General features: G+C 38.1%; 1 protein-coding gene, 4 long non-coding RNA genes and 1 pseudogene across 5 annotated transcripts; 3 read left to right on the top strand and 3 right to left on the bottom strand.

The window, feature by feature from the left end:
* The first annotated feature begins 38,613 nt into the window (after window positions 1–38,613).
* Window positions 38,614–93,936, top strand: LOC147504257 (strychnine-10-hydroxylase-like; annotated as a pseudogene).
* A 7,113-nt stretch (window positions 93,937–101,049) lies between these two features.
* Window positions 101,050–103,068, top strand: LOC147504256 (uncharacterized). Its single transcript, XM_086557262.1, has 2 exons — window positions 101,050–101,939; window positions 102,544–103,068. Exons 1-2 carry the CDS (start codon window positions 101,318–101,320, stop codon window positions 102,927–102,929), a joined length of 1,008 nt encoding a protein of 335 aa, XP_086413388.1. The 5' UTR covers window positions 101,050–101,317; the 3' UTR covers window positions 102,930–103,068.
* Window positions 103,069–104,060: 992 nt separating this feature from the next.
* Window positions 104,061–105,399, top strand: LOC147504255 (uncharacterized). The gene is made up of 3 exons (XR_015220370.1): window positions 104,061–104,127; window positions 104,425–104,598; window positions 105,238–105,399. It is a non-coding gene; the product is annotated as an uncharacterized LOC147504255 (long non-coding RNA).
* Window positions 105,400–134,498: 29,099 nt separating this feature from the next.
* Window positions 134,499–135,526, bottom strand: LOC147504254 (uncharacterized). Its single transcript, XR_015220369.1, has 2 exons — window positions 134,857–135,526; window positions 134,499–134,709 (listed from the first exon to the last, which is right to left on the bottom strand). It is a non-coding gene; the product is annotated as an uncharacterized LOC147504254 (long non-coding RNA).
* A 3,612-nt stretch (window positions 135,527–139,138) lies between these two features.
* On the bottom strand, window positions 139,139–139,908 carry LOC147504253 (uncharacterized). The gene is made up of 3 exons (XR_015221176.1): window positions 139,841–139,908; window positions 139,312–139,391; window positions 139,139–139,215 (listed from the first exon to the last, which is right to left on the bottom strand). It is a non-coding gene; the product is annotated as an uncharacterized LOC147504253 (long non-coding RNA).
* Window positions 139,909–141,307: 1,399 nt separating this feature from the next.
* On the bottom strand, window positions 141,308–142,428 carry LOC147504252 (uncharacterized). Its single transcript, XR_015220368.1, has 3 exons — window positions 142,179–142,428; window positions 142,031–142,100; window positions 141,308–141,398 (listed from the first exon to the last, which is right to left on the bottom strand). It is a non-coding gene; the product is annotated as an uncharacterized LOC147504252 (long non-coding RNA).
* Between the last annotated feature and the right edge of the window lie 1,751 nt (window positions 142,429–144,179).

The following is a 144,179-nucleotide window of genomic DNA, read 5'->3' as shown; positions in this document are numbered from 1 at the left end:
TAAAGTCGAATCTCGCATCCTTAAGTAGGAGATTGGTTAAAGGTCGAGCAACTTTAGAAAAATCCTGAATGAATCTCTGTAAAAACCAGCGATGGCCTAAAAGGCACGGATATCCGAACTGACGCGTGGAAAAGGTAGCGAAGAAATTTTAACAATTTTAGCCTTATCAACCTCTATCCCGTCTTTTGAAACAATATGACCCGAACAAGTCCTTTGGTAACCATGAAATGACACTTCTCCCAATTGAGTACCGATTTTTCTCTTCGCGAACGTTAATACTTTAGAAAGGTTGGATAAAGCGATCGTCAAAGGAATTTCCGTAAATCGAAAAAGTCGTCCATGAAGATTTCCATATAGCGTTCCACCATATCACTAAAAATGTGAAGCATCACGGCGTTGGAAAGTGCTGGGGCATTACAAAGGCCAAAAGGCATTTACGATCGTATGCAAAGGTTCCAAAGGGACACGTGAAGGTTGTCTTTTTCTTGATCGGCGGGATCGATGACAATTTGGAAGTATCCGGAATAGCCATCAAGAAAGCGGTAGTAAGCATGACCGGCTAAACGTTCTAGCATCTGGTCAATGAATGGGAGAGGAAATGATCTTTTACGGTTTCGGCATTAAGTTTCTGCGATAGTCAATGCAAATTCTCCATTTCAAAGGAATGCGAGTGGAGATGCACTCACCATTTTCATTTTGTACAACTTGAATGCCGGACTTTTTGGGAACAACGTGGGCGGGACTAACCGATCACTATCGAGATAGGGTATATGATACCTCGCATCAAGTAAACGTAAAACTTCCTCTCTCACTACTTTCTTGGCGGGATTAAAGGCGGCGTTGTGGTTCTCGCGATGTCTTTGTGCGTCATCAAGATGTATACGATCGTGCATATGCTGGGGTCTATTCCCTTGATATCATCTAAGGACCATCCGAGAAGCGGGCGGTGTTCATTTAATGACATGAATCAAAGCGTGTCTCTTCTGGCGTAGTCAAGTGAGCAGAAATTATTATGGGGTGACTACCGCCGGGATCGAGATGTGCGTACTTCAAATGGGGGTAGAGTTTTAAGTCCGGAGTTGGAGGATTGGGGATCAAGGATTAAGTGAGGGATCATCTCTTCAATGGAAAAAAGCGAATCCGGTTCTTCCGAATTAGTTTTGCACCGGCATTAGGGTCAAATAGTGGTCTTGACTCTAATAGCGCATGGACATCCTTTATGTACGAAGTCATCGTCAAACTCGGATTATCAAAAAAGAAAGAAACGGGTGTATCTCAATGCGGGGAAAAGAGTTCTGAAATAATCATATTCGGACTATCAACGGGCTAATCTAAGCCCTCCATTATAGGATCGAAAGCTGTTTCATTATTTTGAATCGTTGAGTTCGACGAAAGGTTCGAAAAGACAATGTCATTGAACCATCAACCAATTTATGAGGCGTTAGCGATTGCAAGGAAAGGGCGTCCCAAGATGATAGGGATGGAGTCACAAGATCTCCCGATTATCGAATGACAAAATCAATTTGGATAGTAAAAATCTTGGACCTTTACTATAACGTTCTCTACTATGCCTTTTGGGTACTTGATAGAAGCGATCCGCGAGTTCGCGAGAGTCATATTGGTAGGTTTCAATTCATGAAGACCTAACTGCTTAAATAAGTAGTAGGGAAGTAGGTTGACACGGCACCTAGGTCTAAAAGTCGCGATGGCGGTATACTTGTTGTCAACGTGCAAAGAATAAGTTGGTCGACACGGGTCCTGTACTTTACCACACCATTGGTAGTGGTAATCGAGGGAAACCGCTTTCGATGAGGAACGCTTGTTGAGGTATATTTATCGTCGTTTGGTGGTGCACATGTCCTTCAAAAAACTTGGCATGCTTGGGTAAATGCTTTAAGCATCTAGGAAAGGTAAGTTTATGGTCAAATTTTTGAAGGTTTCACGGATCTCATCAAAATGTTAAATCCACGTTTGTTCTTTACCAAGCGGGAGTGGAGCGGAGCTTTTGGGCCGAATTGCGATATAAGGATCGGTGGTATCTTTTCCTAGGGGCGTAGGTGTAGATTTTGAAGGTACAACTTCGTCCGTTATAGGTTCGCGGTAGGAGTTGGAAGGGCGTCGGTCGTGACTTCCGTCGATTCCTCGTCGGCATCGTATATTATTGTCGATGGTTCGGCCGGAAGCGAAGAGTGGTAATGGCATTTACCTCACCTGGCTTGGATTACTAGGTCTGGTGCATTGTTGAGTTCAAAGGCGGTGTTTGGAGGCTTAGGGTTTGGAAGCTGCTTGGCGGGGAACCGCCCTTTTGACTTTTATCTGAGCTAACGGCTGGGAGAGAGTGTTGGATAGAAGCTAGGATTTGGTCTCATTGATTCATGTATGTCGGAAAGTTTCACCGTTTTATCGGTGTGGATTATACCAAAGGGCGGCGGGAACTAGTTCCACGGTTATTATTTACGGGTTGATTTTGGTAGCCATATCCTTGGTTGGCGGGAACAAGGTTGCGGCGGTTGTTTGGTATCCCATATTTCGCGTTATTGGGAAAATTATTTTGCCCTTGCTGAAATTGGGGAGGATTTCCTTGGCGATAGGAATTGTAGTTAGCGGGGTGGTGGAAATGCGGGGAGCGTTGTTGCCACTGGAGGAGCTTGTTGTTGGGCGAGGGGTTGCCCAAAGCTAAATTGGATGTTGTCGCCAAAGGTGCGTTAGGGATGTTGAAAGCTGAAGCCTCTTCGAGAAGGTTGGGAGGACACTCATATACCAAAGGACAATAAGAATCGGGCGTGCTTTCGGGACTTAAGCAAAGAGGGCATGGGGAAGCGTTGGCAGCCATGACTGTTTGGGTTTTGTTCATTTTACTTGTCTTGAAAGAGCATCGACCTTTTTGTTCGAGACTTCGATTAGAGTTTTTAATTCGGTCCGGGTTTGACCTCGAACATAGGCGTAACTTTGGTAGGAGTGTCTTTAGAAGATCTAGAAGAATCAGTGTTTCCCCGATGGGTGCTTATTGAGGGCGTTTCTCGAAAAGTGTATGCTTCAGTAAGCATACTTGTCCGTGAAACAACCGCCGTTCATGATATCTAATGTTTCCTTTTGATGGTCGTAGAGGCCATTAAAAATGAGCGGACTAATCTGCCGATTGTCGAGTTGATGATGGGGACATTGAAGTAGATCGAAAAATCTGCTCCACGCCCTTCGAAAAGGATTCACGGGGTCTTTAAAAAAATTGAATCTTTTGAAGCATTTCTGTAGTTTTCTTTTGAGTATAGAACTTTATCATGAATGCTTGAACAAGTTTGGCCCATGTGTCAATGGATTGCGGCGCTTGTCCGGCGAGCCAAGCCGAAGCTTTATCGGCTAAGGTGAGGGAACAACCTAAGCAAGACTTGTTCGTTGGTAGCGGTCGGATGGGCGGAAAGTGGTGACTACTTGTTGCATCCGGCGAAGATGATTACGGTTTTTCATGGTGCAAACCATGGTAAACCGTGAACAAACCGAAAATGTTTGGCCGGAATCTTAAAAATCACCTACAATCGCATCGAGTTTAATGCGGGAAGCGAGTCCTTTCTGTAGGCGATATAGAAATCGAAAGGGTTTCTCATTGTGTGTTTTCTTCAGCCATAATTAAAAGGAGAGATAATGGAAAGCGGAGGATGTTTGGACGAGGTTGATTTCTGAGGAGGAACTATGCCTAGGAGATAACATAAGCAGTTGTTTCTTGTATTTTCGACGATGATATGTAAGTTCTAATTCCTTATGTTTACCGGACCGTAGTCTACCATACAAATATGAATTTTAATTTAGTGCTCATAAGGAATGAATAATGACCTGGAGGTTTTAGAAGTTAGGAAGGAGGGAATTTAAACGCGTTTTCGCTAACCCGAAAGCAGGGAAGCTAGGATAACGTGTGAATATTCCGGCAGCGGTTGTTACGAGAGAATTGAGGGAGGTTGTTCCGTGCTAGCACGTTCTTTAACACCAGGCAACCTCAATTTTTTTTCTCAAGTTTCTAGGGCAATGAATGGAATAGGATGATGATTTATGATGGTGTATTATCTGCGGGGTGTTATTAAGATGATTTAGATGAAATTTTTAATTACGATGATTTTTTTTTTTTTATTTTTTTTTTTTTTTATTTTTATTTTTTTTTTTTTTATTTTTTTATTTTTGGTTTACGGAGTGGTGTATTATGGGCGTGAAAACATGCAATTAAAAGCGATAAATGCTAGAAATAGAAACTAACTAACATATACTAGTTTCACGGTAGAAAGTCTACTCATGCAAATCTATAGTGCCTATACGTTTTAACTATATGTAAGTTATCGTGAGCTGGGGGAATGTCGGGAACTAACTCATGCAATTGAATACCGCGGTGCATTGAATTGATGTAACATACAAAAATATTCTAAGCGGTGGTTTGAAACTACGCAGATATATCAAAAATATATTTGAATCATATTGTGTTAATGTGAATATGTAATGTCGAACCACCTTTACATGCCGAAGTTCTCATGTTAACATACAAATATAATGAGGTAAAAACGGGTTATAGCGAATAATATCCTCGACAAAGTTTGAGGAGTTTAAGAGTTTGAAACCAAGCGCCCCGCTGATTCCTCGATAGCGACGACGACTCCCTCGAGCTTATGCTACTAGAAAAACCGGGACCAAAAGAGCCCAAAAGAGTCTTGAAAAGGAAAGTGGCTGCTCAAAAAAAAAAACCGGAGTGTTGATACTCGTGTTAGTTTCGCTTTGCTTATTAATTCGGCCTCGTCCGGAGACTCTTTTAATCCGTTTTAGTACTTCAAATTCTATGGAGTACTTAGACTTGAAATGAAGATAAACAAAACTTGGCTCGCGTTATTTGTTAGTAGAAAAAATTACGAAAATAGTTAGTATTGTAGTAAAATGACAATTAAAAAAGATGAGGTAAGGAGGGGCTTTTATGGATGTATTCCAGCTTATTACGTTAAGTCGGTCTTCCGGTGCGTAGCGGCGCCATTTGGTAAAACGCTCTTTGGGCGCGTTTTATTGGTTTAAAGCATTTATTTCTTAAGTCCCAGGTCCGGTCAAAGTCCGGAGGTCCCACGGTCAAGTCCAAAGTCCAAAGTCCAACGTCCGTATAGTAAATGCGTTTTAGTCGTTTATCTTTACTTAATGGGATTGGTAGGATAGGGTCGAGTAAGGGATCGTCCAAACCTTAGGGGCACCGGATAGGTTCACAACGGAGTTACAACTTTAGGTGGTAGATTTTTAGGTTTCTTTTAGTTGGTTTTAATTAAAATAAGCGGTAATGCAAATAATATAAATTATGCCACATTATATGTAGGTAAATAAAAGTGAAGCTTGAGGGAGAAGGTGTGTTTTCATGCGAGAATCATTTTGGCTTTGAGCAAAATAAAGTTTTATCGTCTACAGAAATTTATTGTAACACACTATATATTATACATCATAAAAGTAGAAGCACACCGCAAGTAGAGTAGCACACTGTTAGGTCACTTATTTATTTCACATCAAAACATAAAACAAATATGTACATGCATCAACTCACATTGCCCCCCAAAATTGAACCGGGGATAGTCCTTCCTTGCCTCGCCCCTCGTAGAAATGCCATTCCTTCAAGATCCCGCCAATCTATCATAGCTTTCCAGACTTCACTCCACTTCCTTTTCTTTGCATTGTCTAGATGAGCTATCATTTTATCATCATTAGGAAAGAACGAACTTTCGAGATACCTTGCAGCGGTCCATGTCCGAAATCGCAAGGAACTAATTATCTTGTTTGTTGGACACATAGAAATTCCACCTTTACCCGCCTTGAAAGGTGGCGCAAACTCAGGGAAGTATGTCCTCACTATCCGCATGTCGAATCGCGGTGGCGATATAGTCTTGCCGAAAAAGACCGAGCCTTCTTAAGATTCTCAATTATTAGTTTCAGAATGTCAAGGTGGTACGCTATCGGGCCAATGCATGGAATGTCTTACACGCTTTCTTTGATGCCGCGGAAAATGCCAATCTCCCATGATATTCGGAAGAATAAATAACATGGCGCTCCCACATTCATGGTCATAATCGCTAGTGGAATAGTGAATTCGCCATCGCCGCCTTTCAAGACGCTCTTTGACGTGGGCAAGGCCATCGCCATAATGCAGCAAAATCCTCCCTGTGAGTAGTCATTAAGGTCATTCTCTATCATGTATTGGATGGGGAGGTCCGGGCAAGAGGAGGAAGGTCTAGAGCCATAGCCACCGGCCGGCTCATAAAAAGCGGTCGGGTGTTTCCAATACGTAGTGTAAACCCATTCAAAGGGAAACCCCGGATGCGTGGTAGATCTGCCATGTTGTTATAAAAATAAACCGCCAAACCTGGGAGTATGTCCGCCCGGTGTAGAATGAGAGAGTTCCACCCAACTTGAAGTGATGTAGTCTCCAAAAGATGTCCATATGCCGGAGAATTCAACAATGAATGGAAGGATTGTTCGAATCATCTTTGAGCTTCCATTGTGTGAAAAAAATTTGACCCGCTTTTAGACAAGGATAAACAAATATTAGGCATGATGAGAATAATTACGTAAAATAATTTACCATATGAAAATTAAAACTAAAAAGAAAATGATAAATAATATAAAATTGCAAAATTTAAATGGTTTCATTGGCCCAAGTAACGGCGAGGATCCTGCTGCGGGAAGGGATCCGCTTATAAGATTTTCTATGTCATTAATCCGCGGCAAATGCCTGTTGCAACATTTTGCTTTCGCTTGGTAAATCTTGGCGTGGTTCTCCATTATGAGAGTGTGATTTGCCAAGAACCGGTTGTGGGTGCGCAAAAATTGTGCTTGTTCCTCTTCGCTTATTGTCCGCAGGTCCCGGAATTCAAGAAGGTCCGGTGATAATAATGTTCGACGCTTGAACAATGTCATCACCCCTTGTTGAATTAAGTTTAAGCCCTTCCATTGATTAAATACGCTGCATAATGCATTTTCAAGAAAAATGTTATCGGTGGAACAATCGCCGCTTGGTCCCGGTACCGGCACGGTTCTTTGCAACGCCGGGTTCCCGAATCCGCTCCTACATACCGAAAGTGAATGGTAAGAATGTTAGTCGCTCAAGAGGTGTATGAGGAGAACTGCTAGAAAACCCCAATTTATCATGATAAGTGTTACAATGGTTGGTAAAGGAGCTGCCTTTTTCCTAGCACGCGGCGATCGATTCCGCAGAAATTTAATAATGCAAAATTCATTGCAGCTAGTCCGCAAGACCCGTGAGTAAATGGAGGAGTGGTTTGGTTATTTCGAAGTCTTAGATGTGCCTATGACATTATGAGCTACCCATTGATCACAGATAATTGGTTCTTTTGTAAAGATCGCCGATAAACAATACGGTTTTTCCCGGGTTGTATTCGCCGTGGAAGGATAGTTCCAAACATCGATGCCGGATATTATCGAAAAGGTGAATCCCGGGCGTGTACTCCTTGGTTTGTAATAGGAATTTGAAGTACCTCTCAGATGATTTCCATAGTCAATTCACGCCAAGATTCATAGCACGACAAAGAATTGTCCGCTTTGGAAATAACCGCTTTTATAAAATAACAAGACTAATTCTCCGAATAAAATGTTTGCTTATGGTGTAAAAGAGGGTACCAACCTCGACGTAATATTTCCGTGTCAAAGAAAGGATGAAAAGACCATTTTGAAATTTTCCATAAAATTTTGCTCGTGCACTAAAATTCGAAAGTGAGGGCCATTGAAGATGGAGGGTGAAAAATTATTTTGGAAACAGGGAAGTTAAATTTTGAGGTGTCTATCCTTGGTATAAATAGGCACCCATCCGAAAATGTAAAAGATAATGATCGAGGTGTCACAGGGTAGTTAGACCACGTATCTTCTAAGATATGCGTAAAAGTGGATGAAGTGTGGATGAGAAGAATGGGGCATATGACAAGGAGTGCCCCCATTTTTTTTTTTTTTTTAAACAAGGAAAGACGTAAGTAGAAGGACAATGAAACGTAAATATATTATCACAATAGGATGTAAGAACGCATAATGGTATGGAAATACAATATAATGGTAATGCGATGACTTACTACAAACCTAAATATTAGATAGAACTATATGCCACATTAACAACATAACTATAATAAAACAACCGAAAGCATGAAAACTTGAGTAGCATATTCAAGCCGCTGTCGCTCAAACTTTTCTAGTGCATCCATTAACCTTGAGCTTGGAGTGATCCAAAACGGGTTTTAGAATGAGAAGTGTAGAGGGAAGAATATAAATGAGTGAATATGGAGGAAGAGTTGAACTTATTTATAGAAAGAAAATTGCCGTTTTCGACGATCGCTTTCGACCGCTTTTTAGATGTGGTCATGACCGCTTTTCGACCGCTTTTTAGATGTGGTTCATGACCGCTTTTCGACCGCTTTTATAGATGCTGCCTTCATTATCAATTTCAACGCGTGTTAGTTACGCTAAAATTTGTTGTTTAAGTATGACATATGACATATGAAATATATTTATATATATGTATATAATTTATTACTACTAATATATGTTCCTACCTATATACTATAATATTAGATATAGCTAATATATAAAAATATTTTAGGAACTATCTCTATTAAGCTAGAAAGTACAAACACGAAATAAAATGTCTAATATAAATATTATACAAGACCGAAAAAGATAAAACTAGCTACCGATGATCCTCCGGGTGTCAGAAATGAGTCCCTGGGGTCGCAGAAGAAGAACCGTGAGTCCCGCGACGCCGCGGCCGCACGAGCCCCCGCGGAGGCTAACCGCCCCCCGGATATCACCAAGAGTATCCATCACCGAAAGCTCGAATCGATGTCGGCTCGCCATGAACATTCGCTAAACCGGTTCTCGCGAAAAAGCATACCGCCCCCGAAATGTAGTCATGGAGGCTCTCATCTCCTCCACTGAATTCACCCATGTCGTCATTATCGACTCGCGAAAGTGGTCATATCCGTCCTTAACTCGCCCCAAGGTACGCCTCATCGATACCGGGCGAAAGTGTACATGTCTCGACCAATCGCTCACCGCATCGCAGGGCCTCTATGGGTTGGGTGATCTTACTCATGGCAGTCTCATCAAAGTATGGTGGGTGAGAGGATCCTACGCTAGCGTGCTCGGCTGCCCTAGGTGCTGTGGGTTCCCAAGGGTCTTGTATGCATTTCTTAAACACCAGCATATTCTCATATTGTGGTATAGGGAGTAGTGGGGTGGCAGACAAAAATCCCAGATTAATCATGACTTGGCGCTACTAGAACGGCAAGGGGGCGTAACCTAAGAGTGGCATGTGTGATAATATCAAAAAGAAAGGTAACGATGCAGAAGTTACCCTTTCGCCCCGAGGATCCAAAGAAGGTGGAGGAAGGTCTTGTTGATGTCGGCGGCTTTCGAGGTGCCAATGACGCTCATCCCACCCATCGAAGTTATCAAGCTAGCTGGTTCCGTCGCGACCGAAGCCCGATACGCCGCGATTTCCGCCTATGTTGTACTCTCCCTCGATAAGCGCGTCGAAAGCATTAGGTCGTGAAGTCCGCGGGTACACGGACTGCCGCCGAAGTCAAGACGCGGGTCGCACCGGTGGAATGCCCGCGGATCCCGAGAGCAACGCCGGTGTGACTTCGTGTCGCACACCCTCGACGGTGATCCAAAAATGGTCGCCATTAAAGCTCCCATTGTCGTAGAATTTCATCACCAAATCCTTGGAATAAAGCCCTCCATTTGTATATAACAAACTCTCCCATCCTCTAGAGTGTATTTCGTGATCAAAGAATGGAGCAAACATCCCGTTTTCAAACAAATTTCCAAAATTTTTTTCCACACAAATCCGTCTGTTTCCAGCCATTGTTGATCTAAGAGGGAGGATGACTATGGATTAATGATGAGGGGGAGATTTGGGATGATCTGACGGAAGGGAATTTCGACCGAAATGCTGGAGGGTCTCGCGAGACCCGGTTTTAGTAAAATTATCTCGCGGCGAGACCGATTCGAGAGGGGCAAGATCCGGTTTGTTAGGAGAGACGATTCGTGGATTTGTGACGCTGCGATCGGGTATTTCGGTTTAAATGGACCGAGAAATCGATTTTTGGGTTGGGCCAAAATTTTTCGAAGCCCAAATCAAGCCTAAAGCCCGATTTAAACCTAAAAATCTAAATTGCACCCATGACTCGCTTGGACTCGAATTGGACGAATGAGATATCGAAACGATCGGCACGAAAAATTCTATCCAATTGTATGAGTCGTTTTTGAAAATCACAATTTTTTTTTTTTTTTTTTTTTTTTTTTTTAGGAAAGTGTAAGGTTTTATTTACATACAAGGGAGATATAATGAAAACACCGAATGTCCGGGGAGTCACCATCTTAAATCATAGACAACCGCCATGTCGGCCTCGAGCTTAACCCAATCCAAACGCCGCATCGCGGGCTTCACCTCTATGTATTATGGGGTTAGGGCAGGATCGGTACCATCCCGACCGCGGCGCTGCTTACGGCCTATTAAAAATTGCCCTTTTACATACGGCTATCCTCAAACCGCCCCAATGGACTCAAAGTAACCAATTCTAGGGTTGGTCCGGTGGAATCCATTGCCGCTTGTGTTCCAATTATGCAACATCCGAGGTTTAACACCTAATCCCTTGTGCAAAACTTAATGCAAAGGGAAAAGGTAACAAAATAAACATATGTACAAAGTGAGTCTTTTAACGCCGATCCTCAAGACGAATCCCTTTTAACGCCGATTCTCAAGGAGAATCCCAACCGGTGGGAGAAAACGGCGATGGCGAAGATTATCCCGCTACCGGGTGTTAGACAAAAGTATACCTTAAACCGGCTAGTATCGGATAGGAAGTCCGACCTAGACAGAGGGGGTGTTTGGCAATGCATACACCAGCCCATCCTTCAAGCAAGACGCCGCTTACGAAAGCAAAAGAACTACCACCATTCCCTATTTGTGATGGGTGAGACTTACACCAAAATGATTAGCTGAAGTTCGCGAGGTAGAGAGTAGAAAAGGGAAGAGAAGGAAGGAGGTGAAATTTTAGGTACCCATCGCTTACCGAAAGGTACGCTTTGCCCGTGGTTGCGTAAGACATTTATACTCGGCCTCAAAAAGAGTTTTCGCGGACTAGGGTTCCGGCTTTGCAACCACACACTTCAAAGAACTTTGGAGATCATAAGATAGAAGATGGCCCGGCTACCAAAATGGCGCACTCTATAGAAACAAGATTGAGTACGCCAAACGAAACATCTAGTCGCTGTATACCGGGTTCCTCAAGAAGAGTCCGCTCAACATCCGTGAGCCGCAATTGTGGTAATGTTTTAGGCGCTGTCCATCGACTTGAAATTCACCGTTATCTTTGATTAAGCAAAGAGATTGCCCCATAATGTTTCACAAACCGACACAATGAAAGGACCGCACCATCGCGGTTTTCAATTTACCGTGAAAGATGTGTAACTGAGTCAGACAAAAAAACTTTTTGGCCAATTTTGAAATCCTTACGCAAAATGTGCTTGTCGTGGCACTCTTTTCATATTAGCTTTGTAGGATTTCGGTAGATCATAAGCATCAATCCAATCTCCTCCACATTTAATTGCAGTTTTCGCTTCACCGCCTCGATGATATTGTAATCGGTGCTTTGATGGCCCAAAAGGCACGGTGCTCAAGTTCAACCGGCGATGACAAGGTTTTCCAAAAACAATGCGGTAGGGAGACATCCCTATAGGTGTCTTAAATGTCGCTCGGTATGCCCACAAGGCATCCGATAAGCGGAGAGACCACCCTTTCTTGATGGGTTGACAGCTTTCCCGTAATAGACTTTATCTCTCATTGAGACTTCCACTTGGCCACTGCTTTGGGTGGTATGGAGTAGCAACCTTGTGAGTAACTCCATATTTCTTCATTAAAACCCAAAAATTTTGTTACAAAAATGCGTACCCCATCATCGATGATAGCTTTGGGAACACCAAAACGAGAAAATGTTTTCTTTACAAATCTCAATGACAGCCTTATGGTCATTTGAGCGACATGAAAGTGCCTCAATCCATTTGGACACATAGTCTACAAATACTAAAATGTATAGAAAACCTTGAGAAATAGGGAAGGGTCCCATAAAATCAATGCCCCAAACATCAAAAATTTCCACAATTAAGATAGGATTTAGGGGCATCATATTTCTTTTGGTAATTCGACCTAGGTGTTGACAACGAATGCAAGCTACGCAATGTTCGTGGTGCATCGCTAAAAAGGGTAGGCCAAGAAAACCACATTGTAACACCTTTGGCCGCAGTTTTCTTTCACTAAAATGACCTCCGCAAGATTGTTCATGGCAAAGGATAAAACGCCGGTGTGTTCCCATCGGGAATGCAAATGAATTAATGAGTTGGTCGGAACAATACTTAAAGAGGTAGGGTTCATCCCGTAAATAATATTTTACAAAGGATAAGAATTTTTATGATCGACGCGACCAAAAAGAGGGACTTCCTCAAGAATCAGGTAGTTAACGATATCCGCCGCATTCATGGAGATGAGAAAAATAGAGTACAAGTATTCGCCCGAAGGAATCACCGATAGTTTCGTAATCACTATCGATGTCACCCACCACCCTTGATAAATGATCGGCCACGACATTTTTCGCCTCCTTTCTTGTCCTTGATTTCCGTGGTGAATTCCTCGTAAGAGAAGGATCCAGCGGAACAATCGCTGTTTTAGGCCCCTTTTCGCGAAAGTAAGTACCGAATCAAGGCATGGTCGGGGTACACGATGGTCGATGTTCCAACCAGGTAGGGCTTAAACTTATCCAAAGCATAAACAACAGCTAGGAACTCTTTCTCAGTTGTGGTATAATTACGCTGAGCCGCCGTTAAGAGTTTTACTAGCGTAGTAAATGACAACGGTTTGTCGCCACGCCGCTATCCTAACACGCACCAATAGCAAAGTCGCTAGCGCCACACATCACCTCGAATGGTTGAGACCAATCGTGGGTTGAATAATAGGAGCGTAGTCGAGCGGTTTTAGAGTATCAAAAGCTTGTTTGCAATTGAAATTAAAGTCGAATAATCGCGATCCTTAAGTAGGAGATTGGTTAAAGGTCGAAAGCAACTTTAGAAAAATCCTCGAATGAATCTCCTCAGAAACCCCAGGGGCCTAAAAAGGCACGGATATCACTTAACCGTGACGCGGAAAAGGTAGCTAAGAAATTTTAACAATTTTAGCCTTATCAACCTCTATCCCGCCTTTTGAAACAATACGACCCGTAACAAGTCCTTTGGTAACCATGAAATGACACTTCTCCCAATTGAGTACCAGATTTTTCTTTCGCAACGCTAATACTTTAGAAAGGTTGGATAAACAAATGCCAAAGGAATTTCCGTGAATTGAAAAAGTCGCCCATGAAGATTTCCATATAACGCTCCACCATATCACTAAAAATGTGAAGCATGCAGCATTGAAAGTGCCCCGGCATTACAAAGGCCAAAAGGCATTCGGCCCTCAGATGCAAAGGTTCCAAAGGGACACGGAAGGTTGTCTTTTCTTGATCGGGCGGATCGATGACAATTTGGAAGTATCCGAATAGCCATCAAGAAAACAAGAGTAAGCATGACCGCTAAACGCTCTAGCATCCGGGTCAATGAATGGGAGAGGGAAATGATCTTTACGGTTCCGCATTAAGTTTGCGATAGTCAATGCAAATTCTCCATTTCAAAGGAATGCGAAAGGAGATGCACTCACCATTTTCATTTTGTACAACTTGAATGCCGGACTTTTTGGGAACAACGCGGGAGACTAACCCAACCACTATCCGAGATAGGTATATGATACCCGCATCAAGTAAACGAAAACTTCCTCTCTCACTACTTCCTTCATGGCGGATTAAGGCGGCGCCAGGTCTCGCGATGTCTTTGTGCCGGCCATCAAGATGTATACGATGCGCGCATATGCTAGGGTCTATTCCCTTGATATCATCTAAGGACCATCCGATAATGGAGCGGTGTTCACGAATGACATGAATCAAACGCGTCTCTTCGCCTCAGAGTCAAGGAGCGAAATTATTATAGGGTGACTACCATCGGATCGAGATGTACGCATTTCAAATCAGGGGTAGAGGTTTTAAGTCCGAGAGTTGGAGGATTGGGGATCAAGGATTCGTGAGGGATCATCTCTTCAATGGAAAAGAGCTTAATCCGTTCTTCCTAATTAGTTTGCACCGACGATTAGGGTCAATAGTGGTAATCGACTCTAATAACGCATGGACATCCTTTATGTAATGAAGTCATCGCCAAACTCCGGATTATCAAAAGAAAGAAACCGTGTATCTCGCCCTGGGGAAAAGAGTTTCAAATAATCATGTTCCGCACTATCAACCAGCTAATCTCGCCTCCATTATAGGATCGAAACCGTTTCATTATTTTGAATACGCTGAGTTCGATTTAAAGGTTCCCGAAAGACAATGTCATTGAACCATCCCGACAATTTATGAGAGCGCTAGCAGCCAAGGAAAGGACGCCCCAAGATGATAGGGATGGAGTCACAAGATACTTCAAGATCCGTAATGACAAAATCAACCGGATAGTAAAAATCTTGACCTTTACTATAACGCTCTCTACTATGCCTTTTGGGTACTTGATAGAGCCGATCCGCGAAGTTGCAGAGTCATATTGGTAGGTTTCAATTCATGAAGACCTAACCGCTAAATAAGTAGTAGGAAGTAGGTTGACACCGCACCCAGGTCTAAAAGTGCAAGATGGGGATACTTGTCGCCTAACGCAAGGTACTTGGTCGACTTGGTCCTCAGTACTTTACCACACCATTGGTAGTGGTAATCGAGGGAAACCGCCGCTGAGGAAAGGAACGCTTGTCGAGGTATATTTGTACGCCGCTTGGTGGTGCACATGTCCTTCAAAAACTTGGCATGCTTGGGTAAATGCTTTAGCGATCTAGGAAAGGTAAGTTTATGGTCAAATTTTTTGAGGTTTCACGGATCTCATCAAAATGTTCGCCACGCTTTGTTCTTTACCAAACGGGCAGGGAACGGAGCTTTTGGACGGAATCGCGCGATAAGGATCGCTGGTATCTTTTCCTAGGGACGAGGTGTAGATTTTGAAGGTACAACCCTCGTCCATTATAGGTTGAGGTAGGTAGAGTGGAAGGACGCCACCGTGACTTCCGGCCGATTCCTCGTCCGCATAATGATATTATTGTCGATGGTTCGCCGTAACGAAGAGTGGTAATGGCATTTACCTCACCCGGCTTGGATTACTAGGTCCCCGTGCATTGTTGAAGTTCAAAGGCGTGTTTGGAGGCTTAGGGTTTGAACCGCCGCCGTGGAACACGCTTTGACTTTTATCCCGAAGCCAACAACCGAGAGACCGGCTGGATAGAAGCTAGGATTTGATTCCCGCTGATTCATGTATGTCGTGAAAGTTTCACCGCTTTATCTACCTGTGGATTGTACCAAAGGAGCGCGCAGAACTAGTTCACGGCTATTATTTACGGGTTGATTTTGGTAGCCATATCCTTGGTTACCGGGAACAAGGTTGCGGTTGTTTTGGTATCCCATATTTGGCGCTATTGGGAAAATTATTTTGCCCTTTGCTGAAATTGTGGAGGATTTCCTTGACGATAGGAATTGTAGTTCGCAGTGGTCGTGACGAACGCTTGTTGCCACCGAGGAGCTTGTTGTTGACAGGGGTTGCCCAAGCTAAATTCGGATGTTGTCGCCAAGGTGCGTTAGGGATGTTGAAAGCACAAGCCTCTTCTTCGTAAGGTTGGGAGGACACTCATATACCAAAGGACAATAAGAATCGGCGCGTTTCGGGACTTAAGCAAAGAGGGCATGGGGAAGCGCCGGCAGCCATGACCGCTTGGGTTTTTGTTCATTTACTTGTACCGAAAAGAGCATCGACCTTTTGTTCGTGAGACTCGATTAGAGTTTTTAATTCGGATCGGGTTTGACCTCGAACATAGACGTAACTTTGGTAGGAGTGTCTTTAGAAGATCTAGAAGAATCGTGTTTCCCCAATGGGTGCTTCGCGAGGCCTCGCTTTCTCAAGAAAAGTGTATGCTTCAAGAATACCCTTGTCCATGAAAACAACCGCCGCTCATGATATCTAATGTTTCCTTTTGATGGTCGAGAGGCCATTAAAAAATGAACGGACTAATACAGCGTGTCGAAGTTGATGATGGGGACATTCGAGAAGTAGATCAAGAAAATCGCCCACGCCCGAAAAGGATTCCCCGGGGTGCCGGGCGAAAAGAATTGAATCTTTTGAAGCATTTCTGTAGTTTTCTTTTGAGTATAGAACTTTATCATGAATGCTTGAACAAGTTTGGCCCATGTGTCAATGGATTGCGGCGCTTTGTCCGGGCGAGCCAAACCGAAGCTTTATCGCCTAAGGTGAAGGGGAACAACCTAAGCAAGACTTGTTCGTTGGTAACGGTCGGATGGCGGAAAGTGGTGACTACTTGTTGCATCCGACGAAGATGATTGTACGGTTTTTCATGGTCTAAACCATGGTAAACCGGTAACAAACCGAAAATGTTTGGCGGAATACTGAAAATCACCTACAATCGCGATCGAAGTTTAATGCAGAAAGCGTGTCCTTCCCAGTAGGGCGAAAGATAGAACCGAAAGGGTTTTCGACCGCGGAGGTTTTCTTCACCATAATTAAAGGAGATAATGGAAACGGAGATGTTTGACGAGGTTGATTTACGAGGAGGAACTATGCCTAGAGATAACATAAACAAATTGTTTCTTGTATTTTCGACGATGATATGTAAGTTCTAATTCCTTATGTTTACCAGACCGTAGTCTCATACAAATATGAATTTTAATTTAGTGCTCATAAGGAATGAATAATGACTGGAGGTTTTAGAAGTTAGGAAGGAGGGAATTTAAGCACGTTTTCCGAAAATCATTGCTAACCCGAAAGCAGGAAGCTAGATAACGCGGTGAATATTCCAAAGAGCCACAGTTACCCGAGAAATCGAGGGAGGTTGTTTGTGCTAGCACGCTCCTTAATTAGGCAACCTCAATTTTTTTCTCAAGTTTCCTAGGCACTGATGGAATAGGATGATGATTTATGATGGTGTATTATGCGGGGTGTTATTAAGATGATTTAGATGAAATTTTTAATTACGATGATTTTTTTATATTTTTTTTTTTTTTTTTTTTATTTTTTAATTTACGTAATTAGTGTATTATGGAGACGTGATTACGAAACATGCAATTAAAAACGATAAATGCTAGAAATAGAAACTAACTAACATATACTAGTTTACGTAGAAAGTCTACTCATGCAAATCTATAGTGCCTATAATGCAACTATATGTAAGTTATAATGAGCTAGGGAATGTCGAGAACTAACTCATGCAATTGAATACCGCGGTAATGGAATTGATGTAACATACACATACAAAAATATTCTAAGCAGGTGGTTTGAAACTACGCATATATCAAAATATATTTGAATCATATTGTGTTAATGTGAATATGTAATGTCGAACCACCTTTACATGCACAGAGTTCTCATGTTAACATACAAATATACGAGGTAAAACAGGTTATAGCGAATAATATCCTCGACAAAGTTTGAGGAGTTTAAGAGTTTGAAACCCCAAGGCCCCGCGATTCCTCAGATAGCGATCGACTACTCCCGAAGCTTATGCTACTAGAAAAACAGACCAAAGAGCCCAAAAGAGTAATCGAAAAGGAAAGTGGCTCAGACTGAAAACCGAGTGTTGATACTCCGTGTTAGTTTCGCTTTGCTTACTAATTCAGTCTCGTCCGGTGACTCTTTTGTCCGCTTAGTACTTCAAATTCCTATGGAGTACTTAGACTGTGCTAATGAAGATAAACAAAACTTGGCTCACGTTATTTGTTAGTAGAAAAAAATTACGGTAAATAGTTAGTATTGTAAATGTAAATGACAATTAAAAAGATGATGAGGTAAGGGAGGGGGCTTTTATGGATGTATTCCAGTTATTACGTTAAGTCCAGAGTCCTTCCCCGGCAGCGGCGCCATTTGATAAAACGCTTTTTAGCACGTTTATTGGTTTCAGCCACTTATTTCTTAAGTCCGAGGTCCACAAATCCAAAGTCCGAGGTCCACAAATTCAAGTCCAAAGTCCAAAGTCCAACGTCCGTATAGTCGTGACGCTTTAGTCAAGTTACCTTTACTCACGTGGGATTGGTAGGATAGGTCGAGTAAGGGATCGCCCAAACCTTAGGCACGCGGATAGGTTCACAACCGAGTTACAACTTTAGGTGAGTAGGATTTTTAGGTTTCTTTTAGTTGGTTTTAATTAAAATAACGGTAATGCAAATAATATAAATTACTACGGCGATTATATGTAGGTAAATAAAAGTAGAGAAACAGGGGAGAGAGTTAATCATACTCATGCAAGAATCATTTTTCAACAGCTTTTATTACTAAATCACTACATCTCTAATTCGCCTCGCTTTCGAGAGACGACGCCGAAAGTATTGATCCCTAGTGCATGCCCACATCTCTAGGTCGATTTCACTAGCATAAGGAGTTTCGATAATACCTCATCTCTCGTATATTATTTCTCGCCTCCCGCACAGTTCACATCACCGGACGAATTGGAGAGTCAGTTCGACACCAGAGTCGCGCGACAGACATTTTGTCGCTACGAGACCGGCCCCGAGCATCGCATCTCCAACTTTGTACGCCTCGGTCATTTTGGGACCGGATGTTAATTCTATGTCTAATTCCTAAGTAGTGATTTTAGAATATTAACGAAGTCAATCCGATTTTACACGAAGCAAAGATAACCCTCCCCGGTGGGGATTAGCTCATCATCATAGGAGGAATAATAAAACTTGCTGTATACATTAAGTAAATAAATGCAGGACAGAAATTAAACAAGGAAGGAAATAACTGTTATTAAGGGTAAAACACTTACTGTATTAAGTTGCTGAAACAAATAACGGAAGGTAAGTACTGAAGAAATTTAAACGTAGCTAAAGCAATAAATTTGCTGAAGGCCTTCTAATGAAGGCGAAGCCTTCATATTTATAGGCATCATAGGATGACCATCCGTGACCGATTTAATTTGCTTTTGGCCTTATGCTAATTGAATGGTTCGAAACTTTGAGAATCAAAGTTTTGTTTTAATTGTTTTAACTTTTCGTCATTTTGCTGTTTTCAGTTTCGTCTTGTAGCTCATTTCAATTCAAACCACCTGGTTTGAATTGATACGTGTCTTCTCTCTTGCCAGGTGGTATCAATTTGAAACCATCATTTGCCACCTGCCTATGCTGACTCATCATGTCTTCTGGGCCCGCATAATGTGTCCACTTAGTGTGTCCAGTGGCGGCGCCAAAATTGGCATTTTTACGACTTTTTGTCCTTATGCAGAAGTTCGCCGCCTCGTCGCTATGGAAGCTTCACTAGCCAACGCCGGCACCTAGATTTATCCGATTTGAGCTTCGGAAGTTTCCTCGCCTTTTATATGTGGGCCCGCTCGCGACCGGTTCGTTTCTTTGGAAACTTCGCTCTAGTCGCTTTGTTTGGGCTTTACGGGGATTGAGCTGGAATTCCAATATTCCCAGATTCTTGTACTTGGCAGCTTTCACTAGCCAACGCCGGCACCTAGATTTATCCGATTTGAGCATCGGAAGTTTCCTCGCTTCTTCATATGTGGGCCCGCTCGCACCGGTTCTCGTTCTTTTGGAAACTTCGGGTTTACGGGTCGAGCGGAAACTCCAATATTCCCGTATTCCTCGCACTTTGATGCATGTTTTATCGCTATCTTCATTTTAATTGCGGAAACCTGCAAAAGTACGAAAATATAATTATTATATGATTATTAAACACATAATTGACCAAAATGCTATGTCTCTCGAGGTTTAATATTACAGTTTTGGGTGCTTATCAGCATACGCCTATAAGCAAATGTTCCAAAGTGACATGTAAATGTAGTCTTCTCTTGATCGTTAGGATGAATAGGGATTTGGTTATATTCAGAGTATCCATCTAAGAAACAGTAAAATGCTTGGCCGGCTAATCTTTCTAGCATTTGGTCTATGAATGGTAAAGGAAAGTGATCCTTTCTAGTAACACTATTTAGCTTTCTATAGTCAATACATACTCTCCATCCGCTTTGCACTCTAGTAGGCACTAACTCATTGTGATCGTTGGCTACCACCGTTATACCTTATTTCTTTGGTACTACTTGTGACTAACCCACTTACTATCTGATATTGGGTATATAATATCGGCATCTAGAAGTTTGATTATTTCTGCAAGTACCACTTCTTTCATGTTAGGATTTAGACGTTGTTGTGGTTGGCGAGAAGTTTTGGCATTTTCTTCTAGGTGAATTCTATGTTGGACAACTGAAGGACTTATCCCTTTAATGTCACCTATAGACCATCTTATAGCTTCTTTGTTTTCTCTTAGAATTTCAAATAGTTTAGTTTCTTGTTCACTAGTTAAGTTTGAAGCTATCACAACGGGTAATTCCTTTACCTTATCTAAAAACACATATTTTAAGTTTGCAGGTAAAGGTTTTAACTCACGCCTAGGTGGTTTCGTTAATATAGCTGGTTCCATTATATCCTGTGTCTTTTCTTTAAATTTATTAGATGCACCTGGCATGTTCTCATCTAGCAACGCATTAACCTGACATCTAACACTATCCTTTTCATAATCAGTAACTAATCGTGATAGGCACATTAAGAGTGGATCTTCTGGATAGGTTTGTTCAAATGTGTCAGACACTAATTCCTCAATCATACACATATCATCTACCCTTTCAGTATCATCAGGATGTTTCATAAGCTTAAAAACATTTACTTCCACTTTTAGATTCCCAAATGTTAATGTCATTCACCCATTCCTACAATTTATTAGAGCTTCTGCTGTTGCTAAGAATGGTCTACCCAAAATGATAGGAATTTGGTTTCCATTTGTAGGTAAAGTGTCAAGAACTATAAAATCAACGGGGCAATAAAAATCAGAGACCTTGATAATCACATCCTCTATTACCCCTTGTGGAATCTTAATAGATCTATCAACTAATTGTAGTCTAACATTTGTTGGTTTCAAGTCTTTTAACCCTAGCTGTTTATAAACTGAGTAAGGTAACAAATTCACACTAGCACCTAAATCCACTAATGCTTGATCAGTGTAGTCCTCTCCTATTCTACACATAACTGTAGGACTACCGGGGTCCTTATGTTTTACTACGGCTTGGTTCTCAGAGAAAGGATGAACAACCTTGTGCAAGGAAAACTTCTTTTTGGGATATTTGTTTTCTTTTTTACTAGGTCTTTTTATGAATTTGGCATAGGAAGGCATTTGTTTAATTGCACTTAGAAAAGGAATATTGATATGTAGATTTTTAAAAATATTCATGATCTCATTATATTGTGCTTCCTTTTTGTTATCTTTTAACCTAGAGGGGAATGGTGCAGGTGGAATTTTTTTGATTACTTGCTCTTTGGTTTTTTTAGTTTCAACTAGCTTTTCCTTATCTTTTGTTATAACAACTTCATCAGAATCAAGTATGTCAACTTTGTTATCTACTTTCTTTCCTGACCTAAGGGTAGATATCGAGTTAACTCCCTCTGTGGATGCGGATGAAGGGGTGGTTTCAACTTGATAAACATTTCTACCTTTTGGATTTTGTTCAGGTTGGCTTGGTAAGGTTCCTTTGGGTCTCTCGGCTAGACTAGCTAGTATCTTATTAAATTATTGGCTCATCTGTTGAGTCATAACATCGAATTTTTGGGCAATTCTTTTGAATTCATTCTCGGTTTTGGTGGTTAAAGCTTTCATGGTTTCATCTATGGTGTTGGGTTGGGTTTGGTGATTAGCCATAGGATCAATAGCTAATTCTCTATTCATGTTTGTTTGTTGTTGTTGATTTTGATATTGAGGAGAAGGTACTACTGCGCCTCTATTTACGTATTGTTGCCTATTATTCCCTTGATTACCTTGAAAACCATATTGGTTTTGCTGTGGAGACATATTTTGTCTCCATGAATTGTTTGAGCTATTTCTAAGATCTGGGTTATAATTGTTGTTATTATTAAAATTATTTTGATAACCCTGTCTTTTGAATGTATTAAAAGCACAAACATCATCAATACCTTTAGCAACATACATAAAGCAAACTGAGGTGTCATGATCTGTAGTAAGGCAATTTTCACAAAATTGATTGACACTCGTTGCTTGTTGAGGTTGATTATTCCTTGGAGGGTTTAAAGTGAATGAATCAAATTTCTTGTTTAAGTTTTCGATTCCTGTGGTTAAACTAACTAGTGTAGCTTTCAATTCTTGATCACTATCGTTTCTAACCTCATACATACCTGGTTTATTAAAACTCATCCCCCTATCTACCCGTGCCATGTCATCATGGTCACTACTATTGGCCCAATCCTTAGAACTCTCAGAAAAGTTTTGCAAAAAAGTGTAGGCTTCATCAAGAGTAAGACTAGTAAATCTTCCTCCATTCATTGATTCAATTAACTGACGGTTGATAGGTGAAAGACCTTTTATAAAGTAATGTATGATATTAAGTATGTCAAAACCATGATGTGGACAACGGACAAGTAAATCATTAAATCTATCCCATGTTGTATGAAACTCTTCATTGGGTTTTCCTTTGAAGGTTGAAATAGCCAATTGCATGGCTTTATTTTTACGTAAAGGGTAATATTGTTTCATAAACTTTTGTGATAGTTTCTCCCAAGTAGTTATAGAATTAGAGGGTAGGGATCTATACCAACGTAGTGCGGCATCTTCAAAATTCAATGGGAACAACCTTAATCTAGTCTCTTCAGGGGAAAGATGAGGTGCTTTAAAAGTACTTAATATGCTCAAGAACTTACCTAGATGATTATACGGTTCTTCATTTGTTTTGCCATAATATCTTGGCAACATATTAAGAATGGTGGGCTTAATCTCATAGTTATTGTTATTGTAGGGCATCACTATGCAGTTCGGTGGTTGAACCACGATAGGTTGAAACAAGGTGTTAAGAGTTCTTTGATCAGCCATGGCGGCTAATGGTACTCTCTCTGGTGTATCTTTTAAGTCTACTAGTGGTGTGTGTGTTTCAGATTCAGAATAAGATCCTGAGTTCGATGGTGTGGTCTCCTCCAAAACCAGAATTGGAAGATTGTTACAAGAATTAGCTCTTCTGATTAAACGTTTACGAGGTGAATCACGAAACCAAGTTTTCATGCACTAGATAATAAATCTATATAAAATAATCTAATATGCACTTAATTAACTAAATTATATTATCAAACTATATGATGCTAACTATTAATGCTAATTATGAAACCGCTAACAGGGGATTCATGGTGGAAGAGAAGCACTTACTGTTACAACAAGCAAAACAAGCTCAAAAATTTTGAAATATTTATAGCAGCTATCTGATACGTCCAGAAAGTAGCCTGTAAAATTTCAGAGCAATCGGAGCTTGGTAAGTCCCTCTTCTGTACTGTTCAATCATGCAAAGTCCAGTGAGAAGTTTTCTGCACACACTGTAAACAATCGATTGAATAAATAAGTAAAAGAGCACAAAAAATTACGAAATGTTTACTGGAGTCTCCTGACGTGTCAGGGATGATCTTGTAAAAAATTTAGATTATTTGAAGTTTTACAGATCCTTCTTCTTGGCTGTTCTTCCAGAGACCTTGGTCCTGAAAAGCTGCAGAAACACACTGAAAACAAGCAACTAGTTAAGTGGTCAAAACAGGCCAAACAATACTCAACTTTTTTATGGAATCTCCTGGCGAATCGAGGTTCCGCCTGTAAAAAATTTAGAATTTTTGATAATATGCAAATAACTCTGCTCGACTGTTTTTACAGATACTTGCGTCCTGAAAACTGAAAACGGGGTACTGCAAAGACGATGTTAGTTACCCAGGTAAGACAGGTACTAAAATTTCGAAAAAATTCAAAAAAATTACCGATACTGTACAAATCAACTCTGTAAAATTTCAGAATTTTTTGAAATTTAAAAATAGGTTTTCTGTACTGTTCTTTTATGTTAAACAAATACAAAACTTTATGAAAATACTTTCTACTATGCAAATCTAATTGAATTATGCTAAATTAATCTACTTATGTTAAATATGCAATTTATACTATATGAATTCCTAAATTAAAGTAATCTAAATTAAATATTCTATCACCTAATCAATTAAGAGTGTGCAGCGGCGCCATTGAAAAAGCACGCAACACGTAATTATTTGTGTCGTTGTTTGTGTTACGTATCTTTTGCAAATCTTACTTAGCCTAATATATATTGATTAGTATCGTGGCTAGCAAGGTATCAATCCTACTCTAAATAACTAAGTGATGATAATAGAAATTTTAATCTAAGTTACTCTAATAGATGTAAGTAAAAGATGTGGCTAAGTAATAATTAATATATGGCTGATTTGATTTGAGATTTAAACTATGCATAAACTAAACTAAATTAAATATATGAATATGAATCAAGAAAAAGAATATCTTGGGAGAGATGAATCCACCAAAATCATAGAATTAGTCTAATAGATCTATCTATCATGTTTAATATGAATCACCAATAGAAACTCACCATACCTACAAATCTTATGCTCATAACCATGATGATAATTTATGGCTTTCAATGTGCTTTCTATCATTCCATCAAATACTTCTTCAATCTCCAATGATATCTTCTATCTAACCAAATTGTACTTTAAGTGACATTCAATATACAACTCTAGGTGTCATGAAAAATCCACATGTGGCATTAACCATATAACTAATTGAGATGCCATAAAGAATCCAATCATCACACTAGAACACTAAAAACTAGAAGAAAAGAATCTAGGGTTTGTGGTATTTGGCTCTATACAATCTTGAATTACCCTAAGACCTCCTAACCTCCACAGGAGCGTTAGATCAATGGACGAATAAGAAGAAACTCAATGAGGGATTTAAACTAAAACATGATAGAAGAAGAACTAAACTAAAACATATGAAAAAGGCTTCATCTCCCCTCCCAAGAGAAGGGAGATTAGCCCCTCATACTATGCTATGAACACAATATGAAAATGAATAATCTTTATAGCTATTAATGGTAAAAAAGTTTGAACTTTCTTCTTAATTCTAGATCTAAGATGCAAACACTAAATTTCCTAGATGATGTAAACTGAGGTTTTTGTTCCTTATATATTGGCTTACGTGCTCGTCTGGATAGAGATCCGAATCCTATGTTTATTTGGTGTCAAACTCTCTGTAATCTTTCTAGAAGCAATCCTAGAAAAGTTAAATTTGGTTGGACCAAAGTTAGACGTGGCACACTTTGCCCTGCAGGCTATTTCCCAAGCTGCAGCTTCTGACAGCTTTCAATTTCCTAATTCTTGTGAAACTCTTACTTCTTTTCCATGTTGATCTCATCTTCCTATGAAGTCAAAATTAAGGCTTTGAGATCAGATTGAAGACTCTTCTAACTCAATTATTATCCTCTTTTAGAGTCCCATTAGGCTTGGCACTTATGGAGACAAATATGACGTTTTTGCCCTAGGCCTTTAGCTGTAATTCCCAGTGACTCCTTTCTGACTTCTTTGACTTCTTTTCCCTCCATATTTCATATTTAGGTTCTTTGACCTACAAAAACTCAAATTGTATCATATTAGAATATTTAAATAGAAAATGGAGACTAACATACACATAATTGGGGTTATAAATCATTACTTTTGAGCACTTATCAGGAACACATTTTTGCAACAGAGTTGTTGCATCTCTTGTGAAGAAATATGGAGTTACACATAAGGTAGTAACTCCGTATCATCCACAAACTAGCGGACAAGTAGAAGTTTCTAATAGGGAAATAAAAAAGATCTTAGAAACAACTCAGAAATCCCGATAGGAAAGATCGGGTCAAAGCTGCCCGTCGATGCCTTATGGGCATATAGGACTGCTTTCAAAACTCCTATAAGTATGTCTCCCTTTAGACATGTATTTGGGAAATCTTGTCATTTGCCCGTTAAATTGGAGCACCGTGCTATGTGGGCTATAAAAAGCCTTAACTTCAATTTTGATGAGGCGAGTGTCAAGCGCAAGTTGTAATTGAATGAGCTTGAAGAAATCTGTAGCGATTCTTATGACCTCGCAAAGGATTATAAAGCTAACATGAAACGTGTTCATGATAAGCAAATTTTGTGCAAAGAGTTTGTGGTAGGTCAAAAGGTCTTACTTTACAATTCCCGTCTACATATTTTTCCAGGAAAATTAAAAACCCATTGGATTGGTCCTTTTCTGGTTACTGAAATCACCCCTTATGGGGCAATCACCTTGGTAAATCCCAAGGACAACAATACCTTTCAAGTAAATGGCCAATGGTTGAAACATTTTCACGAGCTATTGTCCCCTGATTTAGAGGAAGTCCTTTTACAGGATCCTGTCTATGAGGACTGACCTTTTTCATTGGTGTACTTCCTTTCATTCCATATATTGGTAAGTGCACCATTAAGGTAACCGGGCCCTCCCTATGGAGTGTGTGGCTGTAAGTACCGGATCCTAAGTCTACGTTTAACATAATTCATGTTTTCCACTCTTGCATGTTTTCTCGGTTTTTGAGTCATGTCCCTCTATGGTGTGAATTATGCATTTAATGCTTTCTTGTTTTCTTATATTAAATTTTATTCATAAAAAATAAAAAAAATTGTTAAAGTCACAAACATAGTAAGTTAAGAAGTCTCGGGAATCTGACTTTAAAAGACCCACTTTTTAAAACAAATTTTCTCAACTCTGTGTCTAAAATTTGTTTGGGGGTGGGGTGTTCGTTCCATCCTGGATTATTCAACTCTCCAGTTGTGTTGGTTAGACCGTTTAATTGTATTACGATTCGGGTTGAAATTATCTATGAAATTAGATTTCATTCGTTCGCATAACTTACGTCATGCACGCATTTTGAGGCATTTTCTATATTCTTACATGTCACTAACAGTCAGACTAGAGCGTTTTATGGATCATTGGATTGGAAATTCTCTCCTGATCATTTCCATACCTCATTCGCAAAAATCGGCCCGAAAACGAAGCGACAATTTAAGTTTGAAGTTGTGCGAAATATCGAAAAATCAAAATCCGAAAATCAAGTGGGCTTGGGCCCAACTTCGCACGCACGTGCATCTCTTTCCTTCACACCAACAGTCACGATTCCATTCTCCAAACCGCCATTACCAAACCTCAAAGCTTCAAAAACCTAACCTATAAAAAAAATAATAATAAGAAACCTAAATACACCCATGCCCAAAGTTAAAACCCACCCCAAATCTCCTCCTAACTACAACCACCACCACCTCCACCAACTTAAACAACCAAACACCACCAAAAATTCAAAAATTTTGACTGCCACCACCACCACAGCGCCTCCTGCCATTAGTTTTAGTTAGGGTGTTTCAAAACAAGTCCCCTACCTGATTCAAACCTACACATCTTATAAAAACTCCAATGGCTCAAAGACGTCGGATATTGCCGGAGCACGGTTTTACTGCCGACCACTTCGTGCCGTTTTACGGTGATGAGATGGTTAGGAGAGATTAGAGTGGTTTGTGGTACTGGACAGATGATTTTTACCACGAAGATTTGGTTCGAGAGTTTTATAGGACGAGGGAGTTGAATGGGGATCGAATTTTTGTTAAGGTGGTTGGGAGGAGGAGAGAGGTTACTACTGGGTTGTTGGCTAAGATTTTAGGCATTCCACCTAGACACCATCTCGATGCCACATTACAGGATTTCCAGTTTACTGCTGTAGAACCTTTGATGAACGCTGATCGTTGCGAAGGAACTACAATGCGAGCTCGCATTGTGTTCGCCACCGTTTCTCGAACCAACCAACCACCGGTCAGAGCTCGATGGATTGGTAAGAATGTCATAGGAAAGGAAAAAGTCAGTGATATCGGTCTGAACTACCTTCACGTTCTATGGATACTCCAGGAGCAGAAGTATGAGTTATGTATTTTGGAGTTTTTACGTAACATGATTATGGGAGTTGGAAAGAGTATTGCACCTCTCCTTGTTTTGATAACGAAGATCATGATAACCTTGAGAGCGACTCCGAGGTCTGATAGGATTTGCCTGAAGGAGCACCGAAATCATTATATTTATACGGAGTGTATCCAGAGAGTTTGGAGGTTGCCTGAAGAGAGGGTAGTCGAGGAGAGTGACTCGGAGGATGAGGATGACACGACATATTTTGATGCCGATGCCTTGGAGAGGTGCAGGTCGGATGCGGAACGCATGGATGTGATTCATCGTGTCATGTGTTCTCTTAATACTATTTGTGTAGACCTCCGAACTCGGTAGGCTACCATACATCATAACTTCGAGACTCGTGCCCGGCGCGAGGATGAGCGGTGGAACAGGCGACAGCCAAGATAGACGCTCAGTGCCAGTTCTGAGACGACATGCTTGCACACTTCCCACCCCAGGGGGGGTTCTTCTTTGGAGGAGCAGTCTGTGAGGCACGAGTGTCATCGCCGCAAGACGGATGGCTCTGGCGCAACGGAAGCCCAAGGGCCATCTGCTTCTCGAGCGCATTCCACTACTAGCAGCCAGTGGTTTAGGGATCTAATGAGTTGATTTGTTTTATTGTATTTTTTTTTATTTAGTACGGATGTAAAAAGATTAGTTCAGTAATTAAATTTGAATTTAGTTGTCATATGTTATTTGGAATTCAATTTTAATATAAGTTAGTTAATTTCAAATTATACATTGTTCTTATCATTAATCCCACCATCCCGAATTGTTTGGGGGTGGTATTATTTAGCCTAACATAATTCGTTATATGATCATCTATTTTCAGAAGTTGTTTTGGAGTGAGGGTTGAGAATATTGCCGATATGGGCATCACTATAAATAGATATTGTGTTAGGATGAAATCTCGATAAATTAGGCAGTATCTAACCTAAATTCAACCTAAAAGATATTAGGTTTGTTTTGGAATAGAAAATATGGGTTGTTTCCATTTTCGGTTTTGGAAATTTTATTATTTCTGGCAATTGCCTTAAAACTTTTTGGGTAACTTCCGTTTCGTTTTAGCAACTTAAATCCTATAAAAACTGCATTCATTCTACACTCACAACCCCAACTACATCTCACTTTCATCTCTCATATTTCATTCCCACTTTACCTTATTTTTCCTTCGCGACTTCGCCTCATTAGCCTCCCCGAAGCATCTCAAGGCCTCAATGGAGTGCCACCTACGCCTCTCCAAAGACAAACCTCGAAGCACCCCTGCGCCCAAGTGCCTGGAATTCCAGTTTTCATCCTGAGCGCACCCCGCGCCCATCCCAGGCTAAAAGTGAGCGCACCTTGCGCCCAAGTGCCTGGAATTCAAAACTCAACAGAGCGCACCCGCGCCCATCCCAGGCATACCTTGAGCGCACCTGTGCCCTGACCCCTATGGGCACCAAAAATATCAAGTTTTATGAGGGTTGTTCTAGGATAGTTGCAGCTATTCTAGAGAGTAGTTTTGTGATGACTTCTCCTATAGTAATACTGGAGCAGTCTTCCGAACACTTGTTGAGGAGCGAGTCTTATGGACATTGGTTCCGCGATAGGATCACGCAGTTCGGATGGAGGCATCTTCTGGTAAGTGAAAACGACTCGTATTCACCTAAGCTTACTGAATTTTTCTACAATAATATTAAGTTCTATTGTAACCAGGATGGAGAACAAGAATTTTCCGTCACGGTTGATGACACACCCCTAAAATTCAATAAGTATGTGGTAGCATTAGTTTCGGGAATAACAATACTTGATCTTATTCACACGTGGGGATATATGACCGATAATTCATACCTCTATGACTATACATATTTCCATGAGTATTATGGGGGAGGGGTATTTCGTATAATGGACTAAGGGCATTACAACATATCCCTTGGTAGCCTGTCCCTAAATGTAGGCACCACCATGTTATTCATCCTCATGAATATTCTAGGGGAGTTTCAATTTACTTCTGCAAATAGTACCGCTGGTGACGTTTTCCTTTCTTTAGCTGAGGGACGTCACCAATATGATATTCCCCGAGTATTAGTTGCTAGTTTTAAGAGATCCCAAAGCATGAGCCATAAGTATCTTCTTATGCCTGTTTTGGTTTGCCACATCCTACGCAGTTGTCTACCAGAATTATGTACCCAGTTCCCAGATTGGAAAAGGGTTAAAGTCATGAGACCCACCAATTGGGTGGTTCGCTCATTTTGAGTAATGACTTGGCCGGGATGGCAGGTGCAACCTTATTTGGTTGCTCCTTATACCCCATCAGACATAGTAACACTAGACAGGCTAACACAAGTTTACGACACATGGCGGCGGGCTTGGCAAGTTACCATGGCATGGCAACATGCGAAAGAACCTCATCTCTTTGAAGAGGGAAATGAGGAGGACAATGTTTAAACGGGAGTGCAGGTAAGTTTTTATTTCAGTTAGTGTCTGCTTATGTCCCAAGCAATCTATTTCTCATTAACCCCATAACGGGTGGAACTCTTATAGAGTTGCGTCAGTTTTCTTTTCTATATTAGTATGTTATAACCTTGTTTTGCAGATGTTTCGGAATTTCACGCGTTTCAATGGTATTTTCCTACCCTCTTTATTTAAAATACTTTGAGGACAAATCAAGTTTCTTGTTTGGGGGGGGGGGCATAGAAACACGTGTAATTAAGACATCTGTTAGGATATATATATGTATAATATGTACTTGTTTTCTAGCTAAAATATTCAAAAACTTTAAAAAAAATATAAATAAAAAGTATGTTATACACTTAGGAATATTGGTATTGTTTTCTTTCTCTATGCTCTCAATAATCTAGAAGTCTTATGTAGCTTTTGCATTAGAATAGTTTTTAGAAAGTTAGGCTAATATGTAGGTAATAATCCTTGCATCTATCTATAAATATGTTACATGAGTATCTATGATTGTTGGCAGTAAGTTTCTGAAATCTAGGCTAGAGTACTTATTCTACAAATCCTGTGAGAATATAGCCTAAAACCTTATATGAGTGAAACATTTGAGAAATGACACAAGGGAGAAGTAAAATCCGGATAGAGAAATCACACGTCCACTTGCTTGATCACTATACCATATCCTGAGCGAGAATTTAGGCCCTCCTTAGATCGAGATAGCCAGAAATTCCAACCTATGAATTATTTTCCGCTAGTCGCCCCTCTGAGCCTTTCTTTAGCCTTTCATAAACCACAAATCCTTTACCCTGTTACAAAACAAAATAAAATAAAAAATTAACCTACCCAATTCTTTGGATAAGTTTGAGAATAGAGATGAAGAATAGAAAAGAGAATAACCTTTGAAATCAAGAATTCGTTAGTCGCTTCAGAAGAGAAAAGTAAGTTTCCATCCAAATAAAATAAAGAGTTAGAACTCCAAAAATAGAATCAAGGAGTCAAAAGCCAAACAAAAAGAAAAAAAATATATATGGCTAAGGATGGAAACAAAGTGTAGAAGCAAAAGTAAAGAATAAGGTTTTCTCTAGTTACATAATATGAAGACTTTATAATCTCAGACTTGTTCTTTTTGAATATCCATTTCATTCCTTCTTAAAACCATCGCCTAATCCCTGCAACACCTAATAAATACCTCTAGCTCAATTAGGAATAGGTTAGTGTGATAGTAAATGGCAGATGTGTTTGATCAACTCCGGGTTCCTTGTGTGTCATTGAGTTTGTAAGGTAAAGTGTGCCCACTGCACATTAGAGTAGCGAAACTTGACCGGAAAAATCAGAGTGGTTTTTGTCTTGGCATTTATGTGAGGACATACTTAAGGACGCTATTCTGAATTTTCATAAACGGACCTGCTAATTCATCTCATAATATTACTCATTGCAAATATGTTTATTCGTAGATGATAGATTATTATGCATATATTAGCTTAGGTTTTGACTTGATTATTCTGTATTCATTGCTAGTGAGATGTATAGATAATTGAGACATAGATAAGGAAACAATAGTTTTATTTCTGAGTCGTTGTAGTATAGATGAAGTTTGTGAGTACCTTCACTGGAAAACTCTCACGAGGCTATAACTCGACCACTAGGGAATTCCTAGTGGTTTAAGGCCTTGTTACATATGGTCAATGCAATCACACTCGGCGAAACGAGATTAGTTAGAACTCTATTTTTGGTCACTTATGCTAATTTCTCATATTTGCTTGAGGACAAGCAAAATGCTGTCTGGGGGTGGTTTGATAAGAGCACAAAACTGTAGTTTTAACCCCTTAATAATACTACTTTTAGACCAATTATGCGAGTAATAAATAAGAGTTAATGCTAATTACGTGCTTTTATGTATTTCAGGCATGAAACTCAATTATGTGTAGAAATGTGCCACTTTGGCGATATAAAGGAGCAAATGGTTGGTTACTAAGAAGTTATGTGATAAAGGCCGAGATTCAAGGAGACAAAGCTTTTATGAAGCCCGGTCAAAAGCTGAAAAGTCAACACGGGCAAAAATAGTGCACAAGTCAGCAGAACTTCCGAAGACCATATCTTTAGACTCAGGCCTCGGATTTGGGCCTACCTTACGTCAAAACGACCGGCTCAAAAAGAGCTTTCTAATGGTCTAAGACTTGACCCAATAAGAGGAGAAAAAGTGGACGAAAAGTCTGCTGAAGTTAAAGCCAGCTGAAACGAGCTCTGTGGACTGAAGAAATTGGGCTTTGGGCTCGATTTTCCGACCCAAAACATGAGACCTCACCCCATGCACGAAATTGTGGATCTGGTCTCCTCCTTTACATAAACCAAGACTTAGCTCTTAAGAAAGGGATAGTTAGAGAATTTAAAATAGAAAGTAGCCATTAAAATAGCTTGTAGATCTAGTTTTTAAATTCAATTAGTTAAATTAATTAGTTTCATACATTGTTTTAGATTAATTCTTTGAATCATAGTTCTTCATTGATTAGATAAGTAAAACAGTTATTTCTTGTTCATTTCGATTTTGTCATTTAAAATTGTTAGATCTAATTTCAGTTGTTGTTATTCAATTCTTAGTTATTAATTTAGAATTCAATTATTATTTAGTTAAATTTAATAAAGTTATAATCTTTATATTACGTATAGTTTTAATTCACATCGTAATATAATTCCCACCATTGCTCTCATTAGACTTTGAATAGATTAGTCAATCTAGGAAACTTGAATGCTAAAGAACTAAGAGTGGAATGAACTTTTTACTCTACTCTATTTCGATAGAATTGAGAGAATAGAAATCTTTGATAGCAACGCGTAATTAAGTTTAGTTTCACTTGCGTTTTGAGTTTCATCGTTCATTTCGTAGGTAAATTATTCAATTTTAAGTTTATCACATGGCACTACAACAAATATGAGCTTTTGTAACATGCTTTTTGCAACATTTTCAGGTGAACGTTACGCATGACAAATATTTGTAACTCTTTTTTACAAAATATTATTGATTATAAAATATCATATTGTTTTGTATCATTTTATTACTTAATGCTACAAATTGTAGTTGACTTGTAACATGTGTCTATAAAATGTTACAAAATTTTGTTGGGGCTATAATATTTTTTTCATGAAATGTTACATTTTTTTTTAGTTTTGTAACATTTCCACTTAAAAAGTTACAAATAACAAGTAGGCATTGTTTGTCACATATTTTGAGAAATGTTACGTAGCTGAAAATGGAAGAAATAAATTGCCTAAGACAAACTGGTGCCTGGATTTTTCTTTCGGCAAATACAATATTTATGATATATATCGTCGAAACTAATTAAATACGTATTTCACCCAAAAAAGGTGAGAAATAACCACCAAAACCTCTCTCAAAACCTCTCAAATCTCAAAACTCTAAAAAATGAGGAACACTCTCAAATCTCATACCTCTCTCTCGCGAAAATGGAAAACACTAAAATTGGAATCCTAGAAATTGAAGATCTCAATTTAACGAAATTGAACACTCTTAAATCTCAAACCTCTGAAATTTGATTTGTTTTTTCGAAACTAAACGCTCTCAAATCTCAAAACTTAAGTATTTCACTTATATCTTATTTTGTGGCCATTTTGATTAAATTTCTGTCATCTGATTTGATGTTTGATATGATTGAATTGGTTCCTAAAGAATTTGTAAAATCTTTACATGGAATGATCTATGAGAAAATCTCCCTTAAAATGCATGTGCTGATGTTTGAGTGTTTGACGACATCAACAGAAAATGGTGCCTATTCAACTATCTTTTATGTAATTATATAAGTAGATATACTCTTTTTAATTAAACTCACAAGTTATAAACCTCTAATTGGCCTCATCAGCTTCCCTTGAGGGCAATGAATCCCTTGTAATGACCTTAGTGTGTCTGCTATCTTTCTTTTCAAGTCCTTAGTATAGGACTAGACTTATCCGTTTGCGTAGCCTTGAAGGAAAATAATGCCCCTGGGACTTAAATGTCTCCTTCTATTAATTGCTTTCTCACTGTGAGTGTTGTTCTATTTCATGTTTACTTGTTTAATATTTTGATTGTTAACTGAATGTTGAATAGTTTGTGAATGATGAAATGATTCAGTGCAACTAGTCTAAACTGTGATAAGGTTTGAGTGCAATCCTTATGAGTTGTAGTGCTTAATTACTAAGTGCATATTCAGTTACTAGTTTAGGTAGGTGTTGAATTGCTGTCCTAGACACAAACATATTAAGGTTCTAAAAATGTATTCTGTAGTAGTCAGTTAGAGTTCTTGTCATTTTCCGATTTTAGAGTAGACTTCCAAAGTAAAGCAGCTTAATAAATCTTGTTAGAATATATCAGTATTAGAATATGTCCAATATGGAAAGTCCCACGTTTCTATAAGTGTTGACATTCATATCTAGTAGTTTCTATTATCATGTTTTAGTTTAGTATAAGTATGTAATTCTGGGTAGAGAACAGACTCTCTAAACCTAAGAACTTTTTAACCCAAATCAATCTCTAGTCTCCATTGTTCTTATTCTTGGTTTCTAAATATATCAATGTCATAACTCTCCTAGCATAACCACTAATACAAAATTTAACATGGTATCAGAGCGATGTTTAGTGGTATGCCAGGAGAGGAATCCCTCACCAAGAAAATCTAAGTTTGTTTTAATTTTTAGTATAGTATTCAAATTAAGTTTCAAGCTTTCTCACAAGCAGAAGGTCTTATATCTCAATTGAAGTTTCAATCTTTCTCTGTTCGTGGGTTTACTATTCACCTCACTGTTCACTGCGGCACTATTCACCGCATTGTTCACCGTGGCACTATTCACCGTGACACTATTCACTGCACTGTTCATCGTCATGTTTAAGTATTATGAGTTCTAGAATCTCTCGTTTCATTATTCTCTATGGTTCGAAGTAAGTTTTCAGGATTCCGCTGGTGTTTAAAGTTTGTTTGAAGAATGATAGGCGAGAGATCCGACGTTTCTTAGTATTGGTTTCTTAGTATTGTTTCATTTCCACAGTCTACGTCTTCCGCAATCTCTCTGTCTTAGTATTGAGAAGAGGGGCACAACCTCTCTGTATCCCGGAGTCTGAAGTTAGTATTAGATGAAGTGCGCACTCGCTCAGTTCGCACGCCAAAAGTTGTTTTCAGTATTGTTCGTTTTGTATTCTAGAAGAGGGCGCGCACACGCCCATGCCGTGAAAAAAGGTCAGTACAGAGGGCGCGTATGCCCTCCAATATGCCTTGCCAAGAGCGCGCCCGCGCCAATGCCTATATTTGCAGTTTTCATTATTCAGTTTCTGAGATTTTTGAAGTATCAAGCCTTTGGAAGGTAGTTTACACTCTCATCAAGGATTGGAGGGGTAGTATTGTTTGTATGTTGTTATGGATGTTTGGGTTTCTAGCTTCCACGCAGTTGATATTGATGCCGTCTAGAACATGATCAAGTTGTTTGTTTTAAGTATTATAGGGGCACACGGCCTCTATCTCACGAAGAATTATTCTTTCCATTTCCACTGTTCCAAAAGTTCGCAAGCATAAAAAGGCGCGACCCACCCTTCACTCTCTATAGTTAGTATTGTTTGATGCATGTTCTGTTAGAATTTTTTTGTGTATTGGAGTATGAAGTATTGTTTTTTGAAGTGGGCATTAGTTGGTTATATAAGTTGGTATTTGGTTTTCTCTGTTTCAAGTTCAAGTCGGAATAAACAAGTCTTTGTATGTTCCTACTCAGCCTTGTATATTCCAACTTGAGAAGGGGAATAGGGAGATATGAAGACATTCAGTAGTATATGAGGGAAGGAGAATATGAAGATGTATGAGAAAGAGTACTCATGACTCATGTCTCCATATTCAAGCATGCCTTGACGAACTCTTCATGACAAGGCATATCCCCTATTCAGTTTCAGTATTTAGGTAGCAATCAAGCCTAAACTATAATCTTAAGTATTCATGTAGCAGTCAAGCCTGAACTGCAGTCTTAAGTATGTTTCAGGTAGTAGTCAAGCCTCAACTGCACGTATGTTTCAAGTAGCAGTCAAGCCTCAACTGCACGTATGTTTCAGGTAGCAGTCATGCCTAAACTGCACCAGTATTCAGGAGTACCCATAATAGTATTTTGTTAACTTCAACAATGATATTGATAGTAGTAGCCAAGAAGCGCACATCAAATCAGTGTTATTGTTTGCAATTTAGATTATGGCAGCCATAGCAACAAATGAAGTAAGTAGCAGCCAAGTAACGCGAGCCATCAAACCGGTGTTATGGTTTAAGTTTGTGATTGTGGTCCAACCTTAAGTATTCAGGTTAGGCCATTGCCTACACCAACAGTTTCACTTTCCAGAACGTCTCAACAGTTGTTCAAGTTCTTCAACTAAAGACAGTGCTATGCGAAAGGGGGAGCAGTATTCTTATCTTTTGTTTTTTGTAATCTAATCTGTAATTTGCATAGTTTGGGTAATTACAGCTTAAGGGGGAGTGTTAGAATATATCAGTATTAGAATATGTCCAATATGGAAAGTCCCACGTTTCTATAAGTGTTGACATCCATATCTAGTAGTTTCTATTATCATGATTTAGTTTAGTATAAGTATGTAAGTCTGGGTAGAGAACAGACTCTCTGAACCTAATAACTCTTTAACCCAAATCAATCTCTAGTCTCCATTGTTTTTATTCTTGGTTTCTCAATATATCAATGTCACAACTCTCCTAGCATAACCACTAACACAGAATTTAACAAATCTTAGCAATGAGATGTGCAGTCTATGTTGGCTCTGTTATTTAGGCAAACTGAGTAGTGAGTTGTTTTCTTTATCACAAAGTGATATGGTTATATACTAAAAGCATTACTTTCGTATTAACTCTAATTCTTTATATTTTGAATGAGAATCATATGGGCAAATGTTATGCATATTATATATGTTATTAGTTATATGCATGTGTCTAATACTTTATGTTGTAGATGATATGGTATGAACACACAGAAGATCATATCATCGCATCCTTATAAAGTATAAGTAATCGTTCACAACCTAGATGGATTTGGACAAACCATTGGTACGGTTGTAGTATAATCTGGTATTAGTCTATCTTGACTATAGGATTATACTAGTACACTTTGTGTGTATTGAACAAGACCAAGTGAGGTTGTTTCTCTTTATACTGACTATATAAGAGAACAAATGCCTCTGTTATTATGGATGCTTGTCCTCTTAATCTGGATATAATAACAGGCACTTACGTACATTGTACATTGTTTTAAATCATCAATGAGTGAGATTCATTTGTGAGTCAACAAACTCGATGGATTGGGTAATGACATTGTATGTAAGGTGTGCTGTTGATTATAGAAGGAATTCGTGACCCGCAGGAAGTTGGGTTGATGATGTCCCTTTAAGGAGCTCAAAAAGATTGTCATGTAAATCCTGCAGGTGGATTTATTCCGACATGACAATGAGGTTGAGTGGTACTACTCAATGACATAAGAAGTTGATTAATGTAGTTGTCAATAACTTGACTTAATCAACGGACATTCGATATCTTAAACACGGGGAGATCAACAAGCATATAATATGGAGCCCATAAATGCTGACACGTAATTTGGGATTAGGGTGGTAGTGCAACAATGACCTTTAGTGGAATAAGCCATTTGTTGACGGACTTGGGCCGTGTGTTCTGGGCGAACATGGGATGCCCAAGCCCGTCAGGAGACCCAACCCTAATTTCTCCTCATGGTCCATGTTGTAGCCTATAAATAGAATCCTTCTTCTCTCTGGCCGAAATTAACCTATTCACTATTCACTGGATTAGAAAAAAGGCAAGGAAAGATAGATCTAAAATTGGATCTAGCTTTGTGGGAAAGAAGGGGGTTGGTAGATCGTTGTCTACACAATGTCCAATCAATTCTAAAGGAATACAACAGAAGATCAAGGGGTTGATTTTGGTTTTCATAAAGCTTGGATTCTCAGAGATATCAAAGAAGCCGATTCTCAAAGGTATGTTTTATATCCAAAACCGTGAACCCCATTAATTCCGTTGTGCGTGGGTTTTCTCGGTTTGTAGAAATATTCATTCTGAAAATAACAGTTCCTTCACAAAGGTCCTTTTCAGTTTATAAATATCTCATTTTCAGAATCTGTGTAAGTGGGATATTATGTATAAGCATTGCTGTGATGCTCTTGGTCTCTCTGACAGAGTTTCCTATACACCTGAAAGGTTGTAATATCAGTAAAGAATTTACCTGTAATATCAACACACCATATGAGCATATCCTCCTCATTTTGAACCATGTCTGACAAGTCCAAACCCGTTTGTAAGATAAGATTTTCTAACTATCTTAGGAACCATACATCCCCATTAGTCATTACATGACATTGGCTCTGGATCCCATCAAAATTTCATGAGGCAGATTGAGTTCCACTTGAATTGGCTTCATGCCAATTATATCATATGTTCTTGTGGAAGTAGGTTGAATGCCCTACATTATATCTAAGGGGTAGAGTGCCTGCAAGTTAAAAATAGGAAAATATCATTTTCTTTTAAAATATGCTTGAATTTAATGATACTATTTTTTGAGCTGAGATAGAGGTTCCGTAGTCAATAAGTTGAGCCTGACTATTGCAATTTTTTAGCCAAACATTTTGGTTGTTTATGGTTTGACACTTTGACTGATTTTGCATCGGTGTTTAGAAGACATATGGTTCAATGTAAACAAACGTAGGAATATAATATACTTGGGGTGAACTTATAACCAGTGTGTTTTTAGAGATACTAATACTTGTGATGTTGGGCTTGCTTAAATTCATTATAACTCTTGTTATTTGTTATTGTTAATGGAAATTGATGAGCATTAAATATGATTCATTGCAAACTAAGGATAAAAGGGTAAAATAAGTAATTATGTTAGCTATATATAAGAATACTATATAGTAAGTAATCTTGTATATAAGTGGTTTTGTATGAATTTTGATGATAGGTGTCTCATTTACATGGGAATCATGAATTGCAGGTTTTGGTTGTTAGACAAGATCTTAGGATGGGAGTTTGAAAATTTGAGAATGTTGCTAATCCGGCCTGCTAGATTAAATCAACCCAATGTCGCTACTTTGCTTGTTGCTTTACATTATATTTTGGGAATGTACTATTTTGTAATCGACTTTGTATGAATAATAGACGAAAATGATACTTTGGGAAAACTCCAAAATAGTTAATGAGATCCTTAGTTTCTGGTTTTGATTTATTTTCATGTTTGTATCGTTTTTATTGTTATGGAAATTTAAGTCTTTCTTTACTATAGCATGTGAGTAGCCAAATCTGTGGATGGATGTGATCATGTCTATTAGGTAATCCACAAAATCAGCTTTGTACCATTTCTAAAGTGTTGCAATAGCTCAAATCATAACACTTCCAAAATATTACATATTTTGTTACATTTTCAAAATGTTACATAGTGTACATTTGTAACATTTCATAAATGTTACAACTTTTGAAAGAAGGGCTTTCACAACATTTTCTGAAATGTTACAAAAGCCTTTTGTAACATTTATAAAGTGTCACAACAACTCTTTTATGTGAAGACACGATTCCCACCACCTTGCCAAGTTCTCTTCATGTATGTAATCCCACCAACCTTTTGACGTACCACTTTTCTTTATGACACGCCTTATGTAGGTCTCAACTTGAGATAGTGAACACATAAATAGAGAGTGACTTGTACTTTTCTATATTGTCCTTGTATAATGTTGATTTAATTTGTTTTATCAACATTAGCCATATAATACATGGATTCACTTCACCAATATCTAGTAATTACTTTTTTTGGTGCTTTTGCCTTATTATTTGTTGAACTATGTAAAGTATCCCATGTTTCTATAAGTGTAGATACGTAATTAGTAGTTGCTGTTTTGAGTAGCTTGACACCCAAGTAAGTCAAGTTCATATATTTAGTTCATAAATATATGAACTAAATATAAGTGTAGAGATAAAAAAAACTCGAACCCTATTATTCTAGCCTCCTCTCTTATCAATTCTATTTCTTCTTGGTTTCTCTCAATATATCAATGTCACAACTCTCCTAGCATCACCACTAACATAAAATTTAACATGGTATCAGAGCGTCAGGTTCAAATCAAAGTTTAATGGTATGCTAGGAGAGGAATCCCTTACCAAGAAAAAAAAATCAATCAATTCTTTTTCAGTTTCTCAGTATAGTATTCAGTCAAGTTTCAATCTTTCTCACAAGAAGAAGTTCTTCTATCTCGATTTAAGTTTCAATCTTTCTCTGGATGGATTTACTGTTCACAGTTACTATTCACCGATACTATTCACTATATTGTTCATCGGCACTATTCAAGGTTCCAGTTTTGTATTATCAGTTTTCAGTATTGTCTCCTGGTATTGCTTTTCTAGTGCAGTCTACGTCTTCCGCAAACTCTCTGTCTTAGTATCGATAAGAGATACACAACCTCTCTGTATCTCGTAGTCTTTGAAATTAGTATTGGAAGAGGCGTGCACGCGCTCAGTTTAGCCTTCTGCTAGGCCGCATTAACACGGTTAAGGAGTTTTTGAGATGCCGCGCGCTCGAGTAATCAGATCTTGCGTTTCTTGTGACAAAAGCGCACGCCGCGGAGGTCTCAGATCTCGCAGTCAAGTTTTGAGGAATATAAAGTTTGATCTCAGTCTTGTTCAGGATGTTTGAGTTTCTAGCTTCCGCGCAGTTGTTTGTTTGAGTAGTATATAAGGCACACGACCTCTATCTCGCGAGGAATTATTCTTTCTATCTTCCTCTATTTCAGGTACTATTCTAGGAGTTCGCAGTCATCAAAAGGGGCGCGACCCGCCTTCCAACCTCTACAGTGAGTATTCTCATTTTTTTTTACAAAGTTTGAAGTTGTTCCACGAACTGATGAATTCCAAGTTAGAATATTTTTTTTGTGTATTGAAGTATGAAGTATTGTTCTTTAAAGTGGGCATTGGTTGTTCTTTTGGTCGGATAACTTCGTCTATGCTTTGTTATTTGAAGTGGGTATTAGTTGGTTGTACAATCTCAAGTTTAAGTTTAGTATTGGTGGGATGGTGTGTTTATTTATTAGGGTGGTATTTGGTCTCCTCTGTTTCAAGTTCAAGTCGGAATAGACAAGCCTTTGTATATTCCAACTTGAGGGGGGGAATAGGGAGATATGAAGACATTCAGTAGTATATGAGGAAAGGAGAATATGGAGACGTATGAGGAAAAGTATTCATGTCTCCATATTCCATCATGCCTTGGCAAACTCACTTCATGAGGGCGTGCACCTCCTCTGCATCTCAGCAATATGGCACCCCCACTATTCATTCTTTAGTATTCAGGTAGCAGTGAAGCTTAAACTGTAGTCCTTAGTGTTCCAAGTTGTAGTCAAGCCTAAACTGCAGTCTTCAGTATGTTTTAGGTAGCAGTCAAGCCTAAACTGCACGTATGTTTCAGGTAGCAGTCATGCCTAAATTGCACGTATGTTTCATGTGGCAGTCAAGCCTAAACTGCACGTATGTTTAAGGTAGCAGTCATGCCTAAATTGCACGTATGTTTAAGGTAGCAGTCATGTCTAAACTACACCAGTATTCAGTATTCAGGAGTACCCATAATAGTATTTTGTTGACTTTAACAGTGATATTGATAGTAGCAGCCAAGAAGCGCACATCAAATCAGTGTTATTGTTTGCAATTTATATTGTGACAGCCATAGCAACGAATGAAGTGAGTAGCAGCCAAGTAGCGCGCCATCAAACCGGTGTTATGGTTTCAGTTTGTGACTGTGGTACACCTTCAGTATTTAGGTTAGGCCATTGCTTACATAGACAATTTCACTTTCCAAAACGTCTCAACAGTTGTTTGAGTTTTTTAACTAAAGACAGTTCTATGCAAAAGGGGGAGCAGTATTCTTATAGTTTATTTTTGCAATCTAAGTTGTAATTTGCATAGTTTGCGTAATTATAGCTTGAGGGGGAGTGTTGAAGCATGTAAAGTATCCCATGTTTCTATAAGTGTGGATACGTAATTAGTAGTTGCTGTTTTGAGTAGCTTGACACCCAAGTAAGTCAAATATAAATATATGAACTAAGGTGTAGAGATAAAAAAAACTTGAACCCTATTATTTTAGCCTCCTCTCTTATCAATTCTGTTTTTTATTTGGTTTTTCTCAATATATCAATGTCACAACTCTCCTAGCATCACCATTAACATAGAATTTAACATTATTCCTTATCTGTAGTATACTGTGGAGAAGGCAGAGGAATGCCAAGATAGGAGAAGCTCCTCAAGTGATTGGTGCATGGCCTGTCATAGGTCACTTGCCTATGTTATTCGAACTCCGAATCCCACATTTTATATTGGGCGCGTTAGCTGATAAGTATGGGCCAACATTCACTGTTCGGCTTGGCGTGTAGAATGTTTAGAGCCACAACCCAATTATACTTACACTTTACCAATTACCACAATAGTACAAACCTTTCTCTCTTACGTACCAAGTACAAAAACTTCTATCCGAGCCTAGTGAAGATTCACTATGCCCTTAAGACAAATTTTCCCCCTCACGATGCTTCAAGGTTGAATGGGAAATTGTCTCCCAAGATAGAATGGATTTTTCCTTCTATGGAAAGCAACACTTCAATTCTAAAGAATTAGCGAACGCAACATTGTATTTTGACTAAGAACAAAGAGGAGAAGAGAGGTTTTTTCTGAGATTCCTCTTCATGCAGAAACGTCCAATATTTATATGAGATTGGTGCCTTTTTGAAACAACACAGTGGCTGTTCAAACCAACACAGTATCTTTTTGAACCAACATGGACCTTGTCTTTTCGAAACAACACAGTGCCTTTTCAAACCAACACGTAAAATGTCTTTTCGAACCAACACAGTAATCGTTCGAACCAACACGTACAGTGTCTTTTCGAAACAACATAATGACATTTCGAAAGGACGCACCTTTTCGGCATAAAGCAACATTTCAAACCGTTACCTCTTTCTAAAGGTTTCTTCTCTCTCTTTACCTAATATTTCAAGTGAAACCCATTTCATCTCAAGTGGGGTAACTTGGGAAACAAATTACTCATTCATTTCTAAATGGATTTGTGCAAATTCAAGTTCCATGTGTTCACTACACTTTGAACTTTCAATTGGACATCCATTTTTCTAACAATCCCTCACATGAATGAAGATTTGACTTCTTCTATTATAAACATTGAATATTTGTTCTATTTCAAATGAAAAGTTACCACATCAGGTCAAGTAACATGGGAGGACTTGAACTTACCTTAGTTAAAGATGATCAAATTTAATTGGACGATCACTAGACTTCAATTAATGTCCTTGAACTGTCAACCGTTTGTATAAACCTAGACAATCATCTTCACATAGTACCTTCTTGAACACAGTTGGTTCTCACATTTGTGTTCATTTTGGCCTTGAACACTTCTTGGTTTCAGAGAGTGCTTTTCAGACATTTTCCTTAACATTCTTATAGAAGCGGCCCCGTTTCACACACACATAGGTGATTTCTATCAAGAGTATTGATAAAAGTAAAATAAATAGTTTTACCCACGAATAAATGATGAAACTCCAACGCAAGTAAAACTAAAACTATTTTCGTGTCTATTTATCAAAGATTTCTACTCTCGAATGCTATCGCAATATAGTGGGAATAGAATATTCGTTCCACTCCTAGTTCTTTAGAATTCAATGTTTTCTAAGATTATCGGTCTATCCAAAGTTAATGAGAGTAATGATGGAAATTATACTACGATGGAAATTATAATAACAAGATACGATAATTCAACAACTAATACTAAATTGATAATATGATAAGGACTTAGGGGGGATTGATTCCACCTTAACTCGACTTAATCAACTAACAAAGAAATGTCGCAATCCAAATTTTAATGCTTTCGCATAACAAACTGGTAAATCTAATCCCTAATTATTCATGGCAATCTCTACCAAATATTAATTAGCATGTGAAGCAATCAAACCCATTCTCATGGTGAACTAATTACTTTCTAGAATTGAATAGATTATCACGATGATTTCTAAGCTAACAAAAATCAAGTTTTCATCAAGGCTTTCTCAAACCCCTCTAATGGAGGTTTTAGCCTTGAATCATCATACTATCATTTATAAACCAAGAACAAGAAAAAAAGTCATTATTGAATAACTAATTAAACTTTCTTAATCTAAATTAACAATAATCTAAGATTCAAAAATGGATTACAATTGAAATTTAAACTAATTTAGAACTAAGATTATGAAAACTAATTATCAATTTAAAACAACTAAATCTATGAATGCAAGATTGAATTCGAAATTAAAGATTGAAATATAAACTAAGTATTTTATTCTAAGATTCAAAACTTGTTCTAACGACTAATAAAATTGACAACTAACTAGATTAATCTATATAAACTAATTTAATGAATTAAAACTAATTATATATTACAAAATCTAAGTTTTATGAACTAGAACTAGGTTTAGATCTAGATAAAGAATTAGGGGAATTTGATTCCATCTTGAATCCAACTTAATAAACTAGTATAGATTGTTGTAATCCAATTCTTACGTTCTTACGATATGAGTTGGTCGTTCTAATCTCTAATCAATCATGGCAATCTCTACCAAATAATGACTAGCATGTGAGGAAGTCCAACCCATTCTCATGGCGAATCAACTACCTTCTAGAGTGCAATAGACTCTTACAACTAGTTCTACACTACACAATCAAGTTTTCATCAAGGCTTCATCAAACCCCTCTAATAGAGGTTTAGCCTTGATTCATCAAACTATCATTTCCATTTGAATTTGAACAAGATATAATATAAAGATTCTAACTTTACTAATATAAAGTTTCTAATCAATAATTCAAAACTAAATTAATACTAAGAAATGATTAACAACTAAAATATGAATTTAACAATACTAAAACTAAATAAGAATTTAATCACTAAACTAAATTGGAATTAAAAACTAATACTTTATTATAAAACTAAAAATGATTCTCAATTAATAATTTACTTGTTCTAACTAATCTATTGCAAAGTAAAAACTAGATCTAAAAACAATAATTGAAAACTAATTTATGGAATGTAAAACTAGATCTAGAATTATATGCTAATGGCTACCTAATTTTCCAGTTCCTTAAGAGTTAAGTCTTGTGTGTTGAAATGGAGGAGACCAGATCCACATTTTCATGCATGGGCTGAGGAGCCATGTTTTGGGCCGGAAAATCGAGCCCAAAACCCAATTTCTTCAGTCCATAGAGGCCTTTTCAGCTGGATTTTGCTTTAATAGGATTTTCATCCACTTTTGCTCCTCTGATTGGGTTAACCTTTGAACCATTGGAAATCCCTTTCCGATCTGGTCGTTTTGACATAAGGTAGGCCCAATTTCGAGGTCTAAGTCCAAATATACGGCCTTCTAAGTTCTCATTGACTTTTTTGTGCTACCGTCCTCCAAGGCTGACTTTGACTTTTCAGCTTTGACCGAGCTTTAAAAAGGCTTTTTCTCCTTGAATCTTGGCCTTTAATCACAGAACTTCTTAGCAACCAACCCTTACTCCTTATCTCGCCAAAGTGATACATTTCTGCACATAATTGACTCCAATGCCTGAAATACATAAAAGCACGTAATCAGCATTAACTCTTATTTATTACTCGCATAATTGGTCTAAAAGTATTATTGTTAGGGGGTTTAAACTACAGTTTTGGGCTCTTATCAAACCACCCCCAAACAGCACATCGCTTGTCCTCAAGCAAATATGAGAAATTAGAATAAGTGACTAAAAATGGAGTTCTAACTACTCTCGTTTCGCCGAGTGCAATTGCATTGACCATATGCAACAAAGCCTTAAACCACTAGGAATTCCCTAGTGGACGAGTTATAGCCTCACGAAAGTTTTCTAGTGAAGGTACTCACAAACTTCATCTATACTACAACGACTAAGAAATAAAACTATTGTTTCCTTATTCATGCCTCAACTATCTATATATCTCACTAGCAATGAATACAGAATAATCAAGTCAAAACCTAAGCTAATATATGCATAATAATCAATCATCTATGAATAAGCATATATACAATGAGTAATACTATGAAATGCACTAGCAGGTCCGTTTATGAAAACTCGGAATAGCGTCCTAAAGTAGGTCCTCGCATAAATGTCAAGACAAAAATACTCTGAGCTAGAGATCTTTATTAGGTATTGTGGGGATTAGGAGATGGTTTAAGAAGGAAGAAAATGGATATTCAAAATGGACAAGTCTGAGATAATAGATTCTTCATATTATGTAACTAGAGAAAACCTTGTTCTTTACTTTTGCTTCTACACTTTGTTTCCATCCTTAGCCATATTTTTTTTCCTTTTTCTTTGGCTTTTGACTCCTTTGATTCTATTTTTGGAGTTCTAACTTTTTATTTTCTATTATTTTTTTATTTTTTTATTTAGATGGAAAATTTCTTTTCTTATCTGAAGCAACTAACAAATTCTTGATTTCAAAGGTCTTTCTCTTTTCTATTGTTCATCTCTATTCTCAGACTCATTCAAAGAATGGGTAGGCTAATATTTTTTTATTATTATTATTTTGTTTTGTTTTTGTAACAGGGTAAAGGATTTGCGGTTTATGAAAGGCTAAAGAAAGGCTCAGAGGGGCAACTAGCGGAAAATAATTCATATGTTTGAATTTCTGGCTATATCGATCCAAAGAGGGCCTAAATTCTCACTTAGGATATGGTATAGTGATCAAGCAAGTGGACGTGTGATTTCTCTATCCGGATTTTACTTCTCCCTTGTGTCATTTCTCAAATGTTACACTCATATAAGGCTTTAGGCTATATTCTCACAGGATTTGTAGAATAAGTACTATAGCCTAGATTTTAGAAATTTACTGCCAAACAATTATAGATACTCATCTAATATATTTATAGATAGATGCAAAGATTATTGCCTACATATTAACCTAAGTTTCTAAAAATTATTCTAATGCAAAAGCTACGTGAGACTTCTAGATTATTCAGAGCATAGAGAAAGAAAACAATACCAATATTCCTAAGTGTATAGCATAACTTTTTCTTTATTTATTTTGAAATTTTTGAATTTTTACTAGAAAACAAGTGCATACTGTACATATCTATATCCTAACAGATGCCTTAATTACACGTGTTTCTATCCCCCAAAACAAGAAGCGTGCTTTGTCCTCAAAGTATATAAATAAAAAGGGTAGAAAAATACCATGGAAACGCGTGAAATTCTGGAACATCTGCAAAACAAGGTTAAAACATGCTAATATAGAAAAATAAAAACAGACACAACTCTATGTGAGTTCCACCTGTTATGGGGTTAACAAGAATTAAATTTCTTAGGACATAAACATACACTAACTGAAACTAAAAACTTACCTTAACTCCCCTTTAATTGTCATCTTCATCATCTTCTATTAAGAAATGAGGTTCCTTCGCATCCTGCCATGCCATGGTAATTTGCTAGGCTTCACGCCACTTATTGTCTACTATAGCTAACCTGTCAAGCGCCACTTGGTCGGATGCTGTGTAAGGTGCAACCTGATGAGGTTGTATCCTCAACCCTTGCCAAGTTATTGCATGGAATGATCGAATAATACAATTGGTGGGTCACAATATCGACCCAAACCCAATCCGTGAAGCGGGCACAAAAAATAGGGAAGAAACATAGCATAATATGACAAATTAAAACAGGCATAAGAAGGTACTTATGCCTCTTGCTATGGGCTCGGCCTAAACTAGACATTAGGGTCTGGGGAATATCATAGAGTGTACGTCCCCCAGCTAAAGCAAAGAAAATATCACAAGTTTTGTCATTCACAGAAGAATAACGCCATTCCCCTCTAATATTTAGCATGATCCAAAACATAACAGTGCCCACGTTCATAGACAGACTACCAAGGGCGACGTTATAATCCCCTTGGTCCTTTATCCTAAAGATTCCTACCCCGTAATGCTCATGCAAATCCTTATAGTTATACATGTACATATTATCTACCAAATAGACCCATGAGTCTTGTATTTTAGCGGGCATATCAAGTCCAAGAACAAAGGCTAGTAAGAACCTGGAAATTTCCATCAGTTCATCCATCTGGTCTATCAAAGAACTTATAATTATCATAAAAATAAGATATAAGTGAGAGAGAATAAAGTTCATCAGGTCTTACCATTAGCGGTTCCCAGCCTACGTGTATGATAATTTCGCGAAACCAAGCACCATAAGTGTCACTTTGGAACAATTCTTCAAAAGATTGTTCTGGTATGATACGAGGGGATGTCATCACAACACTACTCTCCAGAACAGCTGCAACCGATCTTGGAACAACCCATAAAATATTGGAATTTTTTGTGCCTACGGATGTCAGAGCGCAGGGAGCTCAAACTATGCCTGGGTAGGGTGCGGGGTGCGCTTTAGTCTAAGTTGAGTGACAGGCACTTAGGCGCAGGGCTCGCTCACTTTTTGCATGGGATGGGCGTGAGTCGCGCTCAGGTGAATTTCGAGTTACAGGTGTGCAAGCGCAGGTGGTGCTCAACTGAGGCGCAGGAGCGCTCCGTGGAGCTGAAGTGTTAAAGTGAAGAAGAAAAAAAGGGAAACTTGGGAGTGAAAGGTGAGAGATGAAAGTGGGATGTAGTGTGGGTTGTGAGTGTAGAATGAAGGAAGTTTATATAGGTTGTGAGCTTCCAAAACGAATCGGCAAGTTGCCAAAAAGTTTTAAGGCAATTGCCAGAAACAAAATATTTCCGAAACCGAAAATGGAAACAACCCATATTCTTGATTCTAAAACAAACCTAATATCATTTAGATTGAATTTAGAATAGTAACTTCTAAACTCTTTTAGATTTCATCCTACCACCATATCTACTCATAGCCTGCCAATATCGGCAATATTCCCAACAATCACTCCAAAACACCTTCTAAAATTGAGGATCATATAAAAATCATGCTAGAATAAATAATACCACCCCCAAACAATTCGGGAAGGTGGGATTAACAATAAAATCAATGCACAATTTGAAAAGAACCAGATTAAAATAAAAATTCAAATTCAAATACAATTAACTACTGAATTCAAATTTAACTATGGAATTCAAAAATTAACATCTGAACTAATAAAAACAAATAAAAAACAACATCAACTCAAAATATCCCTAAACCACACGCTGCAGGTAGAAGATGGAGCATGAGATGAGGATGGGCCCTGAGCTCCCGATGGGCCTGAGACATCCGTCCTTCGGCGATGACGCTCGTGCCTCACAGACGCCTCCTCAGAAGAAGAACCCCGTGGGGTGGGAAGCGTTCAAGCATATCTTCTCAGAACTTGTGTTGTGCTTCCATCATCTCTTCCCAATGCTCATCCTCGCGCTGGGCATGAGTCTCATAGTTAAGATGTATGACAGTCTGGCGAGTCCGGAGGTCTTCACAAATTGTATTAAGAGAATGCATGCTACGATGAAGCACCGTCATGCTTTCTACATCAGACGTACACCTCTCCAAGGCATCGGCATCAAAATATGTCATGTCCTCTTCATCATCATCCGAGTCAGTCTCTTCCCCTACCCTCTCTCCAGGCAACCTCTAAACCTTCTGAACACAATCCGTATGCTATGACATTCGTATGCAACTTAATCATAGTATGCTCAGTTTTCGGAGTTGCTCTCAAACTCATCATGATCTTTGTTATCAAAACGGGGAGAGGTGCAATACTCTTCCCAACTCCCCTAATCATATTAATCAAAAACTCGAGAATACAGAATTCATACTTCTGCTCCTGGAGTATCCATAGAACGTGAAGGCAGTTCAAACTGATGTCACTGACCTTCTCCTTCCCGATGACATTCCTACCAATCCACTGAGCTACAGCCAGTTGGTTGGTTCGCAAAGATGACTGGCAAACACAATGCGAGCTCGCATTGTAGTTCCCCTCCAAAACCGTCGCGTTCATCCGAGGCTTGATCCCACCAAATTGGGATTCCTGCAATGTGGCGTCGAGATGGCGTATAGGCGGAATGCTTAAAATCTCAACCAGCAACCTCGTAGATACTTCTCTCCTCGTCCCAGCCACCTTCATGAAAATTTTCTAACCATCCAACTCTCTCTTCTTTTAGAATTGTTCGACCAAATCGGAGTGGTAGAAATCATCTGTCGAGTACCACAACCTATTCCAATTTCTCCTAATCATCTCGTCCCAAAAAAATGGCATAAAGCGGGCGACAGTAAAAGCTTGTTCCGCCAAAATTCGTCGTCTTTGAGCCATTGACGGTTGTCGACGATTTGTGGGTTTTAAAAAGGTAGGGAAAGAGTTTGAAACCAAACTCACTTAAAACAATGGGAGGAGGCGCGGTGGTGGTTCGATTATTTTTATAGTTTGGTGATTTTTTTGTTTATTTTCGGTGGTTCAAAAGATTGGGAATGGTGGTGGAGATGTTTTGTATTGGGTGAAACTAGTTTGGTGTGGTGTTGTTTAGGTTTTCTTTTTTCTTTTTTCTTTTTTTTTAATGTTTGGTTAGGGTTTAAAATTTGGTAATGGAGGAATTGGAAAGAGGAAGAAGAAGAGCGTGATGCGTTCTTGGTTCGTACTATTGAGTTGGGCCAAGCCCAATCAAATTCAGAAATGCCCATTTTGTCCTCATGCATGCAAAAATTAAAATTGGAATTCTCGACTCGTTACCGGTCCGATTTTTTGCGAATGAGATATGAAAACGATCAAGAGAGAATTTTTCGATCCCCAATGATCCATACCAAATTCTAATCTAACCGCGGATGACATATAGAAAGGTGGAAAATGCCTCGAAATACGTGAATGATGTAAGTTATGCGTATGAATGAAAACTAAATTCATAGGTAATGTCAACCCAAATCAAATTATGATTAAATGGCATAAGTAACAAAAATGGAAAGTTGAACAAATAAGGACGGAAAACCCAACACCCCACCCCCAAACAAATTTTTGGCAACGAAGTTTGAAAATTTGTTATAACGTGTCTTTTAAAGTCAGATTCCCGAGACTTCCTAGATTACTATTTTTATGGTTTTGATATTTTTTTTTTTTATGAATAAGATTTAATATAAGAAAAATGATAAACAATAAAGACATAATTCACACCATAGAAGAACATGACTCAAAAACGTAGAAAACATGCAAGAGTGGAAAACGTGAATTATGTTAAACGTGGACTTAGGATCCGGTACTTATAGCCACACACTCCATAGGGAGGGCCCGGTTACCTAAATGGTGCACTTACCAATATATGAACGTGAAAGGAAGTACACCAAGCAACAAAGGCCAGTCCTCATAGACAGGGTCCTGTCAAAGGACTTCCTCCATATCAGGGGACATTAGCTCGTGAAAATGTTTTAACTGTTGGCCATTGACTTGAAAGGTACTGTTGTCCTTGGGATTTACCAAGGTGATTTCCCTATAAGGGGTGACTTCAGTAACCAAAAAAGGACTAGACCAACGGGTTTTTAATTTCCCTAGAAAAATATGTAGACGGGAGTTGTAAAGTAAGACCTTTTGACCTACCACAAACTCTTTGCGCAAGATTTTCTTATCATGAACCCGTTTTATGTTACCTTTATAATCCTTCGCGAGATCATAAGATTCACTACGGATTTCTTTAAGCTCATTCAATTGCAACTTGCGCTTGACACCTGCCTCATCAAAATTAAAGTTAAGGCTTTTTATAGCCCACATAACGCGGTGCTCCAATTCAACGGGCAAATGACAATGTTTCCTAAATACAAGTCTAAAGGGAGACATACCTATAGGAGTTTTGAAAGCAGTCATATATGCCTATAAAGCATCAAATAGACGCTTCGACCAGTCTTTCCTATCAGGATTTACAGTTGTTTCTAAAATCTTTTTGATTTCCCTATTAGAAACTTCTACTTGTTCGCTAGTTTGTGGATGATACGGAGTTGCTACCTTATGTGTAACTCCATACTTTTTTACTAAAGATGCAACAACTCTGTTGCAAAAATGTGTTCCACCATCACTAATGATGGCTTTAGGAATTCCAAATCGACAGAAAATATACTCATTAACAAAAAAAACAACTGTCTTATAGTCATTGCTATGACAAGCCATAACCTCTATCCATTTCGACACATAGTTCATGACAACTAGAATATATATAAAGCCGTGGGAAATAGGAAAAGGACCCATGAAATTAATGCCCCATACGTCAAAAACTTATACCCCCATGATTGGATTTAATGGCATCATATTACGCTTCGTGATTCGTTCAAGTTGTGTGCAACGAACACATGTCTTACAATGCACTTGGGCATCTTTAAAAAGAGTAGGCCAATAAAACCCACATTAGAGAATTTTAGTAGCTGTTTTCATACCACTAAAATGGCCACCACAGTCTTTGTCATGGCAGAATGAGAGAACCTCATTGTATTCCCACTGGGGAATACAACGTCGAATAATCTGATCCGCACAATACTTAAATAGGTAGGGCTCATCCCAGTAGTATAGCTTAACTCTGTCCAATAACTTCTTACGTTCATTTCTTGACCAATCTTCAAGAATAGTATCAGACGGTAAATATTTCACAATGTCAGCATACGATGGTGCAGAAAAAATAGCATACAGATGCTCATTAGGAAAATAGTCAGGTATGGACTCAGAATCACTATCATCGTCATTTGTAAGTCTAGATAAGTGGTCGGCAACTACGTTTTTGACCATCTTTTGTCCTTTATTTATAATGTGAACTCTTGCAGGAGAAGAATCCATCGGATTAATCTCTGCTTAGCATCTTTTTTTGCGAGAAGGTACCTAAGGGCTGCATGGTTCGTGTAAACTAGAGTCTTAGACCCAACCAAATAAGGACGGAACTTATCTAAAGCATAAAGACAGCTAAGAATTCTTTTTCAGAAGTTGTATAATTTCTTTGAGCATCGTTGAGAGTTTTACTAGCATAATAAATAATAGTGGATTTATTATCTAGTTTCTGTCCCAAGACAGCACCAACTGCATAATCACTAGCATTACACATGAGTTCGAAAGGTTTAGACCAATCGAGAGGCTGTATAATGGGTCCAGAGGTTAAGGCGGCTTTTAAAGTTTCAAAAGCCTATTTACAGATAAAATTAAAATGAAAGATGGCATCCTTTAAAAGTAGATTAGTTAAAGGCCTAGCTATTTTTGAAAAATCTTTGATAAAGCACCTATAAAAACCTGCATGGCCTAGAAAGGCTCTAATATCACGGATAGTCCGTAGTATGTAGAGTCGCTATCTTATCTAGTTTGGCCTTATCTACTTCGATGCCATCACTAGATATAATGTGACCTATCATTATTCCCTTTTTCACCATGAAATGACATTTTTCCTAATTCAAAACCAGACTCTTCTCTTCACACCATGTCAAAACCATAGACAAGTTAGACAGGCAGTCAGTGAACGAGTCTCCATTGATAGAAAAATCATCCATGAATACTTCCATGAAGCGCTCTACCATGTTTCTAAATATATGAAGCATACACCGCTGGAAGGTACCAGGAGCATTGCAAAGGCCAAAAGGCATTCATTTATATGTGTATGTTCCAAAAGGACATGTGAAGGCAGTTTTTTCTTGGTCATCAATATCAATAATAATTTGAAAATAGCCAGAGTAGCCATCCAAAAAATAGTAAAAAGCATGACCAGCTAGACGTTCTATCATCTGATATATAAAGGGTAAAGGAAAATGATCCTTTCATGTTTTAGCATTTAAATGTCTGTAATCAATACAGATCCTCCATTTCATAGGACCATGCGTGGCAACATATTCACCTTTGGCATTACGTACCATGGTAATCCCTGATTTCTTAGGAACCACATGAATGGGACTTACCCATTTGCTATCAGAGATTGGGTATATGATGCCAGGATCGAGTAACCGTAAGACTTCTTCCCTGACCACCTCTTTCATGACAGGGTTCAAGCGACGCTGAGGTTCACGAGAAGTCTTTGCATTATCTTCCAAATGGATGCGATAAGTGCAGACATTAGGGTTAATTCCCTTAATGTCGGCTAAGGACCAACCAATTGCCGAACGATATTCCCTAATCACCCTAATCAAACGTGCCTCTTCATCCTTAGATAATAGAGAAGAGATTATTACCGGGTGACTACCATCCGGATCAAGTTGAATATACTTTAACTCAGACGGAAGAGGTTTAAGCACCGGGGTGGTGGGAATGTCGATAAATGCTTCTAGAGGGTCCTCATCTTGAGTAATGAACACTTGCTTAGGCAGCAGGTCTTCAAACTCAGTAGATAGAGCAACAGAAGGGTCTACAATAGGTGTAGATGATAAACATAAACTTGATAGTTTTAATAATGAAAAAAAGCGATGAAACTCTAAATGCAAGTAAAACTAAAACTGAACTATACTCGGTATTATCAAAGATTTCTACTCTCGATACTATTGAAACAGAGTTGGAATAGAAGATTCGTTCCACTCCTAGTTCTTTAGAATTCACGTTCCCAAGCTTATCAATCCTACTAAAGTCAATGAGTGTTTTACGATGGAATTATACTACGATGGCAATTCAATTACTAAAATACTAACAAGATAATACAACTACGAGAATATTAAGGTTTGAATCTAGATAAAGAATTAGGGGAATTTGATTCCACCTTGAATTCAACTTAATAAACTAGCATAGATTATTGTAATCCAATTCTTACGTTCTTATGATAAGAATTGATGCTTCTAATCCCTAATCATTCATGGCAATCTCTACCAACTAATGACTAGCATGTGAGGAAGTTCAACCCATTCTCACGGTGAATCAACTACCTTCTAGAGTGGAATAGACTCTTATAACTATTTCTACACTACACAATCAAGTTTTTGTCAAGACTTCCTCAAACCCCTCTAATGGAGGTTTAGCCTTGATTCATCAAACTATCATTTCTATATGAATTTAAGCAAGGCATGATAAAAATATTATAACTTTGTTTATTTAAATTCAAATGGAAACTACTCATGCAAGAATTGATTGAAACTAATAATGATAAATAGCTAAATCTATGAATTGAAACTACAATGATTAATGAAAAGGAAACTAGATTATCAAGAACTAACTATTTTATTAATCTAATGAAGAAATAACAATCATTCAATACTGAATTTAAAACAAGAATAAACACTAATTAATTAATTGAATCTTAATCTAGATCTAGAACTATGCTCTAATGGCTACTTGCTACCTAATCTATCTCATGCTTAAGAGCTAAGTCTTGTGTGTGGAAATGGAGGAGACCAGATATACATTTTCGTGCATGGGCTGAGGAGCCATGTTTTGGGCCGGAAAATCGAGCCCAAAGCCTAATTTCTTCAGTCCACAGTTCCTTTCTCAACTGGTTTTGACTTCAACAGACCTTTTGTGCATTTCTGCTCCTTTGATTGGGTCAAGACTTGAACTATTGGAAAACACTTTTCGTGTCGGTCGTTTTGACATAAGATAGGCCAAATTCCAAAACCTGAGTCCAAAGATATGGTCTTTGGAAGTTTTGCTAACTTGTGCACTATTTCTGCCCGCGTTGACTTTTTAGCTTTTGACCGGGCTTTACAAAGGCTTTTTCTCCTTGAATCTTAGCCTTTAATCACAGAACTTCTTAGCAACCAACCCTTGCTCTTTTATCTCGCCAAAGTGGCATATTTCTGCACATAATTGACTTCAATGCCTGAAATACATAAAAGCACGTAATCAGCATTAACTCTTATTTATTACTCACATAATTGGTCTAAAAGTATGATTATTAAGGGGTTAAAACTACAGTTTTGGGCACTTATCAAACCATCCCAAAACAGCATTTTGCTTGTCCTCAAGCAAATATGAGAAATTAGAATAAGTGACCAAAAATGGAGTTCTAACTACTCTCATTTCGCTGAGTGTGATTGCATTGACCATATGCAACAAGGCCTTAAACCATTAGGAATTCCCTAGTGGACGAGTTATAGCCTCGTGAGAGTTTTCTAGTGAAGGTACTCACAAACTTCATCTATACTACAACGACTAAGAAATAAAACTATTGTTTCCTTATTTATGCCTCAATTATCTATACATCCCAATAGCAATGAATACAGAATAATCAAGTCGAAACCTAAGCTTAATATATACATAATAATCAATCACCGACAATAAACATATATACAATGAATAATACTATGAAATGCCTAGCAGGTCCATTTATGAAAACTCGGAATAGCGTCCTTAAGTAGGTCCTCACATAAATGTCAAGACAAAAACCACTCTGATTTTTCTGCTCAAGTTTCGCTACTCTAGTGTGTAGTGGGCACACTTTACCTTACAATCTCAATGACACACAAGGAAGCCGGAGTTGATCAAACACATCTGCCACTTACTATCATACTAACCTATTCCTAATTGAGCTAGAGGTCTTTATTAGGTGTTGCGGGGATTAGGAGATGGTTTAAGAAGGAAGGAAATGGATATTCAAAAAGGACAAGTCTGAGATAATAGAGTCTTCATATTATGTAACTAGAGAAAACCTTGTTCTTTACTTTTGCTTCTACACTTTGTGTCCATCTTTAGCCATATTTTTCTTTTTCTTTGTCTTTTGACTCCCTTGATTCTATTTTTGGAGTTCTAACTCTTTATTTTTTTTTATTTGTTTATATTTTTTTTTATTTGGATTGAAACTTTCTTTTCTTATTTGAAGCGACTAACAAATTCTTTATTTCAAGGGTCTTTCTCTTTTCTATTCTTCATCTCTATTCTCAGACTCATTCAAAGAATGGGTAGGCTGATTTTTATTTTTATTTTTGTTTTATAACAGGTTAAAGGATTTGCGGTTTATGAAAGTCTAAAAAAAGGCTCAGAGGGGCGACTAGTGGAAAATAATTTCATAAAGGTTGAATTTCTGACTATATCGATCCAAAGAGGGCCTAAATTCTCGCTTAGGATATGGTATAGTGATCAAGCAAATGGACGTGTGATTTCTCTATCAAGATTTTACTTCTCCCTTGTGTCCTTTCTCAAATGTTTCACTCATATAAGGCTTTAGGTAATATTCTCACAGGATTTGTAGAATAAATACTCTAGCCTAGATTTCATAAAGTTATTGCTAACAATCATAGATACTCATGTAATATATTTATAGATAGATGCAAAGATTATTACCTACATATTAACCTAAGTTTCTAAAAATTATTCTAATGCAAAAGCTACGTGAGACTTTTAGATTATTAAGAGCATAGAGAAAGAAGCAATATCAATATTCCTAAGTGTATAACATACTTTTTATTTTTATTTTTTAATTTTTTTGAAATTTTTGAAATTTTAACTAGAAAACAAGTGCATATTATACATATCTATATCCTAACAGATACATTAATTACACGTGTTTCTATGCCCACCCCCAAACAAGAAGCATGCTTTGTCCTCAAAGTATTTAAATATAAAGGGTAGAAAAATACCATGGAAACGCATAAAATTCTGGAACATCTGCAAAACAAGGTTAAACATACTAATATAGAAAAGAAAAACTGGACGAACTCTATAGGAGTTCCACCCGTTATGGGGTTAATAAGAATTAAATTGCTTGGGACATAAACAGACACTAACTTAAAGAAAAAACTTACCTCCACTCCAGCGTTTACTCGTCATCCTCATTCTCTATAAAGAAATGAGGTTCCTTCGCATCCTGCCATGCCATTATAATTTGCCCGGCTTCACGCCATTTATCATCTACGATTGCTAACCTATTAACTGCCACTTGGTCGGAAGGGGAGTAAGGTGCAACCTAATGAGGTTGTATCCTCCACCCTTGCCAAGTCACTACACGGAAAGATTGAATAATACAGTTGGTGGGTCTCACAATGTCGACCCCAACACAATCCATGAAACGGGTACAAAAAACAGGGAAGAAACATAGCATAATACGGCAAACTAAAACAGGCATAAGAAGGTAATTATGCCTCATGCTATGGGCTTGCGCTAAACTAGAAAGTAAGGTTCGAGGAAGGTCATAAAACATACGTCCCATGGCTAAAGCAAGGAAAAAGCTGCAAGTGGCTTCCTTCATAGAAGAAAAACGCCATTCCCCTAATATGTTTAGCATGATCCAAAACATAACAGTGCCTACGTTCATGGACAGGCTACTAAGGGCGACGTTGTATTCCCCTTGGTCCTCGATACAGAAAATTCCTGCCCCATAAGCCTCATGCAAAAACTCATAGGTGTAAACATACATATTATCTACCCAATAGCCCCATGGGTCTTGTATTTCAGCGGGCATAGGAAGTCCAAGAACATGTGCTAGCAAGAACTTGGTAATTTCCATTGATTCATCCTCAATGGTGATGGAGAACACTTGTTCTCCATCCGGTCTATCAAAGAACATGCAATTATCATAAAAATAAGATGTAAGTGCTGGAGAATAATGTTCATCAGGTTTTACCATTAGCGGTTCCCAGCCTACGTGTATGATAAATTGTTCAAGGTGGTGCACCTAACAAAACCAAAAATTGTTCACCATAAGCACCATGGGTGCTTTGGAACAAATCTTCGAAAAATTGTTCCAGTATGACTGTAGGAGATGTCATCTCAAAACTACCCTCTGGAACAGCTGCAAACGATCTTGGAACAACCCACAAAAAATCGGAATTTTTCGTGCCCACGGGGGTCAAGGCGCGGGGTGCGCTCAACTGAAGCCTTGTATGGGTGCGGGTCGTGCTCAGGGTAAACTAGACTTATAGTGTTATGGGCGCAGGTGGCGCTCCACTGAGGCCCAGGTGCACTCCGAGGTGCTGAAATGCGGAAGTGAGAAGGAAAAAGAAGGAAAACGTGGGAGTGAAAGGTGAGAGATGTGAGTTTTGTGGGGAGAATGAATGAAGTTTATATAGGTTTGAGTTTCCAAAATGAATCGGGAAATTTCCAAAAAGTTTTAAGGCAATTGCCGGAAACAAAAATTTCTAAAACCGAAAATGGAAACAACCCATATTCTTGATTCTATTACAAACCTAATATCTCTTAGACTGAATCTAGAATAGTAACTTCTAAACTCTTATAGATTTCATCCTACCACCACATCTAATCCTAGGCATGCCAATATCGGCAATATTCTCAACCATCACTCCAAAACAACTTCTAAAATGGAGGATCATATAACAAATCATGCTAGAGTAAATAATACCACCCCCAAACAATTCGGGAAGGTGGGATTAACAATAAAAATAACGCACAGTTTGAAAAGAACCATATTATATTAAACTTGAAATTCGAACAACATTTAACTACCAAATTCAAATTTAACTACGGAATTCAATAATTAACATCCGAACTAAAAAAAACAAATAAAAACAATTTTCCTAAACAACTCGCCACGAGATGAAGATGGTTGAGCAATCAAGGATGGAAATACCAACACCCCACCTCCAAACAAATTTTATAGAATAGAGTTTAGAAAATTTGTTTTAAATGTGGGTCTTTTAAAGTCAAATTCTCGAGACTTCCTAGATTACTATTTTTATGGTTTTAATATTTTTTTACTTTTTATGAATAAGATTTAATATAAGGAAATAATAAAGCAATAAGGACATAATTCACACCATAGATAAACATGACTCAAAAATCGAGAAAACATACAAGAGTGGAAAACGTGAATTATGTTAAATGTGGAGTTAGGATCTGGTACTTACAGCCACACACTCCATAGGGAGGGCCCGATTACTTGAATGGTGCACTTACCAATATATGGAAGTGAAAGAAAGTACACCAAACAACAAAATGAACCGTTTATAGTTAGTTACTCTAGACTTTAACACATAACTAGATATATATAATACCCTACAGTTTGCCATATATCAACAACCTAAAGAGCTGTGGGTCTTTCCATAAATAAATAACATGGAATGCACCCCCAAACAGAATCAAGCACCAAGATTTTCTACGATGCAACTTAGTGAAATGAAAGTGAAGTCTGATAGACCTAGAAAGTAACCAAGCATGCACCTTCTTCTTCATCTTTGAATGAGAGGGTGCCCAAGTGAATGAGCGTGAAAAAATGGATGGTTGTGGAAGATATGGATAAGTTTTAGAAGGAAAGAATGGAAAAAATGAGAATGTGGGTTTAGCACAAAACTCATTCATGGTGTAGGTAGGAACTATCTCAATTCTGAAAATGAAGGTGTCAAGTGCCTTTCCGTTAAGAATTATTTCCGTATTAGGAGGATTTAGAAAATCATTAAGCACAGAAGAAGCAAGAGGGTCAAGTACAAACTCGAGGTTCTTTTGAAAAGGTCGAAGGTATGGAATATTGGTGATGGAAGATGAATTAGTGACAGGATGATGTGATGTGGATGAATGGGGCTCAGCTAGAGCTCTCATGTCTATATCATCAGAAGCCTTGAGATATGCAAGACATTCCTCAATAGGTGGGTCAGAAGAATCGATGGGATAGAGGGTAAAAAATTCATCTTCCATTATAGCGTCAAAGGATGAATGGATGTTGACAGGGAGGGACTCACGAGGTGGCAAGGAAGAGTTGCAAAATAGTTGAAGGAAATCTTCCTCGACTTCCAGGGAGTTCTCGTAGAAGTTGGAACTTCCAAAGGAAAAGAATTTGTGCATATGATTATCAGGAAACATGGTTTTGAAATAATCATGAGATAAGCTCTCCATCATGCAAACCTCTCCATCTGAAATCATATTTGGGAACTATTTTGTCTTTTTAAATACATTTACCTCAACAGAAAGATGGCCAAAAGACATGGGCATCGAACCATCGCAGCAGTTTATGAGCACGTTAGCAGTAGCCAAGAAAGGACGCCCTAAAATGATCGGAACAGAGTCGTTAGCGACTTCTGTATCGAGAATAACAAAATCCGCAGGATAGTAAAAATCCTGAACCTTAACAAGCATGTTTTCAACTGCACCCTTAGGATACTTAATAGACCGATCAGCTAATTGCAACGTCATTTTAGTAGGTTGCATCTCTTGTAGACCTATTTGTTTATAGAGATAATAAGAGAGTAAGTTAACACTCACCCCCAGGTCTAATAGCGCGGTCATCGTGTGGAAATCTCCTAAGGTGCATTGTATAGTATGACGACTAGGGTCCTTGTACTTAACGATTCTATTATGTTCGATTAAAGTTGAAAATTGTTCAGTTAAAAAGGCGTCTTTAGGAATATTAGTCTTACGCCTAGTAGTGCACAATTCTTTAAAAACTTAGCGTGGTAAGGTAATTTTTTAATTGCTTCGAGAAAGGGTAGGTTAATCGTTAGAATTTTGAAAACTTCCCTAATCTCATTATAGTTTGTATCCTTGTTTAACATAGCTAATTTCTGGGGAAACGGTAGTTTCTCTCTATATTTAGCATATGGATCAACTGGATATCTAACCTTGGTTATTTGTTTCTTAGGTTGTGGTTTAACTGGTACCTTTACAGGTGTTAGATCTTCAATTTCTATTTCGGTATCTAGTAAAATATCATTTGTAGGGACTACTGGTGGGGTAACTACCGGCATAGTTACTTTGTTATTAACCACTCTGCCAGAACGGAGAGTGGTGATGGCTTTTAGCTCACCTACGTTTCCATTTTCATTACTAGTATTACTGTTTATTTCAAAGGCTGTGTTTGTTGCTTTAGGGTTAGGTATTGCTTGACCTTGAAATACACCTTTTGGTTGTACTTTCTCTTGGGCTAACTGATGTAAGGAAAGTTGGATGGCTTGTAAAATCTGTTGTTGGGTTTGCATAAAGGTGTCAAATCGATCTGGTTATGGAGGAGTTGTTGTTACAGGTTGTGTGACAGGAACCATGTCATGTTGATTATTAATGGGTAGGTTTTGATAGTTATGATTAACCAGAACGATACCTCTATTAGCATTATAATTATTATTTTTATAATTATTATAATTACTTTGTCCTTGTCCTTATCTTTGTTGAGCTTGGTTGTAATTTGGCACTGGCCTAACATTTTGATTATTATACCTTGGAGGTGTAACTTGTTGATTATTTCGCCAACCGAAGTTGGGGTTTTGTCGCCAAGGTGCGTTAGGTTCGCTATTAATGGAATAAACATTGTCCGGCTGAGCGGATGGTTGTTCATAAAAGAAAGGACAATAGTAGTCGGGATGCTCTGGACTCAAACAGAAATTACATGGATTAGAGTTGACATTCATGACAGGGATAGACTTTTGTTGAACAGAAATAGCCTCTACCCTTTTAGTGAGAGATTCGATTAAAGTTTTTAGCTCAGGATTGGGTTTCATCTCAAACATACCGGCTGCATTAACTGTTGTAGGATAACCAGCGGAATGGGAGATATCGTCACTACCCCCAGTTATTATTACACTTAGTTTGATCTTCTAAAAATTTATAAGCCTCTGAGGCTTCTTTTCTTAGGAAACTATTCCCATTCATTATATCAAGGACTTATTTATGGTGGTGTAGAAGTCCTTTGAAAAAGGCACGAACTAACGTGTCTTTCGCTAGGTTATGGTGTAGACATTATATAAGAAGATCGATGAAACGATTCCAAGCCTCTGAAAATGATTCATGAGGATTCTGTCAAAAGAAATGAATCTTGGAAAGCAATTCATCTATCTTCAGGGGTGGGTAAAAATGTTCCATAAATAGTTGAATAAGTTTGGCCCACGAGTCCACAGAATTAGGCGCTTGGGCAGTTAACCAAGACGCCTTATCGACTAAAGTGAAGAGAAATACCCTTAGTTTAATTTGTTCAGCACCAACCATAGGATGGTAAAATGTTGTAAGGACTTGTTCAATCTTACGCATGTGCTGATAAGGTTTTTCTTGGTCTAACCCATAAAAAACGGGTAACAAATTAAATATATTTGGGGGGATTCGGAAATCCCCCACTGGGACTACTAGAACAATGCAAGATTTTGGGCTATCGTTCAAGGCTTTGTAAAAGTCTGAGAGAGGAGACTTTCTTTCTTTAACCATTATTTTAGGTGGTGTGTGTGGTATATTAGCTAGAGGTGTAGTGGGTGGTATACTAGAAAGGCGTGTTTGTTGACGTTGTCTGTTGATTACGTTAGGTGTTTTTCTTTGACCTGACCTTAATCTCATGCAAGGCAAAGACCAATTGTATGCACAAAAATGTGTACCTAGGGCTATGTAATTGATTTTAGAGTCACCACTAACTTTATTAAGGAAAAGTTGAGTAAAACCTATGTGAAGGACTAGCCCTCGAAACTAGATGATTATTGGGTTCGGGAGTCAAGGTACGATGTAGGAAGCTGTTAGGCACCCACACTCACCTGGTAAAAACCAGCCTTACTTCTATTGAGGTGTAAAGTTTTGAGATAGGAAAACGAAGAAAGCTTGAAAATTAATCGACCAAGTTGGATGATCTTCACTAAATTATTTAAAAGCAAATGACTATATGCTATAGTAAAACTAAAAAACAAATAATCCTAATATGCAATACTAATTAAAATAAAAGATAAAAGAAATATGTCACCTTGTTTGGAATGTTGCCTCATACTTGTTTGTAGATTGATGGATTGATTGATGATCTTGATTGATTGTTGATGAATGATGATGATAAACTTGATTTGGAATTGACAATTGTGAATTTTGGATTGAAACAGGTGATTTGAGAAAAAACAACTTTTGGTGAAAAGAAACTTTTACTCAAGATCGAAAGAGGGGAAAAGAAGACTAAAGACGAATAACACAAAGAACACGAAGAATTTCATTAGAAAAACCCCAAAGCCAAAATTTTACCTTCAACTCCAGATTAAACTAAAGAAATTCTACTCTAGAATGATGAACTAGAAAAGAAAAAAAAAACACTCAAGAAAAGAAAACTACTAGGCTATTAGCTCTGAATAGCTAGGTCCAGATTATTAACTCCGAATTCCTAGCTCTAGATCCTTAGCTCCAGATGATTTTTGTGGGTGAATGAGACCCATATTTATAGCCTTAGGGAGTGGATTCAAAGATGGTAATGAGTTTGATCCAATGGCTGAGTGTTGATGATGAAAAATCCAATGGCTTGATCTCTTTCTAGTTGCACCTCCTAAATCTAGCCTTGATTCAAGAGGTGGGATAAGGAGTGCGATCTTGGCCCTTGATCTTTGGATATTTCAGATGGATTAGGAAAAAAAATCAAGCCCTACACGTCCTCAATGAGCCCATAATCTAGGATTTCCAAACATGGCTCCAAAATGGCATATTCTCTAGAATATTCTTGATTTTAGGGATCAAATCAAATCAAACAATAAAGGAAGGTTCTCTAAGGTTTTGGAGGCTTTAAAATGGGCTAGAAACCCTAATGAAAAGGTCCAACTTGATCTGAATCCACAGCCCATGAGAATATGTTCATAATCTACAAAAGGCCCATTTTGACAATATTTTCAATCCTGCAAATTCCCTTTGACCGGGTCAAAATTAGGCAAGCTCTTCTTCACAAAAAATGTTGATTAATCCATTAGGAAGGTCCATGAACTCTTAAAAATACCCTTGGGTCGAAATCTTACTCCAATAATATATTGTACTGAACAGCGCGCACAACGGACCGGAACGGGATATGGCAAGATTAGGGTTTCTGAAATCCAAAAGGAACCTAGGCAAGCTTGTACTCATTTCAAAGGATTTTTCAAGGGGAATTCAAATATGAAATAATCTCATCCAAGGAAAGAGTGGAAAAAAATGAGATTTGGGCTCCAAAGGGTTACAGGGGCATTTTGGTCATTTTCAGCTCAAAACTTCAGCCATAGCTAGACCATGATGAGGAGAGTCTAAATACACTAAAAGAAGATGAAAAGAAAGAAGTTTGATGTAGAAAAAAAGACTTTAGAAAGCAAATCACCTTATATGATCAAATTTAATTCAAGGCAAAATCGTGAATGAATTATGCTTGGGGTGCAAAAATGGGGTGTCTACACTAATCTTAACTAAACACGACAACACTCCAAACAATCCTGCTATACTAGCATAAACCTCTAACTAGAGATGCGAGTAATGGAAAAAAGGAGTTCTGAATACCTCCTTGCTTCGCTTATAAATTGCGTCTTGTTTACGCGAGCTCAGTGTGTATAACAAGTTAGAACACTGAAAAACTTGAAGAAATGGAAGTTTGAAACAAACCTGTGGAAATCGGGCAGTTTTAGCAGAGGGCGCGGGTCACGCTCAGGTCAATCCGAGGTCCAAGCAATTCAGCGCGTGGCGCGCTCGAATTTCTCCTTGGGTAGGCGCAGGGTGCACTCAGGTTAAACTGGAGTTCCAGGCATTTCAGCGCATGTCGCGCTCATTTTATGTCTTGGGAGGGCGCGGGGAGCGCTCTGCTCTAGTGATTTGGATGAAAGTGGCACTCCAATTAAGCTTGCCTAGAACGTAGGTCATGCTCCGTGTAATCCTGTTCGTAAAATTTCCGTTCTGAAATGGACAACCACAGTTAGAATCAAACTAGGGTGGGTGAGTTTAATGGGACTTTAGGAAGACTAATTATACTATGAAAATAATTCTAAAGGGAACTAAGATGGCAGCGGCGCCATTTGATAAACATAAAAATGATTATTTCTACCTATGAATAAATGATGAAATTCAAACGTAAGTAAAACTAAAACTTTACGAAGACTATGTTTATCAAAGATTTTTATACTCTCGAATCTATCGAAATTGAGTGGAATAGAAGATTCGTTCCACTCCTAGTTCTTTAGAATTCACGTTCCCAAGCTTATCAATCCTATTAAAGTCAATGAGAGTTTTAGGATGGAATTATACTACTATGGCAATTCAATTACTAAAATACTAACAAGATAATGCAACTACAAGAATACTAAGGTTTGAATCTAGATAAAGAATAAGGGGAATTTGATTCCACATTGAATTCAACTTAATAAGCTAATATAGATTGTTGTAATCCAATTCTTACGTTCTTACGATAATAATTGATCGTTCTAATCCCTAATCATTCATGGCAATCTCTACCAACTAATGACTAGCATGTGAGTAAGTTCAACCCATTCTCATGGCAAATCAACTACATTCTAGAGTGGAATAGACTCTTACAACTATTTCTACACTACACAATCAAGTTTTCATCAAGGCTTCCTCAAACCCCTCTAATAGAGGTTTAGCCTCGATTTATCAAACTATCATTTCTATATGAATTTAAGTAAGACATGATAAAAAGATTCTAACTTTGCTTATTTAAATTCAAATGGAAACTACTCATGCAAGAATTGATTGAAACTAATAATGATAAATAGCTAATCTATGAATTGAAACTACAATGATTAATGAAAATGAAAGTAGATTATCAAGAACTAACTATTTTATTGATCTAATGAAGAAATAACAATTATTCAATACTAAATTTAAAACAAGAATAAAAACTAATTAATTAATTGAATCTTAATCTAGATGTATAACTATGCTCTAATGGCTACTTGCTACCTAATCTATCTCATGTTTAAAAGCTAAGTCTTATGTGTGGAAATGGAGGAGACCAGATCCACATTTTCGTGCATGGGCTGAGGAACCATGTTTTGGGCCGGAAAATCGAGCTCAAAGCCTAATTTCTTCAGTCCACATAGCCCTTTTCAGCTAGCTTTGACTTCCGCAGACTTTTTGTCCACTTTTGCTCCTCTAATTGGGTCAAGGCTTAAACCATTGGAAAGCTCTTTTCGAGCCGGTTGTTTTGACATAAGGTAGGCCCGATTCCGAGGCTTGAGTTCAAAGATATGGTTTTTGGAAGTTCTATTGACTTGTGTACTGTTTCTGCCTGCGTTGCCTTTTCAGCTTTTGATCGGGCTTTACAAAGGCTTTTTCTCCTTGAATCTTGGCCTTTAATCACAAAACTTCTTAGCAACCAACCCTTGCTACTTTATCTCGCCAAAGTGGCACATTTCTGCACATAATTGACTTCAATGCCTGAAATACATAAAAGCACGTAATCGGCATTAACTCTTATTTATTACTCGCATAATTGGTCTAAAGGTATGATTGTTAAGGGGTTAAAACTACAGTTTTGGGCTCTTATCAGTAGACTCGAAGATGGTGTTGACTTCCTCTAAGTAGGAGTTGTCGACAAAATCTGAACTTCCAAAAGAAAGGAATTTATGCATATGGTTTTCTGGAAACGTGTTGTTAAAATAATCTTGAGCTAAGCTCTTGATCATGCTAACCTTCCCATCCACAGACAAATATGGTAACTGTTTCATCATTTTAGAAACATTTACCTCAACAGAAAGATGGCCAAAAGACAAGGACATCGAACCATCGCGACAGTTTATGAGCGCATTGGCAGTAGCCAAGAAAGGACGCCCTAAAATGATCGGAACGGTCGTTAGTAACTTCTGTATCGAGGATAACAAAATCAGCAGGATAGTAGAAATCCTGAACCTTAACAAGCACGTTTTCAACCACCCCCTTAGGATACTTAATAGATCGATCCGCTAATTGTAACGTCATTTTAGTAGGTTGCATCTCCTGTAGACCTATTTGTTTGTATAGATAATATGGGAGAAAGTTAACACTCGCCTCCAGGTCTAATAAAGCGGTGGTCGTGTGGGAATCTCCTAAAGTACATTGTACAGTAGGACGGCCAGGGTCTTTGTACTTAACTATTCAATTATTTTCTGATAAAGTTGGAAACTGTTCAGTTAGGAAAACATCTTTAGGAATATTTGTCTTGTGCCTAATAGTGCACAACTCTTTAAGAAACTTAGTGTGGTGAGGTAACTTTTTAATTGCTTCAAGAAAAGGAAGGTTTATTGTTAGATTTTTGAAAACTTCCTTAATCTCATCGTAATTTGTATCCTTGTTCAACATAGCTAATCTCTGGGGAAACGGTGGTTTCTCTCTATATTTAGCGTATGGATCAACTGGATGTCTAACCTTGGCTTTCTGTTTCTTAGATTATGGTTTAACTGGTACCTCTACAGGGGTAGGATCTTCAGTTTCTACATCGTTATCTAGTATAATATCTGGTGTAGTGACCACTGGTGGGGTAACTATAGGCATAGTTACGTTGTTATCAACCAATCTGCCAGAACGGAGAGTGGTGATGGTATTTAGCTCACCTACGTTTTCATTGTCCGTACTAGTATTACCGTTTACCTCAATGGTTGTGTTTGTTGTTTTAGGATTTGGTATTGTTTGACCTGGAAACACACCTTTTGTTTGTACCTTCTCTTGTGCTATCTGATGTAAGAAAAGTTTGATACCTTGTAAAATCTGTTGTTGGGTTTGCATAAAGGCGTCAAAACGATCCGGTTATGGAAGAGTGTTAGTTATAGGTTGTGTGACAAGAACTATGTCACGTTGATTATTAATGGGTGGATTTTGATAGTTATTATTTACCGAAACGATACCTCTATTAGCATTATAATTATTATTGTTATAATTTTTATAATTACCCTAACCTTGTGCTTGACCTTGTCTTTATCGTGGTTGAGCTTGGTTGTTATAATTATTATAATTACCCTGACCTTGTCCTTGACGTGGTGGAGCTTGGTTGTTATAATTAATGGGTGGATTGTAATTGTTTGCTGGCCTAACATTTTGATTATTTCTCCAACTGAAGTTGGGATGTTGTCTCCAAGGGTGTTAGGAATAAGATAACTATGTATTGAGCAAACGTTATCTTGTTGTAATGTTTGTTGTTCATAAGCGAGAGAACAATAGGAGTCAGGATGCTCTGGACTCAAACAGAAATTTCATGGATTGGTGTTGACATTCATGACGGGAATAGGCTTTTGTTGAACAGAAATAGCCTCCACCTTTTTAGTGAGAGATTCAATTAAATTTTTAAGTTCAGGATCAGGTTTCATCTCAAACATACTGGCGGCCTTAACTGTTATAGAAGAACTAGCGGAATGGGAGATATCGTCACTACCCCCCCCCCGCCATTATTACGCTTTGTTTAATCTTCTAAAAATTGATAAGCCTCTGAGGCTCCCTTACAGAGGAAACTACGTACCCCCATTCATTATGTCAAGCACCTCTTTGTGGTGGTGTAACAGTCCTTTGAAAAAGGCATGAACTAAAGTGTCTTTTGCGAGGTTATGGTATGGACACTCTATAAGAAGATCGGTGAAACGATTCCAAGCCTCTGAAAATGATTCATGAGGATTCTGTCGAAAGAAATGAATCTTGGAAAGCATTTCATCGGTCTTCAGTGGTGGGTAAAAATGTTCAATAAATAGTTGAACAAGTTTGGCCTACGAGTCCACAGAATTAGGCGCTTAGGCAGTTAACCAAGACGCCTCCTTATCGACTAAGGTGAAAGAAAACACCCTCAGTTTAATTTGTTCAGCACCAACCGTAGGATGGTGGAATGTAGTAAGGACTTGGTCAATCCTACACATGTGCTGATAAGGCTTTTCATGGTCTAACCCATGAAAAACGGGTAACAAATTAAATATATTTAGGGGGATTCGGAAATCCCCCACTGGGTCTGATAGAACGATGCAAGATTTTGGGCTATCGTTCAAGGCTTTGTAAAAGTCAGAGAGAGGAGACTCTCTTTCTTCAGCCATTATTTTAGGTGTAGTGTGTGATATATTAGCTAGAGGTGTAGTGAGTGGTATACTAGAAAGGCGTGTTTGTTGACTTTGCCGGTTGATTACGTTAGGCGTTTTTCTTCGGCCTGACCTTAATCTCGTGTAAGGCTAAGACCAATCTTAACTAAACACGACAACACTCCAAAAAATCCTGATATGCTAGTATGAACCTCTAACAGGAGATGTGAGGTGTGGAAGGAAGAAGTACCTGAATGCCTCCTTGCTTCGCTTATGAATAACGTCTTGTATACGTGTGCTCAGTGTGTATAACGAGTCAGAAACACTGAATAACTTGAAGTAATGGAAGTTTGAACTAACCTATGGAAATCGGGCGGTTCAGAGTAGAGGGTGCAGGTCGCGCTCAAAATCAGCCTAGGTAGGGCGCGGGTAGCGCTCAGGTCCAACTCGAGCTCCAGGCACTTCAGCACGGGGGGCGCTCGAACTTTGCCTTGGCAAGGTGCGGGTCGCACTTAGGTAAAACTCAAGTTCCAGGTGTTTCAGCGCGGGGGGTGCTCGAGTTTTGCCTTAGCAAGCGCTGCTGTCGCTTCAGTAAAACTCAAGTTCCAGCGCCACCAAATGGGGGGGCACTCGAAGTTTTGCCTTAGTAGTAGGGCGTGGGTCGTCGCTCGTATATTCCTCTTGAAAAAATTTAGTTCTCAAACAAACAACCACAGTTAAAATCAAACAAGGGTGGGTGGGTTATGGGACTTTGGAAGACTAACAATACTAAAGAAAACAATATTAAAGGGAACTAAGACATCAGCGGTGCCATTTGATAAAAGTAAAATGAATAGTTTTACCCACGAATAAATGATGAAACTCAAGCGCAAGTAAAACTAAAACTATTTTCGTGTCTATTTATCAAAGATTTCTACTCTCGAATGCTATCGCAATATAGTGGGAATAGAAGATTCGTTCCACTCCTAGTTCTTTAGAATTCAATGTTTTCTAAGATTATCGGTCTATCCAAAGTTAATGAGAGTAATGATGGAAATTATACTAACAAGATACGATAATTCAACAACTAATACTAAATTGGTAATACGATAAGGACTTAGGGGGGATTGATTCCACCTTAACTCGACTTAATCAACTAACAAAGAAATGTCACAATCCAAATTTCAATGCTTTCGCATAACAAACTAGTAAATATAATCCCTAATTATTCATGGCAATCTCTACCAAATAATAACTAGCATGTGAAGCAATCACCCATTCTCATGGTGAACTAATTACTTTCTACAATTGAATAGATTATCATGACGATTTCTAAGCTAACAAAAATCAAGTTTTCATCAAGGCTTCCTCAAACCCCTCTAATGAAGGTTTTAGCCTTGAATCATCATACTATCATTTCTAAACCAAGAACAGTAAAAAAAAGTCATTATTGAATAACTAATTAAACTTTCTTAATCTAAATTAACAATAATCTAAGATTCAAAAATGGATTACAATTGAAATTTAAACTAATTTAGAACTAAGATTATGAAAACTAATTATCAATTTAAAACAACTAAATCTATGAATGCAAGATTGAATTCGAAATTAAAGATTGAAATATAAACTAAGTATTTTATTCTAAGATTCAAAACTTATTCTAACGACTAATAAAATTGACAACTAACTAGATTAATCTATATAAACTAATTTAATGAATTAAAACTAATTATATATTACAAAATCTAAGTTTTATGAACTAGAACTAGGTTTAGATCTAGATAAAGAATTAGGGGATTTTATTCCACCTTGAATCCAACTTAATAAACTAGTATAGATTGTTGTAATCCAATTCTTACATTCTTACGATATGAGTTGGTCGTTCTAATCTCTAATCAATCATGGCAATCTCTACCAAATAATGACTAGCATGTGAGGAAGTCCAACCCATTCTCATGGCAAATCAACTACCTTCTAGAGTGGAATAGACTCTTATAACTAGTTCTACACTACACAATCAAGTTTTCATCAAGGCTTCATCAAACCCACCCCTCTAATAGAGGTTTAGCCTTGATTAATCAAACTATCATTTCCATTTGAATTTGAACAAGACATAATATAAAGATTCTAACTTTACTAATATAAAGTTTCTAATCAATAATTCAAAACTAAATTAACACTAAGAAATGATTAACAACTAAGATATGAATTTTGTAGCGACCCAATTTATGATGGCCGACGGTCCAGCGGGTGATGGATCCAGAAAGAGGATATGCAGTGGGGTGAAGAGCATTCTATTAGCGCCGCAGATATAGGAGTCAAGTATGAAGGCTGAGAACCGAGGACTGACAGTGTAAAGCTGCGACGTGAAGGGATAGCTAACCTGGAATTGTACCATCAAGACACGTGCCCAGCAGGAGCACGGGCAAAACCCTAGGGTCGTACGGGAACCCTCTACGCGGTAATCAATGGACCGAGAGATGGAGGGATAGGTGGATGGCCTAAGAGAGAGATGAGAGATTATAAATAGAACAGGAGAGGAGGAGAAGGGGATAGGTCACAACAAATTTAACAATACTAAAACTAAATACGAATTTAATCACTAAACTAAATTGGAATTAAAAACTAATACTTTATTATAAAACTAAATATGATTCTCAATTAATAATTTACTTGTTCTAACTAATCTATTGCAAAGTAAAAACTACATCTAAAAACAATAATTGAAAACTAATTTATGGAATGTAAAACTAGATCTAGAATTCTATGCTAATGGCTACCTAATTTTCCACTTCCTTAAGAGTTAAGTCTTGTGTGTTCAAATGGAGGAGACCAGATCCACATTTTCGTGCATGGGCTGAGGAGCCATGTTTTGGGCCAGAAAATCGAGCCCAAAACCCAATTTCTTCAGTCCATAAAGGCCTTTTTAGCTAGATTTTGCTTCAACAGACTTTTTGTCTACTTTTTCTCCTCTTATTAGGTCAAGATTTGGACCATTGGAAATCTCTTTCCGAGTCGGTCGTTTTGACATAAGGTAGGCCCAATTCCGAGGTCTGAGTCCAAAGATACGGCCTCCGGAATTTCTACTGACTTTTGTGCGCTGCTTCTGCTCGCGTTAACTTTGATTTTTCAGCTTTGATCGGGCTTTAAAAAGGTTTTTTTCTCCTTGAATCTTAGACTTTAATCACAGAACTTCTTAGCAACCAACCCATGCTCCTTTATGTCGCCAAAGTGATACATTTCTGCACATAATTGACTCCAATGCCTGAAATACATAAAAGCATGTAATCAACATTAACTCTTATTTATTACTTGCATAATTGGTCTAAAAGTATTATTGTTAGGGGGTTTAAACTACTGTTTTGGGCTCTTATCAAGTATCCTGCAATACTCCACTTGTATAACATAACTTTCTAAGAAATAGTGAATCATTAAAAACATAACTTATCCTGGTTTGCATGGCAGATATGCAATTCTTATCATAGGAATGGGTTAGAGCATAGTATTACTCTCTAGTGCTAGCTGAGTCATAGACATAATTCAGTTGGCCCTTTGAACCTAGATCTTGGGATATCTAGTCAACTAGGTTGGTTTTTCCATTATGAGGACTCTTGGTTGATTATCTCAAAGGTTTCAAGCCCATTCCCTTGGATAATCGTTCCATTTGCTTTTTTGTTAAACCTTTTGTAAGCGGATCCGCAATTAATGTTATCTTTAGACCTTACATAGTCGATTGAGATAACTTCATTTGAGAGCAATTATCTAACGGTGTTATGTCTACAACGTATATGTCGAGACTTCCCGTTATACATGCTACTATGTGATCTACTAATAGCAGATTGGCTATCACAGTGAATACACACTGCTAGCACAGGTTTAACCCAGTTTGGAATATTCTCTAAGAAATTTTGAAGCCACTCTGCTTCTTCTCCAGCCTTGTCTAACGCTATGAATTCTGATTCTATAGTGGACCTTGCTATACACGTTTTCTTTGAGGATTTCCATAAAATAGTTGCACCTCCAAGAGTTAAGACATATCCACCTATGGATTTCGAGTATTTAGTGTCAGATATCTATTTAGCATCGTAGTACCTTTCTGGAACGGCTAGATATCTTGTATAGTGCAGACTACAGTTCTGAGTATACTTTAAGTATCCCAAAACTCTAAGTAAAGTTGTCCAATGATCTTTGCTAGGATTACTCGTATATCTACTTAGCTTGCTCACAAAGTATGTTATGTCAGGTCTTGTACAATTCAATACATACATTAAATTGCCATGTATACGAGAATAATATAGTAACTGAGATTCACTAACTGCCTTTATTTGTGGTTAAATGAAGATTTAGGTCAACAGGTGTCCTTTTCGGAGTGATGTTATATTCCTTAAACTTATTAAAGATTTTCTCAATGTAATGAGATTGCGATAGAACAAGTCCATCTTGCGTCTTAGAAATCTTAATTCCTATAATAAAATCCGCAACACCTAAATCCTTCATGTCAAACTTACTGGACAACATTTGCTTGGTAGATTTTATGACATCCATATTACTACCCAAAATCAACATATCATCCACATAGAGACATGCAATGACGCATCCTTTTTGAGTGCTTTTGACATAAACACATTTTTCATACTCATTTATTTTAAAATCGCTTGGCCACATTGCGTTATCAAATTTCTCATGTCATTGCTTTGGTGCTTGCTTTAATCTATATAAGGATTTAACAAGCTTGTTGTCCAGGAGCAACAACCCCTTCGAGTTGTTCCATATAAATTTCTTCATCTAACTCACCATTCAAGAATACCGCCTTTACATCCATTTGATGTATCTAAATTCCATGTATCAATGCTATTGCAATTAACATTCTTATAGACGTTATTTTTGTAACCGGGGAGTAAGTGTCGAAATAGTCCAATCCCTTTTTTTGTCTAAATCCTTTGACCACAAGTCTAGCTTTAAACTTGTCGATTGATCCATTAGTCTTAAATTTCTTTGTGAATATCTATTTATATCCCAAACTCTTGGAACCAGGTGGTAAATCGACAAATTCCCATGTATGATTTTGCAATATGGATTCAATCTCGCTATTGATAGCTTATTTCCAATAAGGAGCTTCTGGGGAGCACATTGCTTCCTTGAACGTTTGAGGATCATTTTCTAACAAATATGTTAGAAAATCAGGTCTAAAAGACGTTGACATCCTTGACCTTTTGCTACGTCTAGGTTCCTATTCAATTTTACTTTGTGAAGGATGGTTACTAGTTGTAGCATCTAAAATTCTCTTTGGTGAACGCTCCTCTATACACATGTTATATGGAAACGTATTTTCAAAGAATGACGCATTCCTTGACTCAATAATTGTATTAATATGTATATCTTGAATCTCTGATTTATGAACCAGAAAACGATATGCACTACTATTATTTGTATATCCAATAAATACACAATCAATAGTTTTAGGTCCCATCTTAACCCTTTTAGGTTTTGGGACTTCCACTTTAGCAAGACATCCCCACACTTTCAAGAATTCATAGGAAGTCGTATGACCATTCCATAATTCATATGGTGTTTTAAGTGTCTTTTTGTTAGGAATCTTGTTGAGAATGTAATTGGCAGAAAGCAAAGCTTCCCCCCCCCCCTACAAATTCTAGTTGGGATAAACCAGAACTTAACAACCTAGCATTCATCATCTATTTTAGAGTTCGGTTTTTACACTCAGCAATACCGTTTGATTGAGGTGAATAAGGAGCCGAAGTTTGATGAATGATTCCATGTTCTAAACAGAAACCTTCAAAAGGTGATTCATATTCACCTTCTCTATCGCTCCTTATAGCCTTAATTTTTTTTCTTAGTTGATTTTCAACTTCATTTTTGTAGTGTTTGAACTCTTCAATTGCTTCATATTTACTTCTCAACAAGTAAACATAACAATATCTAGTATTATCATCAATAAAAGTAATGAAATACTTTTTACCACCTCTAGTTTACATGAACTTAAGATCACATATATTTGTGTGTATTAAGTCTAGAGGTTTAGTACTTCTTTCAATGTAATGAAAAGATGATCTGGTCAACTTTGATTCTATACACATTTCACATTTATGGTGTGGGTCTATCTTTATCTTTGGTATATAATCCAAGTTAATTAATCTACGCAAAGTGTCATAATTAACGTGTCCTAGTCTACCATGTCATATGTTTCGACCCCCACCTACGTGGCGAATGTCCATTGGTAGGAATCTCCACTTTATTCATTTAATCGACAGGGCTAAAGCCCAATTTGCAGTACCATGGATCAATGTACAGGCCCATTAACTCATGTGTCTAAGGCTGAACCTTAGCCACATGGCTTGCCACTAATGTACGTTGATTTATGTCCAGATTCGTTCCTTATCAAAGAGATAATTATCAGTTAGATTTATATTCTATTACAATTACTCAAGCTACAAGAATACTTGAGCTACAAGGATTTTCTACTCCACCTATATAAATACCAAACTATTTTTCATTCAAAACTACGTTCTTGAGACTTGATCCCACTGATAATATGGGTACGTAGGCAACCGCAAGGTACAGTCTCATCATTTCCCCGATCACCAGCATTTTTCTAGTTACTTTTCTACGTTTTTCGTCTTTTTCATCAACACTTGGTGTTTTGATCATATTTGGTCGAAACATAATTGGCGCCGTCTGCGGTTCTTATTCAAAATCGACGATCACGTTCTACAAAAATTATGACGAATACTCGACGAGCCTAAGTTCTCGATGCACTTACTGACGATCATCACAAATGTGCGGTTCCAGGTTAACCTGGCGGTATCGAACTACTCCCTCCTATTCCTTTTTAACATCCGATTGCATACAACCCGGCTACCGTTCCACCGATGCGCCAAATTATTCAGCACGAAGTTATTGCCTCTGACGATTCTATGTCATCTGTTGCGGATAATGTCCATCATATGTCTCGAGGCATTCTTGTATTGAAAATATTACACTGGCCTTGTTTCATGCTGTCAGACGTCTTAAGCTTATTTCAAAGAAGGAATAGTCGAAGTTTATACTTGTCGAATATCCGCTGTGCAAGTTTTTTCGCAACGTCTATGGATCGAGTCGCAGAATGGAAAAGTTACCTTAGCGTTTACAACATTGTCTCTGACACTCATACAATTAAACAGAGACAAACTTTGGTTTCGCTAATGACTGATTTTCTTATTGATGATATTCCTATGTCGAAAGCATTACTCGATGAGGAAAACGTCGATCTCTATTTGTCATTACCTCCCGGGGGCGATGACTTGAAATATTTATCGGATATATCAGCTACTTGCTAGATTTACACCGATAGTTCGCACAATAAGTCTGCCTCCGGTCTTGTTTGTGTCATCTTGAAGCTGAATGAAGACATAATTGAGAGGTCTCTAAATTGGGGATTTGACGCGTCAAATAATATGGCAGAGTCTGAAACTGTCATTTGTGGTATACACACAACTCTTCACCTGTGGGCGACTAAGTTACGATTAATTATTCTAAGCTAGTCTTTAGCCAATTTGAATGATAATATGCGGCTCACAATGATAGAATGGACGTTTATTTAGACTTCGTTCAACAAATTGCATGAAATTTTACATCTATCATTACTGTACAGTATCCGCGTTATGATGTAAGGCATCCTGATTCTATCGCATACTTATCCGTGGAAAATCAAGTCGTCATTGTTATGACAACACTGGATTAACTACTTATGATGTAAGATGATTCCAACAAGCTTGGCACTGATAATGTCTCAGTAACTACCGACGATGATCATGCAGCTGACAATATTCAGGAATTCCTGATGACTAAAAAACTCTATCACAGCAGCACAAGTCTCAATCCTATCTTTCGTTATTTGGACAAAACGAACAATTTACTAGGCCTCGAAGGAATTCATTCAGGACTATGTGAACACCACTCCCGGGGGTGAAGTCTCGCTCACATAGCAATGACCCAATGGTATTGGTGGCCATACATGCCAAAGGATGTTAAGCGTTTGTCCGAGAAATGTGTACCTTGTCAAACACATGATATATGATATAGGTCAACTTCTCGCGACGAAGCGTCATCCAATCCATAAACCTTGCTCATTTGCGAAATGGGGCCTTGACATTGTTGGTTTATTTCCAACAACCCCTGACAGTGTTCGTTTCTGGCTCGTCGCAACAAATTATTTTACTAAATGAGCGAACAAAATTAACAAGTTGAATGAAAAACCTGAGTTCTAATGTTATAATTCTGTTTCCATCGAAACGTTACTATCGCTATGACAAAATCTGACAAAATTACCACGTTTAATTTCGTCAGTCTAAGTTGAACGCTTTTACGCTTGCTTAGTCGTTACTATCGCTACGACAAAATCTGACGAAATTACTACGTTTAATTTCGTCAATCTAAGTTGAACGCTTTTACGCTCGCTTAGTCGTTACTATCACTACAACAAAATCTGGCAAAATTACCACGTTTAATTTCGTCCTAAGTTGAACGTTACGGCTGATTTAGTCGCTTACTATCGCTATTTACAAAAATCGGCCGAAATTACCACATTTAATTTCATCGGTCTAAGTTGAACGCTTTTACGCTCGCTTAGTCGTTACTATCACTACGACAAAATCTGATGAAATTACCACGTTTAATTTCGCCGGGTCTAAGTTGAACTTTTTTACGCCAGTAGTTACTATCGCTCGCTGAAAAAATCTAACGAAGTTACCGGGTTTAGCTTCTTCAGTCTAAGTTTGAATATTTTTACGCTCGCTTAGTTCGTTACTATCGCTACAACAAAATCTAGCGAAATTACCACGTTTAATTTCGTCAGTCTAAGTTGAACGTTTTTACGCTCGCTTAGTCGTTACTATCGCTACAACAAAATCTAGCGAAATTATCACGTTTAATTTCGTCAGTCTAAGTTTGACGCTTTTACGCTTCGCTTAATCATTACTATCGCTACAACAAAATCTGACAAAATTACCGCATTTAGTTTCGTCAGTCTAAGTTTGAACGCTTTTATGCTCGCTTAGTTCATTATTTTCGCTACGACAAAATCTGACGAAGTTGCCATGTTTAGCTTCGTCAGTCTAAGTTTGAACGCTTTTACGCTCGCTTAGTTCATTATTTTTATTTTATTATCGCTTGCCATGTTTAGCTTTCGTCTGATGAAGTTTGAACGCTTTTAGCTTCATTCGTTATTATTATCGCTTCTGACAAAATCGATGAAGTTATTTAGCTTCATCGCTTAAGTTCGTTTATGCTATCACTATCACTCGACAATATCCGACTAAGTCACCGCGTTTACGCTTTGTCGGTGAAGTTTGAACGTTTTTACACTTCGCTTAGTCTAATTTTGCCGAAGTTAAGTTAGCATTAGGCGTTTTTTTTCTCTACATGGGGCGCCTCGTTCTATTTTATTTCAACTACATAAATCAACAACATTGTCAGTTTTCTGCAGGTATGTTATCTGTCACAACAACAATATTCAATAGTAAACCCATACTTTATTTTTATTTTCATCACAAGAATTTTTAGTTCTATGATATTACATTCACACAATCACATAATCTTTGGTTTGGAAAAAGCCAATGGTTCCTTATCAGTTTTTGCTTATACAACTCGTACAACTCTTTCCGTTTTAAGCGAAACTATATGCCAGCTTAATTATTTTTTCTAAGGCATTGAGCCGATTTTTCCGGGCGAATCTTTCCGAGTTAAACTTTCCGACAGTGCTATAAGACATTGAGTTGATCTTTCTCAACGAAACTTCTTTCAGCTTCTTTCATTCTTCTACAACATTAATTGACACCTTGTTACGCAAAACTTTTCACCGTCGACTCTTTGTGAATATATTTTGCTCGTACTACCGCCGTTTCTCCGTGCGGAAAAAAAAATCGCATTACATTAACTTTTATTCGCGGTCTTTTCGTGAATTTCTTTCTCCCGTCGTACCGCCGTTTCTACCTGCGACGACAAGAATAAACTTTTCGTCAGTCTTTCAGACTTGACTAAAATTTTACGATAACTAATAAAAAATACTAACATATCTGTTACCGACACCGCTTTGTCATATTCTCCGCACTTTTCTCCGTTTTCTTCGTCTTCTTTAACAGGCCAAATTTAATTTTTATCGAAACTCAATAATTTAAGCTTAATATCCTAGCCGATCCAATTTGAAGCTGCTCGATCCTGAGCTAGATTATGCCGCAGCCTCGTGTATTCGCTATATTTGTCACCTTCTTTCCACCTCACCAAGTCTATGATCGTCATCGAGTTTTCTTCTTCTCGATTATCTTTCGCCCGTATAATACGGTCATTTCTACCGCGGAAAAAAAAAAAAAACAAAACAAAACAAAACGGGTCAGATAGCTCAAAAACCGGATTCACTAACTCCACAAGGGTGAACCGGGTCAGATCAAGGCAACACAGGTACGGTGCCCTTCCCTTCCTGGCGCTGCACCGTATCTTGTTTGGTTGAAACAAGTTTTTGACTATTGGCGCCATCAGTATCGCGACACGAAGAATGGAGATTTTTCTCATAAATATAAGAATTTTCATTGCCAACTCTAAAATACTCGTCCTCATGCCGATCAGAGAAGAAATAAAAAACGGATTCATTCAGTTTGTACCTTGGTCCACCATTCACGTACTGAAAAACAGTCATTCTTCGAAACATCTAAAATAAGACAGCAGCAGTGATTTCAAGTTTTTGATGGGTCTCGTTCTCTAGTGGAATAAACCCTTGAGCTATCCATAGCTGGATTATTTCATCCATGCAGAATTAATAAGGGCATCTTTGAGTTTTCGCGGGTAGTTTTCGAGTTTACGGAAGTACCATCTTTGAGTTTCAGCTGCTGTGAAGATGAGATTAATCATCTGCCAGACATTTGTTTCAAAGACAAATAAACAGTCTAGAAGAGTAATTTTGAAACAATTACAATTTTCTAAGTGGTGGAGTTCACGGCAAGGGAGATACCACAAATCCAAAAAGGAGCCAGATCGTGGGGTCTGATCCTCCATTTGCAACCAAAAGACCAGCATAAATAACAATCTCGGCCAGGTAGTGTGGGCATGAAACAATTTCGAACCAGTTGCCATGCGATTCTTGGTTCGCTGCGGGAACACAACGAACAACCCTCAAGGATTCCACAACCCCACTTTCTTTCGACGGGATACTGTTGGAGAAGAAGAAGATAAGGAGAAGACGACCCTATTCCTTTTGTTTTTTTTCCCTTCACGAGTTATGTTTTTGTTACGGGCTTTTTATGCATTCGTCTACTGTTCCAAGTTACGGTGTTTATCACTTCCTACCTTATCCAATCCAAATTTAAATGGGTGCTTATCACTTCTTATCTTTTCCAATCCGGATTTAAATTCGTTGCATGCGCTTATCACTTCCTACTTTGTCTTTATCTCTTTGCCTCGAACACGGACAGTTAGTTTTCAACTCTTTGAAATTCAAAACTAAATTTGACAATATGTAGACTCGAACCTCCAACTAGTGGATATGCCACTACAGCCCAACCACTTTTTTGAATGGTTTCATTTTGTTTTTTTTTGCATACTTCTATTAATGCTAAGGTCGGCTGTCGGCAAATCCTGGCTAAAAATTGGTTTTCTTTATTGATTTTTTGGTGTCACCTATTTTAATTCTCGTTTCACCCTCTATCAATTAATTACATTGCAGTCTCATATAAATTAGTTTAAAATTATTTAATACACAATATTTCATGAATTTTTTTCGACAGTCAATTTTTCAATTATTTCTTTTCGCACGACACTTCGTTATACATTCCACTCATTTTTCTTTCTTCTTTGCCATATGAACTTTGTTCGAGTGCCAAAGAGGAGGCGGTGTTTCGACCCCCACCTACGTGGCGAACGTCCATTGGTAGGAATCTCCACTTTATTCATTTAATCGACAGGGCTAAAGCCCAATTTGCAGTACCATGGATCAATGTACAGGCCCATTAACTCATGTGTCTAAGGCTGAACCTTAGCCACATGGCTTGCCACTAATGTACGTTGATTTATGTCCAGATTCGTTCCTTATCAAAGAGATAATTATCAGTTAGATTTATATTCTATCACAATTACTCAAGCTATAAGGATTCTCTACTCTTCCTATATAAATACCAAACTATTTTTCATTCAGAACTACGTTCTTGAGACTTGATCCCACTGATAATATGGGTACGTAGGCAACTGCAAGGTACAGCCTCATCATTCCCCCGATCACCATCATTTTTCTAGTTACTTTTCTACGTTTTTCGTCTTTTTCATCAACACTTGGTGTTTTGATCATATTTGGTCGAAACATCATATATGTGAAAACTCAATCAAGTAAACAGAAGATTCAACTTTATTAGCGCTCTTAGGCACAATAGTAAAACAAGACATCTTAAAGAGCCCATCACTTAGATAACCCTTACCCACAAAGACATCATTCTTAGTAAGTACAAACTTATCAGAAACAAAGACCAACTTAAAGCCATTCTTGCTTAGTAGTATGTGACCCAGAAACTAAGTTCTTGCGAATGTCAGGCACATAGAGCACATCATTCAAAGTTAGTTCCTTCCCAGAAGTTAACCTCATCACCACCTTTCGTTCGCCTTCAACCTTGGAAGTAGAAGAGTTTCCCATAAAGAGTTGTTCTTCTTTCTCTACAGTATGATAAGTGGTGAACATTGACTTGTTGGAGCATATGTGGCGAGTAGCACCAGTATCCACCCACCATTCCCTTTCATTTCTAACCAATAGACATTCAGAAACCACAACAGATAGGTTCATATCATTAACATTGCCAGAAGGCGTCTCCATTATCACATTTGCTTCAGTCTTTTGCTTCTTGTACTTTTTTGGCTTGCAACATTCACTTGCCTTATGTCCAACTTTGCCACAGTTGAAGTGTGACACCCTCATTTTATTAAATGTCCAAAATTAATTATTTTTCAAAACAATAATAATAATAATAATATAATATTGACTAAGTCTTAAGTTATGTAGAGTGAATATGTATGTTTGAGTTTTTGAAAAAAAAGAGAGAAAATAGTTTGTTTGGTTTGAAAATGATTTAATGGGAAAGTTTTTAAGTTTTAAAATGAAGTGTAGAGATTTTACTAATAAGGAAACATGGAGAGAATAATTTTGTAATTTATGGGAGAAAATATGGAAAGTTTATTAAAGTAAAATATGGCAGAGAATTCTTTAGAATGGGATGGTTTATCAAAAATGGAGGATTTTTAAGAAAACTAATTTTTTCATTAGAACTAGACAAGTTAAAACAAAGAAGAACGGAGCCCGGAGTGTGTATCTCTTATCTGGGTGTGGATCAGATTTTTGGCGTTCTATTATATTTTTTTTTCTGCAGAATACAAAGGTGAGTAGTTTAGTTTTCTATTTTCTCGTCTGTACAGAGATAACAGCTTTATTGTAGTATAATGTTTCCACTTATTTTTTTTATGCTTCTTCTCTTATGTGATTATTCTTCTCGACATTACTAAACTTGGTTAGATTTTTATGATTGTCGAAACTCTAAAACTCTGGGAGTGAACGACTGAAGCTTTATAAGCCGTTAATGGTGGCACAAGCCCACAGAAATCGACCTATATAGTATTTTTGGATTGAACCTTCATAATCTTATTGTTTTGTTGTGGTATGGTTGAATGGATTGTTGGTTGTTGTGGGGGTGTTTGAGTGCTGTCGAATGGGGGCTGTTGGGAGCTTGAGGAAGCGTTAATGGCGGCAAAAAGAAATCGCCCAGTTTATTATTTGAACTTTGTTGTTGTGGTTTTTGGTTGAGTACTTGAATGGATTGTTGGTTGTTGTGGGTGTGTTTGAGTACTGTCGAATGGGGGCTGTTGAAGCTTGAAGGAGCGTTAATAGTGGTGCGATCCAGTTGGGGAAAGAGTGAGTGATGTGAGGAAATCGATTTTTGTGCTAATTAAAGTTGTAGGGGTTTTGGTTGGGATTAATTTCGGTTTGGATGGAGTGTTGATGGGTGGAACTTGCGGTGGCTGATCCGGTGGTGGAGGAGAGGCTGCTGGTGAGGTGAGGAAGATGCCCTCTCTGTTGGGCCTTGGGCCAAGATTTCTGTTTTGTTTGGTTGGGCCGAAATATTTTCTTTTGTTTGGGCCAATTTCTATTTTTATTTTGAGCCAGTCCATATAACTTAAAATGGGTCCAATTGGGTCTTTAAGTGTTTTGACTTTTGGGCTTTGGTTTTGGGCCTTGGTTTTGGGCTTTGTCTTGTTTAATTGGATTAGGACAATGGGTTGAACTGTTTTAAACATGGGTTTGGGTTAGGACCTATTTGGAGGAACACCGGTTTGGGACAGTTACTGTTGGGTTTGACTGTTGACCATTGACTTTGTTTATTTTTCTTTATAAATTAAATTTTATGGACTAATCTAATGATAGAATGCTGTGGAAGCTTGTATAAATTTACTACAAGAATACTGAGTATTCGCCATGGCCATTAACCGTGGCTAAAGGCCTTTTCCCACGGTCAAAAGTCGTTGCACGACCGTAGCCAATGCGCCTGTGGCTAACCTATTGCCACGGCCAATGGCTGTGCCAAAGCTTGCCTTTTTGCCCACGGTTTTGTACTGTCCCAAGAGCCGTGGCAAATATTCCTTTTGCCGCAGTTGATGTCCGTGGCTAATCCTTACATGAACCATGGGGATTTATTTTTTGCTAACTGAATGTATTGTTTGGCCACAGTTTAAGGCCGTGGCGAATGTTTTAAATTATTTAAAAAAAAAATTGGTCCCACACTTTTTTATCACCCCTGCTGTTTATACAAAATTCTAACAATCTAAGCAAAACCTACCAGAATAATAATTCTATACAATTAAACATGGTTTTGTACACAATATGTATTGTACATAAACATCGAGCATCATAGAACCAATTAGCAATCCAAACTTGCATAAAGAACAAATATAAGAAATTGGAAATATACTATTAAGAATGACTCCCAAAAAATATAAAAACATCACCATAAACGGCACCTAAACTCATTGGACTATGTTCCCAGCCATATATACACAATGCTCTCAGCTATATATACACAATGCTCTCAGCTACTTCTGATCAAAGTCTATATATTTTGGTTTGCTTCTCTGTACCTCATCATGTATCTTGCCTTAGAGAGTAGGTTTTGAAAATATATCTACAACCATATAAAAACAAACATTAGAACTTCGAAGACAAACATCTACGCTATGCGCAATGGTAACTTCGAATAGTAAATGGTTAGTTTTAAAAAGTCATTATTCACGAATACTTTACTCTGCTATTCTACCCATTATAAGCAACTCGGTTTCCCTATAATATTGTTAGTTTTATGTTTTATATAAAGGAAATGATCAAACCGAAAAACTAAACTTTGCTAACTATTCTAATTCAGATGAATTCAGAGAAAGGACTTGTCGTAGTTGTAGACATAAGATCTTACTTGACAAGTGACACAGAGTGTGACACAATTGAGTCTTTCCACCACGGAAATCACCATACAATTCAGTTATAGAGCCGGTCTAATTCCACCTATTAAGAAGTACCATGTTAAAGCAATACAATGACACTTTATTAGCATTTTATTTGGTTCATTTGCTTGGCGTATACAAACCAAAATTCTTATCATACATACTAGATACTTACCCTCTAAAATCTTGTCCAACTCCCTCGATCCAGTCGTAATCTGAATGATTTCAAGTCTTTGTTCATGGATATTGCTAGCCCTAGTAAACCCCAATGGAACCAACTTTGACGCTGTTGAAAATGAAGACACAAGAAAAAATTAATTGCTAATAATCAATGGATGCATGAAGCAGGAAAAACCAAAAAGGTTAAGCACTACGATGCAAAAGAAAAATAATAAGAGCATGCTTCACCAATTTTGTCAACTTTATTCTCACCAATTCCTTTTGTTCTGTCTTAGAAAATGATCCCTCACAAACATGCAAGTTCAATCAAAACAATGATGCCACAACCCAAGCTACAGAAATTTCATCGAATTTACATTGTACACTAATAGGTTTTCTTGAAGTCTAGGCGTTTTCTTAGTATATGTAGCATCAGATCTAATATTCTATAGCAAAATTTTCGAACTAAACTTCTTACATCTACTTATCATTTTGATGTATATAAGTTATACATTAATATCACGAAGGGTTATTTCAAGAAGAAGCACAACCATTCAGGATAAGTACAAGAACACCATTAAAATCAGAATAACGATAACAATAACAATTATATAGATTATTCAGTAATCTATATAATCAAACAAGCTGCATATATAATCAAACAAATGGTTTACCCTGCATAGAATCGATTAAAATGAGACCATTGTGATTTGTAAACAAGCTTCATATATAAAATTGCTAATGGGAGCACCAAGGCGGTGGACAGAATAACTGAATAAACTAAGTACCTCAACTACCAAATTTTCCTTTATCCTTCTCTCCTTTTCAGTTAATTCAGTCCGAGTCTTAGCAAGGTCATGCTCCAAGCATGCAATGGAATTCTGCTTCTCAGAAACAAGTTTTCTTGTTTCATCCAGCTCAGCTTCTATCACTCTCAAGTTTGCATGAGATCCAAAATAAATCCACAGAATAAAGCACCATAATACTAGTACAGCAAACATAAGGTACAAAAGAGGCTACAAAACCAAGTGGAGAACTCCAGATGTCTAGACCACCTCTTACTCCAAAATATTATCGATGAAAACATGAATCCTACATCAAGAATCAAGATATCACTATAAGTTGTGCCATATCCTACAATAAGCACCTTAAATTAATAAATTTTATTTACTAACTGCGTCAATGAAATTCGGGCATCCGCTTTTGGATCCCCAGTTCGCACCGAGGTCTTACTATGTTCCATACCAACTGTACCATGTTTCCAATGACATTTCATATTTCGTTTGATGAAATCCTTGTTTCCAGTCTCTAATGCACTTAAAAGGATTATCTGTCATTGAGGTTACTAATATACCAAGCGCCCTCAGTCTTTTGTGTTATTGAACCATAACATGGCACTGCAAATGGTGGAATTTTTAATAGGTATGTTTACAATCTTTCGGCTGTTGTCATACACTTGTACTATGGTGTTCCTGTGTCTATGAAACAGATTTAAAATAAAATTAAATACATTTATTACAGCTTAATTGAGTAAGGAGCTATGTTCCAAGCACACATTCAAGTAGAGTTATATGGTTGCAGACTCACAGCTAAAATGCTAGTCACCTACAAAGCTGTGATATTTCCATTCAGTTGCAAGCCCTCCAAGCCTTCCACTTGGAGTAAAATCTATTTGGATAATGTTGGCCTAGATTCTTACAATTTAAAAATGAATGGTACAACCCTATACCACAATTCTATCCAGGTAGAAATGAGCAAGAGAAAGGATGCGCGATTCTTTTAAAATACATCCTCCTTTTGAAGTGTTGTACACTCGTACTTTTACTGCTTCATTAATAGAATTTAGTTTTATCAACTAAGAAAAACTAATACAGCGAACCCAACCTCACAGGGAGATAGCGATAGGAATTTTGTTAATTACAAAACTTTTAGCACTAAAATTGATTCTTTCTTTATTGAACTTCTCCGCATCTTCCCTTTCCTAATTGAACATGATATCTAATGTTGCATTGCTCAGATATATAAGAGAGAAACTAATAGTTCATCTTCCTAATCGAACATGACATACATTGTTGTATGTCGCGTAACTCGGGTATATAAGAGAGACTAGCACAATTTCCTAATAGAACATGATATCGGAAGACACTAATTTCTGGATCTTACTTGGATTTAGGGGACCATTTCCTAACTGTGTAAGTGTGTATAAAGACCATGCAAGTTACTGGGGCTATTTGGCACAGTTTTAACACCGTACAAATGTGGTTATCCACTGATCTAACCCTCTGGACACTAAGAACACATTTACCAAGGCTTCATCGTTATATCTCAAACATAAAATATGACTAGAAAATAATAGAATCAATACCTGCATCTTCTGACAATCATCCTTCAGCGGACGATACTCCTCCAACTCAACATTTTTGCATGCCCCAACTAACTTCAAAAAGATGAATAAAATAAAAGTGTCGCACGATCAAAACAAAACAGGCTCTAAGTCTCTAAGATGTAGTAATAGGAATTTACCTCAACAATCCTAATTTTTAAGTTCGTAATCTCTTTTTCATACAGCAATCCTAATTTATTATATAGAATTATAATAAATAACCGATTATAAGGTTTAATAACAATAACAAACAACTATTTAAAATTAAACATATCACACACTTTTATGCTTAGCCAAAACCCCACTTTAAAAAAAATTGAAACCCTAAATATTTGTTACCTTTGTTAAAGCAAGCTTTCTTCCAGATTGAGCAATTTTGCTTTGAAATAATGAATTAAGGTTTGTCCTTTTGGGTGCCCAAACAACTAACTTGAAAAACCCTAGCAGATCAACCAAAAAATAAATATCATCAGTCAGGAATTGAGAGAAAATAGAGAGAAAAGGACGAAAAATACCTCAGTTGGCTCTTGGTGGCAGCACCAACACGCCCATTTTCCCTCTTTTGTTTACTCAAGAGTAGACAAGGTGAAAGAATCACTTGACCTTAATGAGCGCGAGGTGAGGGAAAAAATATATGCTTGTCCTGGAGTAAGAGACGAAGGGGAAGCAAAGAATTGTTACAGGAGAGAAGATAATTTCATTTTAGAGAGGAAGAGTTTTTCTGGAGCCCTCCTTCAATATTTGATAATAGTTTTACAGCTCCGCTTATTTTCACGACAGTTTAATGTGATCTGAACCAGAGATCGAAAACCAAGTCTAATCCAACGGTTGAAAAAACAATGGACACAACCGTGGCCAAAATGGAAACTGAAACCCAAATACACAAACAATACCCCACGACCACCGAAAAACTTGGCCACGGCTATGGGCCGTTGAATCCTGGCAACAGCTAATAACCGTGGCTAAAGCTTGTTTGTACCTGTGGCCAAAGTTCAATTTTCTTGTAGTGATTTGGTTGTCATTATCTAAGAAAGATTTGACGTTGATATTGTGCAATTATTGACACGTGACGAGATTGAAATTTAGGAGATATAATATTCCTAAAATGCTATAAAAATATTATGCGGTACGTTTGGAGCAATTGTGACATTATGTGGTATGTTGAAATTTGTTGTTCTATTAAATGATATTATATGTTAGGATATCTATTAAATGCAATATATTTGAGAAATAAATGTAAACGCTCCATCATTATATCTGTGAGATGCTACTATGAGGTAGTATAATATTTGTGGATATTTTTCACGGGATTGTGACTTAGTGCAATAATTTATTTGGCACGCGAAGAAATGAAAGTTGTTATGAGATATATATACATATGATACCTGAATAAATTGCGTAACAAAAATCCAGGAACCTAGCTACCATAACTCAAGTGATTGGCCCATGAGAAGGGCGTATGTGATTTGATTGGCCCTTTTGGCCTTTCAGTGAATCTGAATGGCCCTTCTGGCGTAGCCGAATAGTGGCTTGATTTTCTCGTTCTCAAAATTAGAACGAGACGCGCGATATTTTATGCCGAATAGTGACAGTACCCACGTAATGATGGTCGTGTGGGGGTTACCTGGCATGCGATATCTCGCTGAGGGTAATTACGCACTGAGTGGTTCATTACGTAAAGGGAGGCATGTGGATGCACATATTCGGCATTGGGGAGCGATTGTGGTAGCAAGGAAAACTAGGTAATACATAGAGACGACGTGATTCTAGAGGCACTTGAAGAAACTCTAAACAATAATTGTGATGATATATCAAAGTGTACGTTAAATCTATAATTAATTATTTATTGTGATTTAGGTTGCATTCACAATGGTTTTGCAGAAGGGTGAGTTGAATTGATTATTTTTGCAGGTGTGACCCACTCTTTGATTTGGCTTACACCAGGGTAAGTATAGAGTAAGTTTTAGTTTGGTTATTCTATTATTAGATACAATTGATTTAGTACGGTTTGAAGCTAAGGCGCCTCAGTGAAGGAACTAAATGCCTTATTATTATTGAATTGGAAGCTAAGGCGCCTCAGTGGAGGAATTACCTGCCTTAATTATTGTATTTAAGAATGTTGTATTATTCGTTGGAAGTTAAGGCGCCTCGGTGGAGGGACTAACTACCTTAGGGATTGTGTATATATATGTATAAGTATATTTTGTATTTTAGGACTACTCATACTAGCATTTTTTATAATGCTGAACCGATTTGTATGTTTGCTTATCGGGTGTGTTCATAAAATGAACCCAGTTGATAAGCCTTGACAGGATTAGTGTTAAAGACGGTTGGTTGCTACTTGTGGTTTGCGTTAGTGTCTCATTACAGGATATATTTTGTTTTCCCTTGAGGTGCAATAGATTTTAATTAAGACAATGTTTTTGTATTTTTAGTTGTAATTATAATTAAAGAGTTGTTGAAAGGAAATTTGTAACTTAATTATATTTGTGAACCTTTGAAATGAAGAAGACTTTTGTTTATTTAAAATTTTTTATTGGTTTCAAATTATTAGAATAATTAAATAGATGATGGGTTTTTTTTGGAAGTTGAGAGTGCATCACACCTCGAAAATCGAAGAGTCAAGAATAAATATTGTTTTTCGATTTTGTCGAAATTCGGGGTGTGACATGAAGTACTTGCCTTTGAACTTGTTAGGTACACTCCTTTCGCCTTGATTAGTGTCATCTTGTCGCTTCCTCTTTCATTTATCACTTGTGCCTTCCACAACATTGGCTTTCGCCACCATGGGATCTTTGCCCTTCTTCTCAGTAAACGGTTATCTTCCTCTATCCTTTAACGAACGATCAGTTCTTCAAGGTTTATCACTTTGCGTTTATGCTTGAGATAGTTCTTAAAATACTTCCATGGTGGTAACTTCTCCACCACAGCAGCCACTTGGAATGATTCACTAACACTAATTCCTTCAACAATAACATCATGCATCATGTAGGATTACTTGAAGTTCTTGAACTTGGCTTATCACAATCTTAGAATATGTCATTTTGAAATCAAGAAATCTACCAACTATGAATTTCTGCATGCCAGCATCTTCACTCTTGTATTTCTTATGCAAAGAATCCCAAAGTTCCTTAGCCGTCTTGAACACACTTTACACATTGTATAATGAGTCAGCCAACCCGCTAAGGACATAATTTCTACATAAGAAATCAGCATGAAACCAAACATCTTTTGCCAACACCTTTTCCTTGTCAGTTTCATCATGACTTATTTTGGGAGCCTTGTCCCATAAAAACCTTGCCAAGTTAAGGGTGGTCAGATAGAATAACATCTTTTGTTACCAACGTTTGAAATCAGTTCCATTGAAATTTTCAGGCTTCTCCCCATGAGGAACATAATGGGGAACAACATTAGGGACTGCAACCACAGTAGGAACAGGAACATCAGGAGTAACTGGTGGTGTTGCCATTTCTGAAATAGAAACTGGCTTTGTTAATATTTGAAAAATATAACAAACTAAAACAGAAACAAATTCTGTTGGTAGTGAAAACTTGATTAGTTAGTATAATCGATAAAGATAAATATGTCTTAAGTTGTTAGGAACCACAACCCAATTATACTTACACTTTACCAATTACCATAATAGTACAAACCTTTCTCTCTTATGTACCAAGTATGAAAACTTCAATCCGAGCCTAGTGAAGATTCACTATGTCCTTAAGACAGATTTTTCCCCTCACGGTGCTTCAATGTTGAATGGGAAACTGTCTCCCAAGATAAAACATATTTTTCCTTCTATAGACAGCAGCACTTTAATTCCAAAGAATCAGCGAACGCAACATTGTATTTTGATTAAGAACAAAGAGGAGAAAAGAGGGTTTTTTTTTTTTTTTTTTTTCCTGAGATTTCTGAGATTCCTCTTCATGCAAAAACGTCCGATATTTATATAAGAGTGGTGCATTTTCGAAACAACACAGTGACTGTTCGAACCAACACGTACCTTGTCTTTTCGAAACAACATAGTGCCTTTTTGAACCAACACGTACAGTGTCTTTCCGAACCAACATAGTAACCGTTTGAACCAACACGTACAATGTCTTTTCGAAACAACATAGTGACTTTTCGAAAGGACGCACCTTTTTGGCATAAAGCAACATTTCGAACCGTTGCCTCTTTCCAAAGATTTCTTTTCTCTCTTTACTTACTATTTCAAGTAAAACCCATTTCATCTCAAGTGGGGTAACTTGGGAGACAAATTACTTATTCATTTCTCAATGGATTTGAGCAAATCCAAGTTCCATGTGTTCACTACACTTTGAACTTTCAATTGCACATCCATTTTTCTAACACATAAAGCATAGGTGGTAAGTAGTAGGGAGGTAGCCAAGGAGTGTTTTACTACCAATGACAAAGTCCTTGCGACCCGCCCTAGTTCTGTTGCAGGAAGGATAATGGGCTATAACTATGCTTTATTTGCCTTTGGAGCATACGGCTTATGTTGGCGGGAAGCGCGCAAAATTGCTATACTTGAGTTTCTCTCAATCTCACGGCTTCTAAGACATGTTCGAGCCTCTGAGGTGAGCACATCCATAAAGGAATTGTACCAAGTTTGGCAAGCAAATTGTCATAATCCGGACGGATCAATTCTGTTGGAGATGAAAAAATGGTTTGGCGACTTGACACTAAATGTAGTTGTTAGAATGGTTGCTCGAAAGCGGTATTTTGGTGCTAGCGCTAAAATGGACGATGATGAGGGGAGAGGATTTCAGAAAGGGATTAAAGATTTCTTTCATTTGATAGGGTTGTTTGTAGTGTTTGACGCAGTTCCATTTCTTAGGTGGTTCGACTTTCAAGGCCACGAGAAAGCCATGAAGACAACTGCAGAGCAACTAGACAGCATATTGCAAAGATGGCTGGAGGAACATCGACAAGGTAAATTCAACGGTGGAACAAAGTCGGAGCCAGACTTCATGGATGTCATGTTGTCGATCCTGGAAGACAAAAAACTCTTTGGTTACCAGGCTGGTAACGTTAACAAGGCTATGTGCTTGGTAAGTTAAGCTATTTGTCCAATTGTGTTTGTTGCCCATAGACTTGTTTGAACAATTTCAAGCAAATGATATAGAATTGTTTGGATTCTCAAGACAAAGTCCAAATTACCTGATCAACATATTTCCCTCAATGATACCTGCTAGTACTAATTATATGAGAAAGTATAACTAACTTAGGCAAGGGAAAAACCTAGCTAGCTGGCTAGGTATCAAGTTTTGCTTAATTAAATAACTGTGCGTGTGTGCGCCCAAGACACTATATACGACGTCACCATATCATTTTTTCATTATTATCATTTGATCAATTAGGCTATATATTGGCTTTTGCAGGCTGATACCACACTGGTCACTCTAACATTGACTCTCGCTTTACTGCTAAACAATCGGCACATTCTGAAGAAGGTCCAAGAAGAAATCGACGAGCACATTGGAAAGGATAGACAAGTAGATGAATCAGACATAGATAAACTTGAGTACCTCCAAGCAATTGTTAAGGAAACACTGCGTCTCTACTCGGCAGCTGCACTACCAGCACAACATGAGGCCATAGAGGACTGCACTGTGGCTGGCTTTCATGTCCCAACCAGCACACGTATAATAACAAATCTTTGAAAAATCCACCGAGATCCGCGCCTATGGTCCAAACCTTGTGACTTCCATCCAGAGAGATTTCTTACGACCAAAGCAAATGTAGATCTAAGAGGTCAACATTTCGAGTTCATTCCTTTTGGATCTGGTAGACGAATGTGCCCTCCTACGAAGCTTTGATTTTAAGACCCCATTAGATGCTACTGTGGACATGACCGAGAGCGCAGGAATGTCAAATCTCAAAGCAACACCTCTTGAAGTTCTAATAACCCCACGGCTCCCTCCAAATTTATATTAAGGATGCAAGCATTTGGCTAAATTGCGTTATCTTTATTTGATAGACTATATCAAGTGGACTGTAATAATGAGTAGTTGAAAGATATTTTCAGCAAGACCTTAATTGTGCTTGCATTGTTACGTTGTACAAATTTCCATTATAATAACTTGAGCTAAATATTTTTGAACTAAAGCCAAGTGTGTTGCAAGTAGTTACTTTCGTTCTGTTAGAGTACGCACTTACTTACCGAGTTTTCCCACATAATTAACACTTCATATATTCCTTCTGGATCTGTCAAATTTTGGCATATTTCTTGATCAAGAAAATGAGTATGAGTACATGGAAGTTTTACTCTGCTCAGTTGATGCAGTAGAAAACTCCTGTTAATGGCTTAAGAAAACTACATGATGCAACTGTTAAAACACACAAGCGGGACTTTAGTAAAAGAAAACGAATTGCTTTCAGAAATGCAGGAGGAGAAAGCCACACGGCAACTACTCAAATGGCAAGAACAATTAGCAAAGGGGAGGCCAACCTCTTGGCACTGGAATTGGCAGTCAATGCAGCCAGTGAGGCAGGCAAAGTAGAATGGAAGCTGTTACTTTCGAAGGGGATGCTCGACAAGCAGGGAAACTATTTCTGGAGACTTCAAACTCTTTCAACTGGGTTTGGTGACTATAAATAGTATTTTTGTTCATGTAAAAAAAAATTATTCTACTACTACCTACTGTTAGAGCTACTACGAGCTGGATAATGTCTCTACTCATAACTTAGTTCATTAAGAGAAATGGGACTAACCATGGAAGTCTCTTTTTCGCTAAAGGTAATTGATTTTATTTATAACAAAATGAATATGCAGAGTACCTCCGTTCCCTGCACAGTTTTCTTCTTCAAAATTGACTCCCCTCCATATGTGCTGGTGATCATGCATAAATTAGTCCAAACTCTTTTTTTTTTTGCTAAAGGTAACTTGTATTAAGCAAAAAGTGGGGTTACATGAACAATTACAAGTGATCAGAGATCTTATATCATATAGAGTGGAAGCACTACTGTGCAAGTCCCCTCAATACATTTTACGAACCAAATCTGAAGTATGTAGTGTTAGGGTCTTCAATCCTCAAGATAAAGTCTGCTCGAGAGTTCCACCATTGTTTTACCCCTTTGGGTAATGAAGCTCCTTTCCTAGCACAAGAGTCGGCTGAGAAATTCATTTCTCGCCATGTAGATGAAATGAGAAGCCACTCCATTTTGTGTCTTGCTTGTTCCCAAGCAGCCTTGCACTGCCAATGGACTTTATTTGTGTTGAAAGCTGCTGCCGCTGAAGAGGAGTCTGTTTGAATCCAAAGCCTAGTCCAGCCGAGCTCTATTGCCTTTGTTATGCATTTAACAATTGCCTTGCATTCTGCGACATAGCATGTACATGTTGGAGTTATCCCTCACATGAGGAGAGAAAACAGAGTTTGAGAAACGGGCTAATTCGGGCGTTGAAATGTCGAGGCCCAGCGCTCGGTTCCAAGAGACTAGGCGACCTTCGATCTCCAAGATACATTGCCAAGGCCCTTCAAAGTCTAATTTTCGTGGGCTTTGCTACAGCACCCGCGAAATTTGGTTTTTGGAGATAAAAACCAAAATCAAGGTTTTTGGAAAACCTAACCTAACAAGTCGGAAGGATTGGAATCCGCATTAAAACAAAGAGAGAGAACCTTTACGAGATACAACCTCAGAAAGAGATAAGAGTGATCTAGTAAGGTGAGAGACCAAAGGAGAGATTGTAATCTTCCTTCCCACTTTATTAAGAACTGGCTCTTGTGGAAGTAGGCATCATTGGCCGAACCACGGTAAATCTTTGTGTTGTGGTTTGCTTTTACTGCTTTACATTATTATCTGTTGTTAATAGTTGTTTAGCGAGTTGGGCATGTTAGTATAGGTTGTAGTTGATATTTAGATTTTGTCTAGAGTTGAATTGTGTTCAAATACAAGTTATCTGTGTAGTGGGGAATCGATTGGTATTGATATAATCCCCAACAAGTGGTATCAGAGCCTTGGTTAGAATAGCCTAGGGTGTTATCCGAATCTTGGTCAGAAGGTGTTTGACGAAATTCACGAGAGAGAAGATTTGAGGTTAAATAACTTGTAGAGATGGACCATTCCGTGAACACTTTCGTATGATGAGTCCAATAGGAAGAACTACACCATCCGGAAAGCCAAGATGGAAAACTTGCTATACCGCAAGGACTTGGCACTTCCCATTGAGAATGAGGGAGTAAAACCAGAAAAGACTGATGAGGCTGAGTGGAAAAAGCTTGACAGAAAAGCGATTGGATACATTCGACAGTGGATTGACGATGGTGTCTTTCACCATGTGGCCCGAGACTACAGCCTTCATCCATGGAAGAAACTTCGAAGACCTTTATGAGAGGAAGTCGGGTGGAAACAAAGTGCTAGTCGTTAAGAAGTTTGCGAACCCACGAAGTACCAAGAAGGTTCTTCAATGTCTGAGCATCTTAATGAAGTACAGAATATCATCAATCAGATGCATTTGATGAAGATCAATTTGGGAGACGAAGTTGAGGCTTTGTTTCTATTAGGCTCTCTACCCGAAAGTTGGGAGACATTAGCGGTTTCTACATGGAGCGCCAAGGATGGAATTGTTACCATGGAGATGGCTACCACGCCTCTTTGTTGAATGAGGAGACTAGAAGGAGTGCAAGAAGCGGCTCTTCTCACTCGAGATCCTCTTCACGAGAAACGGGGAGAGGTCAAAACAGAAAACCATCTCGCTCTAGAGGTGATGACGTATAAATCTAGGGGTGAAGCTAGAACTCCTAAGGCGGAGGCAATGTTACTATTGTGCCCTGAAAAGGCCACTTCGGATATGAGTCGCGAACACCGAAGAGGGATGAGAAGAATAACCGTGTACATGAAGACATGGTGCAGGAACGCGGAAACACGGCAGAGATACTACCGCACTAGTCGGCGACCTAGTGGGAATTGTGTCGATTGTGGTGTGTCTTTGTCTTAGTACCTCATGTCGAGGATCTGAGTGGGTGATAGATACTGAGCATCCTATCACCGGCACACCGCTGATCGGGGATTCTTCACTACCTACGGCTATGGTGAATATGGTGAAGTGAGGATGGGTAACAATGATGGCGTCCTCGAAGATTATAGGCATTGGAGATGTTCATATAGAAACCAATGTCGGCTACACCTTGACACTTCCAAGGATGTAAGACATGTCCCCGACATACGGTTAAGCCTAATTTCGGGGAAATTAGATGACGATGGCTTTGTAAACTCGTTTGGTAACGGGGTATGGAAACCGAGCGGAGGTTCCATTGTAGCAACAGAGGGAAAGAAAAAAACTCTCTTTACAAAACACAGGCTAGTTTGTGTAAAGCGTATTTAATGCGCGAAGAAGAAGAAGCTTCATCCGAATCGTGGCACAAAGAGACCGCGTGTCACATGGGCATAAAAGGGATGGAAGTTCTTGCTAAGCAAAAGGCCGTGCGGACATTAAAAGGTATACATTTAAATACATGTACTCATTGTTTGGTAGGAAAGCAACACGAGGTGTCTTTCCAAAGATTCCGTCTCCACGAAAGGACAACGTCCTTGAACTAGTGTACACCACGGACTTTATGTGGTCCTATGAGAGTAAAGTCCCACCGGGGAGCCGTACTTCTTGACATTCATTGATGATCGTCAAGAAAGATATGGGCCTATAGTCCGAAGACCAAGGATGAAGTACTTGGCGTGTTTGAGAAATTCCACAAAGATGGTGAAAGAGAGACCGGGAAGTTGTTGAAATGTATTCGCTCGGATAATGGGGTGAGTACATTGGGCCATTTGAAGAGTATTGCCGAGTCATGGGATTAAAATTCATGAGCGGTACCGCTTCCCAAGACACCGCAAATGTAATGGAATAGCAGAGAGAATGAACCGTACCATTGTAGAGAGGATGAGATGCATGCTATCTCACTCTAAGCTACCTAGAAGCTACTAGGTAGAAGCAATGCGTACAGCCGTGCATGTGATCAACCTGTCGCCGGAGCAAAGCCTCTGAATAGTGATTATCCAGAGAGAGTATGGTCGGTGAGATGTTGATTATGGATACTTGAGGGTATTTGGGTGCAGGGCATTTGTGCATATTCCGAAGGATGAGAGATCCAAGCTTGATGACAAAGCCAAGCAGTGCATTTTTCTGGGTTATGGAGATGAAAAGTTTGGTTACAAACTCTATGATCCGATTAACAAGAAGGTAATCCGAAGTCGAGATGTTGTGTTCTTAGAAGACCAAACCATAGCGGACTTTGAGGAGGGGTGAGAAGTTACGGCTTTCACCAATGATCTTGTTGATTCGAAACCGAAGTTCCTACCGTGGAACGTCGCGAAAGGCATTGAGAATCACAGAGAACCATGAGTTTGAAGCTCATGATGAGAATCCTATTGCTCATGATGGGATAGAACCTATTGGTATAGAAGATGCAGATGAGATGCATGAACCACCACCGAGCAAGTAGAAGTGCAACCTCCCGGTGGCACCCGATGGAGATGGGGCAAGGAGGTCCGACAGAGGGAGACTAGCTTCAACCAGTATCCACCACATAATGACGTGCTACTATCGGGATGATGGAGAACCTATATACTATCAAGAGGCACTTGAAGGTACAGACAAGGAAAGTTGGTGGAAGCCCATGCATAACGAAATGGATTCTTTGAAAAAGAATCAACTTATGAAGTTAGTTGAGAAACCCACAGGGAGAAAAGTTCTCAAGAATAAGTGGATATACAAAGTCAAGCATGAGGAGAACAATCCTCACCCAAGGCACAAAGCTCGCCTTGTTGTGAAGGGATTCGGTCAAAGGAAAGGAATTGACTTTGATGAGATTTTCTCTCCTGTAGTGAAGATGACTTCTATCCGGTGGTATTGGGTATGGCCGCAAGTATGAACCTAGAGGTTGAAGCGGCTAGATGTTAAGACAACTTTTTCTTCATGGAGACCTTGAAGAAGATGTCTACATGGACCAGCCGAGGGGTTTGAGGTCAAAGGCAAGGAGCACCTAGTATGCAAGCCGATAAAGAGCTTGTATGGGTTGAAAGCAAGCACCGAGACGATGGGTACATAAAGTTTGACTCCTTTATGGTGAAGCAAGGATACAAGAAGTCCGCTTCCGATCATTGTCGCGTTGTTCGAGAGATTTCCGGATGGAGATTTCATTGTCTTTATTCTTTGTATGTGGATGATATGTTGATAGTTGGCCCAAACATCAACAAGATATCCAAGCTGAAGAAAGACTTGAGTAAGTCCTTTGAGATGAAGGATTTGGGTCAAGCAAAGCGGATATCTTGGGATGCGATCACTTTCGTGATGAAAAGAGTGGAAAGTTGTGGCTTTCTCAAGAAAGCTACATTGAGAAAGGTGTTGAAGAGATTCGGCAAAGATGGATCAAGCCGAAGCCCGGTCGGTTGTCCGCTTGGTGGCCAGTTCCGCATGACCAAAGAGATGTGTCCTAAGGGTGAGCATGAGCGAGCAGTCGGATGGAAAAAGATTCCTTATGCATCCGATGGGCGGTTTGATGTATGCCATGGTGTGTACTAGACCGGATATTGCTTTCGCCGTTGGGGTGGTAAGCGATTTCACAAATCCGGGTAAAAAGCATTGGGAAGGTGTTAAGTGGATATTGAGATATCTCAAAGGCACTTCCAAATCGTGTTTGTGTTTTGGTGGAAGTAAGCCCTTACTTGAAGGCTACACCGATCACGGACATGGCGGTGATGTTGACTTCGATGAAGTCCACCTCCGGTTATCCGGGTTACTTTTGCGGGGGAGCGGTTTCTTGGCAATCTAAGTTGCAAAAGTGTGTTGCCCTCTCCACTTCTGAAGCCGAAAGTACATTGCAGCCACCGAGTGTTGCAAAAGAGTTGCTATGGATGAAGAGGTTCTTCGACGAACTAGGGCTAAAGCGAAACAGGTTTGTAGTTAATGTGGCGATCGAGGCGCCATCCACTTGAGCAAGAATCCGAAGTTTTCATTCTAGATCCAAGCACATACACGCATGCGTTATCATTGGATTAGAGAAGTACTTCGAGGACAAGCATTTGTGTATCGAGAAGATCCATACCGACAAGAACGGGTCGGATATGATGACCAAAGTCTTACCGAAAGGTAAGTTTGATGTTTGTTGTCTTATTGCGGAATGGCGACACTCCTCTGTTGATTTGGAAATTGCATGGAGGTATTCCCCACCGCTCGGGAGGGGAGATTGTTGAGTTATCCCTCACATGAGGAGAGAAAACAGAAAGAGAGAAACGCGTTAAAATGTCGAGGCCGGCCCCGGAAATGTCGGATGAAAGCGACTTCGGCTCCGGGGTTCGATGAGACTAGAGGCGACCAGTTCCAAGAGAGAGGCGACCAGCATCGGGCTATCTCTAAGATATTGATTGGCCAAGGCCAGTCTAATTTTCGTGGGCTTTGCTTCACAAGATTCCATGAGAAATTTGGTTTTGGAGATAAAAACCAAAATCAAGGTTTTGGAAAACCTAACCTAACAAAGTCGAAAGGATTGGAATCCGGACTAAAACAAAGAGAGAGAACCTTTACGAGAGATACAACCCCAGAAAGAGATAAAGAGTGATCTAGTAAGGTGAGACCGGAAAGAGAGATTGTAATCTTCCTTCCCACTTTATTAACCGGCTCTTGTGGAAGTAGGCATCATTAGTAGAACCACGGTAAATCTTTGTGTTGTGGTTTGCTTTTACCGTTTTTACATTATTATCCGGTTGTTAATAGTTGTTTAGCGAGTTGGGCATGTTAGTATAGGTTGTAGTTGATATTTAGATTTTGTCCGGAGTTGAATTGTGTTCAAATACAAGTTATCTGTGTAGTGGGGAATCGATTAGTATTGATATAATCCCCAACAGTACACACCCCTAGTCCTCCTATCAGAGTACCATGTACCACCCTATTGTTGTCCCTGAATATAACTCCCCACCCTGCCAGCCCAGGATTTCCTCTACTCGAGCCATCTCTGTTTGCTTTCATAATGTTTGGAGGAGGGGGATGAATATCCACGTGCAAGTACGTCCAAACTCCATGTGCATAAATTAGTCCAAACTCAGAACAAAATTATTATTCACTAATATCCACGGACTAGTCCAACTTCACTTTTTAAATCTTTCCCAATACAAGTACGTCCAAATTTGGCCCAAATGGCCTCACAAGTCATAATACACAACCTCATCACAATTACATCGTTATCTCCTTTCACCGACTGATTCTACTACTTGAGTTCATACCCACTTTTCACTTCTCTTGTCTTTTACTCAAGCTCATCCTCATTTTTCCAAACATATAAACACAAGAAAGAAAAATATGTAACAACAACTTTATCACAAAACAATGGCAAACCTCTTTAGCAACAACTTTATTTTTTTACGAAAATTTGCACTATACTCGGTTTTCATCTTGTCAATAGCCATAACTCTGATGCTTAACCTTTCAGTCATCTCAAACTTCTTGATCTTACAACTGCCCGAACTTTGGGGCTCTTTCCGCTCGTGGCTTACGCCACCTTACCTGTATGTGATTATCAACTTCATTATCATAACCATAGCTGCTTCTTCAAGGTTTCAGCGTAACAAGATTGAGGAACAGATGGTGCTTGATGACGAGCTAGTGAAAATTCAGGAAGTGCTTGCTTCGCCCGTGGAGTACGAAGAACCTGTCGTGTTAAGAAGTCCGGTCGACATACAACATGTAACAAAGAATTCCATGCCGGAGTTTGAAGCGTTTGAAGCGACGGTGCCAGAGATCATGTTATTGGAAGGGAAGAAAGAAGAGGAGAATTTAGTGGAGAGAGTTGAAAATGAATTAGCTATTTGGGGGGCGACTGAAATGCCGATTCGGAAAGAATCAATGGAGATTATTCCAGCTGTGGTGGATGATTTGTTTATATCAAAGGGAAAACCACCAGTTTCTGGCCGGTTTGGTCACCGGAAAATAGCTAAAGGGAGTCCTGAAGGTATCATTTTATTTCTGATAAAATCATTTTATTGCCTACTATTTTGTTTGTAGAAATTTATCTATTGGCGCCACAGTGTTTTTTACAAGGATCACACGACACGTGTCACAATTGGGTTGTTGACTTGTCGTTTTTTTGGTATCATTTTACAGTTTACAAATTTAGTACTACATCAAACTTCTTTGAATTTAGTATTTCCAGTATTTTCCATGGGAAGTTAAGAATTTGTTATTTTTTTCGATTATCAACGAAGTTAAGAACTTGTTAAGAATTTAGTAATTGAACTAAAATTACCATTATATGTGGTTGTCTCCAACACTAAAAAAACTAACAGCACATCGAATTGAAACATCTTGTTCTACTACAAAACTATATATACCTTTGTCCTATTCCTATTCTAGGTAAAATTCACTACAATTTTGCTCTCAAACGGCGTTTAAGACTAAGTCAAGTCTAAACTGACAAAAATGTTTACATGGAAAAATTAATGCAAATAAGGCAAGCCTTTGATGAAGTATTATCTCCTTATAATTGTTTTCCCTAGCATTTCTAAATTCTATAGCTTAGTGTCTAAATAATCTTAGAAGTTTTCTCTGTTATGTAGGTGGAAAATCACTGAGAGTAACAAAACCAAAACGCCATCAGGACACACTGGAGAACACATGGAAGATGATAACGGAAGGTCGTTCAATACCTCTTGCAAGACACCTTAAAAAATCGGACACCTGGGAGATGCATTCTAGTAACCACAATGCTGGACCACAAGCACACATGAAGAAATCTGGGACGTTCAACAACGATGGCAATATGTCTTCATCACTGACTCGGTCTTCCGGGTTATCAAAGCTAAAAAAGGAACCATCACTGAGCCAAGACGATTTGAATCGAAGAGTTGAATCGTTTATAAATAAGTTTAATGAAGAAATGAGATTGCAGAGGTTGGAGTCTCTGAATAGCTACAAGGAGATGATCAAATGTCGAGATCGTTAGTGTTAGCTTTTTTTTTACTCAACAACATGCCCTTTTTGGTGACTGGATAATGTAGGGACAAATTAATTAATCAAAATGTATTGTCTTGTACAGTTTAAATACTTTTTTTTTTGTAAATAAAAACACCATACTGCTTGCATTCTTGAATGTTCAGTAACTAAATTGGGTGTATATATTCAATATGGCCTTAATTTCCATGCAATGTGCCGGGATGCTTTTCAATACACGAGAGGGTGTATATATTCTTCTCTTCGCCCATTTCTCTCTCTCTTAAAAGCTAAAAACCAAAAAAACAAAAAAAAAAACGTATCACAGACGTCTCCCTCAAATCTCCCCTCATTCAGTTATCAAAAAAGAAATCTGCCCTCATTCTCTCTCTTAAAAAAAGATCAAAGCCAGAAAAAAAAAAAACCTCTCTACTCAAAAATTTAAAATAATCCCAATGCCTTTTAAAAACATGGGAGAAGTTGATCCATAGTACTTTCATTCAAGAATACTGAATTGCACGCACCAAAACTTAATGTTAATTTAAATGAAAAGCCAGGCCACCACTCAATAACTTCGACCAATGATCAACAACTCATCTCATTGGTTTGATGTTTTGTTTGGTATAAGCTTATGCAAATGGGGATTACACGTGAATCTTATGGTATGAGCACTTCTGTATTGGTAAAGTGAACTCTCAATAATAAAGTAGCTCGAGAAAACCTACACTTGCGATAAAAGAAAGAAAGACAACATCCTCAAAGACTACATTCTAAATTGCTGTGGTATGAGCACTTTATTGAGGAGCCTAAATTTGTTGCATTGAGCTTCTTGTGGTACAGAGAGCCTTATTGGAGACTTCTGAAATATTGGTGTATGTAATGAAGAGTCTGAATTTGTGTAGTGTCTTTGAGCTGTGCACTATTGAGGAGAGGGTGGAGAGTGACACAACAACACGCCCGTCATGCAGTAGTCGATTCATTATATTACTAATATTTGAAACAGATTTATTTTGACTTTGATGTAAGCTATCTAATTTTCATGGCTTTATGCTGTTATAGGTGGAAACTCCAAGACATTGTTGATTGTGAACGTGTGCCCAAATGTCTCTAATCTATCGAGACATTGTCACCCTTAATTTTTCTTTGGAAGAGCTTGGAACTCTGAACTAAGTCTTGGAAATCGAGATACCATTAAGAAGTGGAGAGATGTTGTAAGCATGCTCCTTCTTTTCTCCTTTTTCTTTTGGAAATGTGAGGGCAGCATATCTTCTACATGTTTTCAAATAAATACAGGTTCAAGAGGGATCGATCTTATAATCTATTGACTCCTAGCCGATAAAAAATTGTTTTACTAAAACTTGACTTTGTTTATATGTCTGACTTGGAAGCCCCCTAACTGAGTTACTTTATATGACTTATTGGTCTATTTTGATAAAGAGAACAATGATTGAGCCTGTTTTGTAGTAGCTTATTACTTTTGCTGATTCTTAGTAATGATGTCTGTGCAGGCAAATGATGCCCGGAAAGAACTATATGAAAAAGAGAAAGAAATACTTGATTTAAAGCAAGAGGCTTTGGGACTAAAGCAGGCACTTAAAGATGCAAATGATCAGTGTGTCCTACTCTTCAACGAAGTTCAGAAAGCCTGGAAAGTTTCTTTCACATTGCAGGCAGATCTGAAGGTTTCTGATATTATTCTTGTAGTGTTTTTTTTTTCTTCTTTTTTTGGATTGCTAAAGTGTAATATGGTAATCAATCACAGAAACAAGTTGTAGGATGTGGTACCCTACCATACAAGAGAAACATAAAGGAAATACAATGCAACAAGGTAGAAGAAATAAGAACACAAAGTCTAACTAAATCCCAACAACAAATCCCAACTGGATAGAAAAGTTACAAAAGAGACATTTATATTAGTATGATAATGGGTATTTGTCCGCAGGTTCTAGCTCGAGTGGTTTGACATTAGTTTGTTTACTAAGTATAGCACCAAAACTCTGCCAATTCCTTAACTATATTATTTCTTTTGACAGTCTAGGCATTTATACAACAACTATACACGGTTGTCTTAACTAACCATGTCCATTGACACGGTTATATTCAAAGATATTGCTTTTGATTAATCGAGCACATACAATCTATGTCACCACTTCATTTTTTCTCCTACATTGTGTTTTTTCTCCTACATTGTGTTACACCCATATTGTTAGCATCTTCTTAAGAATATTCTGTGTGTGTCATCAGATCAATGCCAACTGTTTTAGTAAGTAAAATTTGAAAACACGGATGTTGATTCTTTTTCCTCTAATTTTGTATCGCAGTCAGAAAATTTATTGCTGATAGAGAAGCATAAAGTTGAGAAGGATCAGAATGCTCAGCTGAAAAATCAAGTTGCTCATCTTTTGCAATTGGATCAAGATCAGAAAATTCAGATACAACAACAAGACACGACAATTCAGTCTTTGCAGGTATTACTTAATCTTCATTTTTTCTGGCGTCTGCTAACTTAGTTGGTCAAATCATATGGAGTTGTTGCCATAAACCAGGTTCTGAAACCCAGTGGTACCCTGACCACTCAATTTTCAGTATATATATACGCACATATGTTTTTATTCTGTGATAAATGATACATTTTCAAGTTTGATTTCCAATGTGTGTATTATTCTTAGTATCCTTCCAATCTCCTCTGTCTTAGTTGTAGTATTTATCAAGTAGTTTCTAACAGTGGATGATGCTACCATGTTAGTTAGGTTGATGTTATTATTTACCTGTGTAACACAACTGGTTAGGTTCAATTGTTTTTAGTGATTCAACACTCCCTTCCTTAAGTGATTGTGTTGAACCCATTACCTAAGGACTTGAAGAGACCTCCACCAATTTGATTTTAGGGGTTTTGATTTAACTTCTACGAGTTTTATTCACGAGGCACATTATAACGATTTACCGCATACACTCACAATGATACTGTCCCTACAACGTCAAAACTTCCGAGGTCACATATTTTATTATTGGTCCCGCCTAAGCATGCGTAACTCCCCGAATTCTTATGAGATCCGGTGTTAAGTGCTTTGGAAAGGCCTTGCCACCGGTATTTTGACAGGATAAGTTACTTATGTCCTAAACCTCTAATGTTGTTGGTCGATGTGAGACTAAGACATACACGGTGGCCGGTCAACCGTTGGCCTTCACTAAGCCAACATTTCCTCCCACTTGGGTGCAAAATGGATAGGTTTCGGATCGGATATGCCTGTACCGTATCTAAATCTGAAAATTGGCACTGACATCTGCATCCGACGGATGTTAAAGAATGGTATTTGAATGCAATATGTGTTATCCAAAACAGATATCGGATAAAATCCGATCCGAATAATAGTGTTAATAATTTTTAGGATTTTTTAGTATTACCCCTCTACTAGATGAGCCAATTAGGATATATATGTTACATGCTTTCTCAGGTTTCTCGATTAGGCTGAAAATAATTCTCACATTCTGTCTTCACTGCTTGAATCTATATGTCAAAACTATTATGTTTTTACTTTGTGAGGCTTTGTAACTGAATTTCAGAAGATTGGTGCTAATTTAGGTGAAGTAATTTAATTACAGTTTGGCGTAGTTGTTTAATACATTGTCTACCCCATATGTTTTCGTTTGCTAAATAATGAAAGAAGACCTAGGCAGGGCTCTGTGAAGCATGTCGATTGCGCACATTGAAGGTACAAAGACATTTTTTGCACTACTTCTCCTTTTTAGATCAGACGCGTTGTCTCAACAAGTCCAAAGGTTTTTCTTGATGACAACACTCATCTGGCGATCCAGTGTAACCAAGGTTGCATAAGAACTCAACATAATCTTTAAATCCAATATCATAGATGAGCCCAGGGTTCATAGCTTATATGGGGGTTTACATGGGCAGCCCCGAAGTTTAGAGTTGTAGCGCACAATCCAATCCATGAATCTCTTATTGTTCAATTATTATGTGTTATCGCGAGCATATCGCGTGGTCATGATTGCTAAACGGATTGCTACTGGGGCTCCAATCCCCAATAAACGGATTTTAGAAGTGCGGCTACTCCAGCGACATGAGGTTCCGCCATAGATGTACCTAAGTATAGTACATAATCTGTCACCAAAGAATAGATGCCAACTTCCATGCACGGCTTATTTGGGGCTACAGCAGCCAGCACACCCTGTCCTTGAGCTAAGATATCCAGTTTCAGAACACTTGAGCTAATACAGTGAAAGAGTATAGCATCTATCTAAAGTTTGTCAGCTACTTCCGCTTCTTTTTTTGCTAAGGACACTTCTTATTCCGATTATATCATGTCCTGTACACTGTCCTGTTTTTTTTTGGACCAAATAGTTGGATTCCCACATTGATAGAGTACATCATCTGTTTAAACTTTGTTAGCTACTTTCAATTCTTTTTTGCTAAACACACTTTGTGTTCTTTGCAAGTCTTATTCCTATTATATCGCGTCCTTTTAACTGTTATTTTAATAATTATGATGACTATTCTTAGATCAGAGTAAACTACAATCAAAGAACTCAAGTACAGCTTCAACGCCAACATACTCCAATCGATAAGTGCCCTGCTTTATTTGGAAAGACGAGATAACTTCTCTATGTAGACATGACATATTAGTTATGATTGGTTATGTTGTTTACTAACAAAAAATACCTATCAATTCATGTTGAATACATGTTGGTATTAGTATATATGAATTATTATTTTTTTGTTCAATAGATGAATTATCACGTAGAATAGATAGCACTCCTGAAGCTATGCAACAAGAAGTTTGTAGAAGCTGTAATCATAGAAGTTTACATTGTAATACTGTATACTTTCATTTCAAAGAAACTCTAGGAAATTAAGAAATTCGGTCAGATTTGGGAAGTGTAAAGGAATAGACTATTTGATCAGACCAAGACTAACCTGTAAGGACAACTAAAGATAGTTAAACATGGAACCGAAAATAAAGCGTTGATAGAGAGAATTGGGTTATCAATTCAGTTCATGGTTAATACTCATACAATGCATCTGGAAAAAGTCGCCCTTGTTTCTGTGAAGTTCAATGATATTCCTATAAAGCATTCTAACTTGCAGAAGTTGGGGGCTCTTAATCTTTAGCTACAACAAGTTATCTGGATCAGTTTCACAGGTTCTCGGTGGTCTGATGTCTATCCTGTCACTTAATATATCAAACAATTTCGTTATTGGGGGTTTGCTTGAAATTGATGCTTATCCAAATCTTGCTGTACTCAATATAAGTGACAATTGTTTCAATGGTCGCATCAATACAAAAAATTGCAACGCCTCAAATGCGCTTCAGATTCTGGCTTTATCTATGAATGAATCATTTTTCTGGAGGGCTCATGGCGGAAGGTTTAACCAATTGCAGTACGACTCTTCGACAGCTGCATGTCGATTCCAATTTGCTTTCTGGCCATCTTCCAGACACTATATTTGATGTCATCTTTGGAGCAACTATCTATTTCTTTCAACAACTTTTCCGGACAGTTGAGCAAGAGACTGAGTAAGCTTTTCAGACTTAAAACTTTAGTTGTTTCAGATGTGTTTGGAAATCTCATAGAACTAGAGCAGTTCAGTACAAACTCTAATATTTTCTCGGGGCTTTTACCTTCTTCTCTATCGTTTTGTCCAATGCTTGGAGTGCTTGACCTTCATAACAATTCTCTTACAGGGAACATCAGTCTCACTTTTACAAGACTGCCCAATCTAACTTCACTTGATATTGCGACTAATCATTTCTCGGGCCCCTTTCCTGCTACTCTATCGAGTTGTAGGCAGTTGAAAATCGTAAGCCTTTCTAAGAATAATTTCCATGGGGAGATCCCTAAAGATTTTGCAAATCTTGCGCCTCTTTCATTTCTTTTTTTGTCAAGCATAGCTTTAAGAATTTGCCAGGGGCGTTGGGTGTACTTCAGCAATGCCATAATCTAACTACTCTTACTCTCACAAGGAATTTCCAAGGGGAAGAAATTCCACAAAATGTTACTGGGTTTAAAAACTTGATGTTCCCTGCTGTTGGCAATTGTGCAGTATGTGGTTACTGAATACGATAGGGTTATAGGTTATTAATTAATCATGGAATCACTTGAATGGTAGCATCCCTCCATGGATTGGCCAGTTTGACATCTGTTTTACTTAGACATCTCAAATAATTCTCTTACAAGAGAACAGCCAAGGAGCTTGACTAACTTGAAGAGCCTTACTTCGCAGAATGGTTGTACAAATGCTACGGCGTCCGCTAGCATGCCTTTCTATGTCAAGTATATTTGTGAATTGGATTGGTTTCGAAGTTGGGGTTTCGTCATGGTGGCTATTGATGTATTGAAATATGCTCACAGCCCTGTGCATAGAGCAGTTAGTTATGGTTATCATGTACTATTAGTTCCTAATTCCGTATAACATTTTGATTCTCCAGCAATGATTTCTTTAGAATCACATGAGAGAAAGGAGATTTTTTTTTTGGCTGGACATGAGAGAAAGGAGTTCATACGTTCTATTCACTATTCTAAAAGTTGGGCAAACCCAAGCCAATTTCAGCACCTCATGGCACATGTGTTGATGAACCATTAACATTTACTTTCGTGATTTCAACTTACCAATGTCATTATATCAAGTCTTCCATTTGGCTACTGTCCTTTTGCTAGAGCAATTTGTTTGGGACTTGAACTGTCGATATCGTACTTCGACTTCATGAATATGAAAGATTAGTATAGCTGTTGGCCTCCCGGTTTGTTCTTACTCTTTCACTGAATTTTCCTTATACTTTGTGAAGCACGTTTGTTGTAGGGAATATTTTGTTGTTGTTTTTTTTTTTTTTTTTTAAGAAAATAGAATAATGGTCCACATTTTGAGACATGGAATGCTGGGTTCTCAATATTTCGTTTCAATTTGTCGTTGATTGGATTCAATTCCGACTTCAATTAGATACTGTGCAATTTACCAGAGGTTTAAATTGCTCGGAAGATTAAAAACTGAAAATTGGAGCTGAAGGTTTGCATGTTAGACTTATTCAAAAATGTTTAGAAAATTGAGCTCTATATGTTGATGTCATGAAGCCTGCCAATTTGGTATTTATTTATAATTTGTTTTTTTTTTTCCTAGAGGACTTTGCTTTAAGATAGCACAAGGGATCTACTAGAAGCTTAAAATCTCTTACTATTCCTCGCACTAGGTGTCTAGGTATTTGTTTGTAGGTCCTTAGATTTCAGTCTCATATATTTGTGTCGCTTGCATATTTTTGATGATTACCTTAATCGAAGTTAGTGGATTGGAGCTTAATGCCTTCACTCTTGATCCAAACATCGGCTATATATATGGAGTTTCAAATTTCTTGGGAAATTTTCAATACATTCAAGTTGGCATCATTGGTTTGTAATTCACTCAAATCCTGTTTATAAATTTCATTTTTCATTAATGTTAAAATGTACCTTCATGTATTTCATGTGATACAAGTTATTCATGGTTATAGTCCCATAGAAGAGAGTAAACAGTGCATAAGATGTACCTCATTCCCTTTGGTTTGTTTGTTTGCTTAGCTCCCACTGTTAGTTTTTCCTGACACTATATATCCTCTTTGTTAAGCAAATTTGTTATGTTTCGTTAGTTTTTTTTTGGGTCTTAATATTATGTTGTTACTTAAGCTTGATTTTTAAGTATTTAGAGGTGTTTACTATTTACCTTAGCTAAAATGTGGATTTGACTTCAATGTTTAATGCTTGCAGAGGGTTGTAGTAAGCTATTGGCTTGAAAAGAGGATGTAATAAGAAACATAGAGTCACCATATGTAACTAAGTATAACCTGAGAAGCCAAAAAAATTATGGATAAGATGTGAATTTTTTGTAGGAACGATTGCAAGCGAGCTTCCTGTTGGATTGAAAGCTTCCAAGGTTTTGATTTCTTATATTTTTAATTGATGTATACTTTATCAAAAAAAAAAAAAAAAAAACAAAAATCAAATGAATGTATTGCAATTCATCCTAAATTTCTTGAATTACACTTTTAAGGTTGTGAATATTTAAAACAGTTAGTACATCCATCCATCTCATTGCTTTTACTTGGAATAGAAATTCAATTTTGGGTTATATGTATATTCTTTTGAGGGACTTGGAATCTTAAATAAGTTCCATGAACATATTTTAAATTCTATAGGGAAATGAGTTTTACCTTCAAGTGGTTCATGTACCCCTTTTAAAAATATGAATATGTATTTGTGTGTTTTGGATCTTGCTTTCTTTGCGTCTATGACTAAATACCTTTTGTATGCTAATTCAGTATTCCATTATGATGTTCTTTTCCACATAACACATTTTATTAAGGTTCTGAAGCACTTCCACATGGGCGTCCACTTATCCTGGGTACAATGGAACTTAGATTGTGTTTTCATTCATTCATTCACAACACTTTTGAAGTATTTTCCTATTCAAGATCTTAAGCCTTTAAGATATTATGGTGGTAGTGGAACATAGTCAAACGAAGACTACTAATAGCTAAGATCTAACATTCTTGGTAATGCCGAGACGTGGGAAGATGCAAGGACACGGTTTGGTCTAGGCAACTCCTGAGCAACATCTTTCGAGCCGGATAAACTTATCGAGTATATCAAAGCATTAGCATTTAAGCCATGTGGTTAAGGTGATAGAATGGAACTTAAAATTTCACATGATCAACTGTTGGATTTTAATTGTTTGAAGGGATATTTGTCTTCCTGAGTTTCGTATTTGCAGAGGGTTAGGTTATTGGAGTGGAGATGACCATTTTACTAGCGGGAAAACATGAACCTCAAGTTTCTATTAGTGATGAGCAGACGCTACCTGTAGCCACTAAGTTGAAAACTCATGAACGTTCTTCCTGTAATAATTCCTGTAATAAGAGAGATTGTCAGAGTTCAATGATAGGACTAAGGCTTCTTTAGGGGATGTTAAGGTTGTGACGATCGTTCAAGGGGGGTTTGTGGTTGGGGAAATTTGTGTCAATGCAGTGTGAACATGGTGGTGAACCAATTGTTAAGGATCAAGACCAATAGGCCCCTTTAGGTACGTCGTTTTTATGAGTATCTAACTGTCGAGAGTAATTTGTTGAAGCTGATTACTGGTACTTAATTGGACGGCTTTGAGAACCTTATAAGAGAATTAGGTTATTTGTTTTGCATTTTATAGATACTTTGTTGTTGACGATGTGTAAAGCGATTCTCTAAACTTCCAATACCACAATAATTGTGTCACTTTAATGACATGCTTATGAACAATTTTAATTTAAAAAAAAGGTTAGATACTTTATAAAGCGACTCTTTATAGATACTTCGTTGTAGACCATGTGTCAAGATATTCTCTAAACTTCATTCGTTGTTTTGATAGTTGTACTGGTGGATTATTGAACTATATATATTGATTTAGAGAATGACTTTCTTTCACTATCTGCATTAAACTGTTAAATCATGGTGAATTTAATTGAATGTTCATAGGTCTACAGAAAAGTATGGCAAATGCATGTTTAGAAGCGATATCAACTCATGCAAGATTACAGCTGCAGTATTGGATGTCATGAGCTGGTCTGATGTTTCCAGTAGGTCGTATCCATCGTCATTTGAAATCAAGGATTGGTGCAAATGGGCAAGTAGGGGCCACTGCTGCAGTTTACTCTACAGCTACACTAGAGTACCTTACAACATAAGTATTGGAGTTGACAGGCAATGCAAGCAAAGATCTCAAAGTGAAGAAGTGTATCACCCCAAGGCACATCTGCAGCTAGCTATCAGAGGGGATCGGATGAGGAGCTTGACACGTAGATCAAGGGAACAATTGAAGGTGGTGGTGTGATCCCTCACATCCACAAGTCACTCATCAACAAGTCAACCAAAGAATAAACTATTCTTTGCTGAGTTTTCCATCAGGCTTAATTGTTGTTTGACATGCATTGGCCTTGGTTGTATGTTTAGGCACTCAGTAGATGTTACGGTGTTGAATATTTTTAGGCTATTTGTTTTTGTTCTAACTTTTAATTCTTAGTGACATCCTGATTTGATCGAACTAGGGTTTCTCTCTTATGCTTGACTTTCCATAAATTGATGTATTTTTTAGCAAATACGCAATCTGTCTTTCCAATTATTTTTTTTAAAAAAAAATAAGAATTTGTATTTTTTTTTTATATTATTTTTCCTATATGGAACTTAGCTTTAAGCTGATTGGAATAGATTATATTTTTGATCAACAGAAAGTTATTGTGTTTCACTCTGATGTCTTAATCATCATTTTCACAACCTAGCTACCATTAAAAAAAATTTGTTTAATATTCACGTGCAAAGCACGTGCATTTTAGCTAGTTTCCATAGTGTTTCCATCATAACAAACACACCCTAAGTAGTGCTACACTGGAACACATATCTGGATATGTAAATCAATGGTTACTACTCCGGTTAAGTAGGTCAAAGTAGTATGTATGTGTATCATTTACTCGTGCCACTCTTTGGAAACAAGGAAACGGAAAATCTAAAAGAATTGAAACCGCACACACGCCGTAGAATAGACAATTGTTTGTGTCATTGACTAAGTGTGCCATGCCAATGTACGTGGTAGTTTTAGACTTCTATTGGTTAAGACTTAACAGTTAAGACTACATAGTAAGTAAGTGCTACTATGCAAATTTTATTCAACAAAGAAATTGTTGTATCGAATCGCACTCCATTCCAACAAACTCCGCCAAGTTTCACTCTTAACAATAGTAATCAATATCAACAGTTGGATTATATTAGATTAATAAACATAATATTCCAAATGGAGTAGCTCAATTGGAACAGCAAAGATAACTTAATACAAAGATATTCGATATTTCTCAGGAAAATATCCTGTTGAATCATCTTGAAATAGACATTAATATACTACAAATTGAAACATCCATTCATTTTAAATGACTCATCGAACTTTAAATTGACTAAGCCTTCATTGTAGATTTGTTGACATTGATGCCTTAAACAATATTTAATTTAAACGATGTCGACTTCAGTTTTCAACACGGAATCAACCAAGTTTGACTAATAGGTACACTTGCAGTTGTTCATCACTACAACACTTCTTAGTTAAAATTTTTAACAAGTCAAAAATCAACCTGCTAGGTACTCTCGCGGCAATGGTTCTAAATTTGTCATTAATAATATAAAATGCACTTTCACGACTGTCACATAGTTGATTTCGACTTTGGTATGATATGTGATGATGTTATCAGTCGATTAGCGAAGAAAAATATGATGTTATCAGTCTTATTCGGACGATTTTGCAAGTACTTTGAAATTAGAAGTACGCCAAAAGTTCTGAATTACTTCGAGATTAAAACGTTATCGCATTTTGTATTTTATAGTGAAAAATGAAACAGAAAAACAAAGTACAAATCTTTTGTGCAACACAATTGGTGCTTTACTAATGTATTTGTGTAGTTTCAAATTCGGAAGAACAAAAGATACTGCAGTATTACTCGTGGATATAATGTTGACTTCTTATTCCCTCTTAAAATACGTAATGTAATTACTACAATCTATTATTAATGTATAAGTCAGCAGTATCAAAATATAAGACTGAAAACAGTTACAACAGAATCCAACTCAGCATTCCTATAACAGAATTAGAACAAAATTAGTTAGATGAGTGAGAATGTAATAGATACACTATATAAAGTGTAATCATTGTAATGAGAAATCAACTGAATGAAAACAAGATCATTACTCATTTCATTATGGTATTAGATACGGCCATGAAAGCTTCATGAAGAAAGCTTGCTCATAGTTGAGATCAAGCCTCAAACATCAGCTTCACTCATCTTACTTGTTGGAGTTATCCCTCACATGAGGATAAGGAAGAAGAGGAGAGAAATCAGTTCTGTTTGCGTGAAGAGGTCTGAGTGCGCGCGTGCTCAGATTGGTCTAAGCCCAAAGCGCGCCCGCGCCCTTGTTACTAGAAAAAGAAGATAGTTTTTCAGCCTCTCACGAAACAAGCACTTGAGGGCGCGTGCACTCGGAATTGGCCTTGCCGAGAGCGCGCCCGCGCCCATGTCTATTTTTCACAGTTACTATCTACAGTAACCGCAAATCAGGTTTTTGGGATATAAACCAAAAACAAGGTTTTGGAAAACTTAACCAACACAAAGGCAACACAAAAGTCACGAAATTGAAACCCAATTTTGAGAGCAATCAAGATTGAGAGAAAACCTTTGCAGAGAGAAAAGCCTGTAAAGAGAGAGGAGTGATCTAGTAAGGTGGAGAGACTTGAGAGGAGAGATTGTAATCTTTCTTTCCATGTTATAAAAGGATTAGCTCTTGTGGAAGTAGGCACCATTGGCCGAACCACGTTAAATCTTTGTGTTGTGGTATGCTTTACTTTTCTTTGCATTATTATTTGTTCTTGATAGTTGTTTAGAGAGTTGGGCATGCTAAGTTGGTTATAGTGGATATTTAGAATTTGTCTGGAGTAATAGTGTGTTCATATTACAAGTTATCTGTGTAGTGGGGATCGATTGGTATCGTTATTCCCCAACAAGTGGTATTAGAATTAGGTTAGATTAACCTAGGTTGTTATCAAAATTTTGCTTGGAAGGTATTTGACAAAATTCCTGAGAGAAGATTTGAGTTAAAATAACTTGTAGAGATGGACTATTCAGTGAACACTCACATGAATAGTCTGAATAGAGTGAACTACACTATTTGGAAGGCCAAGATTGAAGACTTGCTCTATTGCAAGGACTTAGCACAACCCATTGAAAATGGATGAGTAAAACCAGATGCAATTTCTAGGACTGAGTGGAAGACGCTTGATGAAAAAGTGATTGGGTGCATTAGATAACAGATTGACAACAATGTAATCCGCCTTGTATTCCAAGAGACCACAGCTTTCAGCCTGTGGAAGACTTTAGAAGACCTCTATGAGAAAACAAGAAAGGATGCACAAAATAACTCTTGTCACTCAGAGATCATTGTTACAGAAAAGCAAGAGAGAGGCAAAAGCAGAAAACCATCTCATTCTAGACGTGAAGACAAAAGAAAATCTAGGAGCGCGAGCAGACCTCCTAAGAAAGACTTGTCCTGTGATTATTGCGGTATCCATGGCCACTTCAAGTATGAATGCATAGAATTGAAGAGGGATGAGAAGACTAGTACCGTACATGAAGACAAGTTAGAGTTAAAAGAAAGCACTGCCAGTTGAGACGCCATAGATATCGCTTCACACGGTGAAGTAGGAATTGTGTCAGATGGTGACGAGTTATACTTGAGCACTTCAGGCCAGGGTATAGAGTGGGTGGTAGATACAGGTGTTTCCTACCACGTCACACCCCAGAAGAGTTTCTTCACTACCTACAAATTGGGTGATATTGGTGAGGTGAAGCTGGGCAACAATGGAGTCTCAAAGATTGTAGGCATTGGTGATGTTCATGTAGAAACCAATGTCAGCTACACCTTGACACTCAAGGATGTAAGACATGTCCCTGACATTCGGCTAAGCCTAATTTTCGCTGGGAAGTTAAATGATGATGGCTTTCTAAACTCGTTTGGTAACGGGATATGAAAACTGAGCAAAGATACTATTGTAGCAGCCAGAGGGAAGAAAACTTGCTCTTTTTACAAGACACAGGCTAGTTTGTGTAAAGTAGAAGTAAATGCGGTAGAAGAAAGAGCTTCCTCCGAGCTATGGCATAAGAGACTGTGTCATATGGGCGAAAAAGGCTTGAAAGTTCTTGCCAAGCAAAAGGCCTTGCCAGACATCAAATGTACGCATTTAAATAGATGTTCTCACTGTTTGATAGGAAAGCAACACATGGTATCTTTCCAAAGATTTCCGTCTCACAGACATGACAATGTCCTTGAGCTAGTTCACACTAACTTATGTGGTCCTATAAAAGTAAATCCCCATGGGCGAGCTTTGTACTTCTTGACTTTCATTGATGATGTGCCAAGAAAGATATGGGCATATAGTCTGAAGACCAAGGATGAAGTACTTGGCGTGTTCAAGATTTTTCATAGCATGATGGAAAGAGAGATAGGGAAGGCTTTGAAGTGTATTCGCTCAGAAAATGGGGGTGAGTATATAGGGCCGTTTGAAGAGTATTGTAAGAGTCCTGATTCGTTATAAGCAGACCGTTCCCAAGACACCCAAAAAAATGGTATAGCCAAGAGGATGAATCATACCATTGTAGAGAGGATGAGATGCATGCTGGCTCACTATAAATTACCTAGAAGTTATTGGGTAGAAGCAATGCACATCCGCACATCCTGACATGTGATCAACCTATCGCCGTCAAAGCCTCTGAATAGTGATTATCCAGAGAGAGTATGGTCAGGCAGAGATGTTGATTATGGATACTTGACGATATTTGGGTGCAGGGAATTTGTTTATATTCCCAAGGATGAGAGATCCAAGCTTGATGACAAAGCCAAACAGTGCATTTTTCTGGGTTATGGGGATTAGAAGTTTACTTTATGATCCGATTAACAAGAAGGTAATCCGAGTCGAGATGTTGTGTTCATGGAAGACCAAACCATAACAGACTTTGAGGATGGTGAGAAGCTATAAGCTTTCATTAATGATCTTATTGATTCAGAACCAGAAGTTCCTACTGTGGAACATGTAGAAGGCATTGAGAATGCAGAGAACCATAGGATTGAAGCTCATGATGATGATTGATAAATGCTGATTTTACGTTTTATTAGTTTTTAGTTTACTTAAGTCCGTAGTCCACAGTCCAAAGTCCGTATAGTCGTTCGTTTAGTCAAGTTACCTTACTCACATGGGTTTGGTAGGATAGGTCGAGTAAGGGATCGTCCAAACCATAGGGCTCGGCAAGGTTCACAACTGGAATTACAACTTTTAGTGAGTAGGATTTTAGGTTTTTTAGTTGGTTTAATTAATTTAACGGAAATGTAAAAAATATAAATTACTAATAATGATTTTGATGTGAATAAACAAAGATAGAGAAATAGGGAGAGGGTTAATCATGCTCAATCAAGAATCATTTTTTAACAGTTTATATTACCACAGCACTACAGCTCTAATTCGTCTCGAGTTCATAGATAAATCCGAGACGACGTCGAGTATTGATCCCTAGCGAAATGCCCACATCTCTGAGCCACATCGCGCTAGCATAAGAAGTTGAACTAATATTTCATCTCTGGAATATCATTTTAGCTCCTGGCTCGATTCTACATCAGCTGAACCAATTGGAGAGCTGTCTGACACAAGAGAGTCACGCGCGAGACATTTTGGGTCTCTTTATGAGACGCTCGAGCATCGGCATCTAACTTTGTACGATCTCACCATTTTGGGACCAGATGTCTAATCTATACCTAATTCCTAAGTAGTGATTTTAGAATATTAAAGAGTCAATCCGGATTTTCACACGAGCAGCATAACCCTCCCCCTGAGGGGGGGGGGATTAGCTCATGGTCATTGGAAGAATAATTAAACTTGCTATATACATTAAATAAATAAATGCAGGACAGAAATTAAACTGGAAAAGAAATGACTTTCATTAAGAAGAAAATGACTTACAGTATTAAGCTGCTGAAATAAAGGGACATAATTTAAGTGCTGAAATGAAAAACTAACTGACTGCTAAGCGGAGACTAAAGCATGAAAATGCTGGAGGCCGAATAATGAAGACCCCCCACCCTCCCCCCTCATATATATAGGCTGAATGGCTTGTGAAGCTTTTATTTTGATTTTGTCCTTTTGTTGAATTGCGAGACTCAAAACTTTGAAATACAAAGTTTTTTGAAATACAAAGTTTTGGTTTTACCTGGTTTAGCTTTTGTCTCTTTCTCCATATCAAACCAAATTTTGTTTTTGGTTTTGTCTTGTAGCCCAATTCAATTTAAACTTTGAATTGGTATGTGTCTTCTCACATTTCAAGGTGGCACAAATTTGTAACCATCTCTTGCCACCTGCCTATGCTGACTCGTCATGCCTTTTGGGCCCGCCGAGTGGGTTAACTTAGTGTGTCCAGTGGTGGCGCTGATATTGGCATTTTTACAACTTTCTGTCTTTGTGTAGAGTTGGTCGCCCTGGTCGCTCTGGTAGTTCACTAGCTAACGTTGGCATCTAGATTTATCAGATGTGAGCTTCGGAAGTTTGCTGCTTCTTTATATGTGGACCCGTTCTGCACTGGTTTTGTTCTTTTGGAAACTTCGGCTCTAGTCAGGCTTTGTTAGGCTTCACTGGGGTTGAGTGGGAAACTTCAAATATTCCAGTATTCCCGTACTTCGATGCATGTTTTATCATTATATTCATGTTAACTGCGAAAACCTGCAAAAGTATGAAAATATAATTATTACATGATTATTAAACACATAATCGATCAAAATGCTATCACACCACCCCCAAACAGCACTTTGCTTGTCCTCAAGCAAAGAAGAGACATTAAAATGATAAGTGGTAAAAAAATGTGTTGTCGTAAGCTAAATCTCATTTCGCAGAGTGCGGTTGCATTGACCGTATGCAACAAGGCCTTGAACTACTAGGAATTCCCTAGTGGGTGAGTTATAGCCTCGTGAGAGTTTTCTAGAGAAGATACTCACAAACTTCGTTTATACTACAATAACTCAGTAACAAAGGTCTGTTTCCTTAAATAATCTCAGGTATCTAGACATCTCACTAGCAGGGGAAACAAGGATTTAATTCTTTCAAAATTCAAGTTAATATATATACAATAATCAAAACATCTACGTATGAGCATGCATGCAATGATCTTATAATGAAATGTACGAGCAGGGCCATTTCTGGATCCTTTGGATAGCGTCCTTAAGTAGGTTCTCACAGGTATGTGTTGAAACACAATTTCTCTTTTATTTTTCCACTCAAGTTTGCTTTCTCCAGTATGTAGTGGGCACACGTTTCCTCACATACTCAATGACAATCAGAGAAGCCGAGGTTGAGAAGTCACAACTACTACTTATTATCACACTATCCTACTCCTAATTGAGCTAGAGGTCTTTATTAGGTGTTATGGGGCTTAGGAGGTAGTGTAGAAGAAAATGGAATAGAAAATTCAAAAAATGATAAGTATGAGAGAATAAGGTCTTCGAGATAATTATACTAGAGAAATCCTTATTTTCTTTCCTACTTCTAACATGGGTTTCCATACTTGGATTTTTCAAGCTTTTGTATTCCCTTTTGATTTGATTTTTTGGGGGGAATTCTAACTTTGATATTTCTTTTGATTTTTGGAAACATATTTCTATTTTTCTTTTTCTTTTCTTCAAAACAGTAACCTGAATTTGATTTGTGACAAGGTTTTTTTCTTCATTTTTCTGCACTTCATCCTATTTCTCATACTCATCATCTAGGTAGGCTTATTTATTTGTGGTTAATAGATGGGTAATGAATTTTTGGTGAAATAGAAAGGGTTAATGAAAGGTTCAGTGGGGCGACTAGCAGTAAAATTTTTTACAGGTGTGAATTTTTGGCTATATCGATCCAAAGAAGGCCTAAATTCTCGCCTAGGATTTGGGTAGTGATCATGTAAGTAGACGTGTGAACTTTTCTATTCGGAAAATACTACTCCTTTGTGTCATTATTCACATATCACACATTTTGAGGCTTTTTGGTTAGATTCTTACAGGATATAGAAACTAAGTTGTCTAACCGTGGATCCCAGAAACTTACTGCTGTGTACATTTAATGATAGTCAGTGCATGAATACTAATGAAAAGATGTAAAAACTATTGCATACGTAGTAAATTAAGTTCTAAGAACAAGTCCTAATTCTGATGCTAGGGTGAGATTTCTAAATATTTTTCATCACAAAAAAGGAAACGAGAATTTGTCACTAAATACGTTTATTTAGACATAAGGTAAACTATATACAACTATGCATGCTTAATTTTTGCGAAAGGTTCTCACCACTAAACAGTCAGACGCTGTGTTTTCAAAGTGTTAAGGGAAAGAAAGAGTATACCTGAGAGGCTTTGAGCAAAAATATAGCTGACATCTTCCACAAAAATTTATTGTAACACACTATATATTATACATCATAAAAGTGAAAGCACACTGTTAGATTGGCACACTATTAGGTTATTTATTTATCTCACATCAAAACATAAAACAAATATGTACATGCATCAACTCACATTGCCCCAACCTTGAACTGGGGGATAGTCCATCCTTGCCTCGTCCCTGTAGAAATGCCATTCCTTTGCATCACGCCAATCTATCATAGCTCTCCAGACTTCGCTCCACTTCCTCTTCTTTGTAGTGTCCAGATGAGCTATCATTTTATCATCATTAGGGAAGGAACGCACTTTCTTTAGATACCTTGCAGGGCGTCGCCATGTTCGAAATCGCAAGGAACGAATGATCATGTTGGTTGGACACATAGAGTCGACCTTTACCCAGTCCTGAAAGGTGGCCATAAATTGTGGGAAGTACGTCCTCACCATCCTGCATGCTGTGACTGGCAAGGTGATATAGTGCTACCGAAAAGACCGAGCCTTCTTTAGGTTCTCAATTATTAGGTCTGTGATGTCGAAGGCGGTATGTTGTTGGGCTAGTGCATGGAACATCTTACAAGCTGACTTTGATGCAGTGAAAAAATGCCAATCCCCCATGATGTTCATAAGAATAAATAACATGGCAATTCCAACATTCATGGTCATACTGGCAAGTGGAATAGTAAAGTCTGGCCATCGGCCAGCTACGATACATTCCCTGACCTGGGCAAGGCCATCGCCATAACGGGCAGCAAATTTTTCCCAAGAATAGTCGTTAAAGTTGTTTTTTACCATGTATTGGATGGGGATGTCTGGCTGAAAATGAGGAAGGTCTAGAGCCATAGCAACTGTTGGCTCGTAAAAAGAGTGACGGGTGTTACCAATACGGATTGTAAATCCGTTCAAAGGGAAACCCTGTACAGCAGGTAGATCTTCCATATGATCATAAAAATAAGTTGCCAAACCTGGGGAGTATGTTTGCTCAGGGTGTAGAATAAGAGAGTTCCAACCGACTCGAGTGATGTAGTCTCTGAAAAGATGTCCATAAGCAGGAGAATTCAGCAGCGAATGGAAAGATTGTTCTGGAATCATCTTTGGAGCCTCCATTGCAGAAGATGTGTGAAGAAAGATGCTACCTGTTAGACAAAGATAAACAATTATTAGAATATGATGAGAATAATTAAGAAAAAACAAATTATTAGGAAAATTTCACTATATTTAAAAAAACTAAAAAGAAAATGACAAAGAAAATAAAATTGCAAAATTTAAATTGTGTCATGGGCCCAAGTAACGATGAGGATCCTTTTGTGAAAGGAATCCATTTATAAGATCTTCGATGCCGTCAATTCTGGCAACAACTCATTGCATAATTTCACTCTATGTCTGGTAAATCTCGGCGTGGTTCTCCATTATGAGAGTGTGATTTGCCGAGAACAGGTTGTGACTGTGCAAGAATTGTGCTTGTTCCTCTTCCTGCATTGTCCGCAAGTCGTGAAATTCAAGGAGACTGGTGATGATAATGTTTTGACGTTTGTATAATGTCATCAGTCCTTGTTGAATTAAACGAAGGCCTTCCATAGGATTAAATACATTGGTTAATGCATTTTCAGTGAAGATGTTGTTAGCGGAACAAGCTTCTTCGGTTTCTGTACTGACATGGTTCTTTGCAACGTCGGGATTCCAGAAACTGTTCCTGCAAACTGAGTGAATGGTAAGAATGTTAGCTATTCTGAGAGGTATATTAGGAGAAGTACTAGAAAAACCCCAACGTATCATGATAAATGTCACAATGGTTAGTCTGCAAGACCCATAGTAGATGGAGGAGGGGCTTTGTTATTTCGGAAGTCTTAGACGTGTCGAGCACATTATGAGCCAGCCATTGGATCACAGATAATTTGTTCTTTTGCAAGGATCACTGATAAACAACACAGTTTTTCTGGTTGTATTCACCGTGAAGGATAGTTGCAAACATCAGATGTCTGATATTGTCGAATGGTGAATCCTGAAGATGTATCCCTTGGTTTGTAATGGGAATTTGAAGTACCTCGGAGATAATTTCCATAGTCAATTCACGCTCGCATCCGTTTGCACGGACAAAGAATTGCCCGTTTTGGAAATAACCGTGTTTATAGAACAACAGGACCAATTCTCTGGAAAAAAAAAATGCATGTTTATGATGTAAAAGAGGGTACCATCCTTGACGTAAAATTTCTGTGTCAAAAAATGGATGAAAAAGACCGTTTTGGAAATTTTCCATAAAATTTGGCTCGGGCACGAAAATTCGAGTGAGGGCCATTAAAGATGGAGGGGTAATGAAAATTTTTAGTGGAAAAAGGGAAGTTGGTATTTAGGGTGTCTATCCTTGTTATAAATAGGCACCAATCCGAAGATGTAGAAAATACGGATCGAGGTGTCACACGGTAGTTAGACCACGTGTATTTTCTAAAATATGGCACAAAGTGTGGATGAGAAGAATGGGGCATGTGACTACAAGGAGTGCCCATTTTTTTTTTTTTTTTTTTTTTTGGAAAAGAAATAGCGTACGTAGAAGGCAAGGGAAGATGTAAATATATTATTACAATAAGATGTAAGAACGTACAGAGGATTGGAAACACATCATAATGATACGTGAAATAAAATACAAACCTAAATATTAGATAGAATTTTATGCCACATTAACAACATTACTATAATAAAACAACCGAGCATGAAGACTTGAGTAGCATATTCATTTTGCTGCTGCTCAAACTTTTCTAGTGCATCCATGAATTTTGAAACTTGGAGTGATCTAAAAACGTTTTTTAGAATAAAAAGTGGAGAGGGGAGAAAGTGAAAGGAGTGAAATGTGAAGAATGTGTTGAAGTTATTTATAGAAGAAAATTGAGTCGTTTTCTGACTGTTTTTAGATGCGATTTCATGACCGTTTTTCAAAACGTTGGTTTACGGTAAAATTTTGCCGTTAATTGTGACGTTAAAAATATATGTATATATTTTTATTTCTAATATTATTATATATGGTTCTACCTATATAATATTGGAGATGACTAAAATATCAAGGCATAACTTTTAAGGAAATAACAGACTATTAAGTTGGAAATGCAAGTAAGTAAATCAAATATCTGACATAAATATTATACAAGACCGGAAAAATAAACTGGCTACTGATGGTCCTCAGGGGCTGCAGAAGAATCCTCGGTGGCTGCAGAAGAAGAACCAGGAGTCCTGCGACGTCGTGTAGTACGAGCTCCCGTGGAGGCTAACTGCTCCTGGATATCACCTAGAGTATCTATCACCTGAGCCTGAAACTGATGCTGGTTCGCCATGAGCATGTGCTGGAATTGGTTATGGTGAGTAGTCATATGGTCCTGAAATGCAGTCATGGAAGCTTGCATTTCCTGCTGGAATTCGCCCATGCTGTTTGTCAGTGACGACTTCGTGGCGAGTGGTCATATCCGTCCTTAACTCGCCCAAGGTATGTTTCATCGATACCTGGCGAGTGTACATGTCTCTCATGCCACTGTTCATAGCATGCAAGGAATCCATAGGGTGACTCATCTTACTCATAGCAGTCTTATCAAAATAAGGTGGGTGAGATGGGCCTACGTTAGCGTGCTCAGCAGCCATTGGTGCTGTGGTTTCCCAATAGGTCAGTATGCATTTCTTGAAGACAAGCATATTCTCATATTGTGGTATGGGGAGTAGCGGGGTGGCGGACAGAAAACCCAAATTAATCATAACTTGCGTTACAAGAACGGCAAGAGGGGCTGACCTAAGAGTGGCATGTGTAATAATATCAAAAAGAAAGGTAACTATGTAGAAGTTACCCTTTCGCTCCTGGAGGATCCAGAGAAGGTGGAGGAAGGTCTTGTTGATGTCCGAGGGATTCGAGGTGCCAATGACGTTCAGTCCCAGCCATTGTGTCACCGCCAGTTAGTTTCGTCGCATCGAGCACTGATATGTGCATTTCCCATCTATGTTGTACTCTTCCTCGATTAGTGTGTCAAGCATTAGGTCGTAAGTCCGTGGGTACACGGACTGCTACTGAGTCAGTACGTGGTCGATCAGAGGAATGCCTGTGATCCCGGAGATCAAAACAGGTGTGACTTCGTGGCGCACTCCCTCGAAGGTAACCCAAAAATGGTCGCCATTAAAGCTCCCATTGTCATAGAATTTCATCACCAAATCCTTGGAATAAAGCCCACCATTAGCATATAACAAGTACTCCTATCCTCTAGAGTGAATTTCATTATCAAAGAAATGGAGCAAACATCCCATTTTTGAAAAAATTTCCAAAATTTTTCTCCACACAAATTTGCCTGTTTCCGGCCATCACTGGTCTTAGGGAGATGTTGGCTATTGATTTGTGATGAGGGGGAAAAATGGGACTTGCTGACAGAAGGGAATTGGGGTCGGAGTTGTAGGAGTCTCGCGCGAGACCTGGATTTAACGTGGGCCTGTCTCTTGTGAGACTTAATCGAGAGGGGACAAGATCCGGAAATTTGGGAAGACGAAGTGTGTGATGGTGATGCGTGTGGTCGGGTTTAAAGGGCCTGAGATTTCGAGATTTGGTTGGGCCAAAATTTTTTCCCAAGCCCAAATCAAGCATAAAGCCCAATTTAAGCCTAAAAAATCTAAACGCTCACCCACGACTCGTTTGGACTCTGAATTGGATGAACGAGATATCGAAATGATCGGCACAAAAAATGCTATCCAATTATATGAGTCATTCTCAAAGGTCACAAGAGTTTTGAAAAGAAAGAAGGGGTGTTTTATTTATAAACAAATGTTTTATTTATATACAAGGGAGATTACGTGGAAAACATTGGATGTCCAGAAGAGTCACCATCTAAATTCATAGGCAACTGTCATGTCGGCTCTGGAGTGAACCCAATCCAGCCAGACTGTGGCTTTACCTTTATGTATTATGGGGTTAGGGGCTGGACGGTACCATTCTGGACTGTGCGCGCTACGGTCTAATAATATTGCCCTTATTACATACGGCTATCCTCAAACCGCCCCAAAGGGAACTCAAAGTAACCAATTCTAGGGGTTGGTCTGGTGGAATCCATTGCCCATTTGTGTTCCAAGTATGTAACATTCGAAGTTGAACACAAATCTCTATGCGTACAACTTAAAGCACGGGGAATTTGTCAACAATATATACATATCTACAAGGTGAGTCATTTAACGTCAGATCCTCAAGACGAATCGAGTCTTTTAATATTAGATTCTCAAGACGTGTGTGAGTTTTTTAACATCAGATTCTCAAGACGATTCTCAACCCGTGGGAGAAATGGTGCGGTGGCGAAGATTATCCTGCGCAGCTAGTGTTAGACAAAAGTATACCTTAAACTGGCTAATATCGGATAGGAAGTCAAGACCTTGACAGAAGGGTGTTTGGCAATACATACACCACCCTTTTCTTCGCGCACGTCGTTTACGAGCAAAAGTACTACGACCATTCCCTATTCGTGATGAGTGACACTTACACCAAATGATTAGCTGAAGTTCACGAGGCAGAGAATAGAAAAGGGAAGAGAAGGAAGGAAGTGAAATTTTAGGCACCCATCGTTTACCGACAGGCACGTGTGCTCGTGTTGCAGAAGACATTTATACTCAGTTCTGAAATAGAGTTTCCGTTGACTAAGGTTCCGACGCTTGCAACCGCACACTTCAAAGAACTTTTGAGATCATAAAATAGAAGATGGCCCAACTACTAAAATGGCGTACCCTCTATAGAAACAAGATTGAGTACACCAAACGAAATATCTAGTCTATGTAAACCAGATCATGAAGAAGAGTCTGTTCAACATCTGGGGAGCGTAATTCGTGGTAATGTTTTAGGCGTTGTCCATTGACTTGAAATTCGCTGCTATCTTATGGATTAAGCAAAGAGATTGCTCCATAATGTGTCACAGCTGACACAATGAAAGGACCAGACCATCGTGTTTTCAATTTACCCGGAAAAATGTGTAATCTGGAGTTGTACAGTAAAACCTTTTGGCCAATTTTAAAATCCTTGCTTACACAAAATGTGCTTGTCGTGCACTCTTTTCATATTAGCTTTGTAGGATTTCGAGAGATCATAAGCATCATTCTGAATCTCCTCAAGCTCATTTAATTGCAGTTTCCGCTTCTCGCCTGCCTCGTTGATATTGTAATTGAGGCTTTTGATGGCCTAAAGGGCATAATGCTCAAGTTTAACTAGCAGATGACAAGGTTTTCCAAAAACAATGCGGTAAGGAAACATTCCTATAGGTATCTTAAATGTTGTTCGGTATGCCCACAAGGCATCCGATAAGCAGAGAGACCAGTCTTTTCTTGATAGATTGACAATTTTCTCCAGAATGGACTTTAACTCTCTGTTGGAGACTTCCACTTGGCCACTCGTTTGTGGGTGATATGGAGTAGCAACTTTGTGAGTAACACCATATTTTTTCATTAAAAACCCAAAAATTTTATTACAAAAATGTGTACCCCCATCACTGATGATAGCCTTGGGGACACCAAAACGAGAGAAAATGTTTTCTTTTACAAATTTCACGACAATCTTATGGTCATTTGAGCGACATGTGAGTGCCTCAATCTATTTGGACACATAGTCCACAGCGACTAGAATGTAGAGAAAACTTTGAGAAATTGGGAAGGGTCCCATCCCCAAACATCAAAAATTTCTACAGCTCCCAGTCAGGAATGCAGCGACGAATGAGTTGGTCGGAACAATACTTTAAAAGGTAGGGGTCATCCCAGAAATAATATTTTATAGTGGATAAGAACTTTTTACGATTGGGACGTGACCAAGAGGAAGGAACTTCCTCCGTAACTAGGTAGTTAAGGATATCCACGTACCATGGATATGAGAAAATAGAGTACAAATATTCGTCTGGGAAGGAATCACAGATGACTTCAGAATCACTATCAATGTCACCAACCAGCCTTGATAAATGGTCGACCATGAAATTTTCAGTTCCTTTCTTGTCTTTGATTTCCAGGGTGAATTCTTGCAAGAGAAGGATCCAGCGGAACAATCACTATTTCGCGTCCTTTTTCGCGAGTAAGTATCGAAGTGCGGAATAGTCAGTATATACGATGGTGGATGATCCAACGAGGTAAGGGTGAAACTTATCCAAAGCATAGACAACAGCTAGGAACTCTTTCTCAGTTGTTGTGTAATTGCGTTGAGCGTCATTAAGAGTTTTACTAGCGTAGTAAATGAAAATGGGTTTGTCGTCACGTCGTTGGCCTAGTACGGCGCCAATAGCAAAGTCGCTAGCATGACACATCAGTTCGAATGGTTGAGACCAATCAGGGGGTTGAATGATAGGAGCGGTAGTCAGGGAGGATTTTAGAGTTTCAAAAGCTTGTTTGCAATTGTAATTGAAGTCGAATACCGCATCTTTAAGTAGGAGATTGGTTAAGGGTCAAGCAACCTTAGAAAAATCATGAATGAATCGCCTGTAAAACCCAGCGTGGCTTAAAAAGGCACGGATATCACGAACTGTATGTGGGAAAGGTAGCAAAACAATTTTAACAATTTTAGCTTTATCAACCTCTATCCCGTCTTTCGAAACAATATGAGCTAGAACAAGTCCTTTGGTAACCATGAAATGACACTTCTCCCAATTAAGTACCAGATTTTTCTCTTCGCAACGCGTCAACACCTTAGAAAGGTTGGATAGGCATTCGTCAAAGGAATTTCCAAAAATGGAAAATTCGTCCATGAAGACTTCCATATAATGTTCCACCATATCACTGAAAATGTGGAGCATGCAGCGTTGGAAGGTGCCCGAGGCATTGCAAAGACCAAAAGGCATTCGTCTGTATGCAAAGGTTCCAAAGGGACATGTGAAAGTTGTCTTTTCTTGATCGGCGGGATCAATAACAATTTGGAAGTAGCCGGAATAGCCATCAAGAAAATAGTAGTAAGCATGACCAGCTAAACATTCTAGCATCTCGTCAATGAATGAGAGAGGGAAGTGATCGTTACGCGTTCTCGCATTAAGTTTGTGATAGTCAATGCAAATTCTCCATTTTAATGGAATGCGAGTGGAAATGCGTTCAATATTTTCATTCTGTACAACTTGAATGCTGGACTTTTTAGGAACAACGTGGACAGGACTAACCCAGTCACTATCAGAGATAGGGTATATGATACCCGCGTCAAGTAAATGTAAAATTTCCTCTCTCACCACCTCTTTCATGGCGGGGTTAAGGCGACGTTGCTGTTCTCGTGATGTCTTTGAGCCGTCATCGAGATGTATACGTTGCGTGCATACGCTAGGGGTCTATTCCCTTGATATCATCTAAGGACCACCCGATAGCGGATCGGTGTTCACGAATGACACGAATCAAACGTGCTTCTTCGTCGATAGTTAAGTGAGCATAAATTATTATAGGGTGACTACCATCGGGATCGAGATGCACGTACTTCAAATCAGAGGGTAGAGGTTTTAAATCTGGAGTTGGAGGATTGGGGATTAAGGATTCGTGAGCAACCGTCTCTTCAATGGAAAAGATCGAGTCCGGTTCTTCTGGATCAGTTAGTACCGCAGTAGTAGGATCAAATAGTGGTACTGACTTTAATAATGCGTAGACATCCTTGATGTACGAGTCATCGTCAAACTAAGGATTATCAAAAGAAAGAAATTGGTGTACCTCGTCTTCGGGAAAAGAGTTTGTGAAATAATCGTGTGCCAGACTATCAATCAAGCTAATCTCACCCTCCATTATAGGATTGGGAAATTGTTTCATTAATTTGAACATGTTGAGTTTGATAGAAAGGTTCCCGAAAGACAACGTCATCGAACCGTCTCGACAATTTATGAGAGCGTTAGCAGTTGCAAGAAATGGACGTCCCAAGATGATAGGAATGGAATCACATGCCACTTCGGTATCTAGAATGACAAAATCAACGGGGTAGTAAAAATCTTGGACCTTGACTATGACGTTTTCTACTATGCCCTTTGGGTACTTGATGGAGCGATCCGCGAGTTGTAGAGTCATATTGGTAGGTTTTAATTCATGAAGACTTAACTACTTAAATAAGTAGTAGGGAAGTAGGTTAACACTTGCGCCTAGGTCTAAAAGTGCGGTAGCGGTATACTTGTCGCCCAACGTGCATGGTACAGTTGGTCGACTTGGGTCTTTGTATTTAACCACACCATTGGTAGTAGTGATTGAGGGAAACTGCTCAGTGAGGAACGCTTGTTGAGGAACATTCGTACGTCGTTTGGTGGTGCATATGTCCTTTAAAAACTTGACATGCTTGGGCAAATGCTTAAGCACATCTTGAAAAGGTAAGTTTATGGTCAAATTTTTGAAGGTTTCACGGATCTCATCGAAATGTTCGTTACGTTTGTTCTTTGCCAAATGGGCAGGGAATGGAGCTTTTGGGCAGAATCGCACATAAGGATCAGTGGCATCTTTTCCTAGGGACGTGGGTGTAGATTTGGAAGGAACAACTTTGTCCATTATAGGTTGCGAGGTAGGAGTTGGAAGGACGTCAGCCGTGGCTTCTGTCGATTCTTCGTCTGGCATACGTATGTTATTGTCGATGGTTCGGCCAGAACGAAGAGTGGTAATGGCATTTACCTCACCCTGGCTTGCATTACTAGATCCTGGTGCATTGTTAAGTTCAAAGGCAGTGTTTGTAGGCTTAGGGTTTGGAACTGCTTGGCCAGGGAACATGGCCTTTTGGCTTTTATCTTGTGCTAACAGTTGAAGAGACTGTTGGATAGATGCTAAGATTTGATTATGTTGATTCATGTAAGTCAGAAAAGTTTCAGTTGTTTTATCGACAACGGATTGTACCAGTGGAGCAGTAGGAACAAGTTCACGGTTATTGTTTACAGGTTGATTTTGGTAGCCATATCCTTGATTAGCGGGAACAAGGTTGCGGTTGTTTTGGTACCCTATATTTGCGTTGTTGGGAAAAATATTTTGCCCTTGCTGACATTGTGGAGGATTTCCTTGACGGTAGGAATTGTAGTTCGCGGGTGGTCGTGCAGAAGCGTTGTTGACACCCGGAAGAGCTTGTTGTTGGACAGGGGGTGCCCAAGCCAAATTCGGATGTTGTCGCCAAGGTGCATTAGGTATGTTAAAAGCACAAGCCTCTTCAGAAGATTGAGGAGGTCACTCGTATACCAAGGGACAGTAAGAGTCGGTGTGTGATAAGAGCCCAAAACTGTAGTTTTAACAACAGTCATACTTTTAGACCAATTATGTGAGCAATAATTAAGAGTTAACACTGATTACGTGTTTTTATGCATTTCAGGCTTCAAAGTCCATTATGTGCAGAAATGTGCCACTTTAGCGAGATAAAGGAGCAAAGGTTGGTTACTAAGGAGTTCCGTGATTAAAGGCCAAGTTTCGAGAAGACAAAGCCTTTCTAAAAAGCCCTGGTCAAAAAGTCGAAAAGTCGACGGCGAAAGCGTAAACACAAAGTCGATTAGAACTTCCGAAGGACATATCTTTGGACTCAGACCTCGGAATGGGGCCTACCTTATGTCAAAACGACCGACTCGGAAAGAGCTTTCCAATGGTCTAAGCCTTGACCCAATCAAAGGAGCAGAAGTGGACGGAAAGTCTGTTGAAGCCAACTGCAGCTGAAGAGGCCTTTCTGGACTGAAAGAATTGGGTTTTGGGCCTGATTCTCTGGCCCAAAACATGGCTCCAAGCCCATGCACGATTTTTGGATCTGAAAGTATAAAAACAAAAGCTTATCTCTTTGTTGGGGGAGGTTAATGGTAGATAGTTAGACCTAGAAATAGATTAGATTAGTAGCCTCCATTAATGAATTCTAGATCTAGTTTTTCATGTAGATTAATTAAGTTTAGTTCCATTTCAATTATTGTATTAGATTAAACCTTTGAATCTTGTTCTTCATTTTGATTAGATCAATAAAGTAGTATTTTTATCAATTTCGATTTTTGTCATTTCCATTTCTAGATCCAATTTCAATTCCTATCCTTATTGCATTTTAGTCATTAAATTTGATTTCATTATTGTTTAATTAAGTAAATTTCAATTCTTTATATCATGTTTAGTTTAAATTTAATCGGAAATGATGAAAGCTTGATTCCGATTAACGTAGATTCGTCGTAATTTCCTTTCCACTCTAGAAACGTTTAGTTCACCATGAGAATGGGTTTAATCGTTCACATGCTAGTTATTAATTGGTAGAAATGCCATGTGTAATTAGGGATTAGGAAGAACCAATTGTTTCACGGCTATTCAATTCGGATTACTTACGATTTGTAGTTAATAGGATTAAGTCGAAGTTAAGGTGGAATCAATTCCCTCTAACTCCTTATCATCGAATCAACGTAGCATTCCCTTAGTTATTCCCATCGTCGACTAGTTGCATTTCGGTGGGTAGTTGCATCGTGAGTTCTAGTTGCCTTTTTCGTAAATCTCTCATTAGACTTTAAGTTTAGAGTACTTACACTTGAGAACATAGCATGCGGAAGGACTAAGAGTGAAACGAATCACTCTACTCCACTATATCTCATAGACTTGAGAGTAGAATCTTTGATAAAACATAGACCCATAAGATTAAAGTTTAGTTTTACTTGCGTTTAGAGTTCATCGCTTTATTTCGTAGGTAAGACTATTCATTTTTCTATTATCAAATTTCGCCGTTGCCATCTTAGTTTCACTTTCGTATTGTTTTCGTAGTGTTAGTACTGTTCTTAAAAGTCCCATTTCACCCACCCACCCTTGTTTGATTCATACTGTGGTTGTCCATTTCAGAGTTGAAAAATTCCGGGTAAAATTACGGGTAAAAACTTACCTCGAACGACCACCCTTTAACAAATTTTTTTGGATTTCGACAGTTTTGATTTGAACTTTGATCTTTCATATTTTTCAGTGTTCTAACCTGCTATATACACTGAACAAGCGTAAACAAGACGCTATTCATAAGCGAAGCAAGGACGCAATCAGGTATTCCTTTCTTCCACACCTCGCATCTCCTGTTAGAGGTTTATACTAGTATATCAGAATTGTTTGGAGTGTTGACGTGTTTAGCTAAGTTGGTCTTAGCCTTGTATGAGGTTAAGGTCTGGCCGAACAAAAACACCAAACGTAAATACACAACAACATCAACAATCAAGTCTATCTAGTATACCACACACTACACCTCTAGCTACTATTTCACATACACCACCTGATATAATGGCGAAAAAAGAGAGACTCCTCTCTCGACTTCTACAAAGCCTTGGCGATAGCCCCAAATCTTGCATCGTTCTAGCGGACCCAATGGGGATTTCCGAATCCCCAAATATTTTAATTTGTTACCCGCTTTTCATGGATTAGACCATGAAAAACTTTATCGGCACGCATTAGGATTGAACAAGTCCTAACAACATTCCACCATCCTACGGTTGGTACGGAACAAATTAAATTAAGGGTATTCCCTTTCACCTTAGTCGATAAAGGCGTGTCTTGGTTAATCGCCCAAACGCCTAATTCTCGTGGACTCGTGGGCTAAACTTGTTCACCGTTTATGGAACATTTTTACCCACCCCTAAAGACGGATGAGATGCTTTCCAAGATTCATTTCTTTCGACAAAATCCTCATGAATCATTTTCGAGGCTTGGAATCGTTTCACCGATCTCCTTATAGAGTGTCCACATCATAATTTAGCGAAAAGACACGTTAGTTCGTGCCTTTTTCAAAGGACTTCTACACCACCATAAAGAAGTCCTAGACATAATGAATGGGGTAGTTTCTTAAGTAAAGGAGCCTCGAGAGGCATATAAATTTTGGAAGATCGAGTAAAGCGTAATAATAATTGGGGGTAGTGGCGATTACTTACTCCGCTCCGCTAGTTCTTCTTCAACAATTAAGGCTACCAAGATGTTTGAGGTTAAATCGGATCCCGAGCTTAAAACTCTAATTGAATCCCTCACAAAAAAGGTAGAGGCCATTTCTGTACAACAAAAGCCAATCCCCGTCATGAATGTAAATTCAAATCCATGTAGTTTATGTTGGAGCCCTGAGCATCCCGACTCCCACTGTCCTATAGCCTATGAACAGGCTTGTTCCATTAATAGTGAACCTAACGCCCCTTGGAGACAAAATCCCAACTTCGGTTGGAGAAATAACCAAAACGTCACACCTCAAGGGTACAATAACCAATATCACTACACCATAACAGGCTATTTGCAACGGCAAAAAACCGTTGCGAATAATTTTCGCAACGCTTTTTAAGCGTTGCAAATAGGGCGTCGGTAAAGTGTTGGAAATATTTGCAACGGTTTTTTGCCGTTGCAAACCAAATTTTCCAACGGTTATTAACCGTTGCAAAGTGACAATTACTAACGGTTAAAAAGCGTTGCAAACCAAATTTTCCAACGGTTAATAACCGTTGCAGAGTGACAATTAGTAACGGTCAAAAAGCGTTGCGTAGTTTAATTTGTAACGATTATTGATGATGCTTTAATTTTTTTTTGCTTTGCAACGGTTTAAAACCGTTACTAATGTGTTGATATTGTAAAAAAATTATTTTTATTTTTTTTACATGATAAAGTCCCCATTGTCTTTTCATACCATTTGACAAATAAATAATAGCAAACACAAACAAAAGACTAAAAAAAATAGAATATTCGTTAAACCATGTATGTAATATAACTTCAAAATATTTTCTAAGAATTACAAATTCATATTTACAAATAAGGGTAACATATTCAATATGATTTTCCAAGCAATCTCGAATCATTGCAAATTTGCAATACCAAGTATTGGTGATGGCTTCACTCATAATAAATCCTAGTGCGGCTCCATAAAATCCATTTAATTCCTAAAAATTCACAAAACAAATAATGAACTTAGAAATACAATAGTACTAATTAAACTCATGCAATTAATTAAATATTAAAAAATCCACCTAAAGGAAGTAAGAAGTTGAACAAATGAGAAAATTAAGGGTGGAATTTTAAGCTTTTACCTTGACGAAGAGCTTGAGGTGAGCATAATCATTTGATTGGGGAGCAATTATTTTGGTATACTTCTTGCTTTTCCCTCCATCAAATTGATACTCTACACAACACACTGAACAACACATTGAATGACAACAAAATGATCTATCTAGCTATTCTAAAAAGCAATCCTTGTATTGAATTCAAATCAATCCTTCACAATTTCCTACAAACCAAAAGAGGATATAAAAAAATGAATGGCCTAACTTAGAAAAATAAATTTAGAAATCACTAGTGTGTTCAAGAACCAAAACTAGTGTATGTGGACAACTAGATGAAGCCCAATATCTGAAACTAACTTTCACCTATCAAACAAATAATATATTGGGCGCTATCGAAAAAGGGTCTTATTAAGCTACAAGGTGCTGAAACAGGATGGTCAATTGATATATGTACTAAACTATAGAATTTAGAATTATTAACACTGAATTGATATATGTCTCCCACAAGTTACTTCACAATCTATTGACTATTCATTTAATCCACAAGTTACTTCAAATCTATTGACTATTCATTTAATCCAAAGCACCTAATACACACAGGAAGAAGCACAAAACAAAACTCCAAAACTGATAACATTCAGCAAATTATAGCGTACTAAATTTTTAAGTACAAAGTATAAACCAACAAAAAGCTTATATTACCTCGACACCACCCTCATTGTGACCGGGGCTTGTTAGTATTACAGATATTGCATTTCAATCGCTTTGCCCAGGTTTATGTTGCCACACCAAAATGTAGTTTAGAGTTATTAGTACAAGATGAAGCCATCTTGATTACGAAAAAGATTGTACAAGTTTTAAACCCAAGAAAGTAATCATACATTGGACAAGGCCAATCATTTGGGCCAAACAGACCGGTTAGAGCACCAAATTGGTGGCCACGACCCCCCGAATCATCATCATCAGCAGCGAGCAGCAGACACCACCACCACGACCTCTTCCTCGACCCGGCAGCCCGGCACCGAGGGCGCCCGATGGGATGGGCACTTCCACAACGGTTACACACACCACGAAAAGCAAAGTTTACATTGGAGCAACTGCTACAAAACAAAACAAAAGCACAAAGGAGCTAAAAGGTATATTTCATATAAATTTAGATAATTGGGAAAAGCTTAAAGTGCAAGAATGAGCTGCTCACCAATGTCACATCATAGACCATGTATTTGGACACATCCAGTCTCCATTTTGTTGCCATGCTTTCCACGCACATCGCCGCTGCTCTTCCTTTTCCTCCACCTTCATTCATATCAATATCATATCAATAATACAGCTACCTTATTCAACGCTTTGTTGCCAAGACCAAATTTATTGACGGGCTTTCCATCCGGGATCTTGTAGTCTCTAAACCAAATCCCTAACTGCGGTGAAAGTGCCCCCAAGGATGACAAAGTAAAACCAAATTATAGTTATACCGTTATGTTCTAGTATACTTACAACATACTTGATAAATTAAGGCAAATGATCCATTTTTATGAGAATGAAGTCAACTTTCTAGTTCGTACTACTTTAGAACCGTGAATTCCATTGCCCTTTTCTCAACTTTGCAAGGACCTTTTCTCGATAACAATTCAAGAAAGCTGATTTCTAAAATGCAAGTAGCTATGATAGATCCCATTTTAAGCTATTGGAAGCAACATGCACGCAAGTACCTAAAAATTCAGTATGTGATGTGACTTTAGTGAGAATAATGCATGTGAGTACCCAAATCATATATTAAAAGCAAATGGGAAAAACCGGAATCTAAGCTAGAAATCATTTACCAAAACTGAAGCTACCAAACTTTTAAACCTGTCTACTCCCTACTTACGCAATTGGTGTGGGATGACATGAATTAATTTTACGATTAGATGGCGAGCATTGCAGTGATTCACCAACTCCAAGAAATGAGTTCAGACCAAATTCTATATCCATATTTTGGTGACTATGTTGTTAGTGAAATGTGATTGACTTATGTACTAATTACGTTAGTAAGCAATTTGGACAAAATTTAAATGACAAATAAAATAGCAATGTAATCAATAGGATTAAGAACTTACCCACTATTAAAGTAGCCTCTTTTCTTGTCGAAAACAAACTTGGGTCGTCCGAAACTTGACTCTCTAGTATAGTAAAAGATTATCCACTTCCCCCGCCACATTATTTCAAAAAAAAAAAAAAAAAAAAAGATAAACAAATAGTAATCATCAATACTCGACCCTAATAATGCCAAACAACATAATACATTTACAATCAAACTTAGGGTTTATCACACATACACCACTGCCAAAGACACTCACACCACCGCACAAGGAGAAGATTCGTTAGCAGAAGTTAGAGAGCAAAAAAAGCTTTTGGCATACCGGGATATACTAAAATAAGCAACTCATATACCATGACAACTTACTTGAAACGCTGGCAACCATGGCATACTCTTTTTCAGTAGTGGCGGGAATGGAGCTTCGAGAATCTGCAAATTTGAAAGGGTAAGTATGTCTAGCAAATGCAAAACGACAACCATGGCCGACTTAAAGTTAAAATCAAACTGCATTTCTATTCAAAGGACATGCTCTAAACACAGATGCGATCGTTTTCACTTGTTCCACTCGCTATGTACCATTCTTGGGCCTGAAAATTTTAGAACATTGAATGCTATCGCCCCTAAACAAAGTTATGCTTTCCACATCCCAAGACATCAAAGGAAGATCGTTATCGATCTAATAAGTGGGTAAGAATACCTCATTCTTTGTGTCCTGTGTGCTATTTCCAGTCCGGTTGTCTTGGAATAGTAATTTTAACTTAACATGCGTTGAGTTTCCATCCACAGGTGCACCCTGAAAGACCATCACAAGATAGTTAAAAAACATAAGAAGAGGCGATAAGATTGACTCCATATCAGAGAGAAGAGACAAAAAAATTAAGGCGAGACCGCGAGAGAATACTAGCCAAGATATGCATCTTACCTTTTTGGACTGCTTGTGTATGTAACTAGTCTGTTGCTTTGTATCAATGACCTGTTTTGCAAAGATAAGTTCATTTTTCAGATAGAGCTTCCCTAAAACCAACAATTTAATCGAGTTCATTAACTGGTCTCGCGATGCAACCGCCATACCGAAAACATGCCAAATACCAAATTAAAGTAGAAGTATATGAGGCAATCCATAGAATCCATAAAAGACTCAAACATTTACAACATTTTCCAAACGCAATGAGATGATAAAATTATAGAACCGTGAGAAAAGATAATCACTTTTAGTTAATGCAGGGCGCCCTTTTTCAACGAAATAGCAAAGACAAGTTTCATTGCTACAGATTATTTTTTGGCTTCTTTAGAACATCTAACTATTTAAGATAGTTCAGAATATTTTCTTTAGCGTGTATAAATGCACATCACTTAAATGAGTACTTGCAAACAAGTTTAATGGCATTGCCCAAGGGAGACTTTATCTACTCATTTAGAGGCTTAATCCCGGATTCCCGGCACACTTCTTAGACAAAAAGACATACAAAAAACAAAATGTTTTAAATTTTTAATAGGTTTAACCGTTTAAAATCAATATTGAGAATGGCAGTGTCTCTTCTAGTCCCACGTCTTCTAACAAACCTACATCATTCATTGTATAATGACCCAAATGCTTCCGAATTCAGACTTAAAAATAAAGCATTCAGCAAATATCCTACAAAAGTTTACATCATATCTACTTTAAAATCACACACTACCACCTGCACACACTCACACATACACTACACTAACACCACCTGCCAAAGACACTCACAAAATTTTCCAAGCGGGTTTATCGAAATCGTCCGACTAAGTGGAACAAATCGGCTGATTTTTCAATCTCGCTCCGGACCTCTAACTTTTTACCACATTGGATCGGTGTAATAACTTATAAGCTTTATATCGCCCGATTAAGCGGCGCTTAACCGCACTCACTCACACACATACACAATATGGTGTATCACACTCTAACAAATAGAAAGTCATATACACATCAAGGAGGTCCCAACACGTTCTTCAAACTTGGCCCTAGTAAGGGTGGTCTCAATGTGTTTAGGTCCATTGGCAGTTTGCCGTGATGAAAGGTAAACTAGCAAAGATCACCACAAGAAAAGGAAAATAAATAGCAAATTAGACAGATGCAATAACTCGAACAAGAAACACACGAAACAACATAAAACAAAAAGGACAATAAACAAACCTCGATATTTAGCTTGCGTCAAAGATGACAACTCCATCTTGGCTTTCTCGGTTTGTCTCGATGAGGCCATTTGAAGAGCTTGCTTGTCCTTCAAAAGATCAATACCTTCATCCCTTTTGAAGCTCAAAGCAAGCCAATCAACAACTCTCTATTCATATTAAAGACATAGATATTAGTTCTTGGAGGATCACAAGTTACATTATTAAAATTAAGATCCGAAAGAGTAAACAGATCGCTAACAAACCTTGTCAAAGTCATCTCCACCAAGATGTGTATCTCCAAATGTAGATAACACCTCAAATACTCCATAACCAACCTCAAGGACTGCAATAAAAGCGGGCAAGTATTTAAGTAAGAATTTCAAAATGGAAACCCAACAATCATGCCATCACCAGGTGACCTACACCGATTTTTCAGGCCCACTTTAATTGGGCAATTTGTCCCAATGAAAACCAAAATGCTTAGTTTTAACAACTTGTTGAGAGAGATTCTTTCTCTATGTACAACACTAAGTCCAAAATTACTCGGCCCAATCGGAAGAAGCTTATTGGTTGAAATCCATAATATGATAAGTTAACTTTTCTAGAAATCAAGAGCACAACTTTACTATCTATTTTTTTTTGCCTTGTGACTGCATTTCACGCTTATTCCCAATATATGCTAATGGACTTCACAAGGAACAATCACAAGGATCAGTTTTTCAAGAGACATTATGGAACATAAAATAAGTTTTCGCTAACACTTGACAATACCAAAAACATCAAAGGTACCACCTCCAAGGTTGAATACAAGAATGGTTTCATTGTTTTTCTTTTCAAAGCCATAAGCCAAAGAAGTAGCAAGGGCTCATTGATAATCTGCTAGAACTTCAAGCCCCGCAATACGACCTCCTTGGGAATCTTTGTTAATCTCCTGGCATTTGCAGGTTTTAAAGTCTCTTAACTTCTTTGAGGAGCTCCTTTGCTGCCAAGTACCGCTTCGAAATTAATAATGAAAGACAAAGCAGATTTTATTTAGATGCAAAGGCGATCCAATGCCCACCACATGTTCAAAGATTTACCATCTACCTCCAATTGCGATACAGTTTATGAGAATTAGAGGAACGTAAAAGGAACTGACCGAACAAGTTTACTTTTTGAACTTAGAACTAGCAGATTCTTTTGGCTATCCACAAAACTTATCGTTGATAAGTACATAAAATTACTTCTGAGCTAAGAGGAATACTAACTGACAAATAGGCTTGATAAAACCACATATTACAAAAACAGAAAAGAAAAACAAAATAGAAGCTAAGTTTCCCAGTTCACAAGTATAACCCATCTAAGTACAAATCTTCGAAAGAAGTGTGTTAAGTGTCTAAGTTCCACAACTACTTATTAGACATTCATCATTTTGTGAAGGGAAATCACATGGTCACGTGAGTGTCTGCGTGAGATATTAAAAAGAAGAAAACTCTTCAATTTTCATGCTTGCCACAAGTCATTTCCCTTTACACTATCTCTAGACTTGTACTTATCATATAGATCTTGTGCAAACCCTAGTAGCTTAATTTAACAGAAAAAAACAAACGTCCTAGTTAGAAATTAAAGCACGTGAGATTATGAAATGAAGTATTTAGTGACAAAACTAGTACATGAATGACAAAATTAGAAATCGAAAGCAATGCTTTATGGCCCTGCACTTGATTCAAAAACTTAACTTCAGATTTTTGCAACAAATTCTCTCCATCTCTCTTTTTGGAAGTCTTGACCATGGCGGTAAATCGACTTTATAAGCTTCAAAATCAGGATATTTAGAAACTAAACTGTGCTTCAATGGATCGGTTACAAATTACAAAGCCTATAATTATTATAGAGTAAATCCTCGTGCAACTTTATAGAGTAAATAAAGTGAGATCCAATCAAATAAGCAAATAATTATAGATTAAAGGGGTGTAAGCAAAACAATACAAGGGACCAAGAGCCATTAACTAGTAAAGGAAAGATATGACACCGAACTGCTCTAAGGAAATCTCAAGTGGTTCATGATCAATATGTAGATAGAGTATACAATGGAATCTAAGAGCCGCTAATTTCAACATTTTAGCTATGCCATCAAACGACCTCTAGATTGAAATAAGCTACTGAGACTAATACCTTGATTGGTCACGTTCATGTTAGTACTTCCAAAGAGCACGGGATAAAGAGCCCCTAGATAGATATGCAGCCATCTCCTCCTTTGTTCTAACTTCGTTTCTCTTATTTGTATTTCATTTCGACAGTTGCCTTTGTTTGTTGCGAGACTTCAAGCAAATCGAATACTTCTTTAAAAATATTTAGCACAACACAGTCTCTACATTCCAACATTTAAATATAAATAGAGCATTTCCCAAAGAAATATTATGACCCTTTCAATGCTAATATTTATTAATACTTCAAACCACTAATCAAATAAACCATGCCTAATGTCAAAAACTACTTCATTTTCACCAACACATTCACCATTTCCAACATTTAATCCTTTTATATGACTTATTTCAGTATATACTTAAACCATTTCAATTCTCATACTATTGAGCCTTCACACCAATAATCAAATAAACCATAACTAAATCCACAATTGAAAAATGCCATCAAATATAACAAAATACTCATTTTTCCACCAACTCGGACCAACACATTCACTATTTCCAACATTCCCAAATCAGATATTTACACCCTTCTAATTCTACACACAAATAATGAACTAAAAACTGCCGTCAAACATCATAACCTTCATTGTTCATACTTTCCCCCCAATTTCCAGCATATATCAATGTCAATTTATATTTCATCATACAATTTTTAACTCTTACATTATAAAACCATACCAAAACCCTAACTACAACATATCATAAACATACCACAAATTACACCAACCCATTCACTATTCCATAAAATCCAACAAATATCAATACAAAAAATCATAAAAATCAAACGTTATACCTTCCAACAACAGTAGCAAGTGTTTTGATATAACCATCAATAATATCATTCAATCCAGCTACTCTTCGTTCTATTAAAAAAATTGATTATTAAAATCGATTGAACAAGAAGAAGAAGAAGAAAGAGATGAAGCTACGATTTAAATTACCTCATTGAGATTTCTCAGTAGCAAAATCACGAATTAGGGTACCAATCTTATAATACTTCTTTAAAATCAAAATCCCAAACCCGAACCTAAAACCGAAATCAAAGCTTTGAACTTTATTTGGTTTTTTCTGTAATGGGGGGATTGAGAGAAGAGAAGGGAGTGGAAGACAGTGGGTAGCGGCAGTGAGAGGTAGAGGAGAGAGAGGTTATGTTTTATGTTTTTTTATGTTTCGACGAAATAACGAACGCGATTTTATTTCGTTTCCTGTTTCGCCCAAAATTTCAAGTTTCTAACACTTAACCAACGGTTTGCTATAATTTGAAAGCGTTAGAAATTAATTCTTGAAATTCCTCCGAATTAAACCAACATTTATCAACATTCGCAACGCTTATATAGTGTAGGCAACTTACCAACGGTAAAAAAGTGTTGCAAAACAAAAAAGGTGCGTGTTGCAAATAGCGTGTTATGGTGTAGTGTATGTTAGGCCTACGAACAGCTTTAACCAAGCCCCACTACGACAAGGACAGGGTCAGGGGAATTTTAATAATTATAACAACCAAGTGCAACCTCGACAAGGTCAAGCACAAGGTCAAAGTAGTTATAATAATTATAATGCTAGTAGAGGTATCGTTCCGGTAAATAATAACTACCAAAATCCACCCATAAATAATTCACGTGGAATAGTTCCAGTCACACCACCCGTGACTACTACACCCACACAACCGGATCGTCTTGACACCTTCATACAAGTGAGCCAAAACTTTTTCCAAACCATGGCTCAATCTAACCAACAAATTCTACAATCGCTTAATAATTTAACCAAACAATTGGCTCAAGATAAAGCCCAACCCAAAGGTGTGTTGCCAGTCACGAAATACCTAATCCTAAAACAACAAATACAGCCTTTGAGGTAACCGATAATACTAGTAGTGAATATGAAAATGTAGGTGAGCTAAAGGCCATCACCACTCCGCTTACGGCAGAGTGGTTGATAACAAACTAACTATGCCTATAGTTACCCCACCAAGAGCCCTACACTTGCTATATTACTAGATACGAAATAGAAACCTGAAGAGCCTACCACTTGTAGAGGTACCGGTTCCAACACAACCTAAGAAACAGAAGCCACGGTTAAACACCCGGGTAATACCATTGCTAAATATAGACGAAACCACCGTTTCCACAAAAATTAGCCATGTTAACTAGGGATACAAATTACAAGGAGATTAGGGATGTTTTAAGAATCTAACTATAAACCTTCCCTTCCTCGAAGCTATAAAAAGCTACCACACCATGCTAAGTTTCTTAAGGAATTGTGTACTACTAGGCGTAAGACTAATATACCAAAAGACGCCTTTTTAACAGAACAATTCCCAACTCTATCTGAACATAATGGAATTGTTAAGTACAAGGACCCTGGTCATCCCATCTTGCATAATGCACCTTAGGAGATTCCTATCGGCGACCGCATTATTAGACTTGGGGGCTAGTGTAAACTTACTCCCGCTTTATTTGTATAGACAAATAGGTCTAGACGAGATGCAACCCACTAGAATGACGTTGCAATTAGCTGATCGGACTATTAAGTATCCTAAGGGTGTCGTCGAAAATGTTCTGGTAAAAATTCAGGATTTTTACTATCCGGGTGATTTTGTCATCCTCGATACGAAAGTCGCTAACGACTCTGTCCCCGATCATTTTAGGGCTTACCTTTTCTCGCAACCGCCAATGCGCCATTAATTGCCGCGATGGTTCAATGTCCATGTCTTTTGGCCATCTTGTCATTGAAGTCAATGTTTTTAAAACAAAGACACGCCATTACCCGATTCGTCTATGGATGGAGAGGTTAGCATGATCGAGAGCGTTGCTCGAGATTATTTCAACAACACGTTCCCTGATAATCATATGCCCAAATTTCTTTCCTTTGGAAGATCAGACTCCAATATTTCCATCCCTACACTAGTCGATACACATATTACGGATGAGGAGGAGATAGATGAC

The sequence above is a fragment of the Coptis chinensis genome, chromosome 4 (assembly GCF_015680905.1).
Source record: "Coptis chinensis isolate HL-2020 chromosome 4, ASM1568090v1, whole genome shotgun sequence".
Lineage (NCBI taxonomy): Eukaryota > Viridiplantae > Streptophyta > Magnoliopsida > Ranunculales > Ranunculaceae > Coptis > Coptis chinensis.
Note: the sequence above shows the minus strand (reverse complement) of the source record. Positions and strands in the feature narration are given on the sequence as shown.

What these genes read in the sequence shown, in the direction of transcription:
- LOC147504256 (XM_086557262.1), top strand. Translation starts at nt 101,318, where the DNA reads ATGGCAAACCTCTTTAGCAACAACTTTATTTTTTTACGAAAATTTGCA. An exon ending in AGCTAAAGGGAGTCCTGAAG is followed by an intron (nt 101,940 to 102,543) that starts GTATCATTTTAT and finishes TCTGTTATGTAG; the next exon opens with GTGGAAAATCACTGAGAGTA.